Source organism: Panthera leo, chromosome E3 (genome assembly GCF_018350215.1).
Source record: "Panthera leo isolate Ple1 chromosome E3, P.leo_Ple1_pat1.1, whole genome shotgun sequence".
Lineage (NCBI taxonomy): Eukaryota > Metazoa > Chordata > Mammalia > Carnivora > Felidae > Panthera > Panthera leo.
The window spans coordinates 17300224-17413530 of record NC_056694.1 but is presented as its reverse complement, the minus strand read 5'-3'; the positions used below and the strand labels follow the sequence as shown (position 1 = coordinate 17413530).

The 113307-nt window shown below is 51.7% G+C and overlaps 8 protein-coding genes across 18 annotated transcripts; 4 read left to right on the top strand and 4 right to left on the bottom strand.

The window, feature by feature from the left end:
* The first annotated feature begins 1255 nt into the window (after nucleotides 1–1255).
* On the top strand, nucleotides 1256–23710 carry SETD1A (SET domain containing 1A, histone lysine methyltransferase). Its single transcript, XM_042921866.1, is given in 20 exon segments — nucleotides 1256–1286; nucleotides 1874–2038; nucleotides 2253–2348; nucleotides 3851–4121; nucleotides 5266–5387; nucleotides 5612–5841; nucleotides 6124–6982; nucleotides 7139–7924; nucleotides 8636–8812; nucleotides 8942–9029; nucleotides 9771–9928; nucleotides 10078–10165; nucleotides 12199–12540; nucleotides 18994–19850; nucleotides 19852–20044; nucleotides 20463–20635; nucleotides 20725–20835; nucleotides 21020–21139; nucleotides 22676–22813; nucleotides 22895–23710. Coding segments are annotated over 19 exon segments (5133 nt in total). The 5' UTR covers nucleotides 1256–1286; nucleotides 1874–1888; the 3' UTR covers nucleotides 23069–23710.
* Nucleotides 23711–24178: 468 nt separating this feature from the next.
* HSD3B7 (hydroxy-delta-5-steroid dehydrogenase, 3 beta- and steroid delta-isomerase 7) lies at nucleotides 24179–27844 on the top strand. 4 transcript variants are annotated; one of them, XM_042921538.1, is made up of 7 exons: nucleotides 24181–24339; nucleotides 24694–24861; nucleotides 25072–25227; nucleotides 25473–25581; nucleotides 25881–25980; nucleotides 26141–26303; nucleotides 26798–27844. In XM_042921538.1, the coding sequence occupies exons 1-7, from the start codon at nucleotides 24219–24221 to the stop codon at nucleotides 27211–27213; spliced, it is 1233 nt and encodes a 410-aa protein (XP_042777472.1). In that variant the 5' UTR covers nucleotides 24181–24218; the 3' UTR covers nucleotides 27214–27844. The 4 variants fall into 4 exon arrangements, with proteins under 4 accessions (XP_042777473.1, XP_042777472.1, XP_042777471.1 ...); XM_042921537.1 differs by having other exon boundaries at nucleotides 24690–24861; XM_042921536.1 differs by having other exon boundaries at nucleotides 24181–24349.
* Nucleotides 27845–31242: 3398 nt separating this feature from the next.
* On the bottom strand, nucleotides 31243–46116 carry STX1B (syntaxin 1B). Of its 2 annotated transcripts, XM_042921981.1 has the most exons (10): nucleotides 46035–46116; nucleotides 37957–38031; nucleotides 37656–37755; nucleotides 37467–37541; nucleotides 34875–34948; nucleotides 34401–34509; nucleotides 34146–34219; nucleotides 31848–31985; nucleotides 31637–31747; nucleotides 31243–31380 (listed from the first exon to the last, which is right to left on the bottom strand). In XM_042921981.1, the coding sequence occupies exons 1-10, from the start codon at nucleotides 46062–46064 to the stop codon at nucleotides 31300–31302; spliced, it is 867 nt and encodes a 288-aa protein (XP_042777915.1). In that variant the 5' UTR covers nucleotides 46065–46116; the 3' UTR covers nucleotides 31243–31299. The 2 variants fall into 2 exon arrangements, with proteins under 2 accessions (XP_042777915.1, XP_042777914.1); XM_042921980.1 differs by lacking the exon at nucleotides 31243–31380 and having other exon boundaries at nucleotides 31461–31747.
* A 12842-nt stretch (nucleotides 46117–58958) lies between these two features.
* STX4 (syntaxin 4) lies at nucleotides 58959–65696 on the top strand. The gene is made up of 11 exons (XM_042922554.1): nucleotides 58959–59320; nucleotides 59510–59611; nucleotides 59724–59823; nucleotides 59959–60033; nucleotides 60550–60620; nucleotides 62131–62239; nucleotides 62312–62388; nucleotides 62624–62761; nucleotides 64005–64115; nucleotides 64210–64308; nucleotides 64404–65696. The coding sequence occupies exons 1-10, from the start codon at nucleotides 59291–59293 to the stop codon at nucleotides 64288–64290; spliced, it is 894 nt and encodes a 297-aa protein (XP_042778488.1). The 5' UTR covers nucleotides 58959–59290; the 3' UTR covers nucleotides 64291–64308; nucleotides 64404–65696.
* Nucleotides 65697–78083: 12387 nt separating this feature from the next.
* On the bottom strand, nucleotides 78084–88271 carry ZNF668 (zinc finger protein 668). 5 transcript variants are annotated; one of them, XM_042921070.1, is made up of 3 exons: nucleotides 88233–88271; nucleotides 81400–82071; nucleotides 78084–80853 (listed from the first exon to the last, which is right to left on the bottom strand). In XM_042921070.1, exons 2-3 carry the CDS (start codon nucleotides 82047–82049, stop codon nucleotides 79641–79643), a joined length of 1863 nt encoding a protein of 620 aa, XP_042777004.1. In that variant the 5' UTR covers nucleotides 82050–82071; nucleotides 88233–88271; the 3' UTR covers nucleotides 78084–79640. The 5 variants fall into 5 exon arrangements, with proteins under 5 accessions (XP_042777004.1, XP_042777007.1, XP_042777005.1 ...); XM_042921073.1 differs by lacking the exon at nucleotides 88233–88271 and adding an exon at nucleotides 88039–88124; XM_042921071.1 differs by lacking the exon at nucleotides 88233–88271 and adding an exon at nucleotides 88039–88100 and having other exon boundaries at nucleotides 81400–82066.
* Nucleotides 88234–97603, top strand: ZNF646 (zinc finger protein 646). Of its 2 annotated transcripts, none has more exons than XM_042921067.1 (3): nucleotides 88234–89107; nucleotides 90270–95695; nucleotides 96996–97603. In XM_042921067.1, the coding sequence occupies exons 2-3, from the start codon at nucleotides 90352–90354 to the stop codon at nucleotides 97115–97117; spliced, it is 5466 nt and encodes a 1821-aa protein (XP_042777001.1). In that variant the 5' UTR covers nucleotides 88234–89107; nucleotides 90270–90351; the 3' UTR covers nucleotides 97118–97603. The 2 variants fall into 2 exon arrangements, with proteins under 2 accessions (XP_042777001.1, XP_042777002.1); XM_042921068.1 differs by lacking the exon at nucleotides 88234–89107 and adding an exon at nucleotides 89123–89204.
* Nucleotides 97604–97756: 153 nt separating this feature from the next.
* On the bottom strand, nucleotides 97757–103682 carry PRSS53 (serine protease 53). Its single transcript, XM_042921074.1, has 11 exons — nucleotides 102814–103682; nucleotides 101867–101887; nucleotides 101599–101761; nucleotides 101007–101272; nucleotides 100722–100876; nucleotides 100345–100564; nucleotides 99219–99369; nucleotides 98888–99132; nucleotides 98660–98805; nucleotides 98195–98411; nucleotides 97757–97907 (listed from the first exon to the last, which is right to left on the bottom strand). The coding sequence occupies exons 1-11, from the start codon at nucleotides 102869–102871 to the stop codon at nucleotides 97888–97890; spliced, it is 1662 nt and encodes a 553-aa protein (XP_042777008.1). The 5' UTR covers nucleotides 102872–103682; the 3' UTR covers nucleotides 97757–97887.
* Nucleotides 103683–104770: 1088 nt separating this feature from the next.
* On the bottom strand, nucleotides 104771–106862 carry VKORC1 (vitamin K epoxide reductase complex subunit 1). Of its 2 annotated transcripts, XM_042921826.1 has the most exons (3): nucleotides 106630–106862; nucleotides 105733–105842; nucleotides 104771–105231 (listed from the first exon to the last, which is right to left on the bottom strand). In XM_042921826.1, exons 1-3 carry the CDS (start codon nucleotides 106800–106802, stop codon nucleotides 105023–105025), a joined length of 492 nt encoding a protein of 163 aa, XP_042777760.1. In that variant the 5' UTR covers nucleotides 106803–106862; the 3' UTR covers nucleotides 104771–105022. The 2 variants fall into 2 exon arrangements, with proteins under 2 accessions (XP_042777760.1, XP_042777762.1); XM_042921828.1 differs by lacking the exon at nucleotides 105733–105842 and having other exon boundaries at nucleotides 105126–105231.
* Nucleotides 106863–113307: the final 6445 nt, after the last annotated feature.

The window sequence follows — 113307 nt, the reverse complement described above, 5'->3', positions numbered from 1 at the left end:
AGCCTAGCTCCAGTAGGTACTAGTTTATTTTTCACGAGACCTGTTCTAAGACCTTTATGCCCCCCAAGACTTTTCACAGAACTTTGAGGCAGCCTCGAATTTAATTACGAATGGCGGCTCGATTATAGGTAAAATGCGGCACCTTCTGCAGGCCTCAGTCTCCCAATCTGTCAAATGGGCATCTGAAACAGCTGGGGCCCAAGGGGACAGCGAAAGGAAAACGTTCCCGGCATTGTGTGCGACGCCAGGCAAACGGCCTGAGTCACCGCTGTTACTTGTATTTTTCCATCTCCTGGGCGCCCCTCCCAGCCCGCACGGTTTCGGTGGGTCCTACAGGAAGCGCCCCCGCGACGCCGGGCTTTACACGCCCTGGCCACGCCCTCTGCGCGCCGAGCGTTGGCTCCGCCCACTGGAGGATCCGCAGATTCGCTAGGCCAGCTCTTCAGAATTACTCGGGCCTCTCTATACCAGGCTGGAAATTCTCATCGGCCTCCGAAAGCAGCTTTGGGCTGTAGCCATTTCTCCGGGGTCGAAATTGGGCATTCCCCAAGCTCTGCTAGTAAGAAAGATCCGGGAAAAGTGGCCAACTCTGCCAACGGGGCTTGGCTAACCGGGCATTATTTTCTTGACTCCACCAAGGCGGGTGAAGGGAGGCGACAGCTGAGGCCAGGACCACAGGACCTGTGGCGAATCTGCAGCCTTTCAGGCCTTTGGCCGCACAAGGAAGGGGCAGGAAAGAAGAGCAAAGGAGCGCGCATCCCATCCACCGATTCGCCCCGCCCGCCTGACGAATCTGCGCCTGTTCAACGCGCCACTCAAATCTCCCCAGCTCTGGCTGGCCTCCTCCCCTCCGCCCCGCCCCCTTTTCCTCAGGGATTAGTCGCTGCTTTCGTCGCCGCCGATTCGTCAAGGACCCCAGGCCAGAGCAGCTGGGTAGTCGTGGTGAAGCCCACTCTCCGGGGAATGCGGCCAATCTCCAGGCTCCCTGGGCCGCAACTCTGGAGCCTTAAAGGGCGCCGGCCGAGGCGAAGCCGCTTTCCTCGGCCCCGTGGGTCTCCCGGCGGCACCCGTGGCGAAAGTGCGAATGTAGACGCTGTGCCCGCTGGGCCTCGCGCAGGTGGCGGTGGTGTTTGGTGCGCGCGCCGGGGAGGTGGTGGTGGGGGGGCGCCGCCGCCGCCACCGCTGCGGGGCCGGGTCTCGCGCTGCCGCCGCCGCCGCCGCCGCCGCCTCGCGCCGCTGAGGTGCCGCGCGGGGTGGGGGGAGGGGGAGCCGCTCGCCACGAGCGGGTGAGTGAGGCCTCGCCGCGCGTGCGCGGAGATGGGGGGGCAGAACGCGCCGGGGCGGGAGGAGAGGGCAGCGGCGCGCGTTCCCCCCCCACCACCCCCCCCCCCCGCCCGGATTCGGGGCCGAAGCCGGGTCTCGAGCTCGGTCTCGCGGTGTTTCCAACGCCCCGAAGAGGTGCCACCTCTTGGCCAGAGGATCGGGGCGCGGGGACGCAAGCGGGTGTGTGGGAGCGAGAGCCGGGCTTGGCCCGGGCCGCTGGCCGGTGAGGAGGCGGGAGGGGGCGGGGCCTGCCAGGGGGCGGGGGAGGGGTCTTGCTCTGAGGCCAAGTGGGGCGCGCGCTAAGCAGAGCGGGAAGGTAAGGGGGCGCGAGATGGGCCTGGGGGCCTGAGGGGAGAGTTGGGAGGTGGAGAGAGAATGGGGTGTTGTGAGAGAGGGTACTTGGGGGAAAATCTGGGGGAGCCACGGGTCATGGTGAGGTGTGGAAACTGGGGTGATGAGCGGACCTGAAGTCTGGGCTGGTCGGTGAGGGGCAGCAAGGGGGTCAGGCCTAAGCCCTGAACCCCCTTTGCCTATTCCTTTTTCCTGACAGTGTAAATGAGCAAAGATGGATCAGGAAGGTGGGGGAGATGGGCAGAAAGCCCCGAGCTTCCAGTGGCGGAACTACAAGCTCATCGTGGATCCTGCCTTGGACCCTGCCTTGCGCAGGCCTTCTCAAAAGGTGTACCGCTATGATGGAGTCCACTTCAGTGTCAACGTGAGTGTCCCAGGCCTTGTCATCTAGGGAACTCCAGGCCCCATTCTCCTCTGTTACCTCTGTTCAGCATCCTGAACTCCCATACCCATAGACTGCCTTTCTTAAAAGTGTGCAACCAGAACTCAGCTCTTTTGCATGTGAGTCTCCAAATGGGCTTCCTAGAACTCAACAGTTTCACCTTGAGCTGTCTTTCTGTTCCTGCTTTCATTCCTAGGACTCAAAATACATACCAGTCGAAGACCTCCAAGACCCCCGATGCCACGTCAGGTCCAAAAACAGAGACTTTTCCCTCCCAGTCCCTAAGTTTAAGGTATGTATCTGCTAGACCCTGGTGTGGTGGCCCTTGGGAGGTGTGGAGGATCCATCCTGGCAGTTTTTGTCTCAACATAACCTGATAAAAGTGGTTTTCCTATGAAAGGATCACAATCAAGTCTTAAAAGCTCGGAGGCTGTGAGACTGAGTTGTTCTGGAGAGGAGTTGTGTTTATCTTGTAGAAAGGTATAGGTTAGGTGTCTCAAGCAGGAGTGCTGACTTCTTGAAGGATGAAGTAAAGGCACATTTCTTTGCTGTACCTATCACTGTGTAGTCCATGTCACAGCATGACAGTGCCCTGGTGTGATATGCCAGTTTCTCAACGATTAAGGGTATCGACAAGGCCAGGAACACCATCCTTGGAGTTCTCTGCTCTTCACTCCTCGTTTGGTGCCTTGATCCATCTTGTTTCCTCAAAGTATTCCTCTTTCCCTGTGTAGGCAGGATACTCATCAGGCCTTGGACTGGCTCTCGAAAACTGATGGGTCTTGGTTTTCTTCACTAATTCTTTATTCTTGTTTATTAAGTAAATATTTGTAAGGTAATGGTAATACCATGTACTTAGCTGCACAAACTAGGAACCTGGGAGTCATCCTATGATTGTCTTCTTTTTTATTACATAATCTATCACCAAGTCTTGCTGATTCTTTTCTAAACACATTTCCTTTTTATTTTAATTCTTTTGTTTCCATTGCTGATTTTCTAACACAATTTCTGTATTCATTTTATGGGGTTTCTTGCCTCCATTCTCTTTTCCCATTTCATGCTCCACCACAGATGGCTCCTGCCATTTGTATTTTTTATTTGGCTTTTACATTTTTTTTGTTGTCAAGTCCATGTTTTTGTGCATTGGCACATATGATTATAGATTTGGCTAAGCCTCATCTCCTGCCTTGATGCTGTATATCTGTGTTCTACTCTAGTATACGTTTTGCAGTTTCTAGAAAATGCCAAGTTATTTTATAGTTTCATGTCTTAAGTCCTTGTCACCTCTTGAACTCTTGTTACCCAAAAAGTCAAATAGGAGTGACACCATCTTTGTGAATTCTTCCTTGCCTCCACTCGGAACAACACTTTTCTTCTCTGGGTTCCTAAACACCCTGTCTACACTTTTGCGGACGTTTGTGTCACAACAGTGACTACGTATATATGTCTTGTCTGCTTTCCTGAACAGGAATCTTTTTTTTTTTCATCTTTGTATTTCTGTTGCCCAGTCCATGGTAAAAGCTGAACTACTAAATTATTTTCTACAATTAATTTCTTTGACGTATACTTATTTCTCAGTTGTACGTTTCTTTTCCTGATTTCTTGTATTATTCTGTGATGAGAAGAACTCAGAGCAGAGAGAGGTCAGACTGACGTATCTATCACCTGTCGGAGCCCCTCTTCCCCATTCCTTTGCCTGTGTTTCTCAGTCGTCTCTGAACCAAGTTCCCAAAAGGCAAAGGAACAGTAGTCAGTATTGAGACCCCAGATTCAAGACTCCTGTCTTCTCCACAGCTGGATGAGTTCTATATCGGACAGATCCCTCTGAAGGAAGTGACTTTCGCGAGGCTGAATGACAATGTGCGGGAGACCTTCTTAAAGGATATGTGCCGAAAGTATGGTGAGGTGGAAGAGGTGGAGATCCTTCTTCACCCCCGTACTCGCAAGCACCTGGGCCTGGCCCGCGTGCTCTTCACTAGCACTCGGGGAGCCAAGGAAACAGTCAAAAACCTCCACCTTACCTCCGTCATGGGCAACATCATCCACGCCCAGCTCGACATCAAAGGTGAGGGCTCTCTTGCCTACTGCCTAAGGTTGGGTTCCAGCAGAGACTTTATATGCAAATGCCTGTTGGGGCCAGGTGAATGATCAGGTTCATGATTCCTCATCTGCAATTCTTGGAGCCAGATGTGTTTGTGAAATCAGAATTTTACAGAGGGATTGTGGTTTTTATGTGTTTCGTGTGTGTGTGTGGGGGGGGGGGGGGGGGTCCTTGGCAAGGTTGGGTAGCATCTTACAGTCTAGCATGTAACATGTTTGTAAGAAAACAAATGAAGGGTTATACTAGGTAGCATCAATAAAACCTAGTAAATAGCCTCAGTTCAGATCAAGTTTTGAGACCAAATTCAAAAAAATGTTTGGTTTTAAGTTTTGGGGGGTTTTGAAATTTTGGATCGAGAATAGGGACCTGTACAGATAAGTGAAGCAGTCTGGGTTTCTGTGTTGAGAAACAGTAGGGAGGAGTCGGGGACTGTAGAGTACACTGTCATCTGAAGGAGACGGCTATTAGTTGGTATTAGCCAGTTTGCACTTGGGAATGAAAACTGTTGCCAAATAGTGTTTTTATATTAAGCCAGGAATCTAGGTTTTTGTGTGAAATCTCATTGTTTTTAAGTGCTGAAAATCCCCCCCCCCCCCCCCCCCCCCCCGCCAAATTTTTAAGTGATTGTGTAGGGCAAATAAAACACAACTGTGGACTGGATTTAGCCCTCAGGCTGCCATTTTGCAACCTTTAGTTTGTAGGATGAAGAGCATGGTGGGATCTAGCATCAGACGACCTGGGTTTGAATTCCAGTCTGCCACTGACCAACTTTGTGACTTTGTGCAGGTCAATTTTCTTTGAGCCTATAAAATAGGGGTACTGATGCCTTTCTCTCCTGGTGATTATCCAACTTAGATTACTAATTTATGAGTGAAGATGTTTGATTATAGATTGTAAAGTGCCGTTCAGTATGTTGTTGTATCATTAGGTAGAGATGAGGTAGGAGGTCCCAAAGGTAGAGACAAGGTAGAAGACCTGAAATCCCTGAACCCAGGACTCCAAGAAATTATAGGAAACTTGAGGCCTGAGAAAGAAATGGGAAAGCCAAAGAAGGAAGGAGTTGTTTCTTCCATCTGACTCTTGATGGCTCCCATTTTCCTCCCTCCAGGACAACAACGAATGAAATACTATGAACTGATAGTCAATGGCTCCTACACCCCTCAGACGGTGCCCACTGGGGGCAAGGCGCTGAGCGAGAAGTTCCAGGGCTCTGGTGCAGCCACTGAGACGGTAAGAAGCTTGTTGCCACAGCCCTAGCCACGTGGGCACAGTGCTTGGGTGCCAGGAACAGTATTTGGGAGGTTCTGGACTTCCATTAAGGATGGCAAGAGCCAAGAAAAGATGCAGAGATGCTTTCAAAAGACAGGGAACTGAGGTTCTTGGTTTGGGGAAGGGCAAGTTGTTATATGGTACTTGATGTCTTCTTTTCTCCGTGCTCTACTTTTGCCCTCTAGACTGAATCCCGCCGCCGCTCCTCCTCTGACACGGCTGCTTACCCGGCGGGCTCTGCTGGGGTGGGCACTCCTGGCAATGGCACCCCCTGCTCCCAGGACACAAGCTTCTCCAGCAGCCGACAAGACACCCCATCTTCCTTTGGCCAATTCACCCCTCAGTCCTCCCAAGGAACCCCTTACACATCTCGGGGCAGCACCCCCTACTCTCAGGACTCTGCCTACTCCAGCAGGTGCAGAGTAAACACCCTCTGGGACCCCCAGATTCTGGGAGTTGACACTAGAAAGAAGAAACCTGGAGTCTCCCTAAAAGGGAGTTGGGAGTAATTTGTACTGGTTTCTCTTATGGATTCAGCCAATGGAATCCCTGTCCACAGGGAACCCCCTGTCTAGCTAGAAACCCGACAGATCTTCCTTTGGGGGCAGTGTCAAGGGCGCCTGGGTACTGAGAACCAGGACACTAGGGTTTGGTCCTACAGAACTGAACCTAGCTAACTCCTGCACTCTTTCTCCAGCACCACTTCAACCTCCTTCAAGCCTCGGCGGTCAGAGAACAGCTACCAAGATTCTTTTTCCCGCCGCCATTTCTCTGCATCTTCAGCCCCCACGACCACCTCTACAGCTGCCTCCGCCACTACTGCAGCCACTGCCTCGTCCTCCTCCTCATCTTCCTCCTCCTCTTCGTTGTCCTCGTCCTCTTCATCCTCCTCTTCGTCCTCATCCTCTCATTTTCGTGGTACTGACTCAAACTACCCAGCGTACTATGAAAGCTGGAATCGCTACCAACGCCATGCTTCCTACCCTCCCCGCCGCGCAACTCGGGAGGAGCCCCCTGGGGCATCTTTTGCTGAAAATGCAGCTGAGCGCTTCCCACCTTCCTACACCTCCTACTTGCCCCCTGAGCCCAGCCGGCCTGCTGACCAGGACTACCGGCCTCCTGCCTCAGAAGCTCCACCCCCGGAGCCTCCAGAACCTGGTGGAGGCGGGGGTGGGGGAGGGCCCAGCCCTGAGAGAGAAGAAGCTCGGACCTCCCCCCGCCCAGCCTCACCTGCCCGCTCCGGCTCCCCAGCCCCAGAGACCACCAATGAGAGTGTGCCCTTCGCTCAGCATAGCAGCTTGGATTCCCGCATTGAGATGTTGCTGAAGGAGCAGCGCTCCAAGTTTTCGTTCCTGGCCTCTGACACAGAGGAAGAGGAAGAGAACAGCACCACAGGCCCTGGGTCTAGAGACATAGGGAGTGAGGTGCCTTCTGGGTCAGGTCATGGGCCCTGCACGCCCCCTCCAGCCCCAGCTAATTTTGAGGATGTGGCACCTACAGGGAGTGGGGAACCAGGGGTTACCCGGGAGTCTCCCAAGGCCAACGGACAGAACCAGGTGAGTTTGGGGTTAGCCAGCAGAGATGACTGGGATCTGGGAGGCAGGGTTGGGTCTGGTGGGGTGGGGGAGGGAATTCGATAAGAGAACAGGGATTTGAGGAAAAGCCCATGGAAAGGCAGAAGTTTCATGTGACCCTCCTCTGTATTCCTACAGGCTTCTCCGTGCTCTTCGGGAGAGGATATGGAGATCTCTGATGATGACAGGGGCGGTTCACCCCCTCCGGCCCCAACACCCCCCCAGCAGCCTCCACCCCCTCCTCCACCACCCCCTCCTCCTCCTCCCTACCTGGCTTCCCTACCCCTTGGTTATCCTCCCCACCAGCCTGCCTACCTCCTCCCACCACGCCCTGATGGGCCACCACCCCCTGAGTACCCCCCACCTCCTCCGCCACCCCCCCACATTTATGACTTTGTGAATTCCCTAGAGCTCATGGATCGACTTGGGGCTCAGTGGGGAGGGATGCCCATGTCCTTCCAGATGCAGACCCAGATGTTAACTCGGCTCCATCAGCTGCGGCAGGGCAAGGGATTGACTGCTGCCTCAGCTGGCCCCCCTGGTGGGGCCTTTGGGGAGGCCTTCCTCCCATTCCCACCCCCCCAAGAGGCAGCCTACGGCTTACCCTACGCTCTGTACACACAAGGGCAAGAAGGCCGAGGGGCATATTCCCGGGAGGCATACCACCTGCCTTTGCCCATGGCAGCTGAGCCCCTGCCCTCCTCCTCGGTCTCTGGAGAAGAGGCCCGGCTACCTCCCAGGGAGGAAGCAGAGCTGGCAGAGGGCAAGGCCCTACCGTCAGCAGGCACCGTGGGGCGTGTGCTGGCCACCCTAGTCCAAGAGATGAAGAGCATCATGCAGCGAGACCTCAACCGCAAGATGGTGGAGAATGTGGCCTTTGGAGCCTTTGACCAGTGGTGGGAGAGCAAGGAAGAGAAGGCCAAGGTGAGGGCCAGTGCTTGGGACTAGGGAAAACCTGGGGCTCCATTGGAGGAAGTAGACTTCTGGCTTTTCCAGGCTACACAGCTCAAAGTAAAAAATAGAGACGATCAAGGCAAGTGGAGAGAGAGACTGTGTAGCCACTTGATGGGGCACAGTGGTTGAGCAGGAGAACTGGGGCAAGTGGAACAGTAGGAAAGCATAAGTTTGAGGGGCCTCTGGGTGGTTCAGTCGGTTAAGTGTTCACCTCTTGATTTTGGCTCAGGTCATGAGCTCAGGGTTGTGAGATGGAGCCCCGCATTGGTCTCTACACTGGGCGTGGAGCCTGCTTAAGATTTTCTCTTTCTCTCTCTCTCTCGCTCGCTTGCTTGCAGAAAAACAAAACAAAACAAACATAAGCTTTAGAGTCAGAGGAGCTTTGTTCTAGCTCTACTGTTTGCATGCTTCTGGCAGACGAGGCCCTTAAGTCTCTCTGGGCTTCAGTCTTCAATGTGTCCATCTGTAGACTAGGAATAATAAAGGGGGATGGACTCAATGAGCAGACTTTGAAGAAATGTCTGTACGGGGGCTGGTGCAAGGGGGGTGTGGCATAGATCTGTGTCAAATAGAGGAGTGAGTAGATGCATTTCTGTATTCCTGGGACCTGGGAGTAGTTCTCAGGCAGGAGGCAGGAGGGAACGCCTGGGTTCTGGGGCTCAGTCCCCCTACTGCCCGCAGCCATTCCAGAATGCAGCCAAACAGCAAGCCAAGGAGGAGGATAAAGAGAAGACAAAACTCAAAGAGCCAGGCCTGCTGTCCCTCGTAGACTGGGCCAAGAGTGGGGGTACCACGGGCATCGAGGCCTTCGCTTTTGGGTCAGGGCTGCGAGGGGCCCTGCGGCTGCCTTCTTTCAAGGTACCCAGAACTGGTCTTGCCTAGTAGGGAGGAGACAGCAGGGTGGGAGTTCCCTTCCTTGGGGTAGGGGTGGTTGGGAACCATAAGAGTTTGAGTTCTAAACAGCCTCTGTCTCTTCCGGCACCCCAGGTAAAGCGAAAAGAGCCTTCGGAAATTTCAGAGGCCAGTGAGGAAAAGAGGCCCCGGCCCTCCACTCCAGCTGAGGAGGATGAAGATGGTGAGTGGGAAGTCAGATGGAAGGAGAAAAGGGAAAGGGTGCTAGCTTCTGATAGGAAAGTAATAAGCAGAGGTAAAGGGTGAAGATGTCGGAGGGCAAGTAGCCAAGTAGAGGTTTTGGTGCAAGGTTAAATGAAAGCAGTTCTGAGATGTGTGAGAAGCTTAAGATGGGGTCATTCCTGGGTTCTAGTTGTGGTTCTTACTCTGGCGTGCTGATTGAAGTTTTCTGTATTTTCAGTTTTCCCCTGTAAAATGGAAATACTTTCAACATTTAGAGTCGTAGGATTTCAGGGTTTAACAGGTCATCTGCCCAAGTTCCCCATCTAAAGCTCTTCTGCAACCTCCCTCCCAGTTTCCCTAAGTCTGAGCTATTGGTTGACAGCTTACGTGGCTAGGAAACTTCCTTATTGAGTCCGATTTGCTTCCCTGGAGACCCATTTACCTTAGTACTGTTTTCTTGGTCAGGCATAACCAGTCCTCTCCCTCTTCCACCCAACCCAGAAAAGGATGAAAGGTAAAACGGGTGCAGTATGTTTAAACTCTATAAAATGTTACAGGTAGCTCTGGGGTTTTGGGTTTTTCTCTGTTGAGCTTCAGCTTCTTGTCTGTAAAATGAGGTCTGTCTTGTCGGACTGTCAGGAAGATCAGCAGTGGTGTGTGCAAAAGCTCCTTTGGGCCAGGGGAATGGGGACTGTTAACTGCTGATGGTAAATTGCTCTAACGGCCACTCACATGCACCTAGACCCTGAGCGAGAGAAGGAGGCTGGAGAGCCGGGACGTCCGGGAACCAAGCCCCCAAAACGAGATGAAGAGCGAAGCAAGACCCAGGGCAAGCACCGCAAATCCTTTGCTCTGGACAGTGAAGGGGAGGAAGCATCCCAGGAGTCCTCCTCAGAGAAGGTGAGGGGCGCCCGGTTCTTGCCAAAAGCCTACTTGCTGAGTTCCTGTCACCACAGCCACCTTCTCTCTGGGCTGGAGCCCAGGTAGCTGTGCCTCCGGAAGGACAGTTGTTCTTCTCCTGTTAGTCCCTGTTTGTCCTTTTCTTTAAGGATGAGGAGGATGATGAGGAAGATGAAGACGATGAAGAACGTGAGGAAGCTATGGATACTACAAAGAAGGAGACAGAGGCATCAGATGGTAGGTACAGACAGAATACAGTAGAATTCTGGCTCAGGGAGGAAGGAATTCAGCTGCCTGTCTATCGCTTCCCTGAGTCCACAGAAATTTCATGCTAGATTTATTGGCCACCTTTGCCTTTCCCAAAAGCAGCTGTCCTTTAGCCCTATCCTTTGGAACGCTTGGCCCATTGTAAACAGTAAGTCCAATACCCAGAACACTCCCTTCTGCTTACCTCCTATACTGAAACTTTGCTCCTTTCTGAAGACAGCCTAGCAGAATGTACTTAATTTGCCCAACCCCTCAAGATAAGTGGTCCATGTTCTCCTGCCAGTCCTTGATAACTACCAGACCATGCCTTTCTGCCTTTGAGCACTGCTCTTCCTTTAAGGTCCAGCCACCGAGCCATGCTTCCCCTTCCTCCCCTCTCCCCTTAGCTGCCATCACCAGACACTGCTCTGCTCTTCAGTTGAACACCTCCTCCCTCCACATCCATTGAGTCTTGGATATACGGTTTAGTCTTTCTTCTCATTCATTTGTTCAGAAATCGCTGTTGAGCCTCTACTGTGTACCAGGCGCTGTTCTGGGTATTGGGGACACATCTTTCATGCAACTTGTGATCAGTTGGAGGGGAGGAAGAGACTTGACGAGTGAACAGATAATAGCACCTCAGAGATACATACGTTGCAGAAGGGAAACTAGGTTACTGGGGTAGAGAGTAACGGGTGGGGGAGCTGGGGAAAGATGGGCTGTTCTAGATCTCTTGGAGAAGGAGTGCCTCTGAGAGGTGCCATTTCAGCAGAGGCCAGATGGGAGAATGATGATCTGAGAGCCTATCTTTTCAGGAAAGAAGAGGGCAGGGTCACCTTCTCTAAGGGGGCAGACTGTTGTACATCCATTTTGTCACTGCTTTCTGTCAGTTTCACCACCTCAGTGTTTCTTGGATTTGTTGCCTTTATTGTTCCTGCTGTTCTGTCTTTTCTCAGTTAGAATCTTCTGCAGCAGTTTTGATTGATTACCTCGTCTTTGTTTCCATCCTTCTTCCTCCATTCCAATCCATTTTCCAGTCTACCAATGGCATTTTCTTTTCTTCAGCGAACACCTGACCCTGTGACTTCCTCCATAAAGTCGATTCCTAGCGCCCTATTTTCTATAAGATGACTCCTCCTCTTGATACGTTAGGCCATTTAGAACCTAGCTCCCATTTATGTGTTCAGCTCTATCTTGCCATTCTCCAGACCCATCCTTGGCCACCAGCACTGTCTATTCTAATTTATCCAGTTGTGTTCCTCAGACACTTCAAATTTCTTAACTTCTTACAGAATTCTTCCAGTGTATTGCCCTTTCCCAGAGGCATAAAACATATATTTTTAAAGCTTCTGTTATCCTACAGTCCTTTTTATGAGTCTGTCGTCTAGGCAGCATTTATAAGACCCACTTTGGGAAAAGCTTAAAGCAGACCGCTTACTGGTCTCCAGGTGTCTCACCTTCCCTCACCTTTGACATCCCTGTTCAGCCCTCGTGTCTGCTTAGTGTACTTTTTTTTTTTAATGTTTATTCATTTTTCAAAGAGAGACTGAATGCGAGTGGGGGAGGGGCAGAGAGAGAGAGGGAGACACAGAATCTAAAGCAGGCTCCAGGCTCTGAGTTGTCAGCACAGAGACCCAACGCAGGGCTCAAACTCATGAACTGTGAGATCATGACCTGAGCCGAAGTCGGACACTTAACCGACTGAGCCACCCGGGCGCCCCTGCTTAGTGTATTTCTACTTGTCCTTCTTGACTTCAGCATCTCCCTCCCAGGGATCCCTTCCCTGACCGGATCTTCCAGGTAGAATCCAGGACTTCCCTTTGCCATGGTCCCCTAGCCTTTCATGTTGAGGTTTATCTCACCGTGAACAAGTAGTGTGTTTATTCAACTCCTTGAGGGTTGGACTTCCCAGCACCTAGCACAGTGCCTAACCTGTCCATGGTAGGGAGTCAGTGAATGAACCCATGGCTTGACCAAGGGAGGGGTGTTCCCACCTCGCCTGATTGCCCCTTCTGGATTTCCAGGCGAGGACGGGGAAAGCGATTCGTCCTCCAAATGTTCTCTGTATGCCGACTCAGATGGTGAAAATGATAGCACGTCAGACTCCGAGAGCAGCAGCTCATCCAGCTCGTCATCGTCCTCATCTTCCTCCTCCTCATCCTCCTCATCCTCCTCATCATCTGAGTCCTCCTCTGAAGAAGAAGAGGAAGAGGAGCAGCCAGCAACCATACCCTCAACGTCCCCTCCCCCCAGAGATGTCCCTGCGCCCCTGCCAGCGCCTGTGGAAGAGCCCGAGCCAGAGCGGGTTGCAGGCTCCCCAGTCACGCCTCTCCCTGAACAGGAGAAGTCTCCGGCAAGACCTGTAGGTAGGTGATGCTGAGCTGTTCATTTGGTCTCTGTTTATGTGTCTATCTGTCTTTGTGAGAACAGTGACAGGGTTAGCAGTTTTTAATTATGTACAAGTATGTGACTTTGAAAACGAAAGTCACCATCTCCTGTCAGTCCTTCCTTGGAGCCATTTATGGCCACATTCAAACTGCTGTCATGAGTGGTTTACAGAGCCAGGGTAGGGTGTTTGGCTAACAAGGAAAACAGAATGGTCTCCAAGTTAATTAAGGAAAATCCCAATTTAACAAATTCCTCCTATTTTTCTTGAGTCTGTGCCTTAAATGTGTAGTGGATACTTGCAGGTGATGAAATGGACAAATAGGTGGAAAGCAACTAGTAACAGCATTGGCTTGGAACTTAATTTTATCTTTTCTTTTGTGGATTTGTACATTCAGTTATTTTATAGCACATACACATAATTTGTCCTTCTGAGTGAACTGTTCATTCAGGCAGTAGGTATTTATTTACTGAGTACAGTTGACCCTTGAACAATGCAGGGGTTAAGGGCACCAACCCCCCTGCACAGTCGAAAATCTACCTATAACTTTTAACTCCCCTCAAACTTAGCTGTTAGTAGCATACAATTAACTGGAAGTCTTACTGATAGCGTAAGTAGTAGGTTATCACATATTTTGCATATTATATGTACTATGTGCTGTATTTTTACAAGAAATAAGCAAGGTAGAGAAAAAAAAACGTCATTGAAATCTTAAGGAAGAGAAAATACATTTATGATACCTTACTGTATTTATCAAAAGAAGTGTGTATGTAAGTGGCCCCGTACAGTTCAAACCCATGTTGTTGAAGAGTCATCTGTACTTTACAGTAGGTGCAAGGGATACAGTGGTAGGCACAATAAGTCCTGTTCTCACTATCCTGAAGCTTATGGTCTATAGGGAGAGACAGTTTAGTTGAGTAATAAATACCTAAGAAAATCTGTGGTTACAAACTGATAAACACCACACTAGAGGACTCTGAGAACCTGACTACATCTGTGGAGACATCTTTGCTGTCTTCTGTGCTGAAGCATCATTGAGCTGAAATCAAGGTAAAGCAGGCAGCCGGCATTAATGACTAGCATGTGCAAAGGCCCTGAGGGCAGAGCAAACAGCATGTTGGAAGACATAAAAGAAACCTTCTGGATGGTGGAGAGTGAGGAGAAGCGGGGGTGACTTCTGGAGAGGTGAGCAAGGGCTGGGTCGTACAAAATGGGTAGATCATACTAGGAATTTGGTCTTTATCTTGAGGGCAGTGGAATCCCATCAGAGCAGTGACATGATCATGTTTGTGTTCTGAAAAGAAGCAGTGCCTAGAAAATTTGGAGAGGGGCCAGAGTTTGTGGAGGAAGAATAAGAGGCTATTGCAGTTAGTAAGTAAGGGAACCAATGGTGGTAACTTGGAGTAGGGTGTTCTTAGCATGGAATTTATAAGTCAGTTTTCAAGATAGGCTTCGTAAATGCATGTGGCCTTCCAGACATCTCTCAGATATTACTGAGAATCTGGTCTGAGATGGACAGTGACCACATGAAGACCTCCCAGCACTGGTGCACTCTGTTCTGGTGCAGACCTCACGAGTCAAAGCTCTCATTAATCCTAAAACACCTCTCCCAGCCTCTCCTGAGTCTGTCGGTAGCAGAAGAGTCTGTCGGTGGTCAGAGGGCATCAATCTCAGTAGGGTGGGATGTGGTCAGTTTTGCATTTTGCCAGAAAGATCATTCTGGCAGGAAAGGGAGAGATTCGGAGAGGTGAGGAAGGAGGTAGGGTGACCCGTGTAAGAGTTTGAAGGGATGTGGGTAAGTGAAGGGCGTGAACCAAAGCAAAGGTGGTTATGAGTGAGGTGTAGGGAGTAGAAGTGGGGATGAGGATTTGAGAAATTTAGGAGATAGAACCACTTGGTCGAACTACTTTTTGGGCAGGGGAAGTCAAGGAGGAGAACCAGAATTAGGAAGAAAGCTGATGTGATACTTTAGGGTTGACTTTGACATGCCTCTGGGACCTCCAGGTAAGAAACATCCAACAGGCAGTTGGATCAGTAGATCTGGGGCACCTGGGTGGCTCAGTCAGTTGAGCGTCCGACTTCAGCTCAGGTCATGATCTCATGGTTTGTGGATTTGAGCCCCATGCTGGGCTCTGTGCCGACAGCTCAGAGCCTGGAGCCTGCTTCGGATTCTGTGTCTCCCTCTCTCTCTGCCCCTTCCCTGCTCATGCTCTTTCTCTCTCTCTCAAAACTAAAAAATCAGAAAAAAAAACATAAAGAATTAAAAAAAAAAAGTAGATCTGAAGCTGTGTAAAGAACCAGTGGGCTGGAAATGTAAATACTTGGGAACAGGGCAAGTGTGGGTGTGAACATGCTCGTTGTATACCCTAGAATGATGTGATAAACCCTAGAACAAGAGAAGGGCTCGTGCCTTACCATTGTGTAAGAGACAGGTGGGCAAAGGGGAGCCAGAGGAGGCCAAATAGGAGCTATCAGCAAGATAGGAAGGAAACCAGGACGCTCAGTTTTCAAAGGGAAGGAGTGGTGTGTACCAACAGGCTGAAAGAAAGGTTGTAAGATAGGAAAAGCTTCTGCTGGATTTGGCAGTTAGGGGGTCACTAGTGACCTTATCAATTTCAATAGAGCAGATCAGACTGAAGCCAAGTTATGGGGTGTTCAGGAGTAAAGGCAGGTGACAGAGATAACCAGCCTTTTGGAAGGGTAGACTACTCTTGTGAAAAGAGAGAGAGTTGATAGGCTGTAATGAGTAATACTAACATTTCTTGAGTGCTTCCTGTGTGCCAGGCTATAGGCCTAGGACATTGCAGATTTGTCTTCTTATTTAGTCCTCATTCCATCCCTGTTACTCCCACTTTACAGATGAGGAATCTGAAGCTTAGTGAGATGCTCGAAGTCACCCAGCTGGGATTGGAGAGACAGCAAGAGAATACAGGGTTGATGGAGGCTTAGTTTTCCAAAATAAGTGAGACTGAAGCATGTAGATATAGGGCAGAGAGGAGGAGGCAGATAGATAGGCCAGGAGAGAGAGAGCAGTATCTGGGGGTAGAGGGGTGGACTCTAGGTCTGATGCACATCCATAATTGGGGAGGCAGGGAGATGTGGGATTTCATGCTTGAGGGCCTTCTGTGCATCAGACCTAGAGGGCATTTTCTGAGCTCCACGGAATGGCTGGAGGAGGAGCCTTGGGGAAGGAAGTAGAGAAGGGAATAAGGTTGAAAAGGGACCCGGGCTTGGTTCAGATGCCCCGCTGAGACTGGGGCTCAGGGGTGAAAGAGGAGGGAGCACAAGTGGTTGGGCAGAGTCAGGGTTGGAGGTCTCCAAACAGGGTGGCTGTGGCAGCTGAAGGATGTGGAAAGTGCCGTGAAAGGAGAAGACAGAGTGAGGGCCCTGCAGGCAGGCACAAGAAGGAAGGCAGCTCATTTAGGAGGACAGGCTAGAGGGAGCTAGAAGGTGGGGAATTGAATAGGTGTGGTGCCATGTGGTGAACTGAAGAGACCTGGGGAAGTGTGATCAGAGGGCAGGGCGTCAGAGTGTAGGGGTCTGAGGTGGCACCATTCCAGGGATAACAAGGTCAGGTACAGGACTGGTGGAGGCTGGCTGAGGATGAATGAAGGCAGGCACTGGAGAGGGGAGAATGGGGTGAATGGGTGAGCTATCAGAGTTTCTTAGGTGGGGTGCCTGGGAGGCTGAGTCAGTTAGGCATCTGAGTCTTGATTTTGGTTCAGGCCATGATCTCACAGTTTGTGGGCTCGAGCCCTGTGTCAGGCTCTGTGCTGGCAGTGTGGAGCCTGCTTAGGATTCGCTCACTCTCCCTGCACCTCCCCTGCTCTCACGCTCTCAAAAAAAGAAAAAAAAAAGCCCCTTAGGTAGATGGCAGAAATGGGAGAGGAGAGGAAGGTTGAGGCAGGTCTCTTGGCTTTTACCGAATGATAGGGATATTTGAGTTCCCAGGATGCACCTTGATAGAGGATATGTGGCCTGATGGCAAGAGAGGGCTTGTTTAGTGGAACCCAAAGATGGGACCTGGACACCCTTTAGGATTTGCCTCTCCCCCTCCCCCTCTGCCGCCTCCGCCTCCTCTTTTTCTTCTTTTTTAAAAAAATGTTTGTTTATTTTTGAGAGAGAGAGGACAAGTGTGGGAGGAACAGAGAGAGAGAGAGAAGGAGACACAGAATCTGAACCAGGCTCCAGGCTCTGAGCTGTCAGCACAGAGCCCGACGCGGGGCTCGAACCCATGAACCGTGAAATCATTACCCGAGCTGAAGTCAGATACTTAACTGAGACACTGAGGCACCCCGATTTGCCTTTATTCTATCTTCTGGTGTGGTTCATTCCTTTCTCCTGCAAATGGGCTTCCCCTGCTTCTTTATTCCAGCTGATGTCCATGCTGCAGAGAAACCCATTCCTATCTGAGATCCTTATTCTCAGGGAAGTTTCTGGTTGGGCTGCTTTGGGTCAGGTAGTCATCAGTTAATGATGGATGGGCGCAGGGAGTGGGGCAGGTCATGTAGCAGAAACATTGGCTTCTGGGAGTTGTAGACCAGAAAGGTACCCCAAAAGTTGTCTCCCTAAATGAAAGGTATGGCCAGGTTTCTTTCAGGATAGGAAGCAAAAGAAAAATCTATGTGAAGAAGCTGAGCCAGGAGGGGAATTTTTTCCCTCAAGAGCCAGACTTCCAGAGGGCACAGTGAGCTAGGTTGGAATGATGGGTCAGAGGCAGGGCTGCCCCAAAACAGAGAGGAGAAGAGGCAAGAAGACTGGAGGACCTGGGACGAACACCCAGGACCACCCTGTGGCTCACTGCTGGCTGAGACACCAGATGCTGTCCAGAGTCTCAAGAGATAGCAGGCTGAGGACGTTGCTGAGGGTGCCTGGTTGGGGAACGTCTGTTAAGGCAGTGGACACATGTTGATCACTGCCTGCTTGGGTCAGGCCTGGAGCTGACTGCCCTTTAGTTCTGGGAGTGTTAGAGCAAGACATGAAACCACAGAGCCTCACTACAGGATGTCCAGAGCAGCATGGGGAGGTGGATAAGAGCACAGAATTCAACCCAGGCTGTCTGGGGTGAGCTGTGTGACCTTGGGCCAGTTATTAACCTCTCGCTGCCTCAGTTTCCTTATCTGTAAACTGGGTTTTATTAATAGTACCCATTTCACGGGCTAATTGTCAGGAATGAAATGAGTAGTCAACACATGTTGACTTAAATTGGTACTTATATTGGTACTTGGCACAAAATATTAGCTAATAATCTGCTGCCAGACTAAAAAGACTGGCACTTAGGAAGCACTGGCCTTCTGGTTCTGAGAGGAAGTCACTACCAGTGTCTGAAGAAGCTGGGGAAGCTTTCACAAAGATGGCGTTGAGCTGGGGCTGAAAGTTGCATGTGAGCTTTCCCAACGTGCAAGAGAAGAGAGGCATTCCAAACAAAGGGAGCCACGTAAATGAAGGGCCAGGGGTCTGAAAGGCCATGCCTGTTCTGGTGGCTGAAACCTAGGAAGAGAGAGGGTCGGTCTGCAAGACAGGGTCTGCCTCAGGGAAATGTGTCTGGCTTGAGCTGTATTCAGACCCTCTGTTGGGACGCCCAACAGAGGGAAGCTGTGTCTCTGGGGGACTGGGGAGAGAGCACCGCCTGCCCAAGACAATGTGTCCCCTCCCCAGGCCACACACCCCCCTCCCCCCATCCTTAGGATCTCAGCTTCACTCTCACCTTCTTTAGGGGAGTCTTGACCCCTGTGCACTTTGGCAAATCTCTAGTACTGTTTGGCATGTGGTGGGGAGGAAACAAATTTTATGCAGTGTTTTAATACAAAGATTTGGCTTTTTACATGTATCTTTCTCACCTCACTAAACAGAGAAAGAACATTGTTTGTAGTTGAAATAACGGATACTTTAATTCAGAGCCTGGTTAATTGCATCCTCATTATACACTGCCTGGCAGAACTCGTCTTGGCCTGTGTGCCTAGTCCTTGGACGTAGTTCAGTCAGTCACCACCAGTCTTGGTAAACAGGCTACAGTCTAAGTATTTGTTTCCCTGGAGCTCCTATCCCGACTCTTCACAGTTTGGGCTGTGCCTTTGTTTCCCGTCATTGTCCCCATTGGATTATAAGCTCTGTGAGGGTTTTGAAAGTGTCTGCTTGACGTGTTTTTCCCACGCCTGCCAGAGTTGGTGCTCAGTGGCTGTTTGTCGAATCTCCTCCTGCCGCGGGAGCCCACAGTGCTGAGGACATTGCAGCCGGGAGGCAGCAGTGTGTTTGCGGAGTGAGCCCAAGTGTCTCCTGGCAGTGGGGGCGAGCGTGCAGCCTGTCAAAAGGCAGCCTGGACATGGCCTCCTCAGCGAGGCCGCCGGTGCCCTGCCCACGAGGAACCTCTTGTCTGATGACGTTGGCCCAAGTTGCTGACCCTCTCCTTTTCCCTGTGTTCTTCCTTCCCCAGGTTCCACCGAGGAACCACCTCCCAGTGTGCCCCAGCCTCCCCCTGAGCCGCCAGCGGGTCCCCCAGCCCCCGCCCACCGCCCTGACGAGCGCCCCTCCTCTCCTATCCCTCTCCTGCCCCCACCCAAGAAACGCCGGAAAACCGTCTCCTTCTCTGCTGTGGAGGAGGTGCCGGCGCCAGAGCCTCCCCCAGCTGCCCCACCACAGATCAAGTCTCCTGGACCCGTCTCCCGCAAAGTTCCCCGGGCCGTGGAGCGGACCATTCGAAACCTGCCCCTGGACCACGCATCCCTGGTCAAGAGTTGGCCCGAGGAGGTGTCCCGAGGAGGTCGGAGCAGGGCTGGAGGCCGAGGCCGCTCTACTGAGGAGGAAGAAGCTGAGCCAGGGACAGAAGTGGACCTGGCAGTGCTAGCCGACCTGGCCCTGACCCCAGCCCGTCGTGGGCCAGCCGCCCTGCCTCCTGGCGATGACTCGGAGGCCACAGAGACATCAGATGAGGCGGACCGCCCGGGCCCCCTCCTCAGCCACATCCTCCTGGAGCACAACTACGCCTTGGCCGTCAAGCCGCCACCCTCCACACCGGCCCCTCGGCCCGTGGAGCCAGTTCCTGCCCCTGCAGCCCTCTTCAGCTCCCCAGCAGATGAGGTCCTAGAGGCCCCTGAGGTGGTGGTGGCTGAGGCAGAGGAGCCAAAGCAGCAGCAGCAGCAGCAGCAGCAGCAAGAGGAAGGCGAGGAGGAGGAGGAGGAGGAAGAGGAGTCAGAGTCATCCGAGAGCAGCAGCAGCAGCAGCAGTGACGGGGAGGGTGCCGTTCGGCGTCGCAGCCTCCGCTCTCATGCTCGGCGCAGACGGCCTCCCCCGCCCCCCCCCACCCCCTCCACCCCCCTCCTTCGAGCCCCGCAGTGAGTTTGAGCAGATGACCATCCTGTATGACATTTGGAACTCAGGCCTGGACTTGGAGGACATGGGCTACCTGCGGCTCACATACGAGCGGCTACTGCAGCAGACAAGCGGGGCTGACTGGCTTAACGACACCCACTGGGTCCATCACACCAATATCCTGGGCCCTAAGGCCGGCCTGCTCTGGACAGGAAGGCAGGCCCCAGGGGTGGGGGCAGGCTTCCCTGGGGTTGCACGGCTGGGTAACGTCCCCCTCAGATTGCAGCTAGCACCTTTATCTCCCTCCCTATCCTGTTCTGTCTGCCGCATTCAGCTTGGGTATTTCTCCTCTAGCTTCCGGGCCACCCTTTTCTCTCTGTCTCCTGCCCCTTCTCTGGCTCCCCAAGTTTTTCTGGCAGAAAATGTGGGATCTGAGACTTCCTTCTCTCTCTTTTTCTGTCCTCACTAAATATGCTCAGGACCTCCAGCTAAGTTCAGTCACCCTTTCCTTGGGCTGGGACTGGGGAGACAGAGGGGAGGGGCCCCAGGGGTCTGGCCAGTCAGGAACCCATTTTCTTCCTTAACACCCTGCACTCACCAACCTGAGCACTCCAAAACGCAAGCGGCGGCTCCAGGATGGGCCCCGTGAGCACCAGACAGGCTCAGCCCGAAGTGAAGGCTATTACCCCATCAGCAAGAAGGAAAAAGACAGGTACCTGGATGTGTGTCCTGTTTCTGCCCGGCAGCTAGAAGGAGCGGACACTCAGGTAAGGCTCTGCCCTCGTATCTGGCCCACTGGGATCTCTTCCCATGGTTTCTCCTGTCGCTTACCTCACCTCTGTCCTATTTCTCCCAGGGGACTAACCGTGTGCTTTCGGAGCGCCGGTCTGAGCAGCGGCGGCTGCTGAGTGCCATTGGCACCTCTGCCATCATGGACAGTGATCTGCTAAAGCTAAACCAGCTCAAGGTGAAGAGCAGGGACTTGGGGGAAGAGAGGCTTGGTGGGAGGGCAGCATCATGAAGTCCCCTAGGGGTGGGCATGGAGGGAGGTGAGTGGCCAAAGAACCCTCCTGCCCTAGAGGTCTGCAGGAAAGGCAAGGAGTTAGGTTGAGGGAGGCACCCAGCAGCACGGTCTGCCTTCTGCCCTCTAGTTCCGGAAGAAGAAGCTCCGATTCGGCCGGAGCCGGATCCATGAGTGGGGACTCTTTGCCATGGAACCCATCGCAGCTGACGAGATGGTCATCGAATACGTGGGTCAGAACATCCGCCAGGTGAGGCCCCGAATCCAGCCCCCAGTCAGAGGGGATGCTGGCATGAATGCCATCCATTCTCTGCATAAAGCCCCACATAACCTCCCAGCTCCAGGACATAGTCGGTGAAGCCTGCCTCTTTCTGTTTTTCCTTCCTTCAACAGTTAGTAATGGATACTAGTAAACTAGATGGTGATGATCCAGCAAGAAACAAGACCAGTATTCTCTCTCCCTTTAAGCACCTCGCACAGTTTAGTGGAGGAAGACAGGCATTGCACAAACAACTGCAGGAAAGGATGGCCTTCGGTTGATCAGAAAGGGGCTCAGGGAGGCAGCAGCGATGGGCGCACGGTGATGTTTAAGGCAGGAGCTGAAGGATGATGAGAAGATACCAGACTCAGATGAGGGGAAGGATGCTCCCAGTTGCCCAGCAGCACATGAAAAGGCAGGGTAGTCTAAGGAGGGCAAGGAGGTCACCGTGACATAACCCTAGAGAGGCAGGCGGAGCCAGTCTCCGCGGAGCTTGGGAGCCATGTTGGTGAGCTGGGGCCAGGGGTAAGGGGAGGGAAGCTGCCGTGAAGCACCAGGCACTGGCTGCGGTGGGACAAAGGGGACAGCTAGAGACGAAGACCAGTGGGGCGCTGTTGCGGAGATCCCAGTAGGCCCTGGTGGCCTCAAGTAGTGGCAACTGGGGTAACAGAGGAGCCTGTGGGTCCAAGGTAGCTGGCGGGACCGGCGACAAGTTAGCTCTGGAGAGTCAGGGCAAGGGCGAGGTGAGGCCACCTCTCAGTGCTGCTCTGAGCAGCTAGGGTAGGTCGCCTGCCAGTGAGGTGGGGAGTGAGGAGGAGCGGCTCTGTGGTTGAGATGAGTTCCAATTGGCACATGTGGAGTTGCAGGGCCCCGGGGACATCTAGAGGATGACGCCCAGCAGCTCCACGGAGGTGGATTTTGGCTAGAGATGGAAGTTTGGGAGGAGTCCCCACCACTTTTCTGGCAGTTGAAGCCCTGGAAGAGAGTGAGATCACCCAAGAAGAGAATACAGGGGGCCTTATTGTGCATTTCCTGGGAAGTAGTTACTCCTCCTTGCACAGAATGTGGGCACTAATGGTGACAGGTGGCAGCCAATGGGTGCTTGTTTTGGAGAGAGAGGGTCCTGGGAGAAGAGATGAACAGGAGTCAGTCCATGAAATGGCCACTGTCATCTTGGGAAGTGGCCCAGCCCCACCATACACTGGGGGCTCCACTAGGGGCCAGGCAGAGGCTCCAGGAGGAGCCAGTGGCCACTGCTCCTGCCCAGTGACCACCACAGTGGCGGCCAAAGGTGTCAGGGTTGGAGAGGCCCTATGAGAGAGGGCTCCTGGAAGCAGTGAGAGTATCATCGCCTTAGGTTGACAGCCAGAGAAGAGCTACATAGGTCCAGGACAGGTTGATGTGGCCCCCAGGGTGGTAGGTGGGTGACTGTCCCAATCCCCTTCATGGGGGCTGGTGGGGTCAGGCCTGGTCTGGCAGGGAGCTGAGGGACAGCACCCTGACTGTGGCGGCACCCCATCCTACCAGATGGTGGCCGACATGCGGGAGAAGCGCTATGTGCAGGAAGGCATCGGCAGCAGCTACCTGTTCCGGGTGGACCACGACACCATCATCGATGCTACCAAGTGCGGCAACCTGGCGAGGTTCATCAACCACTGCTGCACGGTGCGCGGGGGGCCAGGCCAGGGTGGGATGGGCATGGGGGTGGAGGGCGGCCACGGCTCACACTGCCCTCCCCTTCTGTAGCCCAACTGCTATGCCAAGGTGATCACCATCGAGTCCCAGAAGAAGATTGTGATTTACTCCAAGCAGCCCATCGGTGTGGATGAGGAGATCACCTATGACTACAAGTTCCCGTTGGAGGACAACAAGATCCCGTGTCTGTGTGGCACCGAGAGCTGCCGTGGCTCCCTCAACTGAGGTGGGGCAGGACTGGTGCCCACGCCCCTATTTATTCCCCTTGGTGCCCTGAGCTCCCAGCCCCCCAGCCTTAGTGGGCTCAGCAGGGCCCACATGCCCCCATCTCCAGATACGGGGTTGGGAGGCCCTGAGCCCAGCAAGGGAGCCTCAGTCCCTTGAGGCAACTTCTGCCTCCCCTGTCGCCCCTGCCCACCCACCCCCTAACTTTTTTTTCTTTGCGGAGAAGAAGCTGTAAATGTTTTGTAGCTGCCAGCAGCTGTTTCCTGTGGAAACCTGGGGTGCCGGCCTGTACAGATCCTGTTCTTGGGGGGCTGCATAGCCCCCTTGCTTTGTGTTAATGGGGACTTCCCCTTTGTGCCCTGCGTGCACCCCTCCCCAGTTTAGGGGGTCTCTAGGGGCAGTGGCCATGTTCTCCCCCTAGGGGGGGGCTCTGTGCCCCCAGTCCTAGGGACTCCGTGCCTGGAACCCTGCCTCATCTTCTGTTCCTGCCAGACCCTGTGGGTCACCCTCCCACCCTGGTGTCTGGAAGCTCCTGCTCTGCCAGGCCAGGATGGTGGGGGGGGCGGGCCCTTCCTGTTGGGCTGGATTGTACATATGTTAATAGCGCAAACCCAACGCCACATTTTTATAATTGTGATTAAACTTTATTGTACAAAAGTGCTTGGTGAATATCTTTGGGGAAGAGCAGGGTGGGGGGCTGGGGGTTGAGGACAAAGGATGGGGCAAGTGAAGAGAGGGGGAAGTGGATGACCTGAAGTGTGGGGTGGGTAGACCTACAGACTCAACCACCATTGTTCTGGGTCACCTAATAGGCAGGAATAGTCATCCAGAAATCCCCCACCAAGGTCAGCCAGAGCTGGGCCAAGGTCAGGCCTCTCTTCCCTTCCCAGAACCACAGTTACTGCTGGGCTTCTGGCATCCTGGGAAATCCAGCAAAAGGGAAGGACTGACATCATGCAGTGGCAATGAGGTCACCCCACCTGCTCCATCCTCAGTAGCCACCCAGCTGGTTCTGGCTTCCCCAGCCCCTTCCCCAAGTTCTTTGCTGGAACCAGATGGCAGTGGAGTACAGAGTGGCCACCAGGGGGCGCCCTATGGCAAGAGTGCGGGGGACAGAGGGGTGGAGGCTGGGCTGGTGTCTGTTCCTGGAATGGGCCAGGAGGGAGGAGCAAGCGGAAGGGGACGGTGTGTTGGTCGGCTGGCCCAGGCGCCGAGAGAAGAGGGTCCCTCCTCCGGTGGCCAGTTTGGGCACCCTGGGACTGTGGCTGCAGGTAGGCAGAGGTGATGCCGGGGCCCACGGGCCCCTTTCCCTAGTTACAGTCTTCCCCATCTCCCTCTCCCTTCCTTCCCAGCCCCTTAACTCCTACCCTCCATTTTTGTCCCAGAACCTCCCCCTCCAGCTCAAACCCTGAGCCCTTCCCAAATGCCAGGCCCTCCCCCTTCTTATCTCACTAACTGCAGTCAGAGGGTGGGTTAGCCTGGCCGCTGCAGCCTCCAAGAGCAGCTCCGGCCCCTGGATCGCTGATCCAGTCCACTGGGCCAGAGGCCCTGTCTAGGAGTAACAGGTGAGCTGCTGGCACCGGGGTAGGTGATGGCAGGCAACTCCGGTTCTCCTCCCCAGCCAGGCATGGCAGACTCTGCGGAGACCCGGAAGCTGGTGTACCTGGTCACAGGTGGCTGCGGCTTCCTAGGGGAGCATGTGGTGCGGATGCTACTGCAGCGGGAACCCCGGCTCTATGAGCTGCGGGTCTTTGACCTGCACCTGGGTCCCTGGCTGGAGGAGCTGAAGACAGGTGATCGTGGAGCAGAGGGAACGGGGGTGGTGGGTGGACTCCCTTTGCCGTGGTGGAAAAGATGATGCCTGTTTATGTCTTCCGGTGCACATGGATGGGATGAATGAGTCACGCTGGGAACATGTGGCTCCCAAGGGTGTAGGCTGAACCCAGCAGCTGGCCGGTGGCCCCAGCTCTGACACTGCCTCTGCCTGCTCCTATCCCTACCAGGGCCCGTGCAGGTGACCGCCATCCAGGGGGATGTGACCCAGGCCCATGAGGTGGCAGCGGCTGTAGCTGGAGCCCACGTGGTCATCCACACAGCTGGGCTGGTGGATGTGTTTGGGAGGGCCAGTCCTGAGACCATCTATGAGGTCAACGTCCAGGGTGAGGTGGCTGTTTGTTCCCCACCCCCTCTTTGACCTTGACTTCTGTGATCCTCCTGTGGAAACCTGTCCTCTGGGTACTCCTGCCCCTGTAATAGCAGGTCAGCAGCCCTCACTGACCTGCTGTGGGACCTGGGGAAGGAAGCCACGGGCCCTCACCCAAATTGGGGATGGGGGTGGGTAGGAAAGATGCAGAGAGGGAGAAGTTTTAGCTCGGGTACACCCTCTCCCCACCACCTCTCCCAGGCACAAAAAACGTGATTGAGGCTTGTGTGCAGACTGGAACACGGTTCCTGGTCTACACGAGCAGCATGGAAGTTGTGGGGCCCAATATCAAAGGCCACCCCTTCTACAGGTAAGCTGAGGTTCCCCTCGATACTGTAAGAGCCCCATCTCCCCTCAGCATTAAGACCTTTCCCTCTCCCCAAGGCACCTGGGTGGCTCAGTCGGCTGAGGGTCCCACTCTTGATCTGGGCTTAGGTCGTGATTTCACGAACCCTGAGGTCGAGCCCCACATCGGGCTCCGCACTGGCAGCATGGAGCCTGCTTGGGATTCTCTTTCTCTCTGCCCCTCCCTGATCTCTCTCTCTCTCTCTCTCTCTCAAAATAAGTAAAACATTAAAAAAAAAAGAATTTTCCCTCTCCCCCAACTAGGGGCAATGAAGACACCCCATATGAAGCAATACACAGACACCCTTACCCTTGCAGCAAGGCCCAAGCTGAACGGCTGGTCCTGGAAGCCAATGGAAGGAAGGTGAGACAGGAGAAGAGACACAAAGTGGGGGTGTGGAGGGCTCCTGGTCAGAGGCAGAGCCAGGGCCAGCAGGACTTTTTTGTATCCAATCTCCAGGTTGAGGAGGCCAGTTCAGGCCTCTGGGTCCTAGGTCTTAGCCGTGCCTGCCTTTTGCCCCCAGGTCCATGGGGGACTGTCCTTGGTGACATGTGCCCTGCGTCCCACTGGCATCTACGGCGAAGGCCACCAGATCATGAGGGACTTCTACCACCAGGGCCTTCGTCTGGGGGGTCGGCTCTTCCGGGCCATCCCAGCCTCTGTGGAGCACAGCCGGGTCTATGTGGGTAAGGCCCAGCCTACACAGCAGGCAGGCTAAGAACAGGGCAGGACCCATGTGGTCCTGGGTGGGCGGTGTGTGCCCTGGCTAGAAAAGGGTGAGCCATATGTGGACCAGAGTAGACGGAGATGCAGGCTTTGTCTGCGCCGGCCGCAGAGGAAACTGCAGTTGTGTGAGTTGGGAAGGCTAACGTAGAAAACATGCCACAGGCTGAGGACAGGACTGCAATTACGGGAGCGGCCCCTCCCCAGGAGAGGACAGGGGCAGCATCTACACAGGGCCAACAGAAGAAGTAGCATCCATGCAGGCCGGCCCGGGAGGGCAAGTGGCTACAGGGCAGAGGAGAAAGCACCCTTCACCCGCGCTGTGGTTATGTGGGCGTGCCTACGTGAGCCCACGGAGGGGGTGTGGCTTGGACACGGGCCTGCCCAGGGGAGAGCAGCGTCTGCGTCGTCTCCAGGGCACTCAGGGGCACATTCGCCTCCCCTCCTCCACTGGCAGGCAATGTGGCCTGGATGCACGTGCTGGTAGCCCAAGAGCTGGAGCAGCGAGCTGCGCTGATGGGCGGCCAGGTGTACTTCTGCTATGACGAATCACCCTATAAGAGCTACGAGGACTTCAACATGGAGTTCCTGGGCCCCTGTGGGCTGCGGCTGGTGGACACCCGCCTGCTGGTGCCCTACTGGCTGCTGATGCTCCTGGCTACTCTCAATGCCCTGCTGCAGTGGCTGCTGCGGCCACTGCTGCTCTACGCCCCCCTGCTCAACCCCTACACGCTGGCCGTGGCCAACACCACCTTCACCGTGAGCACCGACAAAGCCCAGCGCCATTTCGGCTACAAGCCCCTATTCTCGTGGGAGGACAGCCGGACCCGCACCATCCGCTGGGTACAGGCCGTGGAGGGTTCAGCCCCTTAGCAGTGGAGCTGGGGCCCTGGAGCCCAGCATGGCACATCCATCCAGGTCCAGAGCCCTCAAACCCTGGGTGGGGAGGGAAGGCTGCATTCTAGAGCTGGAAGAGGGGTCTGGTGCCACACTGGTTATCCTACAGCTCTCCACAGTTTTAATCCCATGAGCCTTCAGTCCATGTCCTGATGCGTCTAAGTTCTAGGGCAGGGTTTTGGGGCAGGCATGTCTTCACTCTCAACCCAGGCCTGATGGCTGGTTGGCGGATGTCTGATTCCCCTGATGTTCTCAACTGCCCATCCCATTTCTGGCTTTTCGAGCAGGAAGTGAGTAGGAGTTCCATGGGCTTCATGCTGGCTTTCTTGTGTCCAGGTGTGACCCTCAGGCCTGGATTCAGAGTGAAGATACTTTCTGGCTCCTGTCACCACCTTTGGCCCTCCCTCAGGGATCACAGTCCCATTATTTTCAAACACTGATCACCTTTGGACAGCTCTTTTCAATGAAGCCTACGCAAATCTGTGTATTTTCCCTTCTTCCCACCCCTCCACCCAAATTAGTTCCTGCAGTAACGTTCAATCTCTGCCTGAGGATGCCCTGGTAATGCTGTACCTGGCCAAGCCCTAGATTAAAGTTCCTTATCCAAGCCTGTGCCCATCTGCCTGTCCAGGTCTCCCTCCCGCCTCCCACCATGTCTCCCCCTTCCCCACGGCGCCCGTCCCGTGTGGGGACAGAAGGAAGTGAGCACACAGCACGCCCGCTGTTGGATTGGTTGCTATTTCTCCCGTCCCACGGGGCCCGACCCGGCCCGGGGTGGGGGTGGGGGTGGGGGGGCTCTGGGGACAGGACATGCAGGGCAGGGGGCGGGGCAGAATTTTCCTGTGTTTTATCCATTTGCAACTTGGTCACCAATAGAGAGAAATGGGACTCTGAGGGCTAACAGGAGAGGGTGGCCTGGCTCTGGGCCCCCAGCCAGGCCCCAGGAGTCCTGTCCCCTCTGGGGAGGAAAGGGAAAGAGCTCTAGAAACCAACGGAGAAACAGGAGGGGCAAGGGCTCATGTCAGCAAACACGGCTACATCACGTGACACGCCAGCGACACGGAAACACACGCCAACGCACACGGCTGCACAGCGGGAAGGGGGCGGTGGGGGGGAAGAAGGGAGCCGGGCGCCACCCATCTTGTCCTCTGCGGGGCAGGCTGGGGGGACAGGGTGAATGCATAGAACACATCATGTACACACGCTCAAGGCGTGGCAAGAGCGTGCATCGACCCACAGGCACATGGGATGGACACGCAGTGTGCTTCATGAGAGGCGGGGCTAGGGAGAAAGGGGACGGGGAAGCAGCGAGCCCTGGCCAGGCCCAGGACCACCCACAGGGCACACATGGGCTTGGAGGTCGTAGGTGCACGGAGGGTGAGCAGCACACTCGTCCAAGAACATGCAAAAGCCACCAGCCCCCAGACAACATTCCAGGACACGTACAGACACGGCAGCCAACAAGCAAACACATCATATGACCTGTGGGACTTGCAGAAGGTGGGGCACAGCAGACCCTCGGGGATCCTCTAGTCCAATGGAGACCCAGGAATGGACAGCTATGGGCCTAATACCACTCAAGGAGGCAACAGCATCATTCCAGCCGTGGCTCCACCCTCGTTCTTGTGGCCCCAAGGCTGTAGGAATTCTGGAAACACCGGGGCCACAAGGGTGTCCTGGCTAGGCAGCAGGAAGGAAAAAGGGTGGGGATGCTGGGGCCTGCTCTGATGTCCCCAAAGAAGCCTGAGAGGGGAGCAGGAGGGCCGTAATCAGACACTGGGGCAAACTGCCTGTCCTGAAGAAGGACATTCTTGGAAGGGACAGACAGGCTCCCCTCCTCAACAGAGCCCACCTTGGGGGTTACATATATTGGCGTCACACAGGCAGGGCTCACACAGCTCAAGTAGGGTCAAGCTACTTGAGCTGGGTGAGGGTGGGAGGGGTATTGTGTTCCAGAAGGTCACATCCGCATTGTCTCCCTGTGTCTTTGTCTCCCTCTCTCTCTCTCTCTCTCTCTCACACACACACACACCACATCACATGAAGTGGGACCCCGGGAGACAATCTGCACACACACACCCAACCCTGGGGCAGGGCGTACTTCTTGTGTGTTCAATCCTGTATATGTGGGTCCTTTGCTCATGCATCTCCTGCGGCCCGGCCACCAACCTTACCCCCCAACCCTCCACGCATAGTGCATGTGCTGTCTACACAGTGAGGGAGGAGTGGGCCCTTTCTTCACCCTCAGAAGCTCGGGCCTGTGCCCTCACCTTCAATCTCAACCCAGGGGACGGGCAGGGGGGTGGGGGATAGCTATTGCCAACATTTCGGCAGGGGATGGGTCCTGGGACTCGGCTCGCCCTGAGTGGCTGCTGCCAACCGGCCATTCCAGTATTCCTGAAATAACAGTTCCAGTCCCTGAGTCAGAGTCCAGAGTGTCAGATGTGGTGGTGAGGACAAGCCCTGGCCAGTTCGGAGGTAAATGTGTGGAAGGCAGGAATGCCCTAATTTTCGATCTGTCTGGGGTGGCCCCTGACATTCGCCTCGTCAGTAACATTTCCCACAAATAGCCCTTTTGGGTGGCATCTACATGCAAGTGGGTGCAGCCTGAAAGGGCACCACGCCCGTGGGAGCATGCATGTTCCTGTGTGTATGTATGTGCCTCAGTGGGCCCCCCGCACGAGGCCCCCTCAGCCCGGACATGCGTGAGCACACCGAGGTGCACCCGCTCTCAACAAAGGTCTACCCTCTGGCAGAGACACAGAGAAACACAGGCGTGTGGGCACGTGTGCACAGGGGCTCTGAAACCTGGCAGGGCAGGAAGCTGCAGTTGCACAATGTTGATGGGACGGTGTGTGACCACACCAGATGTTGGTCAGCAGCTCTGGGGAGAGAGGGAGAGGGCAGATACGTCCAGATAAACAAACCTGGACGGGGCACGCGTCTTTAAAGACAAACGTGTGTGCATATAACACACAGGCGGGCAGAAACACACCATGTAGAAAGCCTCTAGACACACACGTGGGCACACGCGCACACACTCTCACACAGACGTATTCCACATAGCACAGAAATGTGTATTTTTGGGCCTACCCAAAATGGGTGTCCAGCGCACAATATGGAGAGCTCTGTCCTAGGAGAAGACCCATCAAATTTCAGGCACGTCCTTGAGACACACGCGCACGCACACACACACGTATTCCTCACATTACCTGCTGGGGGAAATGCACACGTATACACAGGCCGAGCTAGCTTATTTACACACTTCCACTCACCTTGGCTAAACTCCACAGGCTCACAATGCACACACATGCACACACACGCTCCCTGGGACACGTGCCAGCCCCTGGGGTGCCTAAGCCAGGAGGGTCTGCTTCACATCACACTGGGGTGTCTGCCATGGCCCGTGTGTGTCTGGGCCCACCTGGATCCTCTGGGAATGTGAGTGTGAGCGTCTGTACACTCACGACCGGCCCTACCTATAGCAGACATGGGGGAGGTGGGGATCCGTGGAAGAAGTGCTGTTGTGTTGGATTCAAACACTCAAACGCAAAATTCCATGTACGCGAATTGTGCGTCTGTGGATCTGTGGCCACACACACACACACACACGCATCTATTCACAGAAGACAGAGCGGGGCTTGGTGGGCTGCTGTGTTATACCCGGCCACAGTCTACACACAACAACCCAAGTGAAAGGGGGAAGCTCAGAAGACACACAGACCTGAGGCGGGGGGGGGGGGGGGCAGAAGGGTGATTTGGTGTTTCCACACACATCTACACACGTACACACACACGCTGGGGTGTCCACACGTCTCGAGCATGTGCTGGCGGCATGCATGTTGGTGTGCATGTGTAATCACGCCTGCTGCTATCTACGTGCGGGGGCAGGGGTGGTCCATGGCGGGGTGAGGTCCAGGGACTCCAGGGTCTGACGGGGGGTGGGAAGGGGGGGCTGCCTGGGTCTGTCTTGGGGGTGAGCCTGGAGCAGGGGATGGAAGGGGATGGTGGGGGTATTGCTCCCAATGTGGTGGGGGAAGGGTCTGGGAGAGATGGGGGGGTCTACAAGCCCAGCGTCCCCCCAATGGATGACGCCAAGACCACCCCCAGCACCACACAGCAAATGATGATCATGATTTTCTTCTGCAGGCAGAAAGGGTGACAGGGAGGAAGGAGGAGAGAGACAGAGAGATAAAGGGAGACAGACAGATGCAGGGAAAGATGGGGAAGCAGGTGTAAGGAAAAAGAGGAGGGGAGAGAAAACAGAAAAAGGAAGAGGTCAGAGCCAGAGATAAGGCCTCCCTCTGGATTTCATCACTCACCTCAGCCCTGGCCTGAGCCCTGCCCCGACTGCTCAGCCCAGCCCACCTGTCCCACAGGCCCACCCGCCCCAGCTCACCCTCCGGGCCTTGCTCTGATATTTCACAGCTTTCTTGGTGTCAGACACAGCTCGCTCCACATAGTCCACGGAATGTTCCACGTTGTACTCAATGCGGTCAATCATCTCACCCTGCAGAGGAGATGTGCACAGGACAGGGTAGGGGTTGGGCTAAAGGAAAGAACCCCAGGGACGTAGGGCAGACTCCTAGAATGTGCGGGAAAGGCAGTACCTGGCTTTCCACGAGCATGGCCATGTCCACAAACATGTCATGCAGCTCTCGGATGCTGGTTTCCAGTTTGATGATCTCGTTGTGCCTCGTCTCGATCTCATTCAGTGCCTGCTTTGTCATCTGCGAGTCCATTTTGATCTAGGGCAATGGGGGTGGGGGACAGGGGGGAGGAGCTGCAGACCACCCTTAACTCCCATGAGTTTGGATTCTGCAGCCAGAGCATCTGGGTTCAAATCCGACTGTCATTTACCAGCTCTAACTGTGGGCAAACCGTTTAACCTTTCTAGGCCTCGGTTTCCACACCTAGAAAAGGTGGATAATAGCAGTGCCCACCTCCCACAGTTGCGCACATTAAGTGAGTTGATATGTATACGCTGATTACAACAGTCCCTGGCACACAGTAAGGCACTAACAGAGGCCTGTTAAGATACAAGAAATAAAAACCAACCTGAGCCCACCACCTCACCCAGGGCTTCCTCTAACACACACACATCTGGGAAGCCCAGGGAGGAGAGAGATAGGGGTGCAGAGCCACCACTAGCTTCGGGGGCACCCATCTGGTCAAAGGCAGACAGGGTAAAGAAAGAGGACACAACAGTGAAAGCAAGTAGGAGAGGAGGACTAGAGGAGAAGGCAGAGTGCCCACTCTGGAGCCCCTGTGACATTAGATGGGGGAGAACTAATAAAGAAATGCACTGGAGCACCTGGGTGGCTCAGTCGGTTGAGCGTCCGACTTTGGCTCAGGTCATGATCTCGTGGTCCATGAGTTCGAGCCCCGCATCAGGCTCTGTGCTGACAGCCAAGGGCCTAGAGCCTGGAGCCTACTTCGGATTCTGGGTCTCCCTCTCTGCCCCTCCCCTGCTCATTCTCTGTATCTCTCTCTCTCTCTCTCTCAAGAATAAATAAACATTAAAAAAGAAAAAAAAGAAATGCACTGTAGCCCTCAAGAGTCAGGGGAAGAGAGAGATCCCAACCCACAATCAGATATACCTCCTCCCTGCAGACAACCTGGCCTGAGCCAGGCCACTCTCTTCCCAAACTCCTCACTGTTCAGGCTCCATGAGGAGCCACTCCTCTGCTCTAAAACCCTCCAGGGCTCTCCTCTATTCCTCCCCACTCTCCACCACCACAGGTTATACACCTTTACTCTAGCCAGGGCTCAGTCTCCCTTTCTGCCCTCATCTCCTACATATCCTCTATGAGCCCAAATCATTCAATGGCTGTTTGGCAAGTGGTTCCCTCTCCCTGTCTTTGTTCAATCTGTACCCTTTGTCTAGTGGGCCCTTTGCCCATCTCACCATGTCCAAATGTTCCTTGTTTCTTAAAGCACAGCTCAATGCTACTCCCCCCAGGAATCTTTCCCTGACTCCAGTAGTTAACCACTACCTTAGGGCCTGTCTGCAGGCAGGGCATCCCTCAGGCAAGATCCCAACCACCCTGCATTGTAATGATGCGTTTGCATTGCAGTTATGGTGGCTTTGCTGGCGGGGATCAGTTCTGTCCTCTTGGAACCCACCAAGCTCCTCTCCGTTCTCAGACAGAGAGACTGGGCAGAGCTGTTTGGGAGGGCTCCAGGTTAACGGGCCCTAATCAATTGCTCAAAGCTAATTTAACAAAGATCAGTTCTCTAAATAACAATTTACTAAAAACTGCTAGATAGTCACTGAACATACTTGAATTCTGGTCTAGAAATCTAAACCAGAGCCATTCTGCCAGCAGAAGCAGGGAGACAGAACTGGGCAGGCCAAGGCAAAATCTACAAAGAGAAAGAACTACAGTGGGGAAGCCCATCCAGTCACACTGAAGATGACAAGGGCAGGGTGCAAAATGTCAGCAAAAGTAAAACTGGTACTTTAAAATTTTTTTTCACCATGTAGGCAAATTAGTCATTTGGTGAAATGACCCGCTTCAGGAGGGAGTAGTGTATGTTAGCACTGAAGAGCCCCAGCCCTGACAGGAGACCACAGGTCCGGATCCTGGCTCTGGGGCCTTAGACAAGTTATTTAACCCCATCGCTGAAATCTGGCTGCCTCGGAGGGTGGTGGTGAGGGCTGAATGAGGTAGCAGGTAACTGTCAATATGTAAAGGGCTTAGAACATTATCTGGTTACTCAAAAGGTTGGCCTTTTTTATGGGGGTGCCTTCCTGCTCTGCTCCCATGGAATTCCCCGGTTCCAGGTCCTGGCTTCCCACTCTTTGTTATTCCACGGTGGATTTAGGACCTTAGCTTGGCCTCGGCTTGGGGAGGGAAGAGAGTAAATGTTTTCCAAAACCAGACCCACCCCCACCCGGGGCTCACATCATCGGTGAAGATGGCCAACTTCCCGCTCTCCAGCATGTCTTCCAGTTCTTCGTTCGTCGTGGTCCTTCCAGCTGTGGAGAGAAAGCCCTCCCTGCTCAGGGACTGGGCCAGTCTGGGGGCCTGAAGTAGTGGGATGGGGCAGAGGCCCAGGAGCCCACCCTCCCCCCACCTGGCCTTAAGGTCTCCAGGGAGAGGAAGGGCCTGGAAGAGGGCTGGGGCAAGCCTGGGGATTTTGAAAGGGGGCACACGCACTGATCTCCAGCTGCCGCTGGATCCGGTCCTTGCAGCGGTCCCGGTACTTGGACTGGGTCGCATTATATTCGGTCATTACTTCCACGAACTTCCGGGAGAGTGTGGAGTGCTAGGGTAGGGGTACAGACACATCAGGAGGGGTCAAGGAGGCAGTGGAGGGGGGAAGAGCCGAGATGGCCTATGGCCCTTCTTTAACTCGCGCTGCGATCCCAACCCTAGACAATTACTCAGTCCCTGGACGCCCCCGCGCCAGGTCCCCCATTCAACTCGCTAACCAGCGGGGTCCCAACCAGAGCTGGGAGACAGGGCCCAGCCCCGCCCTCCCGCCATAACCCCGCCCAGGCTCCTCACTGGCCACGCCCAGCGCTTTGCTCGGCTCTGGCCCGCCCACTGTCTTTTCGCCTGACTCCCGCCAGGAGTCCTCCCCCGTCGGATCCGGCTCCCCCCCAACCCCGCCAGGCTGCCACCTCCTACCTGGGTCTTGCGGATGCGCAGGTCCGCGGAGGAACGGTTCAGCCCCTCCTCTTGTTCAATGCTTTGCTCGATCGCTACGGGAGAGAGGGTGCAGTGACCGGCGGGAGACCCGGGGCATGTGGGGCAGGGGTCCGGGACGTAGGAAAGGTCGACACCCCGAGGCAGGCCCCAGGCCTGTGAAGAGATGTCACACCCATGGCGAGGGCAGACAGTAGAGGATCCAAGGGGCAGGGGCAGGAGGCGGGTGAATAGAGGGACAGACGTTTCAGGGCGTCTGGAAGGCAGGTAGGAGGGGAGGTTGAGGGTTCGCGGGTCACCAGACAGAAAGGGGCTACTTGTTCAGGAGGAAGTGCTGGGTCTTGAAAAGTCCCACAGCTGTAACTCGTGCTTAACCCCACTGAGGGAGTGTGGGCCCAGTCCACTGGAGGGTCTCCAGTATGTGGAGAACTCTCCATTTCCTACGGCCTCTGGAAAGAGGGCAGGAACCCATCCTGAGGTTTTTCTGGCAGAAGGCAGGCACTTCCAGGTGAGTCAGGTTCTAGTGGCCGCCCTTTTCTTCCAAAATCCTAGGGTGAGGGAGGGATGTTCCAATAGAAAATAGCTCTCCCCCAGCCCTGCAAGGTGACCCCTAATTTGGGAATTCTCACTTCTACAAGATGTTCTGGGAAAGCTGCACAGATGAACTGGGATTCCTGCTTCTGGATCATGCACTCCTAACATCTATCATTCAGATTTTCTAAAAAAGAGCTTGTGTGTGATAAGATCTACAGTGCTCTGAAAATGCAGCAGGGATGAATCAACCAGGCCCTCCAGACCTGGAAGGGCCTCCAGGCCATTCTTGAGAACATCACTTCTCTGTTCTGGCAGCAGGGGAGATATGGGGCTGAATAGCACCCCCGATGCTCCCCTACCTGCAATGGTGGGCACAGTAACTGAGTGACACCTCTGGCCCACCTGCTGCTGGAAAAGCACAGGAACACACACCCAGGGAAGTCAGAGCCTCCGGCCCGTACTGGGACCCTATTGTCAGACTTGGGACTGGAGCCAAGCCATGGAGTGAGGGGGCCTTTACAGGACCTCACTGACTTCTTACAACAATCCTAGGAATTCAGTCCATGTTTTACACTAGAAGCTGAGGTTCAAATGGGTAAAACAACTGACCCAAGGTCACACACAAAGCCCAAGCTCATGCCACCAAAATGGCTGGAGAAAGATGGAGAAGAAGAAAATTTCCTCTCTTTTTCTGGAGGCCTGGAAGGTCAGCTTCTCTACATCACTCCTACTGTCTCTGGGTTCTTTCTTGGTCTGTTCCTGGACTCATGATCCATGGAGCCACTTCTTGGTCTTATAGAGAGTGTTAAGGTCAGAGCTCAATGGGCCCAAAGAAATCTTTGAGCCCAGGAATTTTTAAATGGTGTTCCATGGAACCCTGCTTCTGAGAAAGAACTTCAAGGACTGTTGCCAGGAGTAAAGGGGAGGCGAGGCGGGTAGGGCCCTGGGTCTCCCAACCCCAGTACAGCCAGAACAGCATGACTTTTACGTGCTGTATATACTGGAGTTCTCTGTAAGATTTCATTTAGGGGAAAAAAAAAATTGCTACAAAAAAAACCACACACACAAAACCAAAAACCTGCTTTGAAATTGCTTCTGTTTTTCTTACTGTACCAATGAGAAAGTTGAGGTGAGGAATGTGTTGATGATGGAAGCTGTCCAGAACTGAGTTGATGATGGAAGTTGAACTCCGTCTGTCTGGATTTGTACTTAATGCGCTCCCAGTTTGGGCCATTTTCCTTTCCAGCACACAAGTGTAAAGAGGGCTTATTTTTACAGATCAGCACTGGAGGCTCACACATGACCTCCCACTGACTCGGGGAAGGCATGGAGTCCCTGTTCTCCTCTCTCTGGACAAAGGTTAGTATGCTCAAGGCCAGGCATCCGACATGACACCTCTTCCCCAAAGCCCAGCAATGTGCCTCAGACAAAGTAGGTGCCTGGCAAATGTTTTCTGATACTGAATTACCACCTCACGGTAACACTGCTATTCCCCTGGCACCAGCAGACAAGGAGGTTCCCAACCCACAATGCTTTGAGGGAAGGTGGTTATTACCAGCACCCAAGTCCTTAAATTAGAGCAAATACATAAGCATTTGGCAGGTCCCTCCTGAAAGCTTGCCAGCTCCTGATGTCAGCCACACAGCCCAATCTGTCCTGAGCCGACGATACCAATTCAGAAGCATTTGCTGAGCCCACCTACTGGGTGCTTAGTGCTAGGCCCGGCACCTGTTCTGGAGAAATAAGGATTTAATGAAACTAAAGCCACTTGGTAGACTGTATTTTCTGGTGGACCTTCATGCTGATGGATCCAGCAGAGTGCAGACGCAACTTGGACAAAACCCCCCCTCCCTCACTTCCTTGTTGTGTATCTTTCTCCAAAGAATCTGGAGCAAGGAGGGGAATCTGGGGGTTTTGTGCTTTCTCACTGTTTAGGAATCTGGGTCCTGGAAATTTGTAGACGTTCCTTATAGAAAGGCATGTTTGGTCCAACGAGGGCACAGTTGTTTTCCTCCTTAGTCTGGGGATTGCATTCCTCACCTTTCAACTTGGACCGAACCTTGTTGGCAGTCTTCTTGATGTCTGCGGTGAGGTCCTCCAGCTCCTGTTTGGTCTCTGGGGACAGAGCCAGAGAGGATGACACGTACGGACGGGAGCCCAGACCCCCTACCCCACTCCCTTACTTGTCTAACCCCATCCCCCTTACAGCCACCCAGAAGCAGCACTCACTCTCATCTGGGTTGGGGGCGGCCAGGATGGCACTGTGCTGTTTCTTCACTTGCTCTACATCCTCTGACAGCTTCTCAATGCAGCCCCGGATCTCTTCCACCTGGAGCAGCAAATCAGCTATACCCAGCCAAGTCGCTGAGCCAGGCAGGGGACCCCAGGGGCTCAGTCAGGGTTCAGGTAAATGGGCAAGATCTAAGGGCCAAGGGGGTGTAGAAGTGGAGAGCAGGGGCGGGAACAGGGCAAAGGAAGTTGTTGGCTGGGGGCCAGCTTCTGGGTCTGAGAGCATCGGAAGCTCAGTTACCTGTTCAAAGAACTCATCCATGAAGTGATCCCGATCCACATGGACCACCTCCTCTTCATCATCACTGTCTTTCGCCTGGGAGGCAAGAAAGGCAGAATCCATGAACAGTCCTTACCCCGAGTCTGATGCTCCCAGCTTTAGGCTCAGAGCAGAGGTCTTGGGAGAGGTCATATGCGGGGGGGCAGCTCATATGCAGGTCATACGCAAGGGCACCAAGCGGTCAGAATGAACACTGGCTCTCTTGTGGAACGGGGTCCCGGAAGCCAGGTGGCCAACAGCCCAAAGGACAGGGTGGAGGGAATCAGAAAAAGGCACCCTCTCAAGGGTGGAATTGGCCCAGTCACCCTGGAGGTGGGTGACACTCAGGACAGCTGCTGTGAACCGGTATCATATGAACTGGCTAAACGTCAGCCTTGCAACATCTGGGGTCTGGAATGGAGGCCCAGGATCCTGACCCTGTCCACCATCCCTTCCGGCCGCTCCTGCCCAGGCCTTACTTTGCTCCCCTCCAGCTTCCACCCTGCCAGCCGCAGCCACATCCCCTGTGCAAGGTCACTTCACTGCCAGCTGCGGGCGCCAAGTTGAGCAAGCAGTCAAGTCCAGGGAGGGCTGGAGGAGAGCCACAGGCAGCACCCCCACCTCCCCGGCTCCCTGCGTCTTCCTCCCGCTGCCTGCGCTCACCCCCTCAGCTGCTCTGCCCCTCGTATTCACTTCTTTCATCCAGCCTCTCCCAACTTCACACCCACCTACTCTCACTTGCTTGGATTTCCCAGTTGCAACCTGCAGCTGCTCAGCCCTCCACCCCCAGGGCTCAGAGACACAAAGGGATTTACCCACCCACACCGCCACCGCCACCGCCACCGTCAGACAGACCAGTGACACGGACAGAAGGGCTGACACACAAGACACACAGAAATAGGCCCACTGACACCCACACGGAGAGACGCTGACATGCTGACGTTCACCCACACACGGCAAAGCTGCCCTCTGACACGTGTGGCACCCCCAGGGACATTCGGGAGGGCCCTCTGTGCCTCTCTGACCCTCAGGTCGGCACACTCATTCAGAGCTGGGAAAGAAGAGAGGGGACAGGGTGGGCTCCCCAGTGCTACACACTCTGGGCTTGAGACTCTTCTCTGCTTGGGACAGAAGTCTGAGGACAAAAGCTGAGCCTGTCAAGCTTAATTACATGAGGAGCTCTAATCGGCCCCAGTAGAAATTGAAACAGAGTTCACCCGGACCTCCAGAAAGAACCTAGCCAAAATAATCTGACTACAAAAGCCTGAATGAAATCAAGACAGGATCCAAAAGTGTCCACTTGGGGTAGAGCCTGTTGGGATCTAAAGACAAGCACTCACACGGAACCTCAACAGGGTCCGAGCAGATCACAGACAGGATCTGACAGAAACCAGACAGGCTTCGACCGAACTAGACTCGGGGCAGACAGATCCCAGACAAGCTCAGATCGAACCTAGACAGAGCCAGATGGGACCTAGATGCAATCTAGGCAGCCAAGTGAACTCGGAATCAGCAGAGCCCCAGCAGCACCGGGAGGAGCCCTCCAGCTGCACACTCTCAATGCCACCCCAGCTTCCTGCCCAAATGGAACTCAAGGGATTCTCCCCACAGACGCTGGGCCCCACCCCATGTCAGAAAATGTGTTCAGCACTTACATTTAATTTCCAGACCATCCCAAACATCCCCTGGGAAAGGGAGGCTCCTCCGTCTGCCCACAGCTGCCCTCGGAAGGAGAGGTAATACCAGGCCGGGCTCGGGGACTCTGATAGGACGTCAGGCTTCTCAAGTCTCCACCAGACCCAGGGCTATCCCGATAAACTTTGGCCCAGAGAGGCTCTGGGATGCTCATCTCATCTCTGAGGACCCACTGGCTTCCCCTGATACTGTGTCCTCAAGCCAGTTGCCCCGCAAGGTCTCCCTCCCCTACAGCCAAAGCCATTCCTCTGCCACTTCTCTGACTTCGGCCCTCTGCCCAGCTGCCCACTGGTCATGAGGCGTGTCTCTGGCTCAGGTGCCTGGGAACTTTCCTGTTCTGTCCCTTTCCCACACTGACTTTTGATTTTCTAAAGTCTAATTTCCCTCTCTACTGTTGTTCCCAGAGCCAGTTCCCTTAGGTTCTGCCCTGGGACATCCCTGGCTGCCTGTTGACTTGTCCTTGAGAGAAGAAGAAAGGTAGAGGCCCGAGAGCTAATAATCCTCTACAGGGTACAAACACTTTTCCATCTATAATCCCTTTGGATCCTCACCACACAGCCCTGAGAGAGAGGCTGAGCAAATATCAGCGTCCCCATTTCACAGATGAGGGAACAGGAGGTCAGAGGGGGAGAAGGGAAGTGACTTGTCCAAGGGCACCTGGGCTGAATGGGCTGGAAATCATAGGCATCTAAGACAGACCTCCCCCACGGCCCCTTCTAAGGCTTGAGACCAGGCCACCTCCTTCCACCAACTCTGCCACCACATGTTTTCTCGCTCAGCTCAGCTCCTGCTAAGGCCCAATCTGGGTGAGGCTCTGTGCCCCGAAATCCTAGGAAAATATTATTTTATAATAACACCTTCCACATGGGTCTTATATTCTTGTTATCTCATTTAATCTTTATGTAAAGTCTATAAAGATCACTGGCTAGCGTAATTATAATTATGGCAAACATTTACAAAGCGTGTTAGAACGAGCTGGGCACCATTCTATGCCCTGTGTGTACATTTGTCCCTTTAATTCTTACAATAGCCTCCTGAGGTAGATATTATTATAGCCCCCTTTTATAGATGGGGAAACTGAGGCACAGAGAGGCTGAAGAACTTGCCCAGGTTAGCAGCTGCAAAGCCATAAGATTTCTGCCTTCTGAGCTTCAGCCTCTGCATTCACTGAATGGCGATAACGTCTACTCCAAATGCTGGGCAGGTGGAGGCAATGAAACCAGGCAGGAAAAATGCCTAATGCTGCCAGAGAGAAGCAGTGTTTAGTGAGGGTTGGCTATTACCTGCCGCCCCTCCCATGTTATAGATGAAGAAACAGGCTCAGAGAGGTTGACTGACCTGCCTAAGGCTTCACAGCAAATAAGGCCAGAGGTGAGACTTGACTTGCCTGGTGCTAATCCCAGGATCTGTCCCCGAGGTCCTGCTCTGCTGTGTCTCCAGTACTGCTGAACTCCTGTGGCCAGGGGAGATAACCAGTAAGGGGCCAGGCTGCAGGAAGAGCCCAGACAGGAAGCCAGGAGTTCTACCTTCCCTTGCCCTATTCTGTGATCCTAGGCAAATCTCAGTCCTTCTCTGAGCCCCAGTTCATTTGCAAAAAGGGCAGCCTGGTGCACCAAGGGCCCTCCCTGCTCTGCAGTGTGCATGTTCGCTAATGAGCATGGCCTCCATTTCTGGAAGAAGTTGGCCAGCCTAAAAGAATGCAGGCTATGCGCAGATGAGATTACCCAGAAAAAGATGATTGTATGCGCTCGATCTGCTTTACAGACAATTCAAGCTTCAGTTTCCTCATATGCAAAATGAAGAAGATAAGAAATCTAACACATGTTTACAGATTGCAGTGAGCTGGGCCCTGTCCAAAGTGCCTTGAATGTCTCTTATAACCACTCCATGAAGTAGATACGATTCTTATACCCATTTGACAGATGAGGAAACTGAGGCACGGAGAGATTAAGTGACTTGCTCAAGATTATCCAGTGGGTGCTGTATGGGGTGCTGACAGGGCGGCACCTGGGTTTAAACTCACAGTCGCTGCTCTTCCTACTCACCAATTCCTCAAGTGCTTGAAAGGATGAAGTGACAGAGTGCAGAGGTCCTGGGCACCTTCTGGAACCGCCTTGGGAATAGGGGGCATCAGATCCAAGTCTCTAGCTTCAGTCTTTCCCCATCAGAGATACAAGGGCCCTCGTGTACGTTGGTGTGGGGAGACCACATAGACAGATGCGTGGATGGAAGGAGGGGGACAGAGTGAGCTAGCAGGTCAGAGATCAGAGATCAGAGACAGATGGTAAGAAGGTGACTAACACAGAGGCAGAGAGAGCCTGGTGTTGGGTGACAGAAAAGTCAGAGTGTGCGTGTGTGTATGTAAACACACGTGTGCCAATGCGCACCGCACACACATGCTCACAGGTGCTCCTCAGGGGTGCAAACATCATTTGATCTAGAGGCAGCAGCCTCTCTCCACCGCACCCCCACTCCTGTCCATCTGTCTCCCTGACTGGGCCTCTCTGCCCTCCCAGCACCCAGCATCGCCCTCCCTCCCCCAACCTTGCCGCTCTGCCCTCCCTCCTTACCCACCTACTCCCTTCCTCATCCTCCCTGTGCCCCACTGGATCATTCATTCACCTGGCAGCTATGTATGAGCTGAGCCAAGTTCTCTAGCTGCTGCTGAGAACACAGAGGTGGACAAGACAGGAAGAAGGTCCTATCTCCAAGGAGCTGACGTTCTATCGGAGGGAGACGAAGAATGAACAAGACGATTTCAGACTATGCTAACTGGCAAGGAGGGAGATGAACCCAGTGAGAGGGAGAAACGGCTATCAGGGGTGGCCCAGGATGGTCAGGGAGGGCCTTTCTGGGGGTGGGTGACATTTGATGACACAGAATTCAAGTCAGAGGGAATAGTGGTCCAGGCAGAGGGAAGAGTGTTCAAAACTGGGGGACCAACAGAAGGAACAGCAAGTGCAAAAGCCCTGAGGCAGGGGTGAACTTGCTGTGCTTGCACAGCAGAAATGCGCCCTGTGCAGCTGGGGGGCAGTGGTCCATCACCAGGGTTCTCCTGATCCCTGCCCTCTCACACGGGGCTGCTCTTTCACTATTTCAGGTCTACCACTGAAAGTCCTCACTGTGCCTATCCCATACCTGAGTACTACATAGATGACTCAGTTCCTGTCCTTAGAGTGTGTGACTTGTCCTTTAACGGCCCCCATTCCCACCCGGCCTCAAATTCGAGCCTCCTTCCCTACAGGCCTCATCTTCCCCACCCCCCAGGCCTCCTGCCTTCCCACTCCACAGTCCACCATGCAACCCCACAGGCTTCTCTCCCTCCCTAATCTTCCTCTCCAACTCACTTGCTCCCGTTCTCTCCTCTTGAGCCCTGGCCCTGACCCTGGCCCTGCTCCTTGGACCCTGGGACAACAATCCAGCGGATTAACTCCCCATCATAGCCTCCACTCCAGTCCAGCACCTCCCAACTCATGCCCAAAGGTGCTCGGTGAACTGGAAAACAGAAAACCCTGGTTCAACACTAGCTCTGCCATTAATAGCTGTTTGACCTTGGTCCGGTTGCCTCTCTGGCCCTCAATCTACTCCAAAATAAATTAGGGGTCACATCCTGCCCATCCCAGGGGGCTGATATGAGGTTCAAGGGAAACAAGCAAGTCAAATGTGGAATAATAAACACTCACAGGGCCCTGCTGTGCCCAGGCCCCTTCTTGGTACTTTTTGATATTACCTAATTTCAATCCTTGGGACAATCCTGCAAACGGGTACTATTATTACTCCCAATTCAAACATGAAGAAACTGAGGATCAGAGAGGTTAAGAAACTTAACCCAAGGTGACACAGGAAGTAGCAAAGCTAGGATTTGAACCCAGACAGTCTGACTCCCAAATCTGTGCCCTCACAGGGTATTTGATAAACAGATCTGAGTTCCCAGGGGAACTCGAAAGTAATGTTGGGAAGATGATTAGGTCCCCTGAGCTGACATCCCCTCCCACTACTGCCCCCCACTACTCTCAGCATCTCAGAGACCTCTTAACCAGGCCTCCCACACCCTGCCCGGTCTCTCCTGCTTCCCAGTCTCCTCGCTCTCAACTCTGATGGGGAGACCCTTGCACTCCTTACATCTGGCAGCTTCTCCCCACCCCACCCACCCCCTCCCAAATCTCCAGTCTCTCTGAGCTGTGACTAACACCAGAGCCACCAGCACTTACCCAACTCCTTTTACCCCTCCATGCCACCCCCCCCCCCAACACTGCCTACCCCCTGCAGCCCCAGCAGACAGGCCTCCTTGCCTCCCTCACCCATGTGGAAGAGGACTCCATGCCCTGCCTCCCCTTCCATCCTTGTCTTGGAGCTTCCCCGTCCCCCCCCCCCCCCCCCCACCAATAATACCACGATTTCACCACTACCTCACCTCAATGGCTTTCCATTTCTCTGGGTTTTAGAGTGATAGAATTGTGCTGGCAGCAGGGGATCTGGGTTCAAATTCACATTCCTCACTTGATGGCTGTGTGACCTTGGGCAAGTTATTTCACCACTCTGGGCATCAGTTTCCTCAGCTTTAAAATGAGGTAGTCTCTTAGTCCACATACCTTACCAGGAGGTCAGTGAGGGTCCAATGAGATTACAAACAGCAACCTGCTTTGAAAAGTGCATGGCGAGAGAAAGGGAGTTTAGAGCACCAGTGATGGAGCCAGCTGCTTGCCTGCCTTTTACTAGCTATGTGACTCTGATCCAGAACGCTGATCCCTGATACTTAATGTCTCTGGGCCTCAATTTCCTTATCTGTAAAATGGAATCAGACTAGTACCAGGGTTGAGGTGAGGATCAAAATGAGTAAATATGAATAAAACACTCAAAACAATATCTGGCACTAGGGGGTTAGTTGTTTTTATTATTGCCATTTTCTAGATGCCTGACCCTTACATTCAGTGGAAGTTTAATAAAGAAAACTTCAAAATTCCCTATTCAACCACCAGTTTCTTCTTCCTTCTCATTTGCCAACCCGTCTTTCCCCAGAGATGACAGTCACTTATCTTCAAGCCCCTTCCTCTTGTTTTCTGTAATCTGGTTTCCCACCCCCATATCCAGGGGCTCTCCAAAGACAGAGCTTTTTACCCCCAGTGTTCAGACTTCTGTTTCAAAGACCAAAAAAGCAGAGACACATGTCAACTTGCCAGACTGGAAACCCAGATTCCAGTCTGATCCTCCCACCCACTTGCTTGGTGACCTTGGACAAGTTCCTGCTACCTCCAAACCTCAGTCTCCTCATCTGTCAAATGGGGTAACAACCCTGGGAGCAGGGAACCACCAACAGGCTCCTCCTGAGAGAGACCCAGTGCATCAGGATACATCATGGCCGGGGCTGGTACTTTAGTAACATCACACCACAGGCCTGGAGCACAGAGCAAGCTGTCAGCTTTGCCTCCTGGGCCCCCAGGTCATTTCTACAAATCCCCCAGCATTCTCCCTACCCTAGAAACCATTCTCATCAAGCCCCCACTCCCCAGCCCCTCCAAATAGCAGCCTTCACTGCGGACATCGGTGCCGCCCTCCTCCCCCTGTCGCCCAAACACATACTGCCTGGCCAGACTCCTGGAGCTAGGCCTCTTCAGGCCTGCAGACCAGGGGTCCACATCAACCTGCCCCTGACTGTTCAGAATGCCCCAATTCCCCCCAGCAAAGCAGTCCATGTCACAAAACCCAGTTCCGTGGCCCTGTGCATGGAACCTCCTCCCCCTCTCCTCTGCAGCCCCAACTCCCACCTCTGGGGTCACCCAATCTCAGGCCTTGGCCCTCTGGCTGTCTCCTGAGGCCACCACTTCCCTCCCTGCCTCTGAGAGGTGCCCCCTCCCCACAGGGAGCAACACACGCGTGCACACACAAACATCCACTTCATTCGCTGCCAGGTGTTGGCATCTCTGGCCCAACCTGTGTCCTTCCCCAGAGCACCCCCCAAATCTGGGTCCCGCTAGACTCAGCCTGGCCCAGTAACCGCCCCCATCTTTCTCATTCCGCAAATCTGCCCAGGGGATGACAGACAGTACCCTCCAATTCTCTCCTGATGTTCACTCTCTCCCATCCCCAGATTTGACCCCAGGGCTCTCCTGGGAATGTGGGTATCCAAGGCCCCTGAAATCTCTCCTGCCCCCTTGAGTCTTAATGGCCTCCAACCTCTTCCAGCCGCTGTCCCCAAAATGCAGGTTCATTGGAGACATCAGGTGCCTCTAGATACTGGGGTGCCCCTACTACCAACCTCCAGTCCCATCATTTGCCCCCATGTCCCAGCACCTCCCCCACTCCACCCCCACGCGCTCCCCCAATATTGGGGTCCCGCCCCCCCATTTCCCCACCCCCAAGCTCACACTCCGCAGCTCCTGAGTCCGATCCTTCATCCTGCGACGGCTCCTCCTCCTCCTCCTCCTCGTCCTCCTGCCTCTGCTGCTGCTCCCTGCCTCCTGCCTCGGTGCTGGAGGCCGGAGTCTGGGGGCGCCGGGGGGCACCGGAGCCGCTGGGGGGGGGCCCGCGGACGGGGGCGGGGCCGGGGGTGGCGAGCCGAGGGCCGGGCAGGGGCAGGGGCCTGGGCCGGGCTCGGCTCTGCCGGGGCTGCGGTGGCGATGCGGCTGCGGCACAGGCTCGGATGGAGGGATGCGGGAGCCGAAGCGCGGGGGAGGGGGGCGGAGGGAGGTAAGGAGGAAGGGAGGGAGGGGGGAACCGGGAGGGGGCGGGGAGCAGGGGGCATGCGCAGCGCCCGGGGCTGGGGGCGCCTGGGGGTTGTAGTCCGGGGGAGGGGGACCCAGGGAGAGGGGGAGTGGAGAGGCCTAGAGGGGGGTGGGGAAGGGCAGAACCAGAGAAGCAGGGAGAGATTCGGAGAGAGGCAGAGGAGATGCGGCGGGAGGCAGCGAGCTGCTGGGTTGGGGGGGGCGGTGGTGATGGCAGAAAGGGGGTATAAAGGAATGAATTCAGGGAATAACCCAGGGAAGGGTTGCTGTGGATCCCTTTACACCAGGAGATATAGATAGATTTTATGTTTGGTATCTGTGAGTATCTGTGCAAGCGTGTGCACGACCACCTCTGTGTATGTGTCCCTGCAGGAGGTTCTTTGGACACTAGAAATAGCAAAACCGACCCTCTAGGTGGCTTTTGTGATGCAAGGAATCAGCCAAGCCTGGAAGGACAGGGACTTGTTTGTTTTGGGATTTATTTTGCACAGCCTTGCCTGCTCTGTGACAGCGATGGGTCTCAGAGCTCTGCTTGTCTACCTCCAAGGACAGGGGGCTCACTACCTTACCAGAACTCTTGGCCTATCTTTACATGGCTCTGAATGTTGAAAACGAAATTTGTCCTCATTGGGAGGGGAATGAAGGTACACCTGAAGGTCCAAGTACCCTGTGTCCTTCTCCTTGATGCCCACCTCTCCTCTCCCCTTCTCCATATTTTAACATCACACCAATTGCTCCACCCCTGCAATGGAGCTTTGGCCCCTGACAGGCCTTAAACCTGCTTTTGCCAAGTTACTTGATCACCTCCTTGATGCCAAATCCATCGACCACTAGTCAGGGACCTTACCCTTCATGATCTTTCAGTGACATAGGACCCTTATGACCTCTCTCCCTCTCTCTGTTTTAAACTTAAATCCAAATTAGTTAACAGGAGTAGAATTTGTTGATTCATCACTTACACATAACAGCCAGTGCTCATCCCAACAGACGCCCTCCTTAATGCCCATCACCCTTTTAGCCCATCCCCCCACCCACCTCCCCTCCAGCAACCCTTAGTTTGTTCTCTGTTTTTAAGAGTCTCTTATGGTTTCCCTCCCTCTCTGGTTTTATCTTCTTTTTCCTTCCCTTCCCCTATGTTCATCTGTTTTGTTTCTTAAATTCCACATGTGAGTGAAATCATATGATATTTATGTTTCTCTGACTGACTTATTTCGCTTAGCATAATACATTTGAGTTCCATCCACATTGTTGCAAATGGCAAGATTTCATTCTTTTTGATCACCGAGTAATAGCCCATCGTATATACATACCACATCTTCTCTATCCATTCATCAGTCAATGGACATTTGGGCTCTTTCCATAATTTGCCTAGACCTCTCTCTTCCTGAAACCCTCTCCTCCCTGGCTCCCAGCCTGCCTCCTGCCTCTCATGCCCAGTCCCTCCGCCCCCCAACTCTGAATATTGTTTCCCAGCCTCCTTCCAGATCCTTCCTTTCTCCCACAACCCCTCTACATCAGGGTTTCCTGGGCCCTGCTCTGGGTTCTCTTCTCTTCTTTACTCTCTTACTTCCCAGGGTCAGCGGCACCTACTTGCCTACAGTACCCACATCTATACCTGCAAGCCAGGTCCTCCTCCTCAAAGGCGGCACCTACTACAAGCCTGAGCACTGAGCTGGGCACCAAGAACACAGAGGTGAAAGATGTCATCAGAAACATGAGTAGATCCATAACTATAGTGAGTGAGGCCAGGGCTTTGATGGAACTTCCAAGGCTGTGGTGGCCTTGCCTTCTCCTCCCAAAGTGCCCCTTCCTGTATTCTCCATCAGAGATGGCATCTCCATCAGCCAGTTACTCAAAGCAGACTAAAAGCTGACCTTGGTTCCCTCCCCTGTCCTTATAATGCTGCTGTGTTCTGAGCATGCACTATGTCCTAGGTGCCATGCTTAGTAGCTCCTAGAATCTTCCCAACCAGGTAGCTGCTACTGCCATTATTCCAAGTGTACAGATCAGGAAACAGAGGCTCAGATGTTAAATAATGGATCTAAGTTCACAAGGTTTGTAAAGGACAGAGCTGGGGCTCTTGTATGCTGGGGCTTTGGATTACAAAGCCTGTTCTTGTAAAACCACAATGTTACAGCTCCTCCCTCAACTGCCAAACCCAGAGCTGTCTCCTGGGTCCTTTCCCTCCTCACTCCTTCCACCTCCTCAGGTCAGTCTAGGCCCTCATTGGCTTTCACCTGGACCATCCTAACACCCCCTCTCTGGTCTTCCCACCTATAGCCCCTTCCCTGCATGTCCAATTTTCTCCCCAGGTGTTAGTGCGATTGTCCCCTAAACAAATGTGATAATATCAGTCTCCTGCACCAACAGCTCCACCACCCATCATGGCCTCCCGGATTTCACTTAGTAGCTACCCTGGCATTTGAATCCCACCACCATCACCTCATCTCTCCTACCACTTCCCTCCCTGGGCCACAGACCCCAAGCCTTAATCACACAAAGGGATCAGGGACCCCAGGCACCCTGGAGTCTTTCACTGTGCCACTTCCTCTGCCCAGTACTCTGTTTTGTCCCTTCCTGAATAGTCAGACTTCCCATCCTTCCAAGCCTCTCCCAGAAGTCTAGGCAAACAACCTCATGAGGTGTAGGCTGAGTCAGCTTCCCCACTAGACCAGACTGGGCCTGACTCATGTCTACTTCTCCCCGGCAACCAAGGTCAGGCACAAAGCAGATGTTCACTAAAAATTTGAATGAATGAATGAATGAATGAATGAATGGTATATGCCTTCACTCCCTTATCTGGGCATAAAGACAAAGAAAGTAAGTTCCATGAAGGCAGGGACTTTTGTTTGTTTCGTTCATTGCTGGTTCTCCAGTGGCACTATGGCACCCAGCACATAAAAGGTGCCCAAATATTTAAGTAAATGAAGGGGTGAAAGGTGTTCATCTCAAATCTGGCTGTGGCACTAAAGACGGACACAGGAATATGTGATGTGATAACAGCTGTAGTCCTTCTCGTTGTTCAGTGATTCTTAAAGTCATCCCAATATCCCAGGTGAGGTGGGTCACGTGCACCATGCCCCAGCCTCCTATGCAGTCTCCCTGCCTGACTGGCCTTTCTAAAGTATCAGTATAAGCCGGCCATCCCCTGCTTCCCCACTGTTGGTGAGATAAAGCTCAGACTTCCTCACCTGACTTCCCACTTCAGCACATACCATCATGGCTCATGTACCTGATTCCAGTCCCAAGCCATCCCTTGCATTTTTCCCACCTCATGCTTTTCCTCATGTTCCTCCTAACCTCTGGAACACCCTTCCCTTTCATATGCCCAAGCCCCACTCCTACCCTTCCTTGGACTTTAGCTGCTCAGTCTTTCTTGACCCTTCTGAAGATGAAGGGAAAGCCTGTTAAATATGCAGATTACCAGGATGCGTCCCTGGAAATTCTGATTCAGTAGATTTGTGTGGTGGCCCAGGAATCTGGGTTTTTAGCCACTACCTCTAGAAATGCTTATTTTTAGTCAAGTTTGGGAACAACAGTATATCTAGGCAATGCCAAGGCTAAGTTAGGTTATGTAACAAACATCCCCCAAATCTCAGTGATTTAATACAACAAAGGCTTATTTTTGCAGTGGGCTTGGGTTACTTCCTGTCCTTCAAGGCTCAGTACTTCAGGTGGAGAAATTTATTCATAGCTTATCAACCCACTGGACTCTGAGTGCATGTTTAAAGACCCCATCTGATTAGTCTCTACCTCCCCATGGTACCTGGCACAGGGCCTATCTATTATACCTGCTGTGCTTAGCATCAAAAGAATGAATATCCATTTGACTTATTCATCTATTAACCAGTAGGTATTTATTGAGGCCCTACTCTGTGCCAGGACTATGCTGTGGTGCTAGATGTACCGTGGCAAGCAAAATAAACATCAACCTTCCCATTTCCCTGGAGGTAATTTCTCTAAGCCTTAGGTCCAAAAATCCGTAAAATGGACTGTAATACTCACCCCCCCCCCCCCAGGCACAGTGAGGATTTACTGAGAAAACAAGCATAGGAGCCATTTGTAACTAAAAAATCTCAATTCCAGGGGCACCTGACTGGCTCAGCCGGTTAAGTGTCTGACTTCAGCTCAGGTCATGATCTAGTGGTTCGTGAGCTTCAGCCCGGCATCAGACTCTCTACTGTCAGCACAGAGCTTGCTTTGGATCTCTGTCCCTCTCTCTCTGCCCCAACCCCCATGCACTCTCCGTCTCTTTCACAATAAGTAAATAAACTTAAAAAAAAAAAAAGAAAGAAAATCTCAGTTCAGGCAGATGTGAAAGAGCATTGTTATCCTGTTCTTCCATCCCTCACATCCAACTTTCAGGTCTTATGCATTAGGCCCCTGGAATTTAGTTGCACATCCCTCTCCCTCACCATTTCCACTGCCCATTCAAACCATCATGAACCTGTAAAGTGAATATAATGTTAATACCCTTGATAATAGTAGTGATAGTAATAGCTAATTTTTACATAGTGCTTATCATGTGTCAAGCTCTGTTTTAAGTGTTTTATTTGTATTATTCAATCTTCACAACAACCATCTGAGGCTACTGCTATTATCTCTATTTACAGACAAGGAAACACAAGCACAATGAGTTTAAGTAATTTATTCAAGGCAAGAGCTGGGATCAATCCAGGAAGAAATTTTTGACTATCGAAACATTCTCTTAGCCAATTGGTATCTGGCTCCCCACTGAGTCACGCCAGCCCTTCTGTCCTTCAAAACCAGAGTCAACGTCATGCAGCAGAGACACTGGATCATGGTGCTGACTTTGTAGATATGTTTTGGAAGAACTGATGTCATTACAGTATTGAGTCTTCCTATTCATTTACATGGTATATCTATCCATCAGTTTTGGATTTCTTTAAAATCTGATAAAATTTTAAATGTTCTGTCACAAAAGATATTAACATATTTTAAAAAGGTTTACTTAGGCACTATATATTTCTATAAATGGTACTTTTACATTTTCTAATAGTCTATTGCTGTGATTTATAAAGGTAATTTATTTGAAATACTTTCTCTTATTCCAGAAAACTTGTCTCCACATACAGCAAGAGCCAGATATCCAGAAGTGATCTAGGACCCTCCTACTCCCTCACCAATTTTCCCAATCTGCAACCATGTCTGATAGACTCTGTTAACGGAGGTTCCATCCCCACTTCCAGGCCTCATTATTTTTGGCCTGAGGTGATTCCTGATTTCCCAATCAACCTTCACATAACCAGGACTATTGCCAACCCTTACTGCACCTGTGTGCAAATAGAAACAGGTTTGCCTTCCTCATGACACTCTACTTCCATCTGTCAGACAACTGTAATAAACATTGATATCTACGATGTGGTTGGTGCCTCTCTCATGTGATAGCTCCCATAGTGCCCACAGGCACAGCCATCTGTGGTGGCCACCAGCAGGACCCTTGTAAAATGAAAGTTTGATCAGAGTATTCTGTTATGGGCTGAATGTCTACATCCCCCCCCCCCACCCCGCGTTCATTTGTTGAAGCCATAACCTCCACTGTAATGGTATCAGGAGGTGGGGCCTTTGGGAGGTAATTAGGTTCAGATAAGGTCACAAGGGTAGAGACCCTGATCGGATTAGCGCCCTTTTAAGAAAAGGAAGAGACACCAGAGCTTCCTCTTTCTTCCATGCTGAAGATGCAGAGAGGCAGGAAGAGACCCCTCACCGAGCACCAAATCTGCTGGCACCTTGATCTTGCACTTCCAGCCTCCAGAAATGTGAGAAATAAATGTCTATTGTTTAAGCTGGCCAGTCTATGGTGTTTTGTTAGATCAGCGCAAGCTAAGACAGATATATTCCTTCGTTTGAAATTATTCAAAGGTACCTTCTTTCTTTGATACAATTATTTAAAATAGGTAATACTTCCATATGGTTCAAAAAATCTAAATAATATAGAAGGTTTACAGTGAAAATTCTTACTCTTGACATTGGTGCTTACCACCTTGTTCTCAAGAAACATCCGTAGAGAACAACTTTTATTAGTTTCTTATGTAACTTTCCAGGATTTCTCTGAGGATATAAGTAAACACACACATACACACACACATACATGCACACACACATTTTTTTCTTATACCACGTTAGCATGATATCCTCATTCTACACCTTGATATCTGATTAATATAAGGAGCATCCTCATCCTTTTTGACAGCTGCTTACCCACTGATGGACAAACCTGCAAACAATATCCAATGAATAACACTGACGTATATGTCATTTCATACATGGTAGATATAGTGAAATAAAATTCCATTTCTCCCCCCTTTGCAGCTGGCATGGACTTGTGACTTGCTTGGACTAACTGGATATGCCACAATGTTGCACAACTTCTGAACTGGGCCTCAAGAGACTCTGAAGCTTCTATTCCCACCCTTTTGGAACAATGAGGACACTATGCTATGAAGAAGCTCAAGATGGGGGCACCTGGTTGGCTCAGTCAGTAGAACATGCAACTCTTGATCTCGGGGTTGTGAGTTTAGGCTGTATGTTGGGTGTAGAACTTACTTAGAACACACACACACACACACACACACACACACACACACACACACACACACACTCAGGGTGAAGTACCACAAGGAGAGAGTGGCTCAGCCATCCCAGCTGACTGAGCCATCAGAGCTAAGGTCTCAGACTAGTGTGACAGCCATCACAGGCCATCCAGCCCCAGCTGCGGTGTCATCTGACTGCCACCACTTGAGTAATCTAAGGTAAGATCAGCAGAAAAACCACCTGACCATGCTTAGAATCTGGAGAAACAATAAATCGTTGTTGTTTCATGCCAGTAAATATTAAGGTGATTTCTTCAGAAGCAATAGCTGACTGATACAGGTAGATTTTCAGATAGATTTTCAAAAGTGAGAATGCTGGTTCAAAGTGTATGTACATTTATAATTTTGATAAGTATTGTCTGGGTTGTATCATTTTTCATTCCTACCAACAATGGGTGAAAGTCCCTGTTTCCTCATGGTCTTGCCAAAAGAGTGTTTTTTGTTGGTTTTTGTGGGTTTTGTTTTGGTTTTTGGTTTTTTTGGTCAGACATATGGGTTATTGCTAATGCAATAAAAGAACAAAATGGTATTTCATTGTCTTTTCATTTCCCTCATTACGTGTGAAGTTAAACATCTGCATGTGTTTAAGGCCTTATGTATTTTCTTTTTTGTGATCTGTCATGTTCTTTGACCATTTTTTTATTGAACTGTTGGGCTTTCTTATCAACATGTGGAAGCTCTTTAAACAGTAGAGAGAAAAAATATGTTACCTGTTGTATATGATAAGAATTACAAATACTTTTCCTAGTTTATTGTCTTTTGATTTTGCTTTGATGTGGTTTTTTTTTTTTGCCATGAAGAATTTTTTCCATGTAAACAAATGTATTAATATTTATATCTTCTAAATTTTGAGTTGGAGTTGGAAAGGCCTTCCTCACTCCTAGAGTTATAAAGGATTTTGCCCGTATTTTCTTCTAGTATTTTTAGGGAGCTTATCCTGACAAATTGTGTGATCCATCACTTTTAGAATGAAGTTCAAGACGAGGGTTATGGCACACGTGACCATGTGTAACCCACAAGGAGAGGAAACAGGAGGAATAGAAGCTAGTTTAGGAGATTTCCAAGGGGAGACAATGCATCCTGTTTGGAACACGTTGGATTTAAGGTAGCTATGTTCCTTAAATCCAGGAGGGGATGTTCTGGAGGGGGCCTCTAGAAGTGGATTCAGAGATCTGGCGCTCAGGAGAAAATTTGGGGCTGGAGACATGGATCTGGGAGCCAGCATATCCATGCCAGTTAAAGCCACAAGAGTGTGTGTAGCGTCTGAAGAGAGGTTCTCAGATGGAACTCTAGGGAGTGGTCAAGGTCAGGCCACAAACACACTCATGAAGAGAGAGCCGTGGGGGCTTCATCTCTGGGGGCCTTGGCACAAAAACAGCCTCAGAGACATTGGTAGGATAAACAGAAGCCCTTTATGTGAAACAGGCATGGATATCTTTGGCTCCTGGGGACACAGCAAACAGGGAGATGGAAGAGGACAAATAACCTCCCCAGCAGTCAGCCCCACCCAGCAGGTGTGGAAGAGAGACCCTGTGACAGAGGAGTGGAGAAGGCTCAGTCTTGCAGGCAAAGTCAGCCCCCTTCTCCCTACAGATGATCTAAAACAGGGCATCCATAGGTGGCAGCAAGTTCCCAAAGGTAGATGGAACCCAAGGAGCCTCCCCTGGCCCGCATCTTGGATGCGGATCTTCCTTGGATCATAGTGGAGTGGATAAGAGCCCAGAACCTAGACCTCCACTCTCTGGCTTCAAATCTTGACTCTCTCATGCGCTAGTGCGCGACCCTGGGCACCTAATACCTCTTTGTCTCAGTTTCCTCCTCTGTAAAATGAGGACAATAACAGTTACCTATCTCATAGAACTGCTATGAAGATTGAGTTAATGTTTACAAAGTGCTTATATTGGTGCCTGGCACATAGTAAATGGTATATAAATATTACATTAAAAATAATAATTTCATTCATTCATGAATATTCCTTGACCAGGTACCACATGCCAGGCACTGTTGTAGGTGCTGGGGACACAGGAGTGAATGAATACAGCAGGTGAAAATCCTTGCCCTCATGGAGCTTACATTCTGGTAGATGGAGAGGAGGGGTGAAGACAGACAATATATAGAATAAATGGAAACAATGTAAATAATATCAAATGAAATATGGTATGTCAGAGCCAAGTGGAGACATGAGAGATGTGCAGAAGCTGGTAAGGCTGCTAGCCTAGTACCTGATGCAGAGTGGGTGCAGGAGATGGAAAGCAGGAGGATACCCTGGAAGAGCAGCAGAGTGGAATCCCCGGCAGAGACACTGGGGCTGCTGACCCCCTCAAGGTAACAATCATCATCATCACTGTCATATAATAGCAGCAAGCATTTATATAGCACTTATTCCATACAAGGCCCTGTTCTATTCACTTTTCATATATCATCTCATTTAATCCTTTTGGCAGTCCTATGAGGTTGGTACTGTTATCGTTTCCATTTTTCAAGTGAGGGAACTGAGGCATAGCAGGGTTATGTAACTTGTCTTAGAGCGTTGTACAGTAGGTGAATGAGCTGGGATTCCAGCCCAGGTCATCTGGCTTCAGTGTAGGTAGGATGTTGGTAGGATGGACCTGCCGGTGGAGGGGACAGGACAGTCTGCCACGCCTCAGGACCGGGCAGGGACTGACCTTCACACAGACTGGAAGGAACACACACATCCCTAATACCTATACAGCTAAGACCCCATATACTTAACACACACTTCAAGACTGTTCAGGGGCCCCTGGGTGGCTCAGTCGGTTAAGCATCTGACTTCAGCTCAGGTCATGATCTCGTGGTCCGTGAGTTCGAGCCCCATGTCGGGCTCTGTGCTGACAGCTCAGAGCCTGGAGCCTGAGTCAGATTCTGTGTCTCCCTCTTTCTCTGCCCCTCATCTGCTCATGCTCTCTCTCTTGTCTCTCAAAAATAAATAAACAAAACAAAAAAGACTGTTCAGAGGGCCCAGAAGGAATAACCCAAAAACCATGAAATAGAGATAAAGGCTCAGCTTTAGAGAGTTCCAACCCCAGAGCTATTTTCCCTATATGGCCCCTGCTCCCCACCCCCTCCACATTCCACTCCATGAGGCTCCGATCCCAGCCTCCTGTGACCTTAAGTCACCATTCCAAAGCCCTGTGATCCCACCCAGAGACCACAAATAAAATAATGAGTATCACAATCCTGGGAAGTTTAACAAAGGCACCAACAATTACAGATCACAGCAGGAACCAAGAAGGCAAACCATCAAGAGGCTAACAAACAGACAGGTGGGACCGGTGGTCCTAGAAAGAGCTGGAACCTGTGGTCATAAAAGCCCACAGAGGAGGGGCACCTGGGTGGCTCAGTTGGTTAAGCGTCTGGTTCTTTTTTTTTTTTCAATTTTTTAGTGTTTATTTATTATTGAGAGAGAGAGAGACAGAGCATGAGTGGGGAGGGGCAGAGAGAGAGGGAGACACAGAATCTGAAACAGGCTCCAGGCTCTGAGCTGTCAGCACAGAACCCGACGCGGGGCTCAAACTCACGGACAGTGAGATCATGACCTGCGCCGAAGTCGGATGCTTAACCGACTGAGCCACCCAGGCGGCCTAAGCGTCTGATTCTTGATTTCAGCTCAGGTCATGATCTCACAGTTCATGAGTTTGAGCCCTACATCAGGCTCCATGCTGACAGTGTGGAACCTGCTTGGGATTCTTTCTCTCTCTGTTCATCCCCTGCTCTCTCTCTCTCTCTCAAAATACATAAATAAACTTAAAAAAATAAAACCCCACAAAGGGGCAACTCTCAACAGTTCACAAGACCCCTCCATAGTCTTTCTAACCTAAGTCTTTCTAACTGTTCAATTCTTACCTTAGGCAAGACAAAAATTACCAGACCAAGTTGTCAAATGGAGAAATTAAGTCCCAGAGAGGAGCAATGAGTTATCCCAGATCACATGCAGGACTAGGAGTCAGGTGTCCAAAAGCCCTTCCACTGTCGCACTGAGAGAGAGAGAGAAGAGAAGAGAAGAGAAGAGAAGAGAAGAGAAGAGAAGAGAAGAGAAAGGAAGGGGAGGGAAGGGAGGCAGAGGCTGACACAGAAGACCTAAGAGTGGAGAAATCCTTCCTCATGATCTCCAGGGGACCTCATGGGACAAGGCTTGGCCTCCTGAAAAATTCTCCAATGCTTCATTCCTCCTGTCAGTTGATTAGTGCAGCACCATCTTCACGCCTTCATTCCCAGCCCCAGGTGAGCTGGGTTCTGAAGGAAAGAGAAGGATCAAAGCCCTTCCAGTAGAATCAGACCGTATTTTACAGTTTCCAACCTCATAATCAATGAACTTTAGAGCAGGGAATACCCATAGAGATTATCTCCCCATCCCTCTATGCCACCCATTGTACAGATGGGAGACTGAAGCCCAGAGACAAGAAGTGACTTTCCAGAACTTCACACAACTCGGTCACAGGACTCTAGATTTCCTTACCAGGGCATACTAGAGAGAGGTCATTCTTCCTTTGCTTGAACCTTCATGTCAATTGCCTGTAAAGAGGGGCACCTGGGTGGCTCAGTCGGTTGAGGTCTGACTTCAGCTCAGGTCATGATCTCATGGTTCACGAGTTCGAGCCCCGTGTCGGGCTCTGTGCTGACAGCTCAGAGCCTGGAGCCTGCTTCCGATCCTGTGCCTCCCTCTCTCTCTGTCCCTCTCCCCCTCACACTCTCTCTCAAAAATAAACGTTAAAAAGATTAAATTCCCTGTAAAGAGCCCTGGAATCCAGGAGACCTGCCTTTTATTCTGGCTATGCTGAGACTCACTGAATAGCCCTGGGGACGACTCCTACATAATGTAAGGTCCACAAGTGAAAGGATTTTTGTCTGTTAGACCCTGATTTATCTCCAGCCCCTAGAACAGTCTCTGGCCCATAAGTGCCCAGTAAATATGCATTGCATGAATACCGTCTAGAGGGTTAGGTAAGTGTCATCATGAGAGGCTAAAGTCTGAAACACAAGAACCACCAGCTTTATCTTTAGGTACATGAAAGGCTAAAGGTCTGTCCACAGATATTTACTGAGGGCCCATACTGAACTAGGCACTGGAGATTCACGTACGAACAAGACTGTCATGCCCTGACCTCAAGAGCTCACAGTCCACTATAATGTGGAATGAGTGCAGATTTTTTTGTGGGCTTCAGAGGGTAGACCCTGATGAGAGAGATGTAAGTGGCAGACTGCTCAATATAATACAGACACTTTTCTCAGCTTTAGTTGCCCTGAAATGGTCTCATGCTCGGAAGGTGGTGAGTGCAGCGGAACTGCAGTGTTCAAGCAGGGCGCCAGCCGCCCACCTGTGAGGCTGAGCCAGGAGCATGCGGGAGATTTCTGTCTTGGGTGAGGTCACTTTCCACCCCCAGATTCTCTGTCTACAAAACTCTGCAATTCTCTGACGCTGGATCTTATTATTTCCTGAATTTCAAGGTCCCATGATGCTAACAGCTCCGAATTTTAAGTTCTCTGCCCACGCCCCTAGGCGCAAAAGAAAGAATTCAGCAAGGGTCCTACCACCCACTGCCTCAAAGGGTCTCTGAGGATAGTCAGCAGACCCCTCCCCGCCTCGTGGGGGCTGGAGGGGCGTAGTTTGGGCGCCGGGGTGCCGAGGACTTCGTAGGGAGGAAGGGTATTCCAGAGATGGGAGTCTACAGCGCCGAGACACGTGACAACCAAAGCGTCACGTTCTGTGGCCTTCGAGGGTGGGACCGAGCCGGTCATGTGACGCGGGGGGGGGGGGAGGGGCACCATGGCGTGATGTGAGATGCAGGGCCTCTCAGATTACGTACCAATGACGCATTCCCACCCGGTTTGGCAACTAGATTTCCGTTGGAAGATACGACGGTTCCGGCAAAGGGGGCGGGTTCTCACGTCCGGGCAGCTTTGCTTCCGTTCGGGGCGCTACAGCTTCCGACCTCCGCCTCTCCCTCTGGCGAGGAAGAGACGCGACCCCACGCGCATGCCCCGATCATCCCAGAGGGGCGGGGCCGAGGCTAAGGGAGCGGGAGGGGGGAAAGAAAAGGGAATTCCAACCTGTGGAATCTTGGGGGTACCCAAGGTCGGCTTCTTCGCATTGACTGTGGATGGTACCTGGCACAGAGCCTCTGGTGGCTCGTGGGGAGCTTGGGGATCCGCAGGGTGAGGGCGGAGGGGAGTGTCAGTGTCAGAGTGTGAGTGGGGTACGGGAGTTCCAAACTTAGTCTTGAGGCCCTCGGGTCTCCCGTGCCGGGGAAGGGAGCTCGGGCCGCCATGCGCGACAGGACCCACGAACTGAGGCAGGTGAGAAGTAGGGGCTGCAGAGTTGGGGACGGGCGGACGGGATGGGGTCTGGCTGGAATACAGGACTCCTGGTCTTAGGGGTAGGGAGGGGTGGCTGAGGGCTAGGAAAGGAAAGACCCGGAAGTCCGTGAGTCCTGCGGGGAGAGAGCAACAGCAGGGAAGTGATGCCAGCAACCCCGGCCCTGGCAGGGGGATGACAGTTCGGACGATGAGGACAAGGAGCGGGTCGCGCTGGTGGTACACCCGGGCACCGCACGGCTGGGGAGCCCGGACGATGAGTTCTTCCAAAAGGTAAGAGGCTGGGGTCTCGGCCTGTCTTCACGAGGGGGCTGGATGACCCGAGGAGCAGCGCAGTCTGGAGTACCCCCGTATCTCCTTCAGCACTCTTGGTCACCTTCCCCAGGTCCGGACAATTCGACAGACTATTGTCAAGCTGGAGAATAAAGTCCGAGAGTTGGAGAAGCAGCAGGTCACCATCCTGGCCACGCCCCTTCCCGAGGAGAGTGAGTGAAACCCGAAGCGCCAACGCATGTTCAGCCGGAGGGATTGTGGGGATTGTAGTATGATGCAGGTGGTGGCTAGGGAGGTTTGTTGAGATGGGGGCTACTGTTTGGGAGTCATGGCTTTCTCTTGTTCAGGTATGAAGCAGGACCTGCAGAACCTGCGTGATGAGATCAAACAGCTGGGGAGGGAGATCCGAGCGCAGCTGAAGGGTGAGCTCCTAAGACCTCAGACATCCTTCCCTGTGGTCCTGCCCAGCTCCTGGTATATCTGGGGAGTATGTGGCCCAGAGAGGCCAGTGATGTATCCAGGTCACACAGCAGGCCTAGGCCTAGAATCTTTGTCTCTTGGCTTCCAGTCCATAGTACTTTCCACAGCACATGCCTGCCTCTTGAGCTCCTTTATTTATAAGGAAACCACTTACTCCTACCATTCTTGCTGCCCAATGTGCACTCTTTGGACAGGCAGATGGGAGTTTGTCAAGAGGCCTCTGCATACCTGTGGGAATTCTCTGATGTATTGTGAAGAAAAATATACTTTCTCCCATCAGAGGCTCAGAATTAGTCATTTATGATAAATTATAATTCCCAAAAGAATCTTGTAGAGATAAGCACCTTTCTGTTGTATGGATGGGGTATGGTCCTGGCCCTGTGTCCTGGTCCCCACATGATTTTCCGAAGCTACAGGTCAAACCCCCTTCCCAACCAATACCCTGTGTCTTCCCACAGCCATAGAGCCCCAAAAGGAGGAAGCTGATGAGAATTATAACTCAGTCAACACAAGGATGAAAAAAACCCAGGTAGGTTTGTTATTCCCAGAGCTCAGACATTTTGCAAGTGTTCCTAGATCATTAGGTGGCAGAAATAAGGAAGGACCCTTAGAGATCATCAAGTTCAACCTGATGACTTTCAAATGGGGAAACTGAGACTGAGAGAAAGAAAAAACTCACCCAAGGTCAAGACCCAAGGTCTCCTGACTCCCAATCTGTCTAATATCCTGCTCTGCCTTCTCCATTCAAGTTTCAGGGTCCCCAGATCATGCCCAAGGACATGTTGGCTGCAGAAGCCATGCTTTCTAGAAACCAAGATGGGGAATCAAACTTGAATAGGTGGCAAAGACATTATTCAGGTAGGGTTTGGTAGCTAATATCCCTGCCCAGGGAAGAAGAGGATATAGTCATAAATGAGTGGGAGGTTTCCTGTCCATGGGGCAGAGGATATCCCTGTCACATGGGACATCCTCTGCCCCATGGACAGAATTCAAGAAGTCAGGAAGAGGAACTTCCCTGGAAGGGGAAAGTCGCTGAATCAATATCTTATTAACTCCTAAGATTTGAGGTGACCTAGCTGCCTCCCTCTGGGTACCCAATGAGGAGTGGTTTGGAGTTCCTGGAGGTCAGAGTTGGAGTAGGTGGGCCCAGAGCTCAGCACGGACCCCAGATTGAAGATAGAGTGGTTTGGGCATCTTGCAAGGGTGCAGCTGAAGGTTGGAGAGCAGGTATGTTTCTGAGGAAGGAGCTCCAAGGAATAAGCACATGGAAGACAGCAGGGGGATGGACAAGGTGAGAGGACATTTCAGGAGGAGCCTGTGGTGGTCATTAGTGTGAGAGGCTGAGGGCCCAGCTGGACCTGTAAAGTCTGGGCCATAGGCTGACTTCCAGGTATACTAGCACACCTTTAGTCTAAGCAGTCAGGCTGGTGTTCAGCAAGCATTCACAGGTATTTATTGAGTGTCTACTGTGTGCTAGACTCTTTTCTAGCTGTTTGAGATGTAGCAGTGAGCCAAAGATCCCTATCCTCCTGGAGCTCTCATTCTGGTGGGGAGAGACAAACATCATAATAAAGCAGTACACTATTTTAGAATATACTTAAGGGAAAAATTGAGGAGAAAAGGGATTGAGAGTGCTGGCAGAAAGCAGGTTGGTTTTAATAAGGTAAGAAACTTTGTTCAGAAGGTGATACTGGAACACAGATTTAAAGGCTCCTGTGGGGCACAAACATTCTAGGGCCAAGGAGCAGTGAGTGCAAAGGCCTGAGGTAGAAGTGGCTTTGGTGGGAGAGGGTAAAGAGCCCACTGTGGTTGGAGGGAGTGAGTGAGGGAACAGCTGGGAAGATAAGGTCAGAGGGGAAATGGGGGAAGGGAAGGTCATATAGGGCCTTAAAAGCCCTGGTAAGGGTTTTGGCTTTTAATTTGAGAGAAGGGTGGTTAAGGGGGCAGGCACTTGTACTTATGCTGTTTGCTCGCTCTACCCGTGGGGATGCTGAGGCCAAATCCTCCCGGGGTGCCCAGCCTATATTCTCCATCCTTAGCATGGGGTCCTGTCCCAGCAATTCGTGGAGCTCATCAACAAGTGCAACTTGATGCAGTCGGAATATCGGGAGAAGAATGTGGAGCGGATTCGGAGGCAGCTGAAGATCAGTGAGTTGTGGTGTCTGGCCCACAGGGTCAGGTAACCTGACCCAGCTCTGAGCCTGGCCTTTTCCTTCGCAGCAAATGCTGGAATGGTGTCTGACGAAGAGCTGGAGCAGATGCTGGACAGTGGGCAGAGTGAGGTGTTTGTATCCAATGTGAGTGGCCACAGCCCGCTCCCTCTTCTGGGATTCCCATCTTCTCTGAGGCCTGGCCCTTTTTGATTGAGGGAATACTGAGGCCCAGAGGGGAGTGAATTAGCATGCCTGGAGTCACTCATCAGGGCCCTAGCCCCACTTCTAATCCCAAGGGCTGCCTGAAAGCTCAACAGGAACTTCTCACCTGCTGCTGATTTCCCTGTGACCCATCTGTCCATTCCTGTCCACTCCCCAGATACTGAAGGACACACAAGTGACTCGACAGGCCCTAAATGAGATCTCAGCCCGGCACAGTGAGATCCAGCAGCTTGAACGCAGTATCCGTGAACTTCATGAGATCTTCACTTTTCTGGCTACTGAAGTGGAGGTGCAGGTGGGCACCCAGGATAGCTGGCTGGGCTTGACCTAGCCCCGGGACGTGAGACCATGTTCAGTCAGAACCCCAGCTGTGGGGGCGCCTGGGTGGCTCAGTCAGTTAAGCATCTGACATCACCTTGGGTTATGATCTCATAGTTCGGGAGTTCAAGTCCCGCATCAGGCTCTGTGCTGACAGCTCAGAGCCTGTGCTTCAGATTCTGTGTGTGTGTGTGTGTGTGTGTGTGTGTGTGTGTGTGTGCGCGCGCGCGCGCGCGCGCGCACGCCCCTCCCCCACTTGTGTTCTTTCTCTCTCTGTCTCAAAAATAAATGGATAAACATTAAAAAAAAATAATAAAGAGAAGAACCCCAGCTGTGACTATCAGCCCATCTCCACCCTTAAGCCTTTCTCCCTGAGGTTTTTATCTTCCTCCAGGCTGGGGCATGCCCCCAGGCCGGCCCTTACTTCCATCCTTAGCCATGCCCCAGAATTCCTTCTACCTCCACAGTTACCCAGGTGGCCACTCCTCTATATTCAGCATCTCACCCTATCCACCAGTTTAGCCCACCCCAGGTATAGCCCCAACCCTGCCTCCTCCTTCACCAATACAATCCACCCTTATACCTCAACAGCTCTAGTCAAAGTTGTCTCACAGTGGGCCTTTGTCCTCAAATCTGTATGAGGTCGGGGTGGGAGGTAGTGTTCTTCTCCTGGCCCTGGTTGTGTGGGGTGAGGTAAGCTTCCAGCGCTGTCGTGGAGGAGCTGACTCACTAGTGCTGCAGCCAATGCCCTTGTGTAGCTGGGAGTCATGGGGAAGGGATTTCACTCAGTAGGAGCACCAGGACCTGAAGGCTGGCCGGGATGAGGAGGCAGGGATGGGGAGGGGTTCACAGCGGTTGAGAGGCAGGCCTTAGAAGAATGGGCAAATTCAGACAGATTTACAAGGGGACAAAAGTTCACCCTCTGTGAAAAGGTGTGAGCCTCTTAAGGCACTTGGCTCCAAGCCACCACTGCAAATGAAGGTTTTACGGGGTAAGGGAGCAGAGCAGGAGGGACCACATGATAAAAGGGGGCCTGGAAGCCACCCTCAGGAGTGTGAACTCTTGTCAGATGTGGTCCTGCCCCCGCATCTTTGTCAGTGCAGTGTTTTCTGCCAGAAAATGTCCTTCAGGCACCTGAACTAGGGTGAGCAAACAGGAGCTACTGGGCCCTCTACCCCCAGTTATCCCCACATGCCTGAACCATCCTCTCTTCTGAGCAGGGGGAGATGATCAACCGGATTGAGAAGAACATCCTGAGCTCAGCAGACTATGTGGAACGGGGGCAGGAGCATGTCAAGATGGCCCTGGAGAACCAGAAGAAGGCACGGAAGGTGAGCTTCCCTGTCCCCCTCGTCCCATCCCAGGCCCTGGGGGGCCTTCCCTTCCTTCCTGAGTGAGTTTCTCTGAACTCCTCCTCTCCCACAGAAAAAAGTTTTGATCGCCATCTGTCTGTCTGTCACTGTCCTCATTGTGGCAGTGATCATTGGTGTCTCCATATTGGTTTGAGAACATCGCACGTTCTTGGTGAGCTATTGTGGGCCTGCCCCCTGGCCTGCCTCATCCTGGGCCCCAGCCTTTCCTCCTCCCCTCAGACCCTGTTCTCCCTCCTTCCCTTGCAGGCACTAAGAGCACCAGGGACCCAGGTCTGCCTTCTCTCCCAGCAGCTGAGGGGGGAGGGCAGGACAGAGCCTCCAGCTGGACCCCCTTCCTCACATTGGCCCTGTGCAGAGGGCAGACAGTTCTTCTGGGGTTGGCAGCCACTCATTCATGGGGGCTTCCCCACTCAAACTGCAATGCCTGGGAGAGGGCCTGCAGTGTCCTCTTTGGCTGGAACACATGGTTTTGTAAGAAATTAAAAAAAAAAAAAAAAAAGAGCTTGGAGACTCCCCTGTGCATGTGTGTTCCTGGAAGGGCTGTCCCAGGACCTCCAGGTATCCAGCCTCCCCTTTTCCTGGCCATCCTTGGGGCTAGACCCAGCCCAGGCAGACTCAGATCAGACTGTTCCAGGTGCTATGACCACAGCAAGCTGGTACTGCCCTCCTACTATCCCATAGGAACAGGTGGGGCAGGGAGGGGGTAACACCCACATCTGGCTCAGTATTGTTCCTGGGGAAAGACTACTGTGAATACCTAATGCCAAAGCAGTGAAGCTGGGCCAGGCCACGCTGGGATACAGGTGAGATTGTGGGGCATCGGTGGGCATTCCTGAGGTTAAGAAGAAGCACTGTGAGTAAGCACCGTGTATCTGAGCTGTTGCTTCACATACAGTGAACAGGGAAAGGCTTGTCTCAGAAGGAGCGGCATTTGAGTGGAACATTAAATGAGGAGGAGCCAGTTACAGGAAGAAGCAGGGGAAAGGTTGCCAGGCAGAAGGAGCAGCCCTGTGCCCAGAAAAAAGCATAGGCTTTGACATAGGAGTTCAGCTTAGAGAGCCGGTGACTCTAGATCAGCACACTTGGTTTCTATGTGGTTATGTGGCTAAAGCAGTAGAAGAGACAGAAGAGCCTGACACCTGGTTTCTATGAGGCACCTAAACTCCAGGACCCAGCTCTAAATCTCTAAGAGTTCCGAATCCCAAGCCTAGTTTCCGGAGCTGGGCATGGCACCCGTCCTCAGACACCTAGTTTCGTGGGTAAGCTGGCTTCTGGCTCTGAAGCCTGGTTGGAATGGGGCGGTGCCTGTCCCCAACCAAGGTCTGGGGGGTGGGTTCCAGCCGCCCTGTCCCATCCCTTTTTCGATCCCACAGGTCCCTGCTGCTGATGACGCTGCTGCTCCAAGCCGCCCTTGCCCAGCCCTTCTGGCCACAGTACTGCTTGCTTCGGCTACACACATGTAGTTGCTGGGGTGACACGAGTCATGGAAGGGCTGGACGTGTGTCCCTCGGTGCAGTCTCATTCTCCGCCCCTGGGCCTGGCCTGGGGGAAGGAACCGGGGTGGGGGGGGGGGGGCGGGGGCGGGGGGGGGGGGGGGGGGTTAGGCCCCGATGATCCCTGCCTGCTCGGCCTCCATCCATCTGCGCTCCCGCCTGCAGCGCCTCCCGGTGGCCCTCAAGTGACCCTGGCGCGGCTGTTGCAAGGCGCCTGCGCCAGGTCCAGGTCCAAGTCCAAGAGTAAGCTTGGCTCTGAGTCTAGGGGGCGTGGCCTTGTGGGAATTGAAAATGATTGGCCAGCGGAACTAAATGTTGTTCCTAAAGCGCATCGGGATTGGCCTGTTGGGCGTCCTGGGGAAGTGAACACTGGGTATTAAACCACAATTAAATGCTGATATGGGAGGGGCCTCAGCGAGTCCTCAGTTGCACCCAAAAGTGATTGGATCACAGGGCGTAGGGGGCATGATCAAAACTCTAACAGGCGGAGGGGCACGAACTTGTGAGTCTCACTGGGGTAGTGAGTCTGAAACTTCACCCAAGAAGGCGTGGCTGGGTCCCTCTCCCTCTTCGCTGAACTGGGCAGCTGTGCAAGTCTTGGAGGGTACCCATGCCTCCGTCCTGCCTGAGATCGTGTATCCTGTGTACAGATGAAGCCCTAGACATCTACAGGAAAGGTGTGCAAACACAATCTGGATGTCAGCTCAACGGGAAAATTGCGAGGTAGGACGGATCCTGCCCCAGTAGAAGACTGATTTGAATAAGGGGCCTCTGGGTTTCCCTAATTCTCCCTCTCTTCCCCTGCGGCCTGCATCTTCAGCGGAACTCTGTCCTGTTGTTCGCCTTTGCCCACGCACTCACCTTTCTGCCTTCAGAGGAAAACTGCACGACCTGTGGCACCTACTGGGATCTGATAGGAGACTATCAGACCAAGGCAGAGACTGTGTCACATCTACGCAGCTGGGTAATGCAGCTGGGTATCCGTGTGGGGTATGTGACTTCTGATCGGTTTTGCTAGACGGCGTCACCCCTGAAAGCCTGTTTACCTCTCTGTCTCACCCAGGAAGCTGTGCAGAACCTCCTGAAAGAGGTAGCTAGATGGCCCAGTGAGGTCTCGGATGCTGGCCCGGTAGTTTGAACTTTTCCTGTGGGCTAGGGGACACATGGAAGGGTTTTGAACAGGTGAGTGGCAAGTTTGGGGCAAATCTCGCAGTCAGGTGGACCCATGCACTGGAGATTTCACTCCAGTGAAAATCCACAAGGTGGCTCTCTTGTCGATACCCTCTCCTGGGGAAAACCGAGCTCAGTGAGGAGGTAAGGGCAGATTTTGCGCTGAAATCCTGTCTTGGCTGCTGTTCAGGGAACAGGGTCTTGGTTGAGTGCGGCTTTTCCAAATCCATCTTGCAGCATAACTTTTCATCTATAGCTCTCCCCACTTATTGCCTCATTCACTCATCACTCAATATTTCATGATTCAAATTACTAGGAAAAGAAATCTGACTGGTCTGGGTCAGGCTACTTTGACCAGCCTATATAAATTATCTACCTCGAGGGGTGCCTGGGTGGTTCAGTCAGTTGAGCTTCTGACTTCGGCCCAGGTCATGGTCTCATGGTTTGTGGGTTCGAGTCCCGTGTCAGGCTCTGTGCTGACAGCTCAGAGCCTGGAGCCTGCTTCAGATTCTGTGTCTCTCTTTCTGCCCCTCCCCAGCTCATACTCACACTCTGTCTCTGTCAAAAATAAATAAACTTAAAAACGTTAAAAAAAAATAAATTGTCTACCTCGAATCAAGACTTTGTCTTTGACCAAGATGTATGTGAAGTCTTACTTGGTACAAAACTGTGCAGCAGAGTGTGTATGAAGGAGTGGATGAACTCAATGATTGACATTTCTGCAGCCCTGTGATAGATTGTATTATTTTTCTGAATATATACTGTCCTTCCTGCTAGACTACTCACTGTAGGACTGTAGACGTTCATGTCCCACTTACAATAGGCTTAGGTGTAGCACTTGCTTTGGCCAATGGGATATGAGTAGAAATGTAAAGTATCACTTCCAATAGAAGCTTTAAGTACCAGCAAGTAGTCTGGCATCTTGCCTTTTCTTTTCTCACTTGTGAACCACTGATATTTGGAGGCTAGTTGTTATGTCAGAATAAGTCTAAAAAAAAAAAAACAAAAAAAAACAAGTCTAAACCAACTGTCACAGAACTAGTACCCAGAGGTAGGGTATTACCACATTAAAAATGAACCTGAATTATATGGCATTGGCTTTGGAGCTGGGCAGTGGCTGATGAGGAAACCATCAGTGAAAGTTGGAAAGATGGTGACATGTGTTAGGCAGTGGTGAAGCATTTGGTTAAACTCTAAGCTGGAAATAAGAATGTAAATGATGTCCAAATGAGCTTGGGGCTTTGGGGGGAAATTTTGAGAAAGAATATTAGTAGCATACCTTGATTGCCTTTGGATGCATTTGACAAGTTATTGTAAGAAAGAGATGACCTAGAAAATAATTGGCCAGTTTTTAAGCAGAAATGGAAGAGAATATAGAAACTTCTGGGCAGGTGGTCTACATTTTTAGCCAGTGAAAGATACGACTGATAAGGCCCTTAAACCACAAAGCGATTAAAACTCATCTTTGTGGCAAGGGTGATATCAAGTGTATGGCTCTCGTGCCTTCTGTAAAAACCTCTGACTTGGTCAAAGTGATTCCCAATAAAGCCTTTCAGTTAGTCAAGATGATTCAGAGAAGAGAGTTTAAGAGTGTAATTCTCCCAAAGGAGTGAGTAGGCTCCATTTGCTTACAATTAAGTCTAAAGAGAGAGGCACGTCTGAAAAGAATTGGTGGGTTTGGCAGTTGGCCCACAAGTGACTGGAATCCAATAGATAAGAAGCCTCTTTCCCTCCTCACAAAAAGGCACTATCATGGATTTTTAAAAGACCATGAGTGTTTAAGACCTTGAGGGCTCCCAAATTTCTATGGGCATGAAGGAGGCAGAAAGCTGCTTTGCCTCAGAAGAGCATAACTGCCAGTGTTTTCTCAAATGTGGCCAAGGAGAATAAATGGGAACGGATGAGCTACTTAATGGGAACTAGGGAATTAATCCCAGAGAGCAGTCCCACTCTCAGGAAAAGGTGGGGGGCCTTTGCAACATCTGCTCAGCAAGGTATTAGAATTACTCTGGGCCAGTAAGTGCTGTGTGTCTTTGTCCTTCTAATTTTTTTTTTTTTTTTAATTTGAGAGAAAAAGAGTGCCTGTATGCAGGGGGTGGAGGGAGGGTCAGAGGGAGACTGAGTGAATCTCAAGCATGCTCCACACCAGCATGGAGCCCAACATGAGGCTCAATACCACGACTCTGGGATCATGACCTGAGCCAAAATCAAGAGTTAGATGCCATCCAACTGAGCTATCCAGGTGCCCCTCTCATGCTTCTTTCTAAATGGGAGTGTTTACTGCCATTATCCTGTCTCTGTTCCACTTCATATGTTGAATGTGTGTGAGAGGGTGGGGGCAGAGATAACTTGTGAGGAGGGGGAGAAAGAGGAAGGGGGTGAGGATTTTTGGTTTATAGGTCTCTGGATCAAGAGGAGCCACCTCTGGACCTGATATAGAGACTATTAGAGGTCCTGCTCTTGATTCTGATGCCATGATTAGATGGGTCATTTGGGTGGTCTCCCCTGGGAAGGATGCATATTTATTTTGCATGTGGAAGAAACACAAAAGTCATATTTGTGACAAAGAAGGCAGACTAAGAAGATTCCACAATTGTTCAAAAACATTCATTAACCCTCTTTATGGGGTCCCACCATATGAAGAGATTATATATACCTACTCCGCTGACATCAGCTTTGGGTATGTGGGGCTTGCTTTTGGCAATGGAACTTGAGTAGGAGCAACATGTACCACTTCCAAGAAGAAGCTTTAAGAGCCATCAAGACATCTGCCACCTTTCTCCTCTTCTTTGTCTTAAAATTCCAGATTGATGCTGTTCCTCCAGACTGGATTCTGGAAGGAAGATGATATAGAACAGAGCCACAGCTGTCCCATGGAAGATGTTGTACAACATCCTCTGGCGCTTCCCAAGTGAAATTGGAAATTGGCCCCTGTACACAGAGGGCAGGGGAAATCAAACAAAAAGACAGGGCCACTGCAGATTGGTAAGTGGGAGGTTTAATAAGGAAGGGGACTTAGGGGTACCTGGCTGGCTCAGTCAGTGGAGCATGAGACTCTTGATCTTGGGGTTGTGGGTTTGAGCCCCATGTTGGGTGTGGAGATTACTTAAAATCTTCAAATAATAATAATATTATTAAAATAAGCAAGGGAAGTTACATGCAAGTTGGTCTTGGGCAGCCACCAAATGAGTAGATCTCTGCACCTCCCACCAAATATATTTTTTTGTACCTCCCACCGAATCTTAAACATTTTTTTAATGTTTTTATTTATTTTTGAGAAAGAGTGACGGAGAGGGGAAGGGGGAGAGAGAGAGGTAGGCAGAGGATCTGAGGCAGGCTCTGTGCTGACAGCACTCATGGACCGTGAGATCATGACCTGAGGTGAAGTTGGATGCTTCACTGATTGAACCACCTAGGTGTCCCCAAATCTTAAAAATTTGTATAGAGGCATTGGGGCACCTGGCTGGCTCAGTTGGTAGAGCATATGACCCTTGATCTCAGGGTCATGGGTTCAAGCCCCACATTGGGTGTAGAGCCTACTTAAAAAAAATGTTTATATAGAGGCCTTAAGTGGATTCAGTTATGTGTACCATCCACATGGTCTCAACAACACAGTGCTTTCTCAAGGCTGTGTCCTTGGGGCAGCCTCTAGGGGCAGGGAAGGCAAGCTGAATGTACACTCCAAGGAAGGGGAGCCTTTGATTGTGAAGGCGCAACTCATCAGTCAACTGACAGTCACATCCGCTTGATGACCTCCCCCAACAGAGGACATGGAATATGAGTGAGAAAACACATTTGTTGTGTGCCACTGAAATTTTGGGATGGTTGTTACTGCAGCATAATTTGATCCTAGATGACTGATAGAAGCTCCCTCAATTTTGCAGAGACTCTCTATTCAGTTCTCCTTTCCTATCGCCAAGACAACTGGCATACCAAAATGAGCTGTAGTGGTCCTACAAGGTCTGAGGCTTTGCCCCACAAATGGCACTATTACAAAGGACTTGTTCAAAAGGAAAAAAGAGAAAGTAAAACCCAAACTTCCCTTAAGTGTATGGATGTCTGCCCTCCCAAGAAGCCCCAACATAATGGATAGTAAGTGGAAATTCTGTGTTTGTGAATGGGTACCGCTGCATGAAACAGAGACGCAAACTAACCATGGCATGAAGTCATCAGTACCCATGAACAACAACAACAAAATAATAAATTATTTTATTTATCTTGTTCCTTCTCTGGGATATTGCCCTCACCCACATGATCTAAGATGGTCCACCACCACTTTCACAGTTTAGCCCTTGTGAAGGAGGAAAGTGGAGGGGGCAGCTTGCCCTTCACCCTTAATTGCAGAAGTCGTACCAATAATTTCTGCTCTGATCCTATTGGCCAGAATGTAGTCACATGGCCAAGAAATATAATCTTCATCCTGGGCAAGCTTTTTGTCCAGATTAAAGTTCTAGGGGAACTGGGGAACTATTGCCAGGAAACAAGCTAACTTTAGAAGGATGAATATTGGGGGGGCCGTCAGCAGTTACAGCCACACACTATGAGAGTTAACCCATCCCAACTATATTAGTTTCCTATTACTCCTGTTACAAATTACCACAAACATAGTGGCTTAAAACAACGCACATTTATTGTTTTATGGTTCCAGAGATCAGAAATCCAAAATCAGTTTCACTGGGCTAAAGTCAAGGAGTTGGCAGGGCTGGCTCCTTCTGGAGGAACCTTTTACTTGCCTTTTTCAGCTTCTATTGGATGCCTGTATTCCTTGACTTGTGGCCTCATACTCCATTTCAAAGAATATTATTCCCTTCTTACCTTCCATTGTTACATCACCTTTTCCTCTGATTCTGACCACCCTATCTCCCTCTTGTAAGGATACTTACGATTATTTTGAGTCCACCCAGATACCCCAAGATAATCTTCCATTTTACAATTTTTAATTACATCTGCAAAGTCCCTTTGGCATATAAAGTGACATTCTCAGGTTCCAGGGATTAGAATGTGGACATGGTTAGGGGGACACTGTTTAGCCTACCATACCACCTTGTTCCACATTTAAATCATTCATTCATTTAGTCATAAAATATTTATTGAGCAAGAGTTATGTACCTGATACTATGGAAGGTGGTGGAGAAATAGAAGTGAAAATACAGATAAGATCTCTGCCTTTCATGGAGTTTATACTTTAGTGGAGAGGACAAGAAAAGAAATAGCTAAGATATTCCAAAACCATGACATATATTATTAAAAATTAAGCAGCATGCTATGACAAAAAATGACAAGGGGTTGGAGATGGCTGTGCTAATAAGTAGTCAAGAATGGCTTCTTAGGGAAGGTGACTAATCCAAAGGGCAGACCTGAGAGCTTAGGGCAGAACAGAGCCATGAAGGATTCTTTCTTGGCCTAGAAACCTAAGGGAATTCGCTTAACTGGATTTTGGAATTCCAGGGACTCCCCATTTTGAGCCAGAAAGTTTATTATCCTATGCATGTCCCACCATTGCACGTTGGGAGTACATGACTTGTTTCTTTCTTTCTCTCTCTCTCTCTTTTTTTTTTTTTTTGAGAGAGAGAGAGAGTGCACATAAGCAGGGGAGGGGCAGAGGAAGAGGGAGAGAGTGAGAATCTCAAGGATTCTTCATGCCTGGCAGAGTCCGACATGGGGCTAGATCCCATGACCTTAAGATCATGACATGAGGTGAAATCAAGACTCTGACACCCAACTAACTGAGCCCCCCAGGTGCCCTTTGTTTCTTTAGTTTCATAGGTCCACAGATGGCAGGAATTGTGCTCCAGGAAGGATTATACCCATAGCTTCATCTGCATCGGCTTTTAGATAATGGGATTTAGGACTTTGGGTTTGATAAGACTTGTATGAGATTTTTTTTTTTTTATTCTGAATTGATGCTATAATGGGATGAGACTTTTTGGACAGTGGTGAGACTTTTAAGAACCTTGGGAGGAAGTGAATGTATTTTGCATGTGGACCAGACATAAATCTTTGAGGGCTAGAGGGTGAACTGAATAATGGCCTCCAAAGATTCCACGCCCTAATCTCTATGAATATGTTACCTTACATGGCAAAAAGGGCTTTGCAGGTGTAATTAAGTTTAGTAATTGGTTGAGGTTTTTTTTAAGTTTATTTATTTATTTTGAGAGAATGAGAGAGAGGGTGTGTGTGTGTGCGTGCACACACATGCACCAGTGGGGAAGGGGCAGAGAGGAGAGACAGAATCCCAAGCAGGCTCTGCACCATCAGCACAGAACCCAATGCGGGGTTTGAGCCCATGAACCTTGAGATCATGACCTGAGCCAAAATCAAGAGTCAGATGCTTAACCAACTGTACCATCCAGGTATCCCATGTTTACTAATTGGTTGACTTTAAGATAGGGAGAGTATACTGAATTATTCAGGTAGACCCAATGTAATAACATTAACTCTTAAAAGCAGAGAAGCTTTTCCAGCTAGCAATAGAAGAGGAAAAGTCAGAAAATTTGAAATAGGAGGACTCGATGTGCCATTGCCAGTTCTGAAGGGCCCCCAGCCAAGGAATATAGATAGCCTTGAGACGCTGAGATCCACCTCTGACTGACAGCCAGCAAAGAAACAGAGACCTCAGTCCTACAGGCAAATGGAACTGAATTCTGTTAATAACCTGGATGAGTCTGGAAGTGGACTCTATGGCAGAGCCTCCAGATAAGAGCCCAGACTGGCCAAAACCTTGACTTCAGCTTTGTGAGACCCTTAGTAGAGGGCCCAGATGGGTCCGCCTGGACTTCTGGCTCACAGAACTATGAAATAAGAAATAAGTGTTATTTTAAGATGCTAAGTTGGTGGTTATTTAATATGCAGGAACAGAAACCTAATAACTGTATGGCTGGAGCTGAGACTTGAATAAAGAGAAAGTATCACAGATGGGCAAATCTGGGGAAGTGTGTTCCATCACCAGGGAAGAGCAAGTGCAAAAGCCCAAAGACTGGGAAAAGGAAGAAACAAATCAATAGAAGGTCCTCTTGGTTGAAGCCTGCTGACTAGGAGTAGGTACATGAGGTCAGAGCAGGGACAGGGACTGGAGGGAAGGTAGGCTCCAGCTGGAGGGATTTATGTTGAGAGTGGACTGTGTGTAGATAATTGAGAACTGGTCTGCAAATCTCCTTTGTTGAATCCAGAATGATTGCCCCAGCTGCAAAGCTTGCTGCCTTCCCCTATCTCCTCACCCTGTTCCTGGAGCATACTCCTGTGAGGAGCCCCTAATTTCTCCAGCCATTTGGCTGGGAAGGGAATGATGACTGTAGTCTGTAGTACAGAGTGAGGAGTGATACCAGCTGCTGCATATGGCATCAGCAGCAGGGCATATGATTTTGCACTCCCAAGATGGACCCGTTACCTGGGACAGTCCTGGTAGAGAGCCAGGGAGGTAAAGGAAGTTAGGGCAGAAGGAAACTGAAGGCCAGAAGTCAGACTGGGCATTATCCAGATAATAAAACTGGACAAAGACATCACAAGAAAACTACAGATCAATATTTCTTATAAGAATCTGCAACAAAATACTAACAAACTGAATCTAGCAATGTATAAAAATTATCATACAGCATGACCAAGTGGGATTTATCTCACGAATGCAAGGTTGGTTTAACATCCAAAAATCAATTAATGCAATTCTGAATATTAATAAAGAACAAAAACCATATAATCATCTCAATAGAAAATACATTTGACAAAATCCAACACCCTTTAATTACAATAATAAAAAAGCTTAAGAAACTAGGAATAAAAGGAAACTTCCTTAACTTGCTAAGTATCAAAGGGCATCTATAAAAAAATTCACAGTTAACATCATACTTAAATGGTGAAAGACTGCATGTTTTCCCCCCTGAGATCAGGATGACTGCTCCCTTTAACACTGTACTGAAAGTTCTAGCTGGGGCAATTAGGCAAGAAAAGGAAATAAAAGGCATCCAGATTGGAAAAGAAGAAGTAAACTATCTCTATTTTCCAGGTGAGATGATCTTGTATACAGAAAAATCCTAAAGAATACACACACAAAAACTATTAGAGTTAATAAACTAGTTTAGCCAGGTTGCAGAATATAAGAATAATGTACAAAAATCTATTATATGTCTCATCACTAGCAAAGAAACAATCCAAAAATGAAATAAAAACAATTCCATTTATAATAGAAACAAAGGAAATAAAATACTTACATATAAATTTAACAAAAGATGAGTAAGATTTATATACTGAAAACTACAATATACTGTGGAAAGAAATTTAAAATCCAAATGGATTTTTAAAATCCTAAGTTCATGGGGCAGAAGATTTAATATTGTTAAGATGGCAATACTCTTCAAATTGATCTACAGATTCAGTGCAGTCCCTATCAAAATCCCAGCTTTTTTTTTGCAAAAGTTGGCAAGCTGATCCTAAAATTCGTATAGAAATGCAAGGAATCCAGAAAAATTAATCTTGAAATATAAGTTGGAGGAATCACAGGTCTTGATAAAACTTATTACAAAGCTACAGTAAGCAAAATAGTGTGATACTAGCATAAAGAAAGTAAAGATAGTAGATAGATAGATAGATAGATAGATATGTATATCTTCATGGAATACAATTGAGATTCCAGAAATAAACCTGTGTACAGTTAATTTTCAACAAGGATATCAAGCCACTTCAATGGAAAAATAAGTCTTTTTATTATTTTATTTTATTATTATTTTTAATGTTTATTTTTGAGAGAGAGTGAAAGAGCGCAAACGGGGGAGAGGCAGAGAAAGAGGGAGACACAGAATCCAAAGCAGGCTCCGGGCTCTGAGCTGTCAGCACAAAACCCGACATGGGGCTTGAACTTACAAACCACAAGATCATGACCTGAGCTGAAGTCAGATGCTTAACCAACTGAGCCACCCAGGCGCCCTAGTTCTGGGACAATTGGATATCCATGTGCAAACGAATGAAATCGAACCCCTATCTCAAACATACACGAAAATTAACCCAATATGGATCAAAGACCCAAATGTGAGAGCTTTGAGCTATAAAACTTTTATAGTTTACCAAGAATAAACTTTTATAAAGTTTAAGCTTGTAAGTTTATAACTAGGTTGTAAACTTTATAAACATGTGTAACACTCTTAGATAAAAACATAGGCATAAATCTTCATGACCTTGAATTAGGAAATGGTTTCTTACATATGGCTCTGCAAAGCACAAGCAACAAAAGAAAAAAATAGATAAATGAGATATCATCAAAATTAAAAACTTTCATGCTTCAAAGGGCACCAAGAAAATAAAAGGACAACCCACACAATGAGAGAAATTTTGCAAATCATAGGAAACTTCTACCTAGAATACATAAAAAGCTTTTATTACCGCTCAACAGCAAAAAGTCAAACAGCCCAATTAAAAAATGGGCAAAGAACTTGAACAGACATTTATCCAAAGATGACATACAAATGGCCAATAAATACACACAAAAAATGCCCAACATCATTTGCCATCAGGGAAATGCAAATCATAACCACAAATTCACACCCACAAGGATGGCTATAATAAAAAGGCAGATAATAACAGCTGTTGGTAAAGGTGTGGAGAAATTGGAACATTCATATCCTGTTGGTGGGAATGTAAAATGGTGCAGCCATTTGGAAAACATTCTGACAGTTCCTCAAGTGGTAGATACGCAAACAAGAGAATTAAAAAACATGTCCACATAAAAACTTGTTCATAGAATGTTCATATGAATGTTCCTAGCTGCATTATTCACACTAGACAAAGGAAACCCAAATGTCCATCAATTGTGAATGGATTAAAAAAAGTATCCCCATACAATGGAATATTATTCGACAATAAAAAGGAATGCAGTACTGACAAATGCTACAGCATGGATGAACCTTGAGAAGAGTGTGCTAAGTGAAAGAGGCCAGTTACATATTGTATGATTCCATTTACATGAAACATCCACAGGAGGCAAATCGGACAGAGAGTAGATTAGTGATTGACTAGGGCTAAGGGAAAGGAGTTGGGAATTGGGGTTGGGGGCAATAGGGAGTGACAGCTAATGGGTATGGAGTTTCTTTTAAGGGGATGAAACTATTCTAAAATTAGATTGAGATGGTTGCATAACCCTGTGAATAAACTAAAAACCACTGAATTGGATACTTCAAATGGGTTAGTTGTATGGCATGTAAATTATTTCTTAATAAAGCTGTTAAAATAATTTTTTTAAAAAAGTCAGACCATCTGAGTCCTCAGGGAGCAGGAACTGGGATGTGGGATGCCTGGGGTGTCAGAGAGGGGGACCAAGGGATGGGTGTGCTATCTGGTCCCAGAAAGGGAGCAGAAGTTGTGGATTTCTTCTAAACCTCCACAGGACCCACTTCATCCTTCATTGTAGATAGATACCCATGGGTGTCTGTTGATTAGGGTCTATGGTATCTTTGTACCAATTCTTAAAAGGTGCCTCGTCATCTCCAAGATAAATCATCTTGCTCAAGTTCACAAGTCAGTAGTAACAAAAATCCCCATTTCCAATACCCTGGTCCAGTTTGTTTCTTCCTTGGATTCTGTCAGACTTTGATCCCGGCCTGTACAGGCAGAAGGCCTGGAGTCAGTGCTTGTCCTACTTTGCGAATGGCAACAGGCAGTGAGTGTCCTTGGCCAAACTGGTGTCTCTTCCCGCAGCTATGACATCCTGGTCCCTGCTGCTACCATGTGGTCCCCTTGTGCTGCTATGGAGAACAGGGATAAGAACCTCTTCTAAAGCTGCTGTCTGAGGACCTGGGCATGACAACTCTTGAGTGAAGTCCCTGACATCAAGGGGATACTTGCTATTTCTGTTCCTGGAGCTACCTGGTGTTAACAGTCCTGACTTTACCAGCTACTGCAAAGTCCCCTATGACTGGCATGTGGGCCTGGAGAGGGGGTGCACACGGGTCACTTCCTGAGGCTGCCAACTTGGTCTAGTGTTGATAAGAGCAAGTCTAGAGATGATAAGAGCATGGAAAGGAGGAACTGGTTCACTCTGACCTTTGGTTTCATTTTGGCTTATAAATTGGGAAGGCCCTAGTGGCTGGACTTTATAATCCAAAGTCCGTTCTTGAGTGCCCTTCTAAAAATATTCAAGGGGCGTCAGGGTGGCTCAGTCAGTTAAGTGTCTGACTTTGGCTCAGGTCAGGATCTAACGGCTCGTGGATTTGAGCCTCGCATCAGATTCTGTGCTGACAGCTCACAGCCTGGAGCCTTCTTTGGATTCTGTATCTCCCTCTCTCTCTGCCCCTCCCTTGCTTGTGCTCTGTCTCAAAAATAAATAAACTTAATGGGAACATGCTAACCACACTGCTTTGTACCTTATTTTTTTCACTTGACATATTTTCAAGATATCTTTCAACAACATAAGTTAATAGGCCTCATTTTTTAAAAACAGCTGCATAATATATTTTATAGTGGCTAGCTTTATGTAATTAGTCCTTTGCTAATGGACATTTAGGGTATTCCCGGTTATCACAAATTTTGCTGCACCGAGCATTCTTGTCTTCAACTTTGCCACGGAAGTGGAAAAAGAACTCTGTGGTGTAAATTTTTTGACATGTGCTTGCCAAGTCAAAGGGTATATGCATTTGAATTTTTTAATAAACATGACCAAATCATCTCCCCCCAAAAATTATATCAATTTATACTAAATGTGAGGTTTCTTTTTTTTTTTTTTTTTTTGGTCTTTAAAAAGTTGTGTAGTCTTCCAGATTATGGATATGACTGTAATTTAACAGCCATCCTTTCCCCACTGATTTGAATAATCATATTTACCATAAACTAAATTCTCAGAAATAGGGCTGTTTCTAAACCCTCCCACCCCCAACTCCATTGGCTGATTTATTCTTGTGCCAATAATAACCTATTTTAACTTCAGTGCTTTGGTGTTTATCTAGTATGTCAAATACATCACCTCCATTGGTTCTTAAAAGTGTATTACAGGAGTTTTGGGTTTTCAAGTTGTGTTAATAAATCTTTTTGGGTGACAGTGAATCTAAGGATTAGACTAGGGAGAATGTCTTTCCATGCATGTACATGGTATGTCTCCATTTAATTAGGTCTTAAAACCTTCAGGACAGTAATACCATTTTCTTCATATAGGTTTTGCATATTTCTTGTGAGGTTTATTCTTTTGTAGTTTATGGGTTTTGTTTGTCCCTCTTTGTCCCCCAAGTAGTTTTTCTAATTTGTTACTGTAGTATACAGGAAATATACTAATTTAGGACCTCTGTGTATTATCTGTAAAAGGACAGAACTAGTCAGTAAAAGGTTTCCAGGATGAAATAACTATGGGCTAAACAGAGCTAAATAGATGTTCATTGTAGGATTTATCAATGACTTGAGTACACTCTTGATCACCAACAATCCCCAAGAAGGGCACAGGAAATTCCTGGTACTTCCTTGACCAGGGAACCCTTTTTCAAAAGACATTCTGAAAACATATGTTGGGAAACAATGCATCCAAAGACCGTTCTAGTTTCTTATCTGTCAATCCAGGGGTCTCCACTGAACCTTATCTGATGTCCAAACTCCCATTCCCTTTCCACCCAACCAAAACACAGAAGACAACTCAGTGTCAAAGTGAATGCTTTAATGAGTGTTACTCAGAGACACATCTCTCAATAGCTGCTGCCCACCTCCATCGTCCCCAGCTCTTTGTTGGCAAGGAGAGCTAGCTGCCCGGGGGTGGGGCAGGGATCTGGAGTCTAAAGAGTGAGCCGGGGCAAAGAGAGGTTCAGGACGCACCCCGTGAGGCCTGGGCTCCTGGGAGTGAGGTGGAGGGGCATGGGCTTCACGCTGGTCCCTCTTCAGGCATTCCTAGCAAAGCCACAAGGGGCTCGAGGGGCGTGGGGGTCCCGATGGGAACGGGGTGGGTACGCTCATGCTTGCGCAGGTCGCTGGCACTCAAGAAGGCCTTGGGGCAGTGGGGGCAGGTGTAGGGGCGCACAGAGCTGTGGGTGCGGCTGTGTTTGCGCAGCCCAGCCCGGTCAGAGAAGCTCTTGCCACACTGGGTGCAGGGAAAGGGCCGGAGCTCTGGGTGTGAGCGCTCATGCCGTCGCAGCAGCGTCAGCGTGGAGAACGTCTCCTTACACTCCCGGCACACAAACTGCGGTGGCTTCTCGTCAACTTCCTCACCTCCCACCTCGCCCGCCCCTGCCAAGGGACCAGGAGCCTCCCCAACCCCAGCATCTTGGCACTCCACATGTTCCACCGTCATGCCTACCACTTGCCACTGGGTGGCCATCACACCACCTGATTCGGGGGGCAGCCCTAGCAGCCCTGCTGGAGGGTCCCCTAGCCCTGCACCTGCTGCCGGGGCCGTTGAGCCCTCGCCTGACACACTGACAGGCAGTGCCAGCCCTACTACCAGCTCCTGTTGAGGGGGAGCCCCTGCGGCCTCACTACTCCGATGGGTCCGCTCATGCTTCCTCAGGCTGGACGATACCACGAAGGATTTTCCACAGGCGTTACAGTGGAAGGGGCGCTCACCTGAGTGCACCCGGCTGTGCTTAGTAAGGCTGGCTCGCTCGGCGAAGGCTCGCCCACACTCCTCACAGCGAAAGGGCCGTTGGCCTGAGTGGACCAACGCATGGCGCTTGAGGTCCCAAGACGCCACGAACGTCTTGTCACACTGCAGGCACTTGAACGGCCGGTCGCCTGTGTGCACCCGCCTGTGCATGGCCAGGTCTGCGGGCTGCCGAAAGTCTTTGCCGCACTTCTCGCAGCGATAAGGCTTTACCCCCTCGTGCGCCCGCTGGTGGCGCCGGAAGCTTGAGGGGTCGGAGAACATGCGGCCACAACGTGGGCACAGGAAGGGCTTCTCGCCCGAGTGAGTGCGCTCATGGCTCTGGTAGGAGCTGAGCTGCGTGAAGCCCTTGCCACAGGCTGGGCAGCGATAGGGCTTCTGTGCCGCATGGATCCGCTGGTGGCACGTGAGCGAGGACGAGCGGGAGAAACTCTTCCCACACTCCGAGCAGAGGAAGGGGCGCTCACCGGTGTGGGACCTGTGGAGTGTGAAGGAGGGGTCATGAAGGTGGCAGGTCCCTCACCTGACCACTGCTGCCTGTCTGCTGTGAGTTAGGGGCTCCTAACATCCCGGGGGTAGGGGGTACATAGGGCTGCACCCCAGAGTAGGGAATCTTCAGGCTAGGTGTCTAGATCCCAGATAAGACCCCACCAACAGCCAGACCCCACTCCCACCTACTAACCTCCACCAGAGACCCTCCCGGTGGCCCAACTTCCAGCGGGTCCCCTTTCCAGTCAGACCCAGGCCAATCAGATCCCAACGGAATCCTCCAGGATTCCCTCCCAACATAGTCTGCCCCGCCCTCCCAACATAGTCTGCCCCGCCCCTGCCCAACCAGGGCCACCAGCTTCTCCCCACAGCCCAGCCCCACTCACCTTCCCTATTGGCTCTTTTCCCTCTTTGAGCCTCAACCCCACGCCCGGTTGGTCACAGGGCCACCGCTGTTGCGCCACATCCCTCCCTCCTCCGCCCCTGGTCGGTTCTTCCCAACCCCGGCTCCCTCACCACAGCACCGCACCCTCACCGCTCATGGTTGCGTAGGTCCTTGAGCTCAGCGTAGGCCTTGCCGCAGCGCTCGCAGCCGTAGGGCCGCAGGCCCGCGTGGGTGCGCCGGTGCTTGCGGAACACCGAAGGGTCGGCGAAGCTCTTGCCGCAATCGGAGCAAGCATACGGCCTCTCGCCCGTGTGACCACGCTGGTGAATCTTGAGCTTGGAGAGCGCGCCATAGGCCTTGGGGCAGTGAGCACAGCGGAAGGGCAGCTCGCCAGCATGTGAGGCCAGGTGCACACGCAGGCACACTGGCTGCATAAAGCGGCGGCCACACTCGGGGCAAGGGAAGGGCTTTTCACCAGTGTGGCTGCGACCGTGACTGCGCAGCTCAGGTGCCGTTTTATAGGCCTTGGGGCACAGCGGGCATGCATAAGGCCGAGGCTTTGCCGATGCACTTGACACCTTGTCCCCGCTGGCATCCTCTGCTTTGGGTTCTGTCTCCGGCTTCAGCTTCGTTTCCGCCACCTCCTCTGTGTAGTCTACAGGACCATGGGTGGCAGCGTGACGCGCTGCCCTGGGCGCATTTGGAAATGTCTTAGTACAGGACAGGCACTTGTAGCGACGGCCGGATCGCTTGTAGCCGAGGGCCGAGGATGACCGGGCCTCCGTAGACTCCACCTCCATGGCCTCAGAGGGCGGAGCTTCTCTGGGAAAGAAGCAAAGTTAGACACAAGCCACATCCTTCTGCCATTCTCTAAGGCCTCTATCCTTAACGAAGCCTCAGAGAGGAGTTCTGTCTTACCAGCATTTCCCATGGGGGATGGCCACATCCTTCTTTCCAAACACTCCTGGGTCTAACACTCTGCACTCAAGTTTCCTGTCTGGTCTGTTCATTGAGGAAAGAAGTTGGACCAGGTAACCTCTGAGGGTCTAAGAGAGGAGTCTGGAGGCATCAAAATGTGCACCTGCACTTCTCTCCCCAGCCTCTGGGCTTTTCCAAACCTTGCACATTCCCAGAAGGCCCAGGTTCCGTCCATCTCACCATCTTCCTTTTCCAGCTCAGCATCTAAGGCCTGTGCCAGGACACAGAGTCCTATGCATGCCTGCAGACACAGAGGCTACGTAGATGTGGGTCAGACTTGAAGGTTGCCAAGTGCCCAGAGAAGACAGAGGTAGGTCCAGAAGAAGGCAGAACTAGTGGGCTAACTGGTGATTGGCACCGTCTGTCTGGAAGAAGTAGGTCCCCAGTGTATGTATTTTGTCTTTCCCTTCTGGTTAGTTAGCTTTCAGAGGCAGCAACTGTTCACACAGAATCCTGGCCTTGCACAGCTGTAAGGTACTCCACCCTAGACAGGAATCCTGGTCCACCCTCTGCTCTGGAATTGCTGTTGAGCTTCTGCTCCCATAGCTCTGGTAATGGGGAGCTCAGTTACTCTCAAGGTGGCTTGAGCCATTGCTAGCAATTACATGTGTCTCAGTATAATCAATATATCTGATTTAGCCTGGCCTCCTGGGACACCTGCTCTGGATAAGCCCCCTTCTTTCTCATTCATAGCCCAGACACCCTCCATCCAGCTGCTCCTGGGGATCAAGGCTGGGAGGAAATAGGATTAATGGCTGCATTAGTCTTAACACCAGCTCATCCTCCCTAGGGGATGAAAAGAAGAGGATTATGGGCAGATCCACTTAGGAAGGGCTCAGCAGCAGCTGCTGGGGGTGGCCAGGGGGAGGGAGGATGCTGCTATAGACAGGGCAGGGGAGCCAGGTGTGTGCAGAATCCAGTCTGGGAGGTAAGAAGCCTGAGTTCTACTGCTCCTTTCTAGGCCTGTTTCCTCATCTGTATACCTCAGGGTTTGGTGGCTTGGAAGTTCTGACCCAGGGAGGAAGTTCTGACCCAGCCAGGGCTGCATCTTTATAGTCAGCACCCTTCTGCCTAGCGGCCCTGCCTCAGTCCCCACCCCTACACGCATCATCTGCTATGTGCACAGACAGCTTCTTCATAAAGTATCATGTGACACTTTGTCCCCTGCTCAATAACTTTCCGTGACTTCCATCATACCACGCAAACTCTCAGGTCCTTCCTGGCTGTTACAAATCCCACCAATCCTTCCTTTGAGCCCCACTCCCCCCAGGAAACTCTTCCTGCATTTCCCCTCTGGTTTTTGGCCCCAATCCCACACAACTCTGTTCCACCCTCAGCTTGGTTCTTTTCACTTTTCCCACTAAGTGCTGGTGCTGGAAGGTGAGTTAAAGGGCTTGAGGACCAACCTTCCCCGTGGTTTGAATTTCCCCCTACAGTTCCCAGGGGATCCTTCCCTGTCTCTGGATGAGGCAGTCACTACCTCCTTTCCAGACCATCTCTGGACAGACTGCCTGATAAAGTTTCTCTTTAATAAAAAAGATAGCTCACATTTACTGAGCACTTGCTAAATAAAAGGCAGTTTCCTAAGCTCTTTACATATATTAACTCAAACTTCACGTCAACATCGCAATAAAAGTTCTATTATATAGATTCCTTTTTTACAGATATGGGAACGGAGGCCCAGAGAAACAATGTACCATTGTGGTTAAGTGTCCTGTCTCTGAAACCAGACTGCCTGGCTTTGAATCTTGCCTCACTCACTTCCTAGCAGTGACCTTGTGACATTTACTTTATGCCACAAGACCTCAATTTTGTCATCTGAAAAATGGAGGTAATAATAGTACTTACCTCACAGGGTTGGATGAAGACTGAATGGAAGTGATATGATATGAATAAATGCCCTCAATTACTGACAGTCTTCTGAGAGCCAGACACTTTGCTGAGCACACTACCTTATTTAGTTCTCTTACAGCTTCCTGAGACAGAGATCTTATCCTCGTTTTACAAACAAATGAACTGAGGTTCCAAGGGATTTAGTGACTAGCCCATGGTCACAAAGCTAGACTCAACAGCTGGGACTTGAATCAGATGTTTAACTTGCCTTGAGTTGCTGGGCCCTGGATCAGTCGTTTGGGCCCTCCCAGACTTGTCTGCTGCTGGGCCAACCTTACAGTGACCAGAACCCTGAATTCAGGCCACATCTTCACCTTCTCTCATCCCTGTAGAACTGCCTTGAGACCAGAACCAGCACCCTTTATGTCTGTTTCCCTCTCAGAGGGCTTGACCCCTGCGTGCTGAGCTCTGGGCCTCAGTGTTCCCACCTGTGAACCAGAAATCAGAGAGCTGGAGGTATACATCTCTCCTCCTGAAGCACTTCCCTGGGGAAAAGGTAGGGAAGCACTTTCCTGGGGAAAAGGTAGGGAAGTAGGCTGGTCCCAACAGGTGCCCAGCTCCATAAAGAGCAGAGGGCCATGTGGGCTAGGCCCCCATCTAAATCCCACCATTAGCTCCTCACTTCATTGTTCACTGAGGACTCTTCCACCCATCACTCCCTAGAGTTATGTTTCTCCAAGTCAGGTCTGTGAACCCCGTCCCCTGCATGAGAATAATCATCCAGGGAGCATGAGGATGGACTCAGAAAGCTGTACTTTATTTATTTATTTTTTTAACGTTTATTTTTGAGACAGAGAGAGACAGAGCATGAACGGGGGAGGGTCAGAGAGAGGGAGACACAGAATCTGAAACAGGCTCCAGGCTCTGAGCTGTCAGCACAGAGCCCGACGCAGGGCTGGAACTCACCAACGGCGAGATCATGACCTGAGCCGAAGTCGGCCGCTTAACCGACTGAGCCACCCAGGCGCCCCAGAAAGCTGTACTTTAAACATCCTCTCAGGGCCATGCCAACCAACACTTAAGAAGCAAAGACGCATCCTTGGGTCTTCACAAAGCTTCTAGGAGAGGCACTATGACGCCTCTTTTTCATATACGGAGGTTAAGGCCCCAGTAAGGAAAAACACTTTACAAGCACACCTAACTAGTCAAGAGGCACAGACTCAAATCCAAGTCTTCAGGCCCCTGGGTTCTTTCTCTACCAGTCTTCATTTACTTCAGGTTTATGAGACAAATCAGGGGACTTTCGACTGCTCCTAAGACAAAGACCAGTATCTTTTCCATGGCTAGCAAGGCCCTGAATGATCTAACTCCCGCCTACCTCACCTTCCCCTCCATTTCATGGTGTCACTAGGCTCCACTCACACAGGCTGTCTTTCTTTTCCAAAAATAGCTAAATTCCTTCCCACCTCAGGGCCTTTGTACTAGTAGTCCCCTCTGCCAGAACCACTATTCCCCAAGGATCATTGTGTGAAATCTCTTTGATTTCATTTGGGCCTCAGCTCCCTGTCACCTCCTCAAAGAAGGCTTTCCTGACTACCTTTCTTTTTCTTTTTAAGTTTATGTATTCTGAGAGAGACAGAGACCGTGTGAGTGCAGGGGGAGGTGGCAGGTGCGGAGAGAGAAGGAGAGACAGAATCCCAAGCAGATTCCACGCTGCCAGTGCAGAGCCCAACTTGGGGCTTGAACTCATGAAACTCTGAGATCATGACCTGAGCTAAAACCAAGAGTCTGACGCTCAACCGACTGAGCCACCCAGGTGCTCCTCCTGACCGCCTTTCTTAATGCTATCTGCATTCTTGCTCCTCCTCTTTAGTTCCCCTTATGGTGCTCATCTGGATAACATTCCTTGCAAGGTTACCACGGGCCAGGTATCATTCTATGCATTTTGTGTGTACTACTCAAGTTAAGCCTCACAACTGCCTAGAAGTTTCCTATGGACTGAATGCACACATGTATGGAGAAAGCCATGTGAGGACATAACAAGAAGGTGGACATCTACAAGTCAGGAAAAGAGTCCTCACCAGGAACTGAATTGGCCAGCATCTTGATCTTGGACTTCCCAGCCTCCAGAACTGTGAGAAATAAATTTCTGTTGTTTAAGCCCTTCAGTCTTGTGGGGTTTTTGTCATGGTTAGCCTGAACGGATTAAGTTAAACAGTATTATTTTCCCCATTTTACAGACAAGGATACTGAGGCACACAGAAATGAAGTAACCAGTCATGGTTACAGCCAGTATTCAAAGTCAGGTGGTCTGCCTCCCAAATTTCTGCTCTCTGTCCTGACTGTTGCTTTGGTAGCACTTACACATTTTATAGCTTGATTGTTAACTTTCTGTCTCCAACACCAGAGACTAGGCTGGCAAAGAGCCAGGAACCTTTATTATTTTATATCCTCTACACCTAAAACTGTGATTGGTGCCTCAAAACAAAGTGAATGAATCAACCTCTGAGACAGAATTCAAACCCAGGCCTATTGCTTCTGCCTCCCCTATAGTAGGTGTTTGTGAGAATGTCTGCCAGCAACTATTTATTAACCGAATTTCTCTGCCTTCCCAATTTCACAAGTTCCAAAAATCGCCCCATTATCCCATAGTGGGTTCATTGCTCTGGTGAGGGAGGTTTCTCTTTGCTTCACTACTGGCTTAGGAGGGGGACGCGGGCCTGCTGCCTGACCAGGCTGTAAAATGCCAGAGATGCAGGGATTTAATTCCCAGACAGCTTAGGCTATGACGCTGTGAGCAAGGATGAGGTTTAATAAAAAAAAAAAAAAAGGAGCTGCTTTTTCTCTTCTCTGCATTTTGGTCTCCCCCATGTGTAAACAAGTAGATGCCAGTAAGGCCTTTGAGCCATTGAGACCTGGTGAGATGATGGATGGGGAACTGAGAACTGTGCAGAAGTGAAAGCTAATCATCTCCTAGGCCTCCAAACTGGTCAGTTCACAACCTAATCCTAACCTACTTTTTCAGCCTCAGCTCCAGCCGCAGTGTGTCCCCCTCCCAACAGCGAACTAAGCTCCAGCCTCAATTCTCAAACTTTCTCACCTAAATGCATCTCCACTTGCAGTTCTCTCTGCCTCAGCAGCCCTTGCTCGCCTTCTCCCATGGGAAAATTCTTTTGCATCCTTCAAATACCTGCTTTCTCAGTGCCCTCAAAAATACTTAAAAGGCAGTAGAGGTAAGGGCGCCACGGTGCTCTGGGCCTCAGTTTTCTCATTAGTTAAATGGGGTCTCTGAGGTTCGTCGGAGTTCGAAGGGCGTTAGGGCCTAGGAGACGTGGTGAGAAGGGGCCGAGAGCGGCAGAAACCCGGCGCTTCTCGCTCTCTGCAACAGTCTATCTGTCGGCGCCCCCACCAGACAGACAACCCCGCAGGGCAGGACCCTAGGCTGACTCGTCTCCGAAGGCTGGGAAAACGGGGCCTCGGAGAACGAGGCAAGAAGGAGCGAACGAAGAATGAGAGAATGAACAAATGAATGGGCCAAGGACTGGACGCTGGACAAAGGCCTGCAAGATGGCGTTCTCTAGGACCGCGGGAGGGGCGGCCAGGACCTCGGCCGGGGAGGGGTGCCGCAGGCGCTGGGGACCTTGTTAGGCGGGCCGCGCGTCTGGGACAAAAGCCCGCAACATGGCGGGCTCTAGGACCCCCAAGGCCCGCACCGCGCAAGGCGGGCAGCTGTGCCAGCCGAGCCCAGACGTCCACAGCAGCCGGCCCGCGGGGACAGCCGGCGGGTTCTAGGACCCGCTGGGCCGGAGCCCGACTGCGCCCTCCCGGGGCCGCACTCCTCCCGCCCCGCCCGCGCTTCTCGCGCCAGGCCAACCCCATCCGCCCTCTGCACCCACAGGGAAACTGAGGCCTCTCGGACAGCGTCTGCGCTGGGGCGGCCCGGGGGGGTCCCTGCGGCTTCCCGCCGGCGTTTCCTACCTCAACGAACTTGGGCTGGCTCCGTGGCGTCTGCGGCAGCTGCTCTGACCGACGGAGCCCGGACACTGCCAGGGAGGGGCAGGCGCTAGGACCCAGCGGGGGGGGGGGGGGGAGGAGGAGGGGGAGGGAGAGGCGGGGCCGGAAAGCGGAAGTGGGAGGGAGCTTTCCCAGCTAGGGAGGAAGGCAAAGTTTACCCGAGCACTGCAGGTGAAAGTGGCGGAGCAACATCTTGAAAGGGGTCTCTGTGGGTGCTAACGACAGAGGACGCCAGACAGGTTTACGGCATATACCGGATTATTGCTATCTTGGGGCCAGATCACCAAGAACTGGAAGGCGGGAATACAGAAGGGCCATGCGCAAGCTTTGTAGCACCGAAATCCACTTATATTCCACCACATCTCCCTCAGTAGCGAGGAGTGAATGAAGCTCCCTCCATCTGTCTTGGGAAGTTGTTTTCAGGGAGCTCCACGAAAAGTGTCGCCAAAGTACTGAGGCCAGAACAGCAGAACCCTTTTTTTTCCTCTTCTGCTTTCAGCCAATATGCACCGGAACGATTTTCGCAGCTCTTGCCGGAAGTGTGGCTTAGACTAATGCAAAGCAACGCAGAATTTTGACCCTCGTGGGCGGGGTCAGAGTCGCGTTTCAGCTACCTCTCCCTTAGCCCCGGAAGTGTGTCTGTGTACAACTGCTGCTTGGAGGCGGCACAGGAAGTGTTCTCCAGGCAGAGGTTTCGGGGGGAACCTTTTGCGGCTAGGACACTTCCTGTTTCCTAGTAACAATAGGAAGTGTCCGCGGAGCTGGGGGTAGACTCCTGGCTCGAGCCAGCTGCGCCTTCTTTCCTCTACCTCCTTCCTTCTCCGTTTTCCCCTTTCCCTTTTCCCCTCCCTTCCCACCTCCCAGGAGCCCTGGCGGAGTGTGCGTCTGTGGGAGCGCGAGAGCCCCCCCACAGCCACCCCTTGGGGCGCGCGGCTGCAGTTAGGGTGAGGGTCCCAGTGCGCAGGCGCGCTCCCGTTCGCGGTCCCCAACGGACTCATCCGCGGCGGGAACGAAAAGGGGCCACCCGAGTGAGGTAGGGGTCCTGAGAAGAAATTGGCTGAGGAGATGAGTGAGGCGAGAAGACCTGGTTGGTGGTTGATCAGGAGAAGGGGCTCAAGCGAAGGGGCTTTGTGAGTTGAGAAGTCGAGGAGCAGGTTTGGAGGGGCTTTAGATCCGGAGATACGAGTTGTACATACAGGGATCCCATGGGAGTGAAGAATCAAGAGTCAGCGAAGGCCAATGTGATACAGGAGACATGGGGGCCTACTATGGGAAGAGTAAGGGCTTTGGAAAAAAAATTGCCTGAGTCAGTGGGTTTGCTTCTGTGTAAACTGGACTAAGGAGGCACTGCAGGGTGTTGTGAGGATTAAGTGACACAACGAACGTTCTTTACTTAGCACAGTGCTCCGCACATGGTAATGCTCAGCATGCGTTGTTGTCATAAGTATTTTGAGAGAAGATAGAAAAAATAAGAAGGGATGGTGAGGGTATAGTGAGGAGGTGTAGGAAAGAAAAAAGGTAGGGGGTGAAGAGCAACCAGAAATGGGTTGGAATTTCCAAGATAGAAGATGATTTGGACTCAGGGGAAGTAGGTGAAGGAAGTGGCCAAGAGAGTCTTTTAGAAAAGAGACTTTGTGACCCTGAAAGGAATAGAGGAGGTGAGGGAACAGGCCAGCCCATTCTCTGAAGAGGGCTTTAAGCCCCCACCTCTCACATCCTCAGCTGTCAACTGGAGAAAAAGGCTGCTTTTCAGTGTCTCTAGGCTACTCTGTTTAGCTGAGGGATCAAGGAGAGAGAATTAGACTTCTCACATTGAAGGTCCTAGAAAAGTTTTAGGTTTCCTTTTAATATGTCACAGGAGGTAGGTTGGTTGGTTGTTCCAGAATTATAGAGAGGAGAAGGTTAGATTTTGTGGATTTGGTCTGATGAACAGAGGTAGGTTGGTAGGTCTGTGGTAGGTTGCATCCCTCTAGACTTTAGTTTTCTTATCTATACCTCTAGGATGAGTTAGGCCTAGGGGAGCTCTCATATTTGGGGAGCTTATGTGCAGGAGGCCTTAAATCCAAGAGAAAGCAAGTTCCTGGGCATTACTGCTTGGGGAACATTTCTGTGACCTCTGATGATCTTGCTGCTTATAGAGCCAAGAGGCAAAGTTAATTCAGGTCTTCCTTCTGACCACCACCCCCTCTTCCTAGGCCTTGGCCCCTCCACCAGAGGAAGATGCTGCTGCCACCTGCCTGCTCTTCCTGAACCTCCAGGTTTCTGCCACACTGCCCCATGGAGGACGTGCCCACCTCACTCAGCTGCTCTGACTGTCAGCGCCACTTTCCTAGTCTTCCGGAACTGTCCCGGCACCGCGAGCTGCTCCATCCATCTTCCAAGCAGGACAGTGAGGAGGCAGACAGCATCCCTCGGCCCTACCGCTGTCAGCAGTGTGGGCGGGGCTACCGTCACCCAGGGAGCTTGGTCAACCACCGCCGGACCCACGAGACTGGACTTTTCCCCTGTACCACCTGTGGCAAGGACTTTACCAATCCCGTGGCCCTCAAGAGCCACATGAGGACTCATGCTCCGGAGGGCCGCCGTAGGCGCCGGCCTCCCCGCTCCAAGGAAGTCATTCCACATCTTCAAGGGGAGACAGCATCCTCTGACTCCAGGGACCACAGGCTCAGCCCTGGGGAAAGCTGGACAAGCCAGAAAAAACATGAGGAAGAGACCTTTGGCTGTGAGTCTGGGCCTGACCCCAGGGCAGCTTTGAGCACTTGGGAAGATCCACCCACCCGACAAAGAGAAGGCTGGGAAAGCCAGCCAGATTCAGAGGAGGGTGCAGAGCGCTGGGGGCCCACTACCAATTCTACCAGAGCCACCCCGCTCCCCACCCCAGCCAGCACCCTCCTTAGCAATTTGGAACAGTATTTGGCTGAATCGGTAGTGAATTTCACAGGGGGCCAGGAGCCCACTCAGTCCCCTCCTGCTGAGGAAGAACGGCGGTACAAGTGCAGTCAATGTGGCAAGACATACAAGCATGCTGGGAGCCTCACGAACCACCGCCAGAGCCACACCTTGGGCATCTACCCTTGTGCCATCTGCTTCAAAGAGTTCTCTAACCTCATGGCTCTGAAGAACCACTCCCGACTCCATGCCCAGTATCAGCCTTACCAGTGTCCCCACTGTCCCCGTGCCTTTAGGATCCCCCGAGAGCTGCTGGAACACCAACAGTCCCATGAGGGTGAAAGGCAAGAGCGGCTATGGGAAGAGAAAGAGATGCCCACCACCAACGGGCACACAGATGAGAGCAGCCAGGATCAGCTCCCTAGTACACAGACGCTGAACTGCTCTGGGGAGCTCAGCACCTCTGGGGAGCTAGAGGACAGTGGCCTAGAGGAGTATCGGCCTTTCCGTTGTGGAGACTGTGGCCGTACTTACCGCCATGCTGGGAGCCTCATCAACCATCGCAAGAGCCACCAGACTGGTGTCTACCCCTGCTCCATCTGTTCCAAGCAGCTGTTCAATGCAGCTGCCCTCAAAAACCATGTGCGGGCTCATCACAGACCCCGGCAAGGAGCTGGGGAGGACGGGCAGCCATCAGTGCCACCAGCTCCCCTGCATCTGGCTGATACCACCCACAAAGATGAAGAGGTCCCCACCACCACCCTGGACCACCGCCCCTATAAGTGTGATGAGTGTGGTCGGGCTTACCGCCACCGGGGGAGCCTGGTGAACCACCGCCACAGCCATCGGACAGGAGAGTACCAGTGCTCACTCTGTCCCCGCAAGTATCCTAACCTTATGGCCCTGCGGAACCATGTGCGGGTACATTGCAAAGCTGCTCGCCGCAGCGCAGGCCCAGGGGCTGAGGGTCCCCCCAGCCACCTCAAGGTAGAGCTCCCGCCTGACCCCATGGAAGCAGAGGCAGCCCCACCCACTGATCAGGGGCATGGGTGCAAACACAAAGAGGAGACCACTGATGTCCCGCCAGCAGCTGATAGGACAGCACCACAGATATGTAGCATGTGTGGGATGCTCTTTGAAGATGCTGAGAGCCTTGAACTTCATGGCCGGACCCATGGGGAAAGGGAAGACAGCAAGACAGAGACTAGGGTGTCCCCTCCTCGGGCTTTTGCATGCCAAGATTGTGGAAAGAGCTATCGTCACTCAGGCAGCCTTATCAACCACAGGCAGACCCACCAGACGGGGGACTTCAGTTGTGGGGCCTGTGCCAAGCACTTCCACACTATGGCCGCCATGAAGAACCATTTGCGACGCCACAGTGGGCGGTGGAGCAAGCAGCACCGGAGGCGAGCTAGCAGTGCTGGCAGTGGGGGAGAAGCCAAAATCCCATCCGGTGGGAGCTGGGCCCAGGAGTTGGTGGAAAACAGTAAGGGCCTGGACTGTCCGCAAGACCCTTCAGGGGGAAGTCCTAATGTAGCCCAAGGCAACTTGGAAAGTGATGGGGGCTGTTTGCAGGCTGACACTGAAAGGGATAGATGTGGGCTTGAGAGGGATGAGGCCTGTTTCCAGGGTGATAAAGAGAGCAGAGGTACTGAGGAAGGACTGGAAAAGAAGGAGGCTTGTTTCCTTGACAACTTGGACATCCCAGATGATGAGGAAAGCAATGGGACTCGCTTCTGTGATGATCTCAGTGGGGTGGGTGAAGACCAGAAACTAGCCACTGACCAGCCCAGCTCCTCTTGCCACTCTCCTGAAGCTGTCACTAGCTGGCCGGCTGAGGTCTCCCACACGTGTTCTGACTGTGGGCATTCTTTCCCTCATGTCACTGGCCTGCTGAGCCATAGGCCCTGCCACCCCCCAGGCATCTATCAGTGCTCTCTCTGCCCGAAGGAGTTTGACTCACTGCCTGCCCTGCGCAGCCATTTCCAGAACCATGGGCCCGGGGAGGCAGCCCCTGCACAGCCTTTCCTCTGCTGCCTTTGTGGCATGATCTTCCCAGGACGGGCCGGTTACAGGCTTCACCGGCGCCAAGCTCATGACTCCTCTGGCATGACTGAGGGTTCAGAGGAGGAGGGGGAAGAGGAAGGAGCATCAGGGGCAGCCTCCACCCGTAGCCCTCCACTGCAGCTCTCAGAAGCAGAGCTGTTGAATCAGCTGCAGCGGGAGGTGGAGGCACTGGATGGAGCTGGCTATGGGCACATCTGTGGCTGCTGTGGTCAGACCTATGATGACCTAGGGAGCTTGGAGCGTCACCACCAAAGTCAGAGTTCTGGGAACACCATAGACAAGTCTCCCAGCCACTTAGAGTCAGGTGATGCTATGGGAAGGGTTGCAGACCCTGACCATGTCTTTGAGGACACAGTGGCCTGCCTCTCTGGGGAGGGTGGGGACACAAAGTCTGGAGAGGGAGTAGGTGCCATGGTTGTAGACAACCTTTGCATGCAAGGTGGGGAAAGTTCGCTGGAGGCCCAACCCCGCCCCTTCCGCTGCAACCAGTGTGGCAAGACCTACCGCCATGGGGGCAGCCTGGTGAACCACCGCAAGATCCATCAGACTGGAGATTTCATCTGCCCTGTCTGCTCCCGCTGCTACCCCAACCTGGCTGCCTACCGTAATCATCTACGAAACCACCCCCGCTGCAAAGGCTCTGAGCCCCAAGTGGGGCCCGTGCCAGAGGCAGGAGGCAGCAGCGAGCCCCAGAACATGGCAGAAGAAGGGCTGGGGCAGGCAGATGTGGGAAAGTTTCAGGAGGAACTTAAAGTGGAACCCTTGGAGGAGGTGGCAAGGGTGAAAGAGGAGGAGTGGGAGGAGGCCGCTGTGAAGGGGGAGGAGGTGGAGCCAAGGTTGGAGACTGCAGAGAAGAGCTGCCAGACTGAGGCCAGCTCTGAGCGGCCCTTCAGCTGTGAGGTGTGCGGCCGGTCGTACAAGCATGCTGGCAGCCTCATCAATCACCGGCAGAGCCACCAGACTGGACACTTTGGCTGCCAGGCCTGCTCCAAAGGCTTCTCAAACCTCATGTCTCTCAAAAACCACCGGCGCATCCATGCAGATCCCCGGCGTTTCCGCTGCAGCGAATGTGGGAAGGCCTTCCGCCTGCGGAAACAGCTGGCCAGCCACCAGCGGGTGCATGTTGAGCGGGGTGGGAGCGGGGGCACTCGGAAGCTGATTCGGGAAGATCGGCCCTTCCGGTGTGGGCAGTGTGGACGGACCTACCGCCATGCTGGCAGCCTCCTAAACCACCGGCGCAGCCACGACACGGGCCAATACAGCTGTCCCACCTGCCCCAAGACCTACTCCAACAGCATGGCCCTAAAGGACCACCAGAGGCTGCACTCAGAGAGCCGGCGGCGGCGAGCAGGGCTATCTCGGCGAGCAGCTGTGCGCTGTGCCCTCTGTGGCCGAGGCTTCCCTGGCCGGGGATCTTTGGAGCAGCACCTGCGAGAGCATGAGGATACCAAAAGTGGTCCGAGAGGTCCAAATGGCACAGAGGGCAGTGAGGGGAACCTGGCTAATGACCAGGGACTAGAGGACACATCAGGTGGTACTGAGTCAGTTCTCCAGCTGGAGGATGGAGCCAGGAGGCTGGGGGGGCAGAGTCTGAGCCCCATCAGGGCAACAGGTTCAGAAGCCACAGAACTGGTATCCTGGGACATGGGGAATGCAGAAGGGAGGCAAGGAGATGGGGGACCAGTGGATCATGGTGGAGATTGGGTTCCTCAGGGTCATATACTGACCAAGCCAGAAGATGAGTCAGGGAACAGCATCCCCAAGAGTCCTTGCCACCTTGGCAACAGCCAGTCCAATGGACCTAGTCTGAGTCCAGTGGATAGCTGGGACGATGGAGACAGCCGACCTGAGCTCCGTCAAGAGAGTCACACCTTTTCCTGCAGCCACTGTGGCAAGACCTACTGCCACTCGGAAGACCCTTTGAACTGCCATAGCCCTTCCAAGACAGACCGCCACTATTGCCTGCTCTGCTCCAAGGAGTTCTTGAATCCTGTGGTCACTAAGACCCACAGCCACAACCACATAGATGCCCAGACCTTTGCCTGCCCTGAGTGTGGTATGGCCTTTCAGTCCCATCATGAACTAGCCAGCCACCTACACACACATGCCAGCGGCCTCAGTCAGATGCCACCCCTGAGAGAGGAGGCCAGAGGTCCTGAAGGTGGGGCTGTGAAGGATGAGGTGGATCTCCCTGGCCAAGGGGAAATCCAAAAGGCCCCATCAGAACCCCCCAGGACCCCAGGAGACAATACTGGGAGTGCTAATGGGGGGCAAGGAGTAAAGTCCACAGTGGCTGAAGACGAGGAACGGCCCTTCCGTTGTGCCCAGTGTGGGCGTTCCTACCGCCATGCCGGTAGCCTGCTGAACCATCAGAAGGCCCACACCACTGGACTCTATCCCTGTTCCCTCTGCCCCAAACTTCTACCCAACCTGCTGTCCCTTAAGAACCATGGCAGGACCCACACAGACCCTAAGCGCCACCGCTGTAGCATCTGTGGCAAGGCCTTCCGGACAGCTGCCCGGCTGGAGGGTCATGGACGAGTCCATGCACCCCGGGAAGGGCCCTTCACCTGCCCTCATTGTCCCCGCCACTTCCGCCGCCGAATCAGCTTCCAGCAGCACCAGCAGCAGCACCAGGAGGAATGGACAGTGGCCAGCTCTGGTACGGGGACATGAATGGCTTGGGCAGGGGACAGAAGGGCTCCAGAGTAGGTGGGCAGAGTGGGGGTGGGGGGACAAGGAGTGAGAGGAGAGGGTCACATGGTTTCCAAGAGGTTGTGCAGGAGTGGAGGGTGGGGAATTGGATATGGAGGAAACTGGTCTGAGGATGCTGCCTGGTGAGGGCAGAGATCAGAACTCCTGGGTCAGGTAAACAGCATGGTGGGTTGGACAGTGGGCTGGGGGGAGGGGGTGGTTGTGGGCAGGGGCAGAGGCAGTTGCCGTGCAGGAGCCAAAGAAGAATGGGCTTTTTGTTTGGGGAGGGGAGGCAGCCATGTGTCTACTATATCTGGAAACTCCTGATCCAGCCAGTAAAGGAATGATTTCCAGAGAAAAATGGCCTAGGTGGTGCTCTTTCCCTAAGTAGGCAGGGAGCAAGAGGGTGAAGAATGGGGTTGGGAGGCACCCCCAGATTGGACTGCTTTGTGTTTTGTGCTGACCTGGCCAGGGAAACTGGTCACTGGTTGGCCCCCAGCTCCCTGTCCCTCTTTCTCTGAATTTTGTCTCTGGTCCCCCTCCTCTCTTCTTGGAAACTAGACCTTTGGTCCTTAGGTACTGATACTGCCTCATGTCTCTTCCCTATATTGAACCCTTTACCCTTTCTTCTCTCTGCTGCGCATCTCCTTTTTAGGAGCCAACCAAACCACTTTTTCCACCTGCATACCCCCATTCCCTCCAGCACACCTTTAACTGGAGGATTGAGTCACAGATAATTGTTTCTTTGAAGCCAGGCCCAGCTGAGGCAACAACAGTCATTAGCCCCTATCTCCCATCCTCTATCAGGGGGAATTTCCATGGAAAGTCACTCCACCCAGCCCGACTGAAGGATGAGGCTGTGTGGGAGTGGGGCAGCCTGTTTCCTCAGTCTGTTCTTGAGCCCTGGGCTCATGTCCTCTGCCTCCTCTAGAGATCTGTAGGCCTTCTCCCAAGATCTATTCCATTTAGTGGCAACCAAGGGTGGGTATCCCCAAGATGGCGGGCCCTTGACCAGAAATGATCAGGGAAGGAGGGGATGGTGGGTGAGAGTATCGTGAGAGAGCTGACAAGATGGCTTTCAGGATAAAAGATTTCTTGTGACCTCAAGGGAATAAGTGAGGAGCCAGTTAGGCCTGGAAAAATCATTAGTTTACATGCAGGCCTCTGGGGTTGGGGGTAGCAGCAGAATGGCCTGCAGGCTAGGGAGGGGGTGCAAGCTGTGTGGGGTTTGCCGGCCTCAGTCAGTGACCTCCTCTCTTTCTCCCCAGGAGCCCCAAAGGCACCAGCAGCAGGCAGACGGGACCTGTCCTTGCCCCCTCCACCTACCCCCACGACCCCACTTCTGGATCCTTCACCCCAGTGGCCTGCAGACCTCAGCTTCTCCCTCTGAACTTCAAGTCTCCAAAGATCAGAATACGGGCGGGGTGGGGTGGGCGGGTTGTAGGGAAAGGCTTGATCTCCATGTTTTGCTCAGGAGTAATTAGGCATCCCCATCTCTTATTTCCCTCTCCTGCTGTGAAGAGGACCCAGATCTGGCCTCTTGCCCATGGAAGGGGTAAGGTGTTCCTCATATCCCTGTCCTTGAAGGCTCTCCTTTCCCCAGCCTTTGTCATTATGCTCTTCCCTATGACCAGCCCTGCAAGAAGCCCGGTGCCAGGCTCTGCCACAATGTGGGGCCGCTGTCACCAGCCAGATTCCAACAAGAGGGAGAGGTGGATTCAGAGAGCCACAGGTGGGAATGTTGCCTATGGAAGGGGAGCCTTTTGCTACAATTTGTAACTTATTTTCTAAAGTCTATTTTGTAACAATTTATTTAAGTTTAAAAAAAAGGAAAATTGCTCCCCCCCAAAAAAAGAAAATTTCAAAGTAAGCGGCTGGTGTGATCATATCTGAGGGGAGGAAGACTAGGGAAGGCTGGGGACGCCTGCGTTGGACGGCGGAGCTGGGCGTAGGGAAGCATCCACAGGCGACATCTCCCTGGCCCGCAGGGTGGGGATTAAGGGCAGTTGCCGGTCCAGGCGTGCTCCTTCCCAGAGCCCACAGGGCTGCTGGGCCTGCCCCAGTGCCTGGAATCATGCGTGGGTGGGGGGAATGGGAGAGGTACAGGGGCAGTGATGCAGGAATTGTCTCACTGCGTCTGCAGCATCCCAGAGCCGCCTGTCAACAGCCAGCTGGTTTGCCTGTCAGGAAGAGGAAGGAGGGTGGGGTTGGCCTCATCCTCAAAACTTTTCTTCCCTCCCTGGAAGGAAGAGGAAGAAGGTGCTACTTTAACCCCTATGACAGATGAGAAAACTGAGGTTTGAAGAAGTTGAGGCCTGCTCCAAGTCACAATGATGAGGAACCAGAATTATGTCCGCTACCCCACCCAGGGCAGCAAGAGGTTGGGTCAGAACAGATCTTTCCCTGGATTGAGAGAGAATGGGTCTGGAGAGGGAAGTGTTAGCAGGGAGGCCCCAGGGCCACGTACTCATGTTAGCCAAGCAGCTTCCAGTCTCTGCCTCGGGTTCTGGCTCCTCAGCAAAATAGACCTGCCAGTCCAAACTGCTGACCCAGTTCTCATAGGCGGGAAGTGCCGCGAAGACTGCAGGCCTTGCAGGGCCTTGGCAGGCATCTCCAAAGCTGTGTAGCCCAGCCAGGAACCATGTGCCCCTCACCTCGTGCACCAGTGGTGCCCCAGACAGGCCCTGGCAGGAGTCAGGTGACACTGGGTGACTTCCTCTTTTCCCTAGGCAGCTGTGGGGGCAGAAGGGGCTTGGGGCCGGGATGAGGCTCTGGCTCTTTGGGAGCCAGTTGGCAGAAAGGCCCAATTTCAAGTGAGAGGCGGGTCTGGAGGCCAAGCCTGGCAGGTCTGTGAGTTACAGAATAAAGATGCCAGGGGTCTGTGGAGTAAGGTTTGGAGGACTGGGGCTCACCTCACAGTGGGGGGGCTCACCTCACAGTGGGGCGGCTCACCCACAACACTGGTACACACCATTCCTGGCAGAATGGGGATACTGTCGCTCCCAAGAGTTGTATGCAGCCGGCTGCAGGCCCTGGGTCCCAAGAGGGTCACAGGCACTGTCTGAGGGGAGCTGGCACCTATAGGGCAAGGGAAAAGACCCAGCTGCCCCGACAGCCTCTAGGATGGATGGACAGCTGCTGATGGGCCTGTCCTACATACCTGCTTCTTGGTGGGGCAGCCCCAGGACCCAGCCACGTTCCCCATCAGGCAGGTGGTGGTCGGCATATGGCAGGCAGAGGGGCCGAAGGCTGGGGCCCAGTGTCACAGGTTGGGCCAGCAGCAGGAGTGCCACATCGTAGCCCCCCTCTGGGTGGGTATAAGCCCCATGTAGGATGAGCTGCTTCAGGCCCCGTTCCTCTGGTCCGGTCCCCAGCCCTATGCTCCATTCCTCTGGGGTCTGGCGCCTGTGCAGAGAGGCATCATTGACAGCATCGAGTGGCAGGCCTGCCAGCGAAGGCGTGGGCATGAAGGCAAGAGAGACATGGCTCACCCAATGAAGCAGTGGGCAGCAGTCAGCACTACCTCCTCTGACACCAGGGCTCCACCACAGGCCAGCTTCCCCTGGTGCTTCAGCCTGGCATCCCAGGGCCATGGGGAGGGGGCTCCTGCCTGGGGACCTCCTCTCCTCAAGGATCCACAGGCTGGAACAGACAGATTACATCATCTGCCTTCTTGCTAAGTGCTCACCGCATGCCTGGCCTGTGCTAAGCGCTTCCCACGTACTATCAAATCCTCACAAAATCCTCTTAAGTTGGATTTTGTTACCCTCATTACCAAAGTAACCAAAGTTCCAGAAAGGTTAAGTGACTTTCTAGCTCAGTAACCACAGGCAGGTAGCCAACTTAAGTCTCAAAAACCAGGGAGGGCCTAAGCTTTTAAACCCTGATGGTCTAGCCTCATGGGAGTGGCCCTGCTCATCATTCTCTGTCTGTGCCCCTCCGGGCTTGGACTGGCCCCAGAATTCCTGGCTCACTAGTACTTCTCTTAACCATCAAGATACAACTTCGTTCCAGGAATAGTTTTGCATGCCATTTACATGTTAGTTACTTAATGCCAGAATCCTGAGCGGGAGCCTGCCCTGTCCATTCTCACTGGGTCCCTGCTTGGAAACTTGCAGCTTACCCCCACAACCTTCAATCAGATCTCAGAGATCCCTCTTCATACCTAAACTCTAAATACACAAAGTTCTAGGGGTGCCGGGGTGGTACGGTCGGTTAAGCATCTGACTTCAGCTCAGGTATGATCTCACCGTTCGTGAGTTCAAGCCCCGCATCAGGCTCTGTGTTGATAGCTTGGAGCCTGGAGCCTGTTTCGGATTCTGTGTCTCCCTCTCTCTCTGACTCTCTCCCACTCACACTCTCGTGTCTCACTCAAAAATAAACATTAAAAAAATTTTTTTAAATGCACAAAGTTCTGAAGTATCTTTGCCCCTTCAGCCCTTAAATGGAATGGTTCCCATCTTAGAGGCTGAAAGGGGCCTTAAATGCCCCCCTAGTTAGCCCCCAGCAATGTGTGACTGCCTTGTACCAATTCTCTGTTCTGAGCTGAAACTTGCTTCACTGTGCTTCTGTCTGCTGCCCAGAACACGTCCCACTCCTAACATCCCCTGCTCTTACCTACACAGCTGTCCTCGTCACTGATCTCTGGGGTCTCTGCGTTCTGGGACAGGAAGGCTGCCCCCTGAGCTCGAGCCTGCAGCCAGGAGCTATGAGCAGCCATGTTGGTCAGCAGCACAGGAGTGTCTTCTTGGGCACAGCTTGATGCAAAGCTGATGATCCCAGCCTGAACCCAATGTCCATCAGGCTCACGGCACAGCACGGGGCCCCCAGAATCTCCCTGGAGCCGGGAAAAGGAGTCAAGTATAGACACTTCAGCCCCAGCCATGGACAGACACCCTCTAACAGCAGCAGGTCCACCCTCCCTGTGGATCAAGCACCCAGCTCGGGGCTAGGCCTCCTCCCCTTCTGCTCCCTTCTCATCTTCCCCATCAGACCTGACAGGGCCCCTGCACCCCAGGCTGGGCGCCCCCACACAGCATCCCAGGCCTAGCTGGGCTGGCCAGCAGCCGCTGGTGCAGCCGGTTGTAGAGACAGTTACACGTGGGGCGGCTGATTAGACGCAGGCGCAGATTCCGTAGAGTCCTGGGAGCTGGCAAAAGAAAGGGAGTTGGGGGGGGGGGGGGGTACAAATCTGAGCACAGGGATGGTTGGCAGCTGAGGCTGCGTGAGCTTGGGCAAGCACAGTGCCTCTCTGGGATTCATTCTGGGACAGCACTTACCATCATTGGTGTCCTGATCCCAGCCAGTAGCCCAGCAGGAGGTCCCAAAAGGAAAGCGATGGGTAGACTGAGGCAAGCAGAGGGGTGTGCGGGCCATGGGGTGGGCGAGCCGGAGCAGGGCCAGGTCTGAGCCTTGGCTGTAGTGGTTATAGGCCCTCGGCAGCTGCAGGGCGGTCACCCCCACCTCCTCGGCCCCTGGGCTCAGCCCCTCACGTTGCAGAGAACCCAGGACAACTGACCAGGAGTTCAGTTCTGTCACTGCTGCCCTGGAAGGGGAGGGATAAGGCCAAGGCATTGAATGCAAAGGGGGACAGTGACACCAACCAGGACACCACCAGGTAGGTGAAAGATGGACAAAAATCAGCCCAGAGCTTTAAGCAAGGTCCTTCCCTCTCCCAACCTCAGCTTCCTCATTTGTAAATCTTCTACCAAGGCTTAACTTAACTTGATAATGTGTACCTGGCACATGGCACACTTTCAGTAAATGATACATTGTGATTCTAGGGGCAGGAGTCAGTTTTACAGAGTTTGGAGGACATATCACCCACCCCACCCCCAAAAGTCGGAAACTCTGACCCCAGCCATGACTCACTTTTCAAAGCAGTGGGCAGCAGTGAGGACCCAGGTATCTGCCACCAGGGATCCGCTGCAGATGTGGACCCCCCGCCTCCTCACACTGGCTTGCCAGGGCCACTCACCAGGTGCTGTGATGCCCTCCTGAGGCTCAGGGGGGCCAGGGCCACGCTGCCCACATACTGTGGAGAGGGGTGGATCAGAATGACAGAAGGTCCCTGTCCTTCCCTCATCACAGGCCCAAGCCAGACCTAAGGAAGCCCTGGCCGCATATCCCCAAAGCTTACCGTGCTGAGCTGCTTGAAGACCTGGGAAGAGAGAGACACAGATGAGACTTAGGGGAGCCTTACCTGCATGGCCCAGCCTTGGTGGAAGGGATAGGTTTGGGGGGATGGGCCCTGGGTCCTTGCCTATGACTGTGTGGCTACCTTACCAGCCCCTCCCAGAATGAAAATATATGAGGCCAAGAAACAGCTTTTATTGGAACCTATTCAGAGCGTACACTCAGTAATTAATTCTCCTCCCTCAGCTGTGCTCAGCACTCCTGAGTCTGAGAAGCAGGGCCAGGGTTCATCTTGGGACTAGTCCAAACTTCCTCCAGGCTTCAGATCCCCTAACTCCAGCCCCCGCCACTGAGTCAGGGAGGCGGCCTGTATATGTGGAGAGCATTAGCTTAATTGTGCCCTCAGTCGTGAATGCCTAAGAGGAAGGATTAGAGGCCGACGTCATGTCTGAGTGGGGGAGGGCTCCAAGAGATTGAGAGTCCCCACCCTTGTTCTGACAACTCAGACTCCCCCACCTTTCCACAAACCACCAGAGACTTTACCAAAGGATCCCCTACCCTGCCTCTTCCCCATCACAGGCACAGAAACATCTGGGCCAGGAAAGATGGGACATATGTAGAGACGGGGAGACTGAGGCCAAAGGGCCCCCAGAACTTGCCTAAGGTCATTCTGGAAGTAGATAGGCAGACGGGCACAGGGTACACACACAGGCATAATGACTGCAGACATAGATTGTAATCTAGCCCAAGAAAATCACACCCACTTTGACAAAGGCGGCCACATACACCTCCTCTGATACACAGCCAGACATGGTTACATCGCCACAGGCAGACCATCGCTCCCCTAGGCATGCCCCCTCACATACACACCAGGCTGCAAGGCTGCTGGGGCAGAGGGTGGCCCCTGAACACCTACCATACCACTCCCCTACCCAAACATGGGTGGCTCACCCTCTATGAGAACCACTGCTCCCAGGATGAGCAGCTCTGGTCCCCAGCTCTGCTTCATGCTGCTCCAGGCCACTCTGCCGCCTGTACTCTGGTTTTCAGAGAGGCCACCTGGGTCTCCCTAGCTCCACCTCTGCTCCGCCCCCCAGTTGGCTAGGAGTCAAGTGCCAGAAGGGAGCCAGCAGCTCCTAGCTCTGGGGTTGTGACTGTGTTACCCCGGGCCATTCACCACCCCTCTCTGCGCCTCAGCCATGGCCAGACTGCCTCGGTTCAAATCCCAGTTTCCCCATGTACTATGTGAGTGACCTTGGACAATTAGCCCCTATGTGCCTTGTCTGAAAAACTCAGAATTGTTGAATGTAAAAACCTTAGAGTCCAACATAGAGCAAACTTGCTCCCAGCATGGAAGTTGTCCTCTGGGAACTGGGAAGGGCACTGTGGGCAGACCCTCCCAGTCCCTCTATTTTAGCTTCCCCACCTCTCCCCCAGGCCCACGTGCAGGTGGGTTTCACATACCTTCTCCCATCTTGCTTCAGTGGCAGTGTGTGCAGGGCTGAGTATTGAGGGCTGGGGCTCTCTGCTACTTCCTGGCAATGAGACTGGAAAATCTCAACACCTCTCTGCTGCCTTCCCAGGAAACAGGGTTACAGTGGTGCCTACGTTTCTTACAGGTGGTGGAAGACTCAATCAGGAGGGAAGAACACTTAGTGTGCATTCTTTTTCTCTTTCTGACTTCTAACTCAGGCCAGCCCCAACTGTTCAGGAAACCTGACCCCGACACAGAGGCAGCTGTGTTAAGAGCATAGACACTGGTGGGGCGCCTGGGTGGCTCAGTTAGGCATCCGACTTTGGCTCAGGTCATGATCTCACAGTTTGTGGGTTCAAGCCCCATGCTGGGCTCTGTACTGACAGATCAGAGCTTGGAGCCAGCTTCGGATTCTGTGTCTGCCTCTGTGGTGATGAGAAATCTGCTCATCACCCCCCACCGCACTTGCACTCTGTCTCTCTGTCTCTCTGTCTCTCTCTCTCTCTCTCAAAAATACATAAAACATTTAAAAACATTAAAAAAAAAAAAAAAGAGGGGTGCCTGGGTGGATCAGTTGGTTAAGCGTCCAACTTCGACTCAGGTCATGATCTCAGTTTGTGATTTTGAGCCCCACGTTGGGCTCTGTGCTGACAGCTCAGAGCCTGGAGCCTGCTTCAGATTCTGTGCCTCCCTCTCTCTCTGCCCCTCCCCAGCTCATTCTCTGTCTCCTTCTCCTTCAAAAATTAAATACACATTAAAAATTTTTTTTCTTTTTAATTAAAAAAAAAAAGAGCATAGACACTGGAGCCAGATGGCCCTGGTGGAGTCAAATCCTGAGGGCTCCCTAACCCCCTCCCCAGCACTAGCTGTGTAATCTTAGGCAAACTACTTACTCTCTCTACCTCAGTTTCCTCATCAAGATAGGGATAAGAGTACCTACCTCATACAGCTGGATATATAAAGATTATGAGTTAACACATGTCATATTCTTAAGCAGTGCTTGGCATGTAAATGCTTAGTATATATCATGAAAAATAAAAAATATTCGAAACATGTCCCTGGTCCTCCAGGGCTGCCAGGACTGGCTTGGGGGTGGTAGATAAGGCAGCTGGTGAGGTTAAGGTCAGACCAAGAAGAACTTCCCAGCAAGCATGGACAGAACTTTGCCCTTGCAAGTGTGTGCTTGGCTTTCCCAGGAAAGAAAGTTTGGCTCTCGTTGGGCAGCAAGGATAAGCCACCAGCTTGCTTCCTGGGGGTAGGGGCCGATGGCGCCCCAGGTCTTGCTGACTCCACACGCTGGAGAAGGGACTAACCACCCTTCTCAGGCAGGCCCTCCACTCTCCCTCTGACTCATCTTTCCACTCCAGAGGAGGCAAGACTGGGGGAGGCTCAACACTAGGGTTCCTCGTAGACAGATGGCTCAGACTTAGCTAATTTATTTAAGAAATTTTATTGCTCAGAACCTTCCCTCCTTGGGCAATGGCAGGAGCTTTGGAAACCAGTCCTTGGGGAGAGAGACAGAGGCACTAGGGTTGAGGAAAGAGTGTGGCACATTTGGTCCATTGTCCTGTGTGGGAGTATGGTGGGGTCAGGTTGCAGACTTTTATAAGGACACAGACAGGGCCCCCTTGGGCAAGGCTCACATGCCAAAGCAGAGCATGAGGTCAGCCTGGCTTGGGTGAAGGCTCAGTGCCCCTTGACCTTGCCCTGGGGTTCCTGGACCTTCCGGAAGCTGAGTACCACCAGGCCCACATTGATGGCATAGGTGGTGATGCAAACGATGCACAAATCATAGAGTACGAAGAATAGGATCCAGGCCAGGTAGACAGAACCGGCAAGAGACACCAGGGAACTCAGCACCAGCAGGATAGATGCCCAGCGGGCCCGGAGGCAACCTGCAAGGCAGACAAGGCTCAGGCATGGGCTTCAGGGACTGGCCACCTCTAGAATACTGCCTTGACTTCATGGTACCACCCAGATATCAGGGGCTGCTGGGGAAGAATCTCCAAACCGAGAGGCTCTGATGATCCTCACCAAGGCCTTGGTTCTCCTATCTGTTCATTGATCCATGGAACTCAAATAGTGAATTTTCCTGCTGAGCTCTACATGAAATGAAAGAGAAGCAGCCCTTGGATTCCTCCCAGAGAGTAACTTCTGAGTCTTTTCCATAAAACTGGGGTCCTAGGAAGTCTTTAAGGGCGCTTTTGGCTCTGATAGTAAGTAAACCAAGTGAAACACTTGTTAGTTCCTGCCCACAGGGTGTTCAGTGATGAGTAGCTTGCTGTCAAGTGTCTGGGTCACCATGATTATAAGGAATGGGAATGGACTGGCCAAGGGGGAAGGGGCTGGTTAGGAAAAGGAGGTGGGGCCTGCAGGGAATGGGCGGGGCCACTCACCTAACAACAGCTGTAATGTGTAGAAGATGCAACCGAATATGCTATTGGATTGATTGAGGATGCTGTCCGGGCCAAGCACATGTTCCACCAGTCCAAACCCCCGGCCCCACCTGGTGGAGGGGAGGGCTCAGGTTAGGAGTGCCAACACAGTGCGTCCTGGAGGGGTGATTTCCAAAAAGCCACCCAGGCTGTACTTTCCCTCCCCCCCCCCCCCCCCCCCCCCCCCCCGCCCAATGCCCTCCTGAGTCCAAGGTTCAAAGGCCTCCAGGCTAGCTCAGGATTCCATGTCACTGCCCCTATCCTATCCTATCCCCAGGCCAGGTCAGGCATGGCCATGGCTCCACCATACACCCCTCTTTTCATCCTAGACCTTCAGTAGTTCTTAAGATGACAAGGTAGGTAGAAGGGTTGACTTGGCTTTATAGTGTTACCGGAGACTGGGAATCCACTGCAGAATCTTACTGCCCTGGACCTCTAAATCTCCAGCTCCCTGGCTACACACTCCCCTCCTCGAGCATAGCCAGGCCCTCAAACGTAGCCAGACCTAACCACCTTATCCTGTTACGGCCATCCCCAAGACCTCAAGACCATTATCAGTCCCTATACACTATCCCATTCCTCCTCCTGCCCGGTTACCGTTATTCCTTGGCATTAGGATCTACGTGCTACTCCCTATAATAACCCCAGCGCCCGGCACTATCTGTAGCCCCAGCCCCAGGCCCCAGGCCCCACACTCCTAACTCAGACACAAAGTTTCGCCAGGCAACGCCCCCTCGAGCAGCCCCGCTCCCATGCGTCCGCTCCCAGGGATCCCGATCCCAGGCTCCAGAATCTTTTGGCAACGTGGCCACTAGGACAAGCAGCCCAGTCCCCCAAGCCTCCCACTCCCGCTCGCACCTGGAGGAAAAGACGCGCGAACAGCTGATGGCGGTGCCCACGTCGCAGAGCGCGCGGTAATCCTGGTCCCGGGCGCGCGCCGCCTTCACGTGCAGTGCGTAGAGCGAGAGCACTAACCCCGCGAGGCAGAGCGCGAGCCGCACCCATCCAGGGTTCTTCCAGGTAGCGCCCATGATTTACGGTACCTCCCGAGGCGCCAGCCCGGAGGGAACAAGCCACGGAGCAGGGGCGGGGCAGGATGTGGCCACGCCCTCTCCCGCCCCTCTGACTGGGCGATTGGCCTGCCTGGTCTCGCACTCCCTGATCCACTGGTTGTTCCTAGTACTTGATGGGCGTGCTGGCAAAGTAGGAAAACAGGGAGGAATGCTGGGACTGAAAAACTAGATTAGGGATTAGGGGTAATTACAGAGCACAAGGCCTGTCAGGCATGATGGGAGTAGTAGTCCGAGCGGCCGCAGCGCCTCAAGGGAAATGGAGTCTCCGAGTTTAAAAAAAAAAAAATTATATTAATGTGGCTAACAGTATAGCGCTTAGGCTATGCCAGACTCTGTTCGAAGCACTGGAACATCCGGGACCTAGAGACCAGCGGATCAGGGAATCCAGCGAATACTGCGGTCCGATCAAGAACCAGCATTTTCCCTGAAATTATTATTTCAGATACTATTAGCATTATAATCTCCAATCCTCAGTGCTTGCTCAACCATTCCCTCCTGCCTCATCAGCCCCTCCTGCCGACCAGTCTCTCTCTTCTTCAAATTCCCAGCGCCATCACCACCGCCACACCCTTGACATTATCCTAACCTCTGTTTTATTGTGGGAAAACCTGAGTCTGGATCAACCCAACAGTCCCTCTTTCACAAGCCTTTGTTCGTTAGGCTAGCTGTGCTCTTTCCATAGCAATAATGGCATCTATTGATGACCCATTTCTCCTATACCTCTTCTTCCTTTTCATCTGCATTGAAACTCGGTTCTCTTTCCCCATTTTAGAAACAGTGACAAATCTCCCTTCACAATCAAGTTTTTGGGAAGATTTTACACTTCCAGTCTGTACTTCCTCACTTCTTCCTTGCAGCCCAGCACAACATAAACTAGCTCCTGCTCCCAAACACTCCCTTGACAACTGATGGCTGATGTCACCAGGATGTTAAATCCAATGGATATATCTGTATATATCTATATATGGATATATTTTCTAGTAATCTCTGCACCCAAAGTTGGGGGCTCGAACTTGCACTGCGAGATCAAGAGTCACATGCTCTTCCTACTGAGCCAGCCAGGTCCCCCTCCAATAGATATTTTTGAGTTCTTATCATTCTTGACCTCTCAACAGTATTAGTCACTGTTGAGCACTCCTTCCCAGGAACTTTCTCTGGATTCTGTGATATTTCACTTTCCTGATGGCTCTCCTCTCTCTGTGGCAGCTCCTTCTCAGAGGCACTCTTCTTCTTCTAGGCAGCATGGTGGTAGAATAACAGCTCCCAAAGATGCCCATGTTCAAATTCCTGGGACCGGTGGATATGTCAGATTCCATGGCAAACAGGAATTAAGGTTGCAGATGGAATTAGGGTTATTAATCTGCTGGTTTTAATAAACTTTTTAAAAAGTTTATTTATTTTGAGAGATAGAGACAGAAAGTGAGCAGACGAGGGGCAAAGAGAAGGAGACAGAGAGAACTCCAAGCAGCCTCCATGCTTTCATCTTAGAGCCCAATGTGGGGTTCGATCTCACGAACCGTGAGATCATGACCTGAGCTGAAATCAAGAGTCAGATGCTGAACTGACTGAGCCTTCCAGGCGCCCCTAATCTGGTTTTAAAATATTATCCTATGGGTCCAATATAATCACAGAGGTCCTTAAAGTGAAAATGGGCTGGGGTGGGGGGCATATGACTGGCTCAGTCAGAAAAGCACGAGACTCTTGATCTCAGGGTTGTGAGTTTGAGCCCCACCTTGAGTGTAGAGATTACAAACAAAATAAACTTTTTTTATAAAAGTGAAAAAGGGCAGGGGCACCTGGCTGGCTCAGTCTGTTGAGCATCGGACTGAGGCTCAGGTCATGATCTCACAGTTCATGGGTTCGAGCCCCATGTCGGGCTCTGTGCTGACAGTGAAGAGCCTGGAGCCTGCTTCAAATTCTGTGTCCCCTTCTCTCTCTGCCCCTCCCCTCCCTTGAAAATAAACATTTAACATAAAAAAGTGAAGAAGGGTGTCAGAGGGAGGTGGGACTATGGCAGAAAGGCACAGAGAGATGCAATGTTGCTGGCTTTGAAGATGGAGGAAGGAGGTCATGAAGTAAGGAGTATGAGTGGCAAAGCAGGAAGAGGCAAAGAAATGGATGCTGCCTAGAGTGTCCAGAAAGGAACTGCTGACATCTTAATTTTAGCCCAGTGAGACCCATGTTGGACTTCTGAACTGCAGGACTATAAGACAAGAAATTCATGTTGTTTTAAGCCACTAAATTTGTGGTAATCTGTTACAGCGGTGATAGGAAACCAACACAGAGGGCTAGGACTTAGGCCTCTCTTTCTATTATCCTGTGGGGTCAGGTCGGCCCTGTTCAGTGTGGGAAGAGACTGCTGAGTGGTATGAGTACCAGAAGGTGGGAATCATTGAGGACACACTGCTGTTCAACAAATCACCACACAAAAAAGAATGGCTTCAAATGATAACAGTCATTTTATTTCCTCTTACATGTTTTATAGGTTAGGAATTTGGAAAGAGAATTTTGGCTGAGGAGTCTGGCTCCCATATTTGCAGTCAGGTGATGGTTAATGCTGGAACAATGAGAGATTGAAGTAGCTGAGGGAGAACCTAACAGTTCTTTCTCTCTTTTTAAAATTTTTTTTGATGTTTATTTATTTTTGAGAGAGAGAAAGAAAGACAGACAGAATGGGAGTGGGGGAGGGCAGGCTCCAGGCTCTGAGCTGTCCACACAGAGCCCAATGCGGGGCTCAAACCCACAAATCATGAGATCATGATCTGAGCTGAAGTCAGATGCTTAACTGACTGAGTCACCCAGACTCTCTCTCTCTCTCTCTCTCTCTCTCTCTCTCTCTGTAGTCTCAAGATCCATGTAGTCTCTCTACAAGGACTAGTTTGGGCTTCCTCCCAGCATAGCAGCCCCCAGGCTACAATAGTCAGCTTTCAAAATTGCTCTGAATGATTTCCATTTTCTAGTATTCACACCATTGTATAGTCTCTTCCCATGCTAGGCAGGGTTGACCTGAGCCTGTAGGATAATACAGAAATTATAGTGTGTCACTTTCACAGCTAAGTCATAAAGATATGGCAGCTTCCACCTTGCTTCCTCTTAGATCACTGGCTCTGGGTGAAGCCAGTTGGCATGTTATGAGGACACTTAAGCAGCCCAAGGAAACAGTCCACCTAGTAAAGAACTAAAGCCTTTTGCCAACAACCAGCATTAACTTGCCAAGCATGTGAGACAGCCACCCTGAAATTGGATTCTCCAGCACCAGTCAAGCCTTCAGATGGCTGTACTTTCAACTAACATATTGATTGCAACTTCATGAGAGACCATGAGCCAGAACCATGCAGCTTAGCTGCTTCCCGGTTCCTGCCCCAAAGAAACTGTGTGACAAAATAAATGTTTGTTACTTTGAGCTGCTATGTTGTGGTAATAATTTGTTACACAGTGATAGTTGATTAATATAGGGCAGTCAGACTGCTTACATGGGAGCTCAGGATTCTAGTACAAGTGCTCCAGGGAGCCAAGTGGAAGCTGCATCATTTTTTATGATTTAGCTTTTATTTAAAACTTTTTTAAGGTTTATCCATTTTTCAGAGACAGACAGAGCATGAGTCGGGGAGGGGAAAAGAGAGGGAGACACAGAATGTGAAGTAGGCTCAGGCTCTGAGCTGTCAGCACAGAGCCTGACATGGGGCTGGAACTCACGGACCGCGAGATCATGACCTGAGCTGAAGTTGGAAGCTTAACCGACTGAGCCACCCAGGTGCATTTAAAGTCACATAGTATCCCTTTCACTATACAGAAGCCTCCTCAGTTCCAAAGAGAGGAACATGGAACTCTCTCTCTCTCTCTCTCTCTCTCAAAAAAAAAAGAGAGAGAGAGAGAGAGAGAGACTCTATCTATCTCAGAGAGAGAGAGAGAGAGAGAGAGAGAGAGAGAGAGAGAGAATCCCAAGCAGGCTCCACGCTCAGCACAGAGCCCAACACGGGGCTTGATCCCACAACCCTGGGATCACTACCTGAACCAGAATCAAGAGTCGGACGCTCAACTGACTGAGTCACCCAGGCACCCCAGAACTCCATCTCTTGATCTGAGAAGTGTCAAAGTCGTATTCTAAGAAGTTCATGTGGGGCGGGCCATTTTCAGAAATACAAACTGCTACATGGGGCAACATTATTTTCTCCCCTGTCTTCTCTTACTTCCTGCAGGTCACAACTTCCAACCTCTGACCAGATCTGTCTCCTGGGCTCCAAACCCCAGAGAAACACCTCTTAGATGTCACCACCATTTGGATGCCTCATAGGCCAATGAGATGCAATGCAATGCACCCAAAAGTGAACCCCTTACATTTCCCCAAACCTGTTCCTTCTCTGGAGTTTCCCATTTTAAATATGGCCCCTCCATCCACCTAAGCCACTCCTCTTGGACTACTTTCTCAATCCCTGTAATCTATGCAGACCACTACCCTGGTCCAAGCTGCCATCACCTCCCACCTAGATAAATACAGTAGTCTCCTCACTTGTCTCCCAGGAATACTTGTCCAGCATCCACAGATTGATTCTCCACACTGCAAATCAAACTGATCCATTTAAAAAATAATGAGGTAGGGCACCTGGCTGGCTCAGTTGTGGTAGAACATGTGACTCTTGATCTCAGGGTTGTGAGTTCAAGCCCAGCATTTGGCCTGGAGTTTATTTAAAAAAAAAAAAAAAAAAAAGATGATGTAGTCTGTCACTTTCTGCCTTTAAGTAGTGTCCCATTTCAATAGGTCAGAAGATAAAGCTCCAAATCTCCTTCATTTATTTAACAAATGTTTATTGAGCACATGTTATGTGCCAGGGGATTGTGTTAGGAGCTTGGGATAAATTAGGAAACCAGACAAATAGTCATGCTCTGGTCTTACATTGTAGAAGAGGAGGAAAAAAGTGAGAAGTTAATATCATCCATACATAAAATATATAGTATGTTGTTAGTGATAAGTGCTACAAATAAAAGGTAGAGCAGAGTGAGGGGAATGGAGGTGACTGCAGTTTTGAACAGGATGGTCAGGGTGGGCTTCATTCAGTTAACATTTGGGCAGAAGCTTGAAGAAGGTGAGGGAGTAAGCTATGTGGATATATAGGAGAAGGGTGTTCCAGGCAGAGAGAAAGCCAGTGAGAGGTTCTGAGGTGGAATGTTACTGGTAAGTTTAGGGAGCAACAGGGAGGCCAGAGTGGCTGCAGCCAGTGCATGTGGGAGGAAAGGACAGAGAGGAAAGAGGGGAACATGTATTTTAATATTTCTGTAAAATGAGAATAACAATAGTACCTACCTCAGAGGGCTGTTACGAAGATGAAATTAATACACATAAGGCTCATAGAAGAGTGCCTGGGCAACGGTGAGCTCTGTATTATGAAACTATAGAGTGTATTTCCAGTTTCCGCCGCCGGGTGGCAGCAACGAGTTAAGGCCGAGGGCTGGTCTAGCGCTCAGGGTTAAAAGGGGTGAAGCCCTGCCCAGACGCCACCGGCATCTGTGCTCCGGTGCACGCCGCGGCCGCGTTGAGCGCCGAGTTCTAGCACACTGCAAGCACTCTGAGTCCTCTGCTTCTCTGCGCGTGCTGTTCCCCCCCCCCCCCCCAACCCTCCACTCTACCCCACCCCCGACCGAACCACCCTTCCTTCTTCCACCAGCCCAAGCCGTGCCTGCCTCCAGAGCTGAGTGGCCTTCTGGCCCCACTCCAGGATATTGCCACGATGCTGGGAAAGAAAGGATGGGAATGGTGTGGGGATGAGGGGGGACAGAGGAAATCCACAGACTCAGGGAACCTTATCCTCATGGTTATGCCCACCTTTCCCCAATTCCTCAGGCAGGTCAGCCACAGTGAAGGGTCCCACCTCTGCCGAAGTTTAAAGACAGACTTTGGGCTCCAAAGATGTTGCCTGCTTCACTTAACCCATATTAATTTAAAAATTTAGGGGCGCCTGGGTGGCTCAGTCGGTTAAGCGTCCGACTTCAGCTCAGGTCACGATCTCGCAGTCCGTGAGTTCGAGCCCCGCGTCTGGCTCTGGGCTGAGGGCTCAGAGCCTGGAGCCTGCTTCCGATTCTGTGTCTCCCTCTCTCTCTGCCCCTCCCCCGTTCATGCTCTGTCTCTCTCTGTCTCAAAAATAAATAAATGTTAAAAAAAAAATTTAAAAAAAAAATAAATAAAAATTTAAAAAAGGGGCTCCTGGGTGGCTCAGTCGATTGAGCATCCGACTTTGGCTCAGGTCATGATCTCACGGTTCATGAGTTCCAACCCCGCATTGAGCTTTCTGTTGTCAGCACAGAGCCTGCTTCAGATCCTCTGTCTTGCTCTCTGCCCCTCTCCCACTCTCTCTCAAAAATAAATATTAATTTTTAAAAAATATTTAGAAAATACATAACCACGGTAAAGAAAAATCCAATCAGTACAAATCCAAGTACACACAAACACACACATGCTGAAAAGTCT

What these genes read in the sequence shown, in the direction of transcription:
- PRSS53 (XM_042921074.1), bottom strand. Translation starts at nt 102,871, where the DNA reads ATGAAGCAGAGCTGGGGACCAGAGCTGCTCATCCTGGGAGCAGTGGTT. An exon ending in AGCAGTGGTTCTCATAGAGG is followed by an intron (nt 101,888 to 102,813) that starts GTGAGCCACCCA and finishes CTCTCTTCCCAG; the next exon opens with GTCTTCAAGCAGCTCAGCAC. An exon ending in GCTGCCCACTGCTTTGAAAA is followed by an intron (nt 101,273 to 101,598) that starts GTGAGTCATGGC and finishes CTCCCCTTCCAG; the next exon opens with GGCAGCAGTGACAGAACTGA.
- VKORC1 (XM_042921826.1), bottom strand. Translation starts at nt 106,802, where the DNA reads ATGGGCGCTACCTGGAAGAACCCTGGATGGGTGCGGCTCGCGCTCTGC. An exon ending in TCGCGCGTCTTTTCCTCCAG is followed by an intron (nt 105,843 to 106,629) that starts GTGCGAGCGGGA and finishes CCCCTCCACCAG; the next exon opens with GTGGGGCCGGGGGTTTGGAC. An exon ending in CACATTACAGCTGTTGTTAG is followed by an intron (nt 105,232 to 105,732) that starts GTGAGTGGCCCC and finishes TCTGCCTTGCAG; the next exon opens with GTTGCCTCCGGGCCCGCTGG.
- STX4 (XM_042922554.1), top strand. Translation starts at nt 59,291, where the DNA reads ATGCGCGACAGGACCCACGAACTGAGGCAG. An exon ending in ACGATGAGTTCTTCCAAAAG is followed by an intron (nt 59,612 to 59,723) that starts GTAAGAGGCTGG and finishes CACCTTCCCCAG; the next exon opens with GTCCGGACAATTCGACAGAC. An exon ending in CACGCCCCTTCCCGAGGAGA is followed by an intron (nt 59,824 to 59,958) that starts GTGAGTGAAACC and finishes TCTCTTGTTCAG; the next exon opens with GTATGAAGCAGGACCTGCAG.
- HSD3B7 (XM_042921538.1), top strand. Translation starts at nt 24,219, where the DNA reads ATGGGCCAGGAGGGAGGAGCAAGCGGAAGGGGACGGTGTGTTGGTCGG. An exon ending in GCTGGAGGAGCTGAAGACAG is followed by an intron (nt 24,862 to 25,071) that starts GTGATCGTGGAG and finishes TATCCCTACCAG; the next exon opens with GGCCCGTGCAGGTGACCGCC. An exon ending in CTATGAGGTCAACGTCCAGG is followed by an intron (nt 25,228 to 25,472) that starts GTGAGGTGGCTG and finishes CACCTCTCCCAG; the next exon opens with GCACAAAAAACGTGATTGAG.
- ZNF646 (XM_042921067.1), top strand. Translation starts at nt 90,352, where the DNA reads ATGGAGGACGTGCCCACCTCACTCAGCTGCTCTGACTGTCAGCGCCAC. An exon ending in ATGGACAGTGGCCAGCTCTG is followed by an intron (nt 95,696 to 96,995) that starts GTACGGGGACAT and finishes CTTTCTCCCCAG; the next exon opens with GAGCCCCAAAGGCACCAGCA.
- ZNF668 (XM_042921070.1), bottom strand. Translation starts at nt 82,049, where the DNA reads ATGGAGGTGGAGTCTACGGAGGCCCGGTCATCCTCGGCCCTCGGCTAC. An exon ending in GACCTACGCAACCATGAGCG is followed by an intron (nt 80,854 to 81,399) that starts GTGAGGGTGCGG and finishes CACACTCCACAG; the next exon opens with GTCCCACACCGGTGAGCGCC.
- STX1B (XM_042921981.1), bottom strand. Translation starts at nt 46,064, where the DNA reads ATGAAGGATCGGACTCAGGAGCTGCGGAGT. An exon ending in TGGATGAGTTCTTTGAACAG is followed by an intron (nt 37,756 to 37,956) that starts GTAACTGAGCTT and finishes TTGCTGCTCCAG; the next exon opens with GTGGAAGAGATCCGGGGCTG. An exon ending in TGCGCATCCGCAAGACCCAG is followed by an intron (nt 34,510 to 34,874) that starts GTAGGAGGTGGC and finishes CCCCTACCCTAG; the next exon opens with CACTCCACACTCTCCCGGAA.